Consider the following 144,179-nt stretch of genomic DNA (forward strand, 5'->3'; position numbering starts at 1 on the left):
TAGAGCTTTTTCATCTCGCATGACCCATTCCAAGAAGTAACTTTCCACTTCCCAGTTTCCCTAGCCCCTGGTAACCACCAGTTTACTTTTCTACTTCTATGAGTTTAACTACTTTAGGGGCACCTGGGTGGCTCAGTTGGTTAAACAGCTGTCTTTGGCTCAGGTTGTGATCTCAGAGTCCTGGGATTGAGCCCCGCATCAGGGTCCCTGTTCAACAGGGAGCCTGCTCTGCAGCCACCCACCCCCACAGCTCATGCTCTCTCATGCTCTCTCTCTCAAATAAATAAATAAAATCTAAAAAAAAAAAAAACCTACTTTAGATCCGTCATATAAGTGGCATCATACAGATTTGTCTTTGTGTGATTGGTTTATGTCCCTTAACATAATATCCTCCAGAGTTTTCCTTATTTTCATGTGTGACAGGATTTTCTTCATGTCCAAGGCTGGATAATATTCCGTTGTATGTATATACTACATTTTCTTTATCCATTCATCCACTGTTGGATATTTAGATTGTTTCCACCTCTTGGCTATGGTGAATAATGCTCTAATGAACATGGAAACACAAACATCTGTTCAAAATTCTATTTTCAATTCTTTTGGGTACATACTCAGAAGTGCATTTTATTATGAACTGTCTCATTCACTGGTTAACCTTACATACATGCCTTAGTATCCTTATTGATCAATTGGAAAATATAAAAATATACTCATTTGGATTCTGTTTACAATATAATCTTTACACAATATGCTCTTGTAAATCTCAGGAAATCTGGGTAGGGGATATTATTTACAGGGCTGTTATTTACAGGGCTGATTTGATCTTGCCCAAGATGAAGGGGATGAACTAGAGCAGCTTTTCACTATCTATGATTTGTAAATGTCCAGCAGAGTTTCAAAGCAATCCAGAGGGTTCATGATAACTGTTTGCATTTCTCTAAGGTTAATCAATTCATGAAGCAAAATTTTAAAACGTTTTCTTTGCAATGGAACATGGAGTGAGCTGGTAGAGACCAGGTGAGTGGTGTTATTATGCCCTTGAGCATCACTCATGAATATATGACTCAATTGAACCTGACTAAGCACCAAAGTAGTTTTGAGGGGCATGATGGTTTAATATTTTTTTACTACTTTTAATTTTGGTCTTATCCTGTATAATGTGTACCCATACTAGATCATTCATTAAAAGCAGGAAGCATAAAGAACAACGATTTTGAATGAAATATAATGAAAGGCATACAGAGGACAAAAATCTGAAGTTTTGTTTTGTGGTAATCTTTACTAGATCTAGCTGATCAAAATTCTTAACTAGGGGGGCACCTGGATGGCACAATCGGTTCAGCATCCAACTCTTGGTTTGGTCTGGTTCAGCTCAGGTCTGATCTCAGGGTCATGAGATCGAGACCCATGTTGAGCTCTGTGCTCAGTGCAGGTGGCTTGAGTTTCTCTCTCCCTCTTCCTCTGCCCCTCCCTGCTGAGTTCTCTCTCTCTCTCTCTCTCTCTCTCTCTCTCGCTGAAATAAATAAATAAATCTTTAAAAAAATTTCCTGGGGCACCTGGGTGGCTCAGTTGGTTAAGCGAATGCCTTCAGCTCAGGTAGTGATCCTGGAGTCCTGGGATCGAGTCCCTCATCGGGCTCCCTGCTCAGCAGGGAGTCTGCTTCTCCTTCTGACCCTCCCCCCCTCATGCTCTCTCTCTCTCAAATAAATAAATGAAATCTTTTTAAAAAAAATTCTAAACTAGCATTTTAGAAGTATTCTTTGAGCTTAAAAATCAATGTTAAAAAGACAAAACACCTGGATGGAGTACCTCCTACTCGACCTTCATCCCTTCGGAAATAATGATTACCTAAATTCCCAAAGCATTTTATAAATCATGACTGAAATCATTTTAAATGGTCTCTCCTATTTGTTCACTTAAAAACAGCACAAAATTACAAGGAAAAAAACTACAAATTGCAAGATTTCCCAACAGCAGATAATGAAAGTTGCTTCTGTATGTATTTAATACCATAATACTTAATATTCCATATACATTTGATTTCCAAAATAAAATGCATCATTTAATTTTTATTTATTTTTAAATCACACTTTTCTTGTATAATTAATTTAAAATAAATTAGCAGGTAGATGTCATTTATCATTGGTAAAAAAGCCTGAAACTTATATGTCTTACAAATAATCATAAAAATGTACTAAAATGTAACACATTACACCAATGTGTCTCAGGAGACACTGTTTCCTGGGTCTATCTCAGCAGAGAGAATACATTTAGATGAAGCACCAGTGGGACATCCAAGAGAAATTTGAAGGCAATTTAAATTTTTACTGCTGCTTTTGGAAAGCATTAAAGAGGGACTATATTTTTAACTCTGTGCAGAATGTGTTTAAAATCTCTTTATCTGAGACTCTCTTTCAATATCTTATACAACATGGTAAGGCATTTGCTCCTCATCTCCCTTCTCTTTTCACCTCACTCCTCCAAATTCTTTCTCCCTAAATCTTTGCAGTTACTTCCATGCTTCTGATTAACTTACATATGTAAAATTATATAAAATAAAAAGGCACCCCTGGGAGTTGCTCAAAGCAATAAAGGATTCTTTCTTTTAATAGGGAGGTGGGGGGAAAGCCATGAATATTCATTTCGATACTTTTTCTTTGATAATTTTCTTCTAACATTCTTTTTTTAATTGCTTTATGATTCACAGTCTATAAAATGTGCAGATCATAAATGTACAGTTTGGTGAGTTTTGGCAAATATGTACACTTGTGTTCACAGTGTTCAAACCATATAGAACGTTTCCATTAGCCCAGAAAGCTCCTTTGCACCCCTGTCAGCCAGTTCCCCACAATCAGTAGAGCCAACCAGTGTGATAATTTCTATAATCATTTTGTGATTTATCCATATTTTTCATTTATCCTTTTTAGTGCTAAGCGGTATTCTGCTGACTGAGTATACCATTATTTGTTTATCCATTCTTTTGTTGAGGTACATTTGTGCTTTTCCAGTTTTGGGCTCTCTTGTTATTTTGTGTTTAGTAATATATTGATCTACTATGTTTTTACTTAAAACCACTCTGTTAATTTCTTAAAAAAAAAAGATTATTTGAGAAAGAGAGCATGAGTGGGGGGTGGGGGAGCTGAGGGAGAGGGAGAGAGAGAGAGAGAGAGGCGCAGATTCTGTGCTGAGTGCAGAGCCTGACATGGGGCTCAAACTCATAACCCTGAGATCATGACCTGAGTCAAAATCAAGAGTCAGGTGCCCAACCGACTGAGCCACCCAGATGCCCCTTAAACCACTTTGTTAATTTCTTATCCATCATACTAGTCAAAATTTGAGCCTATCAGTAACATATTTAGGGCAGATTGTGTAGCAACCAGAACCCTTATATTCTGTTGGATGGGATATAAATTATTGCAATCACTGTGGAGAGCAATTTGGTGATAGTTAAGAAAGTTGTAGGGGCACATTCACCACTATCCAGTAATTCCACTCTTATTTATACATTTTAAAGAAACTCTCAGATACATGCATAAGAAGACATCTATAAAAATGCTCATAGCTGCATTTTTTATAAAAACCAAAAAAGTAAAAAGAACATAAATGTGTTGTCAACAGAATGGATAAATTGTGATATATATCCTTAAATTGGATGTAATATAGCAATGAAAATGATTAAATATGAGCTATTTGAATCTACTTGGAGAATTCTCACAAATATAATATTGAGCAAAAAAAGCTAGTTTAAAAGATGTTATAATGCTTTTTATTCAGATATTTAAAGGGATAAAAGAATAGCACATATTATGTAGAGAATGTATCAAGAAATAAATAGAAATGGTAACCATCACATACAAGATTATAGCTACTTCCACAGAAATGAAAAGAGGATAAGAGGAAGCTTCAACTAATTTTTTTTAGCTGGGCTGTGGTTACATGAGCGATCATCATAATATCTCTTGTGTTTTGTATTATGTCTAAAATATTTAATAATAACAAATTTTCTTTCATGGTACTAATGCACTCAGAAGTGAATCCATGGGGGCTCCTGGGTGGCTCAGTCGTTAAGCGTCTGCCTTCGGCTCAGGTCATGATCCCGAGGTCCTGGGATCAAGCCCCGCATTGGGCTCCCTGCTCGGTGGTGGGAAGCCTGCTTCTCCCTCTCCCACTCCCCCTGCTTGTGTTCCTGTTCTTGCTGTCTCTCTCTCTCTGTCGAATAAATAAATGAAGTCTTTTTTTTAAAAAAAAAGAAGTGAATCCATGATTCAACAAATTCCTAAGAGGATCTTTCAGAAAGTATGCTAAAGTAAACAGAGTTTAAACCAGAGTGTTTGAGAGACACAGAAGCAGATGAACTTTCAGATTCTTGATCCTGTGAATCAGCATTGCAAACAGTTAAGCATGAAGAGTGAGAAACTGGGTAACATCAAGGGTATCTGATCTTTTCTCAAGAACGGAGAAGTTGTTTCGAAAAGACATTTTGTTTGATCCTTTTTACTATTTGTGCTCAAACATAACATTTAATTAGATCAGAGTATGAACATAGAGATAATTTGGGGACAGTTGTATGCTGGTAAAAGTTTAGCAAGCTGCTTAGGGACAGGAGAGCAGTGAAAGCCCAATCTGTAGCAATGGTCAATTCCAATGGTGTAATCACTCGAGCCATGGTTGATCTACACTACAAGCTTGCCTTTGATGAATGCAAAGTTGGGAAGAGATGTGCACAGTTGGCTAGTATGAGCAGGCTCTGGTATATTAAGGTAAGAGAGAGTTGTCACAGAAGACTTCTAAAGATTAGGGGTCTGACACAGAAGTCACCCATTGCCCGAGATGATACCAGATTTTCCCAACAATTAAAAAAAGGCAGAGCACACCATTTAAATACACTGGGAAAAAAAAGGGTAGAAGAATAGGATCTTAATAGAGAAAGTTGAGAGTATTTCCCTTTTTTGACCTAAAAGTACAAGTTTACAACTTCCCTGCATTTCAGAAGGTAAGTCTTCTCCTTCTCAAAAGCAGATGTTTCCAATAAAATGTTCTAATGTTTCAAATACTCTAAACTTGAGGTTGTATGTTGTTACCCCAATGAAATGATGATGTCCTTGATAGAATGAAGTTGACAAATACTGTTAAAAGAGAGAAGCTAATAGCAAAAGATACAGAAATGTATGGACTTTGTTACAAAAGGGGGAGATTACACACAGGTACAGTTTCTCAATTCCCAGGACTATCATGGAAAGGGCTAGGGATGCACAGCTGTGCATGATTCTGTCTGTGAGGAGGAAGAATACAACTCCGTGAGAGAAGTTACCCCCTCATCTACATAGAGGTTTTAGGATCTCTTGAATTGCCAGAAAGCATCAGAATGTGGTTCTGACTGCTCAGCTGGTGCATGAATCTGGTGTAAAGCAACCCCAAACACATTGTTGAGTGTTCCCTGAAGGGCAAGAGCCAATTTTCCAGGCTCTTTTCTAAGCCCAGCCAGACTCCAGACCTTATCATTAAGAAATACTTAGTGATAAGATGAAAATCTCAAATAATGTGGGAAATACTGTAATTAGAAAATAATTTTTGTTTTGTGTCTCATTACCTTCAGCTCCGCACCCCAGACATCTACAGTCATTAAATGATGGCATTCAATACGCAAACTTTTTCTTTAACCTTAGACCAAAACCAGAAAGATGATCTAACCTAAGAAATTTCCTTTTTAAGGTAAAATAGGATGAAAGCCTGAACAATGTGGTTTTCCTAGGAGGACTTAACATTACTATGTCATTATCTTTGTTAAAAGATTTAATATTGGATAAAATTTCTAAAATTTTCATTTGGGAATGTTCTGTACATGTAGCTAGCTTATAGTAAATATTGCTACACATATAGCTTTAAAAAAAAACACTTCTATTATTTCCAGAGAGCCATAAAAATAAATTTTGCTGTTCTCACTGTTTAATAATAGATTTTTAATTACTGCTTATATTTTCCTTGGGATTTGGAAGGTTTGTTTCATTTTCTGTCTACTTTATGAAGAAATAACATACGCAATTTATTTTTCAGGAATTTATGAACACTTTCGAGAACCTGTGTGTCTTATCTTGGTCCCAGGATCTCTCCAGCTACCAAGGCTTTAAGGCATAGGGAATACAAATAGTCATTCAAAAGAGAACTGCTTTTCAGAGATCTCACAGAACTATCAGATTATTTTCTTAACCTCTTTCTGCCCTCAACAGCAATGGTTTTAAAAATGAATTTGTTTCATATATTGAACTGATACTTAGAAATTGGGAGGGGAAGATTTTTATATACTGACTTTGTTGGAAAAATATGTGCTCCTTCATACGATCTTTTTTTTTTAATTCACTCAATCATTTATCTTCAATAGATAATTTTTGGTTAATATCATACCAGCTGCTAGACTCTCAGAGAGGAGCAGGTTATTTGAATTGACCCAGATTAATCAGATTAGATTGGAGACAATCTTCTATCCCTAAGCAATTGGTTCAGCCTGAAATTTCAATCAAGATTCATTTCTTGGTAGTCTAAAAGTCTTTTTGGTCTTTTAGGCTCCCATTTAAAAGAAATTCCATTCTTTCTTTGTACCTGTCTGTATTGTTTTTTTTTTCCTTGCGGCAAAGAGAATGCATTCCTTTTAGAGTTGGAAAAAATATGTGCAGTGTTGCTAGATAGGCTAATTCTTTAAGGTGCTATCAACTATGTCTTGATGGAGATGAACTGACAGCTGCTTGAGAACTTTATAGGTACCTTTCAAGGCATAAGTGAGATGGAAATAGGAGGAAGATGTAGAGAGGAAGGAGAAGAGCAAAGACATATTTCCATATTCCCCCCTCGTTCCAAATACTGTCTCAGGGACATCTGTTTAAGAATGGCAGATCGCACAGATGCATTTTCTTATGCTGCCTTCAGGAATCTAACCAAAATGACAGTACAGAGACCAAAAAAAGAAAAGGTAAAAGCCATAATCCCGCAAGGATAAAGAGAGTAGTAGAAGAGACAGGAGCAGACAGGTCAAAAAAAAAAAAAAAATCTAGAAATAGAAAAAAGAGACAGATGAATGATAAAGCATTCAGGTGGCTGAAAAAAGCTGAAAGCTATCTGCCTTCCCAGAAAGCAAATCTGCTGGCCCGACAGAACTACAAAAAGGCCAAGGAACTGGTTGTGGTGGGCAGATAGGCCTCAAAACAGGAGGGATGGTTGAGATTCCCTAGAAGAAGCAGTTTGGACAACAATCCTTCCCCCACCCAATACCCCAGAATTGAGCACACTCTTGAGAAGAGGGGTGCACGCTGGGTTGAGAACAATGGGAGTCATGGTCTCATCATACTCTACCCCAGACCTAGACAAGAAGGAAGGACCAGGAGGGGCAATGTGAGTTTTTTTTATACCATCACATGGTGTAATAATGAAATACTGAGGTCACTACTTGGATTTAAACAGGCATCTCTCTTGGGAAGCTGTGGCACATAACTCAAATGAGCATATAATTAAAAAATCATTTCTATTTAGTTTTTAATTGCATTATAAAAATTGCAGCTTTTTAATTTTTTACATATTTTCTTAATTATGTTTTGCTTTGTGTAATATTAAAATTAGTTTTAATTCCCTATTCACTGGCTGACTGAGAGTGAGGAGAGGTAGGCTGAAAGCGGAAAGGGTATTTAAAAATGTAGCAACCACAAAAATGGATACCTGGTAAACACATTCCTGCATAAAACGTCAATTAAGTTAAATTTATACTGGATCTCTAAGACTAATAAAATTCCAGCCATTTTAAGAATCAATAACAATCAGTAATGATTCCAGGCATCAAGATGATCATTCAGGGTATATTTATTCCAAGTGAATAAAAGGCAGATGACTTGAATCTACAGCAAAATAGTCACAAAATTAAATATAATGAATGACATCATCTAAACAGATTTCATCTCCCAGAATAGTGGCAAAACTCAAGTATAGTCAGCAATGTACACAGGATGCTTTATCCCCAGTCTTGTGACTTGACAGAGTAAAGATGTCCATCCCTACCCGTTAATGTTGTACCATAGGTTTGATGGGAATCGTCCTTATTAAAAAAACAAAACAAAACAAAAAGCAGCCCACAAAACTTTTACAGAATTAGTGGTAATGGTTATTCATCCCAAGCGAGTTTTCATTTGTTCTTGTGCACTGCTGGATATGGTTGGTCATCTACATGTTTCCATGAGGCATATTCTCACAAAGATTTTTTAAATGTATGATATCACAAAATATTTTTTTATCCCAAACCAGCTATTGTGCAAAAAGATATCATGTATCCTCTCTTAAATATCTCTCATTTTCTTTTCTTTTTTTTTTCTTGTTTCATTTCTTTGGTCAGTTAGTGAGATGTTCATACTACCATGGAAATAGATAAGCCTTCTATAACACAGGGTTGCACCATACATCTTCTCTCAGAGATCTTCCTTTCAAAGATGATTCTTTAAGTTATATGTAATTAAAGGAAGAATACAGTATTTTATGAAGAAACTGGAATGAAATTTTTCAAATAAAACAGTTAATACACTTTTATTGACATCACTTTAATGTTCAACATGTCAATGATTTAGAGTGCAGTCATTACTTCTTCATTGTATATTCTCAGGGTTAGAGGAAAGACATTTTTCTTATGAGACAGGAAGGTAAATGAAGAACTACTGAAGATAATGATGTATTCACCAGGCTTGAAGGTCACCTGTCTCTGAATGCCCTAAAGTGCCACAACTTTGAACCCATATCTACCTTCCTAGAGACTTAATAATATTCTAATTATATCTATGAGTTTTCCATAATCCTTTCTCTTTTTTTAAGGATTTTTTAAAAAGATGTATTTATTTATTTTAGAGGGAGAGAGAGAGAGAGAGAGAGAGAGAGATTCCCCAACCAGACTCCACACTGAATAGGGAGCCTGATGCAGGGCTCACTCCTAGGACCCTGAGATCATTACCTTAACCGAAATCAAGAGTCAGACACTCAACCTACTGAGCCACCCAAGATCCCCTTCCATAATCCTTTCTAAATATGTTGTCTTTCCCACGGGATTGGCCCTGCTGCTCTGGAATAAGATTGCCACTCTGCCAGGCTCAGCCATCCTGGACTGATAATGAAGAAATTACAACATAGAGAATAACCATCAGCGTCTGCTGTATTTTCTTGGCCTCAGAGACCCCGGGTTCATGCCTGTTCTCAGAGTCAGAGAGCATTCTTAACGGCTGGCCATCTTCAACAGGGAGGGGCCAACCCACATCTCCAACAGTGTTCTGACTATCATCAGACCTCTGAGTATAGTCTCTTCTGTCCCGAGACCCCACTGAAAGAACATCTCCTTTTAACCCTACTGTGAGCTTTGCCTTCTTGTCACAAGTTCTCCATTTTCCCCAGTTGATTAATTAGAAACTAGTTTTCCTGGTTGATTAACTCAAGGAGAGACATTCTTCCCACACACATACCCCTCACAGAGATCTAGCCTTTTCCTCTGGCCCTAACTGAAAACAGTAGCCCTGCATGAAGTCACTTCTCAGCATCCAGGTCATTCAGTCTTAGACCACCCCATTGCTAAGAAATCAAAGGTCCACAAAAATGTTCACACACAAAAACAAATGTCCTTCCTTTGCTGGTTTCTTTCCAGTTATTTCAAGTTGAAAATTATGTCTGTATCTCTTTCCTGAAGTCCTCTTCATCTGAGATTCTCATTCCAGAAAACAGCTGCTCAAGCAAGAATACATGCAATCTCAAAGAATAAATTACAGTATACAAGCCGCCTACATATAAATATATTCATAAAGCAAAAACACATCTCTCAAAGAAGCAACAAAATCTGTAGAGACATAGCTTTGCCAAAAACTTATGCACAACAGTTAAAATTACCAAAGAGACTACATAGTTTCTCAGTTTATAACATCTGCAGTCATGTTTACATACTGAGGAAAAGAGCCAGAGAGGAAAGAGATACTAAAATGCGGAATAAGAGATACGTGCAGAAAAAAAAATTCTCTTAGGAGGACTATAATTAGGGAATCAAATGAGATGGAAGTCAGATCATGAATGGATGAAATAAACTTGGAAAGAAGGTAAAGCTGGTTGAGGTTTGGGAATAGAGGTCTGGGGAAAGAATCCAACCGGAAATGGAAACTTCTAATATGATCCAGGAAGTAGAAAAAATACAACAGCAGATTTGTTTCAGTTCCACAATTAACTCCTGGGCGGTTAGCAAATAAGCCTCTTTACCCTTCTGAGTTTGAATTAACTTCATAAAAAAGAAATATCACTGAATCGCTGCTTATTTGTCACATTAAGACATAGAAATAGCAAATGCCTGGCTATAGTGAAAAAGAAGAGGGCAAACCTGCATTCAGGTATGTAATATTTTGTCCGTGATCAAGAGGGAATATATGTGAGAAATTTCGTATGCTTGGTGGATAATTAGAGCAGAGGCGCTAATTGCAGCAGACAAAAGGCAAGATTCTCTCCTCGTTAGTCTGAACGTTTTATAGTGAAGGTGGTTAATCATTAGGTCTGTGATATGGGACGTGGATTGCAACAGTTGTGATGAAGGAGATTCCAGAATATCACCATGTTCATCATGTAGGAAAGGCTGTCTGCCCTCAGAACTGGCATAAGTTATGATGGAAAGAATTAAGTTTTGAAGTCCTGTTATCTTAATATCCTGGGTCCATTGTTTATTACCTATGAATTAGATACGTTTCGAAACCCCTTGAACAAGATGGTAGTAAAAGTGGTACCTCACAAGTTTGCCAGCTTTTCTCTCTCTCATCTCCATGAGGCAGCACTGGTTTGAATCAGTGTAACACAGAAATGCAAGGACAATACCAGGTAACAGAATGATAAAAATGTCTGGAGAGTCTAGGTAGGATAACACAAGCTTGTCTATGTGGGAAGAAGTCCTTGGTTAATGCTGGGGTTAGAAACCAATCAGAAACTGAGGCAACACCATAGAATCTCTAGGATGGAGTGCTTCGTGGCTGAGTTCTTCTATATATTCTCTGTATATATTCCATATATATTCTGTCACTGAATGTTTTCATCCAGGTCTTTGCCCTTCAATACCAACTTCCTAGTTTCCTAGCATTGCCACAGTTTCCTAGATGGCTACCACAGATTAGTTGGCTTAAACCCACAGAAATTCATGGTCTCACAATACTGAAGGATAGAGATCCAAAGTTAAAGCAACAGTCAATAGGGGCAAGTTCCCTTCTCCCCTGCAACAGGAGAATCCATCCATTCTTGCCTCTTCTAGCTTCTGGTGGTTTGTTGGCAATCCTTGGCTTTCTTAGGTTTAGAGCCGCATCACTCGCATCTCTGCCTCCATCAACATCATGTGGCATTCCCCCAATGTGTCTGTTCTCCACTTTCTATAAGGACACCCACCAGTCGTATTAGATGTAGGGCCCATCCTACTCCAGGATGACCTCATCTTGCCTTGACTATCATAACATCCATGTACTCTGATTCCCAAATTGATATCTTTGGTATTGATCCTGAGTGATTTCCCAAGTGCTTACTTGGCATCTCCACTTAGATATCTAAATAGGCATTTCGACATGTGCAAAACTTACCAACTCACCCACATCCCCCAAGCCTTTCCTTTCTGAGCCTTCTTCATCTCCATGTATGGGGCTAACATCTGCCTCACCATTCAATTTAAAAAATCCACAAGTCATCTGTTGTTCCTCCTTTACCCTCATCTCCTACATACATCCCATTAACAGCTTTTTCTTATTCTTCAACCTCCGTGATGGGAGCAGAATAATCCATTTCTCTCATCTATTCCGCCACCATATGGGTCCAAATCACCATGGAACACAAAAAAATAGCCTCCAAAATTATCTCCTTGCTTATAGCATCATTACTCTATAGCCCATTTTCCATGTGGCAATCAGTCATTTTTTTTTAAAGATAAATCAAACCACAACATTCCTCTTCTTGAAACTGTCAAAGTCTTCCTGCCATATTTAGAATGAATTTTGAACTTCTCACCATGGTCTACCAAAACTAATGAGGCTTGAGTCCAACACCACCATCTCATACCACTACCCCTCCACTTATATTAGCTCAGTCATGCTTGGAGTCAATGATTCCAGCAACTCTCCCATTCAAGTTGTCCAGAATCCAAAAATGAGATGCTCATGGGAGTAGGAAGCAGAGGAGTGAAGGCGGGAGGAGAGGGAGAGTATGGGAGCATAGCAACTGGCATTTCATGGTTGCTCATGGTTGCAAGGAAATGGAGAGTGGGCCCACTTTTCTATACCCACTTTAACCCAATCCTTGTTTCACTCCTGCTTCCTACTGCTGCTCTCAGTTTACCTGATACCTCCAAGTTCTGAGCTTTGCAATTTGGGTTACCTTTTGCAGATACTTCAGTTGAGGTGTCTGTTCTCTCTGCTAGGTCAGGTACTTCTTTAAGTGACTTTCTGGCTTCCAAAATTCATAGCAATCTCTTCCACAGATGTCTTCTCTCCTATTCTGTTTGACCTCTTCATTGATACACTTTTAATTCTTAATTTTTTCCTTAGTGAAGTTTGGGAGTGAGAGTAGATACATGCATGCAATCAATCTGCCTGATTCATGGGAAGTATCCGCACGATTTACCTGATTTCTCTATTCCAACTCTTCCATTGTAAGTGGCAGAAAACCCCTGGATTTGAAGCAAAGTAAACATGATGCCATCTGTATAAGAACAATGAATGGGGGTGATAGGTTAGAGCAGGATTTCTCAACCTCAGCACTATTGACATTTGGGGCTGAATAACTCTTTGTTGTGGGGAGCTGTCCTGCACACTGTAGCATGTTTAGCAGCATCTCTAGTCAATACTCACCCTCCTGGTCATGACAAACAAAATGTTTCCAGATATTACTAGATTTCTTCTAGAGGGCTGGGATGGAGGGAGATTTCCCCTGATGGAGAACCACTGATTTAGAGAAAAATGGGAGCACTGTTACCAGGCTAAGGAAGAGAGGGTGACAAACGCAAGAAACACCCTCTACTCTTTGATTTAATCAACAAAAATAAGACTTGGGAAACCTTGCAGCAAGATATATCCTCATACTGTCACCCTACCAAAAGGAGATAAACCTCCAGTTATAAAATAACTAAGTCACAGGGGTGTATTATTGTACAGAATGGTGACCATAGTTAATAAAGTTGAAAGTTGCTAAGAGAGTAGATCTTAAAAGTTGTCATCACAAGAAAAAACATTTTGTAACTATGTGTGATGACGGATGTCATTAGACATGGTGGTGATCATTTTGCAATGTCTGCTAATATCCAATCATCATGTCATACACCAGAAGCTAATATAATGTTGTATGTCAATTACACCTCAATAAAAAAAAATTCTTTTGACTCTAAATTATCCATATGATCTCAGGAAAAATAAATCAGACCCCAGAAGAAGCACAAATGGAATGTGCCAAGGTGGCTCTGAGGAACTCAGCAGTAAGATCCTTTGATCTTCACACAAATGTTTCTCTATTTACATCATTCAGCACCTCTGCAGCGCAAACTGTTTCTTTTCTACCAGCCTTCCAATATATGTCATATAGAAATTTATATTTATCACATATTCTTTTAATGAATATTTCCTACCCTCAGTATGTCAGAGATCACTGGGGGCATTGCACATACGGCAGTGTATGTGACATTCAAGGCCCCTACCCTCGTGGTGCTTATATTCATGCCAGGCAACTGAGTAAATAGTAAACTGATCAATAAATAAATTAACATAGGTAGTGATAAATGCTACATGGAAAATAAGAGAGCATAATGTGTTAGAAAGGAATAGCAGTGGGACAAGAAGCAGAGGGGGCAAGATTAGACTGGTAAGTTGGGGAAGACCTACTAAAGAGATGACATCTCATTCAAGACTCAAGAGACAATTGCAGGACATAATTCAAGGTTTCCCTTATGAAGACCTAGAAAGAGAAATCTAGAAGTAAAGAATCAGCGCCATATGTCAGCATCTCTCTCTTGGACTTCCCAGCCTCCAGAACCATGAGAAATAAATGTCTATTGTTAATAAACCACCCAGGCTATGGGATTTTTTATAGCAGCCTAAGCAGATGAAGACCATACGCACAAATATATACATTTAAATTAACTCCTCTACTTCCTCCCTTCTGTTCTTTCATAGTAGCTCCTCCCTCATTGACATAGGCCAGCAAATGGTCATCAGAGTTGCCTGTTCTTTCCTAGTATCACCTCCTCCATCTCCAGCTCACACTATTACCTGCCTCATTATTGTGGTATTTCCTAATTTGAAATCATCTGATGGGCTGAATTTATCTTTGTGTTCTAAGTAATGTCATAAACTGCTTGCCAGTTTAGGGATTGACTTGTAGATCAGACACCGTTTCCTAATATTATCAAGTCTATGACCGAAAAAATCAGTTAGCCTCAGAATACTTGCCTGCAATTTCCCAAGAGCAGGAACGTAGTCAAGTCAGTTTCTCTTTAAAGAGCCTGTGGGTAAGCAAGCCTCCTGATTGACATATCTCCTGAAATCACCAGCTGAATAGTCCTTTGCTGTGTACTCAAGGTCATTCTACCCTTCAGCTCTGCTATCATTCATGTTCCATTTTTAATTTATCATCCGGAGAAATCCCCGGAAGATATCATAAAAATCGTCCTGGCAGGAGCAGAGGTTAAAAGCAAAAGATAAGTATATGTCTTCCTCACAACAGTATAAGATTGAAACTTGATTTCCCGCGGACAATGAAATGAACATATATTTTCTATTTCCTAGTTCACATTCTCTGGTGTGAATCATAAACTTATGTATTAAATCAAAAATTTTTGCACAGCCATTTGAGCCAAACTATAGTTCACAAACAGAATAGATGCAATTCCTATCTTTAAGAGTTTACATTGTAGTGGGGACATGCAGTGGCTATTCTCTACACTTCTGTGACTGCTCAGAACTCTTTGAGTGCCCTTCTGGTGTTTTTCAAATTTTTCACATAAGCCTCTGGCTCCCCAAGGAAGATGCCAAAAACTCAACATCCCAGCCTCTCTTACAACTAAAGCACAGGCGTATGAAAGTGCCCTTCTGGTCACATACATTGTTAAGACCTAAAATACAGAAGAAGGTACCATGACGACGAAGGCATAAACAAAATCTATTTTTATTTTTTGTGAGGATGGCATGGCTTTGCAAAGTCATCCAGGCCAGAGAGGGATGATTTATTGGGATTCTTATAATAGTATTTAGTGTCCAAGATGTGGTGTCCCCAGTTAAGCAGCCTTATGGTATAATTTGGCATTTCCTAGTTTCGTGCCATTCAATACGGTAGCTAATAGCCAGGTGTATCTATTGGGCTCTCACAATGTGGCTCATATGACTGACGAACTAAATTTTAAAATTAATTTAAATTAGTATTTGAAAACAGCTGCTTCATTTAGTTATTGGAAGACTGTTAAGTATATTTGGAACAACTTTGTTATGTGTATCTCTTTTTCAACTGTAAATTCTATGAAGCCAAAATCCAGATCAGATTTTCTGATAGAAATTTAGTACCCAAATTGAGACGAGCTGTTGAGGATAAAATACGCACAGGATTTTAAAGACTTCATAAAAAATAATGTAAAATATCCCATTAATGCCATAATTAATAATTAGGTATACATTAATCTATGCATTGATGATGTATTATAATAATATTTTGGATTGAGCAAGGTAAATAAAATATATCTTTAAATTAATTTCACCTCATTCATTTTACTCTTTTAACATGGCTATGGAAACCTTTCAATTACGTATGTGGCTCATGTTATGTTTTTATTGGACAGCAATTTCCTAGACCAATGGCTCTCAAATTTTAATATGTAACAGTATTACCTGGAAGGCATGGTAAATATCGTGTTTTAATCGAGAATGACAGGAGGGGATCAAGGAGGGAATCTGAAGAAGTGACCTTTCAGGAGAGGTCTGAAGGTGAAAATTTGGGAAGAGCACTGCTACAAAGAGACAGAACAGCATGAAGTGGGATCTGAGGCAAGAAAATGATTTGTATTTCTGACAAGATCCTAGAGGCTCTTGTGGCAGAAGAACGAAAACATGGCGAGACATCAGAAAGGCACATGGCAACCAAATGGTCGTGGCTCTGTAGGTCTTGGTAAGGAGTCTGAATTTTATTCAAAGTGCAAAGGAAATACATGAAAGAATTTCAATCAGTGGAATATGGGGATCTGATAACATTTCTAAAAGACTCCTCAAGCTAATACCTGGAAAACGGATTGAAACGTGAGCAAAGTGGAAACGGGCAGAACATGAAGAAGGCTATTGAAGGATAAAAGGAGGGCTAAGTCAAATACGCTGAAACAACCTAATGGAATTCTAAGCAGCTACTGACAATAAGGATTGTGAAGACTGTCCAAATACTGAAAATGTTTAGAATTCAATGTCAGTGGACACAAACGCAGAACACAAAATTGAGCAGACACTACCCTTCAACTACATGAACTCATGTATGTATACAAAGACTAAATGAGAATATACCCCACCCACCACAAAGAAGAAAAATCTAGCAGAAACATGAATGACACTTTTCCTTCTCCAAAAAATAATTTAACGTAATAGTACTTTAGAACAACATAAATTGGGAAACTATCTTCGGTTAATTCAAAGATTTCTCTTGCCTACCCTCTTAGTAAGGTGAGATCTTTTTATCGGCCCAGAAGATAAAATTGTTGATAATATGAGCCACATCTGCATTTGTGCTTAACCCTCCAGAGTGAGTTTCCATTTATGTTTTCACTACAGAGACATTATGTTAGTTTTTCTATATCAGTCTCTGCACTACACCACAAAGAAGATATTATCCACTTGAGGAATTCCAAATTCTGTTAAAAATAGATGTATCATGTCTCCAACTGGAAGACAATGGTGGCATTCTGACTTTAAATCTCCACATACAACCTCACACCAACAAAGACAAGCACAACGTCTTCTAACTAGTTATGATTTGTGTACTTAAACGCTTAATGATTGTTGCATGCTAATTTTATATCCTGTTATCCTAGTGAATTATGAACGTAACAACAAAGAGATCTAAATGTATAAAATGAAAACATACAACAACGGTTACTGGAGGTGCTCTCCTGTATAACCTGGGAGCAGGAAAAGGCTTTCTAATCATGACTTCAAAAGTCAGATACCAAAAAAATAAAAATTAAAAATATGACCTCTTAAAAAATTAAAATAATTTGCAAGGCATAAGCACCACAAGCAAAATCAAAAGACAAAAAACTGGTAGGAAAAAATTGCAAAACATATCACTTTAAAAGATCTATCATGTAAAAAAAAATTTTAGGGGCACCTGGGTGGCTCAGTCATTAAGCATCTGCCTTCAGCTCAGGTCATGATCCCGGGGTCCTTGGATCGAGCCCGCATTGGGCTCCCTGCTCAGAGGGAAGGCTGCTTCTCCCTCTCTCACTCCCCCTGCTTGTGTTCCCTCTCTTGCTGTGTCTCTCTCTGTCAAATAAATAAAATCTTTAAAAAAATAAAAATAAAAATAAAAAATAATTTTTAATTGAGGAAAAAACCCACCTAACTCCTATAGAAAAATGGGTAAAGATTTGAATATATAATTCACAAAATGATCAAAAATAGCCTATGGAAATAGGTTCATTTTCACTTACAATAACAAAAATGCAAGAGATACTACCTATCCCATCAAACTGACAAAACAGAAAAACTTGAAAGCTTAACAATGCAGTATATTAGCAGAACTGGGGAGAAAAAGGCACTCACATGCACTTCTGGTAGAAATGGAACAACCGTGCATTCTCTCTATAAGAGAATTTAGCAACATTTAACAAAAGTACATATGCAGTTACCCGTCAACCCAGCAATTGCAGTTCTGTGAACTTACCCTGCAAATACAGCAATAAGAAAATACATATTTTCAAGGTTATTTATTGCAGCATCATTTGTAATTGTAAAATATTGGACACTCTAATGCCCCAACATATTAGAAAATTATGGTACACACCTACAACAGAATACTATAGAGCAATAAAAAATGATTAGAGGGTATTCGTGCCAGTTGCTGTGGTTATCCATGTATCTAAGCTGAGGGGTAGGGAGGAATGGTGCCCACCAGTTCTTCTGTTCTTGGAGAAGTTTCCTAAAGATCCCCTCCCCTCCAGCATTTGTTCTGAGTTTAGTCAATAAATCTCCTTCCCTATACCCCAGGCACCTTTCAAACTGCTGTCTCTATGCAGTTCCTGGCGGGTAGTTTGTTATGCTGGATCTTTGAGGGCGGGGACTGTTTTCTACCACCCTCCCTCTCTCCCAAGTTTTCTCCTGTCCACTGATTTCTAAAGTTCCTGATGGTCAGCCCCACTGGTTATAAACACTTGTAACGTTAAGCCCCACTGGTTTTCAAAGCCAAATGTTATGAAGACTTGTGTTCCGGTATGGGTCCCCAGTGTCTGAGGTGCCCGGTGTGGGTCTGCTCCTCTCTCCCTGTGATTATGGAGTTCCTCCCATTTGTGGTCAGTTTCCCTAGGAATTTAGTTCCTGACCATGTCTCCACCCTCCCATCCTTTTGATGTGGCCTTCTCTCTGTGATTAACTGTGGAGGGTCTGTTCCGCCAATCTTTGGGTCATTTTCTGAGTTGGGTGCACTGATGTGGCTATTGTCTAAGTGTGTCCTTGGGACGAGATGAGCTTTACGATCCTCCTACTCTGCCATCTTCCTAGAAATCCTGGAACAATAAAAAATGAATGAAAGCAATACCTATGAACTGATATGGAGTGATTTCCATGATGTATTATTCAGTGAACTGACTTCCCTATAGACATACTTTTTAAACTAAATTAATATTTCAAAGCATATGGTTATTATATGAACTCTCTCCCAAATTTCCTTTGAAAAGCGAATATGGCCATATTGAGTGGGCACCCCCACAAACTCAAAACCCACTTTTAATTTTGAGATGCCCATCAAATATCCTTGGGACACATACAAATGAGGACTTTTTTAAAGATTTATTTATTTATTTGGGGGGGAGCAGGAAGGGGGAGAGGAAGAAGCAGACTCCCCGCTGAGCAGGGAGACCGATGCGGGGCTCAATCCTAGGACCCTGGGATCATGACCTAAAGGCAGATGCTTAACCAACTGAACCACCCAGGAGCCCCCAAATGAGGACTTTCAAAGGGTGATTTGCCTAAACTTAGTGAATCAGGGATAGGTCTAGTGATCTGTGTTTCAACAGACTTTACATGTCTTTCTGTAACCCACGAAGCTTTCCCAACTATACTTCTAAACCGTAACGTAATTATAGTAATACAAAGCAAAAAAATAATAATAGTCACACAGTCCATTTTAGGATTGTTAGGTTGGTTAAATGAGATGCTACACACGTGGAGATGATTTTCTAAAATGTAAGGAACATTTCATCATAATGAGGGAGAAAAAAAGTCCTACAGCCAATAGTACTTTGTGCTTTTATCAAACTGCTCTTCCACAAAGCTTGAAAGAGGGCTCTTTCTTTAAGCCTCCTCACAGCTTGTACTAGGTCTTGCACACTAGAGATGTTCATGAAGCTTTACTGAAACTAACAAAAACAGTTGCTATTGAGAAAGCTCATCTGCAAGTACTGGGCCTCTTGTTTCTGATACAGCCAAACTGGGAATCTTAAACTTCACCAAATCCAAACAAACTCTTAGTTTTGAAAGACAACTTAGCCTCTGTGGTTAAGGGTAGAAACCCTGCTCTGAAATTACATTATCGGGGCACCACTCATTGCTGTGGGACCTCGGGCCAAGTTATTTATTCATGCTGGGTCTCAATGACTCCGCTCACACCGCAAGGGTGATAACAAGAGTATCCACTTCATTAGAAGGTTGAAAGTATTAATTAAAATCTTAAAGAACCTAGAAATGGTTCTGGCACAAAATAAGCAATCAATTATTCTATGCCACGAATGCCATATTTTATGTCATCTCCCTTTTTCTTCTTTGTTTTTTTTTGTGGTGGTGGTGGTGGTGGTTCTGTTTGCATTCTTCTGGATTTTTGGCCTTTGTCTGAGTCTTACTTTTCTTGGCAACCACATATCTTCTAATGAAGATAAAGACCAGGCACAAGTAGAAGACTTTCAGGTACCCAAAATGTTTGATTTTTTTTATTTATTAATGAGTAACAAATTGCGAGAAGTTATACTAGTCAGACTACATGGTGAAATAAATTATTTGAAGAAAGAAAGTGTGGGTCAGAAACACTTAAAAGGAATCATCATCAGACTCAGGCATACTCTATTTTATCATAGCGAAATCTGATATGTGATCTCTCTGCATGGGAACTTGTCGAGCCTCTAACTGACTTGATAATTTGCCCTTAGTTTTCTCATCTATGAAATAGGGAAATTGACCTGGACAATCTGTGAAATCCTGTTCTGTTCTGACTCTCTCGTTCTAAATAATACTGTAGGTTAAAATTACTCACCTCTCATATATCACCTACAGCTTTTTAATCATTTTCTGACATTTAAAATGTTGGTTTATGGGTCATCCAAAGGCACAACTGTAATATAAATGCAGCACCAAATTACACATGATATACTAATAAATGTTCATTGATGAATATGTATCTTAAAGTTTCAGGACTATGGCAGAAATTAAAATATCTTCGGAGATAAAACCATTCAATTTTCAAAATGCAATAGTATTTACTTTCATATTAATTGTTAGGAAATATCCACTCTAACTGACATGATCAGACCAAACGATTTTGTTTAAAACCCATTGTTCTCATTATAAAAGAATACATGCTTACTATAAAGTATTTGCAAAACACATAAACAAGAACAAAGAAGTACATATCTATATATTCACTAAATTAGGATCTCAAAGGAAATGTAGTTTTGCTTTTTCCTTAGAGAGACCATGAGATTTTTCTGTATTATTAAATCTTCTCCACAGACATGAGTTTAATGACAAAAATAATATTGCAAAAGATGGATGCATCTTTTTAAAGCTAGTACTTATTATATGTTAAGAGCTATGTAGAGCTATAGTGTAAATTTGGGGAAACTATTAAATAACAATTAGAATTCCAGGAGTCAAAAAAATACCTATTTTTACAAATTTGTCTGTATTCTTATCTCCCATATATGTATTAATGATAGCTTTTAAAAATTCAGCTTCCTCGGGGCGCCTGGGTGGCTTAGTCAGTTGAGCAGCTGACTCCTGATTTCGATTCAGGTCATGATCTCAGGGTCCTGGGATCAAGCCTTAGGTTGGGCTCTGTGCTCAGTAGGGAGTCTGCTTGGGATTATCTCTCCCTCTGCCCCTCCCCCAGCTCTCTCTCTCTCTAAAATAAATCTTCAAGAAAAAACTCAACTTCCCTGATGTATAATTTACATACGTTGAAACATACATATTTTAAGTGTACTGTGTACACTTAAGTGTATGCATGACTTCAGCACATGCATACATCAGGGTGATGGCCACCATTACCAAGATATAGAACATTGCCATCACCCCCCAAAAGTTCCCTCATTACCGTCTGCTATCAAATTTGCATTTCTACCCCCATTCCCAGGCAACCACTAATCTGCTTTCTGTCATTATAAATTAATTTTGCCTTTTCTAGAATTTCATGTAAACAATATTATGCAGTGATTTGTTTGTGTCTGGCTTCTTTGTTCAGCATATTCTTCCAGAGATTCGTTCATGTTGTTGCATGTTCTTCAAATTTGTTTTTATTGCCAAGTAGTGTTTCACTGCATGGATATATAGCACAATGTATTTATCCATGGGTTATTTCCCTTGGATATTTTCCTCTCCCAATTTTCCTCCTAACTGTATATCATAAGGACTTTCCTCATTATTTTGAAGTATTGGATATTAATCCATAATATGCATGTATCCTAATTCACTTAACTGTTCTACTTCTGCTAGATATATAAGCTCTTTATCATGTTTTAAAATTATAATAAATAATGTTACAAACGTATTGGAGTCTGATTTGGAAATAGGATTCTTGGACTATAGTCTTTATCTTTCAAAGGTATAGAAATATTTTCACTCTCTTAAATTCTAAGGTTGCAAATGAGAAGTCTGATGTCTGTCTAATTCTCTTCCTAAGAAAACTTTTTTTATTATACTAAAAAATTTATATGATTTTAAATTTATACTAGTTCAAATAGGTCTCTAGGATATGTATATATGCATGTCTCTTTTTAAATTTTTAATTTATTTTTCATTAAAATTTTACTTAGTTAACATACAGTGCAATATTGGTTTCTGGAGTAGAATTCAGTGATTCATCACTTACATACAATACCCAGTGCTTATTACAACAGGTGCCCTCCTTAATACCCATCCCCCATCTAGCCCATCCCCCCTGTGTGCCTCTTTTAAAAAAAAAAAGTTTTCTTGGAACTCACTCACCATTTTAAATTTGAAAATTCAAATTTTATTATAGCTTGGAATTTTAAAAAAATAATCTTCTAAATGTTTGCTTCTTCACTTTTTGTTTATTTTAAAACTTTCTAGCTTGCATCTAGACCATATTTGGTCTCTTCTATGTGCCTTAGTATTTCTTATATTTTTATTCATCATCTATTTCATTGCATATTTTTCTATGTTATGAAATATGCTCTCTATTTGACCTACAGCCTAAGTTGTTTTTTCATCTGTGACGATTTTATAACTTTTTCTGTGATATTTTTAAAATCTCCAACCAAGTTTTACTTTAACTTCCAGAAACTTTTTCTGCCCTCTACTGCTGTGTTTTAAGGTTTTTCATTTCATTTTTTGTGTATACATGTCCATCCATATATACATACATATTCTTTCTTTTTTTTTTTTCCAAATCCTTCCTTTAAGCTACCACATTTCCTTAAATGGCTTGATATCTTTCTTTGTCTTTGGATGTCAATTGAATTAGGACTCCTAATCACCCGAGTACTTTAAGATGGAATTTCTTGTGCAATGTTGAACCAGCAGGTAAGCTTGCTTGGTCATTTCATTGAAGTGTATGAGGAGAAGCCTCTCTGTTCTCAAAAGTAAGCTGGAAGAGGCTACTCTGATCAATACTTCAACTTTCTACTGGCATCAGTGGCAACAGGCAGCCTCTCCCAGAGCTGTGTGCAACAATTGAGCAGGTGTAGTCCAGTCCTTCACCACTAGATGCCTGCTTCTCCATCCTGGACCTAGGGTCCTACAGCCAGTTTCATCTGCAGAGGCAAGCAACTTTCCATTCCAAAAACCTTCAGTATCATTCTCTAGCTTCGCAAACACTGACTTGCACCTGTATCTTCTTTTAGAACTCAAAATCCTAGTATCTCTGAAACTTCCTTCAGGTATCCTCCCAGCTATTTAGAAATTCTCACAGTTATTTTAAAATTGTACTCCTCAGCAGAATGTTGAGATCGGGTTAAGAGCAACAGGACCTAGTGATAAATTTTCTGAAAACCACGGATTAAATGTCTGGATTTTAACCCAAGAGCAAGAAGAATGCACTGGGTTTTAAACAGGCGAGTGAATGTGATAAAATCCATAGTTTAAGAAGGAATATTCCAGCTTCAGTCTGGAGAATATCCTTGGAGGCAGGGATACTAGTTGTAATGGAGACTCTAAGAGCCTAGATTAGAGCAGAGATAGAAGCAAAATGGAAATATGTTTGAGTGTTGTTCAGGTGCACAATCAGTAAAACTTGGTGATAGATCAGCTGTTGGGACTGAGGGAGAGAAGGACCTGATCAGACTTCTTATGGGACTGATGGATGGCTAAGACTTCACTGAGGCATAGAACACACTAGGGATCTCAGGTTATATTTATTTGAAAGTGATTTTTCCTCCTGTCCTCTTACACCCATGCAGCAACATATTTATAGGACTAAATTCCTAGAGGAGGACTGATTACATTACATTGCATGTGCATTTGAATCTTGATACATTGCTCCCTTAAAAGTTGGGTTTGGTTTTGTTTTGTTTTGGGTTTGGTTGCTCTGCTATATGAAAAATGATGTCTCACTGTCAATTTGATTTTTACCTTTTTTTCTTTGGGGGGAGTTAGGATGTTTAGAAGACTAAAGATAGGTAGGTAGGTAGATAGGTAGATAGATAGATAGATAATTCTATTAATATCCCTGTTCAGTTTTCTATTGGCTTTCTTTTCCTTATTGATTCTTAAAGTTCTTTACATATTAGGAGATCAGGACTTTGTCCTATGCATTGTAAATATTTTTGCCAGTCAAATGTGTGGCTTATCATATATAGAAAGTTGTTTTTTTTTTTTAAGATTTCATTTGACACAGAGAGAGAGCGAGCGAGAGAGGGAACACAAGCAGGGGGAGTGGGAGAGGGAGAGAAGCAGGCTTCCCGTGGGGCAGGGAGCCCGATGCGGGGCTCAATCCCAGGACCCTGGGATCATGACCTGAGCTGAAGGCAGACGCTTTACCATCTGAGCCACCCAGGTGCCCCCATATATAGAAAGTTTTAATTCTTATGGAGTCAGATTGGTCAATTTGTTTCTTTTATGACTTCTGAGTTTTTTATAATGCTTAGAAAAGACTTCCATAATTTTTTCATAATTATTTACATGTCATCCTCCCATTTTTTATCTAATATTTTTATAATTGCATCTTCAAGCTTAAATATTTAATTCATATGAAATTGATATTGATGAAAGAAGATGAGACTCCACAGATGCCTACTTAAGGCCCCAGCACAATTCACTGGATAACCCATCATTTCCTCTTCTGCTTTAAAACTGTCTTTTTTTAAAACTATAAAGTAAATTTCTGTACATATGTATCTCTATTTTTATATTCTCCATTCTGTTCCATTGAGCCCATCTATTCTTGTGTTAATCAAAACTGTTTGAATTATTGTGAAGTTATAATATATTTATTTTCTATTGATGCTTATCCTATTCATCACTCTCATTTTTTAACAGATATTCTTACAGGTTTATTTTCTACATAAACTTTAGAATCAGATTGGTTTGAAAAAAGCTCATGTTCGTATTGCTATTAAATTCAGTTTAATTCCCAGATTTTTAGATTAATTTTGAGAAATCTGTTATCTTTATGATGTTGGGGCTTCTTTAATAAGTAAAGATAATTGTCTTTATTCACTTATTCATTTCTTTTTTCTTCTTTCATGCATAAAACTGAGAACTTTCTGATTTTTTTGCATGAAAGAAAATTATTGATTCTTTAGTCACTTAACTCTAGTTAAGAGTTGTAGAGTTGATTCTCTTTGATTTTCCACATATACAAGCAAATCATTTGCAAATGATAATTTTGCTTCCAGTTTTTATAACCCTTTTTTTCTTTCTCTTGTCTAATTGCATAGGCCAGTAACTCCAGAACAGTGTCTAATAATAGTGATGACCATGTATGTTCTTTTTTTGTTTTCCATGACTTTACTGGCAAGGCCTTAGATGTTTAACAAATAAATATTCTATCAGCTTTCACCAGAGATACCTTACACCGTTTCTGTACCTTCCAATTCTCCTGGGCTTTCTTTATTGGCTTTCTTTGTTCAGTACCTTCAACCCTGAAAATTCCCTACATATGTTTAAAGATAAAAAAACTAAACTCTTCTTCACCTATTGTTTCTAAAGGAAAAACAGGAGTAGAGGGCAGGAAGAAAAAGGAGCTTGCTAAACTGCTCAGCAATGGCCAAAACATAGGGTTAGAGAAAGTTCCATCTAGCTGAGGGAGTCCCTCTCTACAGAAGGAAGAACCGGAGGGTGGGGAGGAGTCGGGGCCACCCCCGCCCCCAGCCCCACGTCGGTGCCACCCGCGAAGATGAAATGTGAGCCCCGGTGGCCCAGGACTCAGGAGCGGGCTGCCTCGTCTTCCGCCTGAACGCCGCGGGCAGAGACAAAGAGACCTCGGTCCCAGCGCGATCCCGCGCGGGCCGGCCCGGGTTCCCCTCGTAGGCTCCCAGGGCAATGGCCCCGTCTCCCCGCGACCCCCGTGTCGGGAGTGCTGCCCTCTCCCTCTGACCGCCCTCCAGCCCCTCCGCGTCTGGGGCTCTCCCTTCGCTCCCAGCCCCCTTTCCAGTCTGTCTGTCCGTCTGTCCTGGCGCGCAACCTCCGGCCACCGGCTTGGATGGACGCGCGGAGACTGCCCGGGTGTCCAGGGATCTTGCTTCCGAAATTGGTCCTGCTCTTTGTCTACGCAGGTCAGTGGCTTGGGGTGGCGGGAGAGGGGAAGGGGACTTGGGACTGAGCCTGGGTCGCCCTCGGGGCAACGCGGGTAGGGCGAGACGCACGGGGACCTTAGTGGGAGGGCCAGGACCGTGTGGTCCCCGCCGGGTAGCCACAGAAGCCGGTGCGCCGGGTGCCTCGACTCGACTTCCACGCGGTTTGGTTTGGTTTTGTTCCTTTTCTTTAACTTTCCCTTTTATCCTTTGCGCTTTCTTTCTCTTTCCGCAAGCAACTTAAAAACCCCAGTCCCACAGTTAGGGAATTTCACTCTCTGGATAGCATAAAAGTTACCCAATCCTATTCACTACTCGGGAATCTGAGGTTGGAGGGCAGAGACTGAGGGTGGGAGAAAAGCTTCTTTTAAAAGCACCTGAGATTAGAGGTATTTGCTGAAGTTTTAAAATAAACTAATGTGGTGACTTTTCCATTTCACAGTAGGCTACCCCCTGCCCCTGCTACACCCACATTCTGAATATTTCAAAATAAAAAGCTTTAGACCTTTGGGTTTCTTCTTTAGGTCATTCTCAAGGGTAGTAGTCTGGGTAATTGGATGCTTTGAGTTCAAATATAAAGTTTTTGAGGGGCTAAATTCACCCAGAGACTAGTCTGTTTTCATTGATTTCGTTAAGCACTGTTTATAGGTGAAAGGGATTTCATTTCCCTCCTTCTAATTATTCTTCCTGAGCATTGCTAATAATTGATGGAGCAAAGCGGTTTTCTCGTATTGTGACTGAGATCGAGCTCAAAATGACCCTTCACTGGTTTTTCATATATAAGGTTAATTACACATGTGGTTTTGCATCTGCTTTGTATTCATAAAACAAGCTAAAAGCAAAGTTGTTTGTAAAGTGTTTTTATGTCTCTCACTTCCAAGGACAAAAATTACAGACAGTAGGTAAATTTATGTAGCACTGATTTAGCTTTTGATACTTACAAAGATACTGCAACTGAAATGAAGATGTTCTTCAACATTGTTGCTGAACATCAAGAGAATCCAACTCATTCAGCCTTGCCAGAAATGACTCCGGAAACTTCTATAGAAATTTTCAATTTGTACACTAAAATGTAAATTAGTGGCTGTCCATAAGTTATTTAAAAGATATTTTATTGCAAGGAAAATGCTGACTTTCAAATACAAAAACTTATAAAAGTAGGAAAAGTACTTCCTATTTCATGAGGAGAAACCACATTGTAACCTGTTTACAATGCTTATTTCTTTTACGTACAGTGTGTGAGGTTTTCAGAATTTGAGATACTGAAAGAAACAATTGCATTAATATTAGCTTTATATTAAAATCTTATTAGTTCACTTGAAGCAATGATTCTTTCTACCACCTCTGTTTATCCAAAGAAAACAAAAATAAGAAAATAGAACACGACCTCACTCATCTTTACTCAGTCGCGCCCTTGAACAACAGCTTATTCTTTTGTCTATTTTGTTCCCTGTGGTAAACCGAAAGCTTCTAATGTGAACACTTTTACTTCCTTTCCTCCTGTGCCGGCAGTGCTAGGTGCACAATCCCCAGGGTTCAGGAAATCTGCAGAGCTGGCTGGCAACAATTTGATTAGTTTAGAAGTTTTCCTCCATTCATTTCTTCTCTCCTCCCACATCCCTCCCTAGGAAGCTACAAAGTAATCACAAGCCAGTAATACTGAATTGACATACTGTCTTTGATAAGAAATGTTTAGCTAACGTGTTCTTTGGTGTTAATTCCTGAACTCTTTGCTTCAGAAGCCCTTTTATGCTTGCCATACTTATTTATGCAATATTTGGTGAGTGAGGTATTTTGCGTGATGTATGGGACAGAAGCCACGCTCTGAGTCTTGTCGGGGAGACAAGGCTTGCCTACTTTCATGTATAAAAGGCTGTGCCATAGAATACAGTTGTGTGCGATAGGTGTTCACAGGAGGGGACCTCATCGCTGGCTTAAGAGTATAAGCTCTATGAAGATGATGTCTGTCTGTTTTGTTCAGCGTAATATCCAGAGACTAGCAAAAGACCTGACCCACAAGAAGAGCTCAATAAATATTTGCTCTGGGGCGCCTGGGTGGCTCAGTTGGTTAAGCGACTGCCCTCGGCTCAGGTCGTGATCCTGGAGTCCCGGGATCGAGTCCCGCATCGGGCTCCCTGCTCAGCGGGGAGTCTGCTTCTCCCTCTCCCGCTCCCCCTGCTTGTGTTCCCTCTCTCGCTGTGTCTCTCTCTGTCAAATAAATAAATAAAATCTTTAAAAAAATAAAATAAATAAATAAATAAATATTTGCTCAGAGAAATTGAATTAAGGAGGAATTTTAGGAACTCAACCTTTGATAGGGAAGCCTTGGACATAGGGGAATGGAATAGGACGTACTGTGAACAAAGGCGAAAATCAGGAGATACCTATTTGCAAAAATACATAATTCATTTTGGTTGGAACTAAGAGATGTGGCTGGAAGTGAGGACTGGAGTTAAGTGGGGAGACCATGCAGCTATACTAGTTGAGACACCCCGTTAAATGAATTGCCAGCTTTAATGGGACAAAAACTTAAGTAGAGGCATTGCCCATAGCCTGAATTATTTTCCCCGAAAGCAAACGCATTAAATTCATGTTGCATTCGTTAAGGAGGTAAGAACAAAGTTTGTCTACCTGAAGCATCATGTTTTGCCGTGGAACCACCTTTGGAAAGAGACCCAGTGAAGTTTATATTATTATCCAACTCCCAATGCAGGCGGCAAAGACAGGATTTGGCCAAGGTTTTACCTTCCCCGGGCCTCAGCCCTCCCTCCCTTTCCTTCCTTTCTTATCCTCAGCTGTAGCTTACAAGAACCATTTCTGAGCAAGTGCTTGCGGCCAGATGTTGCTTTTCCTGTGCTACACATTCCTTAAGGCGGGGCGAGGGTTGGAGAACCTTCTTCCAGATCATGCTTTTAATTAAAGTCACTGAAGAAAGTTTCCACTGGCTATTTGTCAAGGATATTAACTTGAATATTAGAAGTAATGTCATTTATCTTCTGAAACAATTGGAATGTTCCATTCTTTACAAGTGAGAAAATGCTCTGGTATCTTCCAAATCTGATCTTCATAGAATTATTCTCAAATAAACTGGAGAAAGCACCTAACATTAAAATAAGATTTGAGGCGTGGTCAAAACCTGAGTTTGGAAATGTGATTGTGAATGTATTTGCCGTACTATTAAATCTGCCCTTTTCAGTTGTATAATTCTGGGAAGTTGACAGGAGTGCTGGAAAATGCCATAAAAAAATAATGAACAATGTGTGACATGATCTTGATGTTTGCTGTAGGTATAATCCAGCTTCTTGGCTACATGATAATGGGCTTGGTTTCCTGTAACTTTGGTTCAAAATATTTTGATAACACCATGTCCTTATAACAGTAGTAATTGGAATACAATAATAGTAATTGGATCTTTGATATTCATGGAGAGCTGAATAAGATGTCACTATCATGGGCGTCGTTCACAAGGCACCCCATGAAGCTACTTACATAGGGGTTGTCTTGCTCAGACAGAAGTGGGGACCTCAGCTCTCCCACTATCTAAATGACTTTAAAGAACATGAAGCAAAACATCCCTGTGAAGCCTCTTGAGACAACTAACTAGTCTAAATATTTGAATTCACTAAACAGCACTAAAAATGAGAGCTATAGAGATTCACTGAGAAAATGATAAAATAGTCTTAAAAAGTGTGATGTACTCTGCAAAAAGCATACACTATTGAAAAATCATTAGATTGTGTTTCTGTCTTCAAAATTTAACAGTGGTTTTAAGTAGAGTTCTGAATCTTACAAGGGTAATTATTTTTTCCTCTCATTTCTTCTTACAACATCTCAGAAGAAAACATTAAGGTAGAAATAAAATCGAGGGGAAAAATACGAATGTTTTCACTTGCTCTACAAAGGCCATGCAGTATTGACAAAGGTGAATGAACTTTTGATCACATCCATTTGTCAAAAATCATCCTGCCAGGGAGGTGATTTAAAAACAAAATCTGAATTTTCCTTTCTGGTTAAATCAATCACATGGACATACAGACATAGTGTAACATCGTGCACTTTTCAGTTATGATTCGACAGGAAAGCAAAAGTGTTCTATAATTTAGTTCTTGGTTGATGTTACCTTTAGAGAATGAGCTGGAAAGGACTTATTTTTTGATTCTTAAGCACATAACTTAAATTACCAGCCCATAACTTAATGTTTTCCTAATCATGTACCTGAAACTCACATATCCATTATAATTTATACCACCGAGTATAACTGATAATCTTAACATAAATCACTGAGGTAGCACAAAGAATTTTAAAAGCCAGGGTAACTTTTATTCGGCATTTTGGGTCTAATTTTCATTACCCAAAACATAGGGGAAAAAAGACAGTAATTTGGTTTTATCAGCTCCAACAAGTCCTTTTTACTCAGAAAATACCGTTTCCTCTTCCCACAGTGCTGTTTCATAACTTATTGATTCTTAAATCTGGCATTAAATAAATTCTTAATTATTTACAAGTTAGTTATCTACAGGAACCTCTTCTACAACTAACTGATTATCTTCCAATCCAGATGGATTGACAGGACATATACGCAGACTCATTTGTGTGACCAGATGTGCGCAAAGTGTAATTACTAAGATAAAAAAGTGTAGAGAAAGGATAACATATAATACACTGTCATGAAAATATACATTATTTTAAAATTATCTCCAGTTGACTTTATACACGTCAATCACACTTTCCATAAAATGAAGTTAATTGGGAGTACGACCCTCAAGTCAAGACTTTATCATTTCAAAATTATTATAAGAACTCTGTTAAAAAAAGAATTGTATTGAAAAATTGGCTGACTGATTCGTTGGATCATTCATTTCTCCTTTCATTGTCTCATTCAACAATTCTAACTACCAATTATGGTACTTGATCAGGAAATTCAAAAAAGAATGACCTTTGCCTCTTCTAGATTTATGTCCAGGAGGGAAGGAGGACTCGTTTAGATGCTTACACACGTCTTGGAATTCTGAGTACATAAAGTGAATATCTAAATGCACTGAAGAGCGGTCTTTGAGGGCGAGATATGAAATAGAAGACTTTTTAATGCAGCTGTGATTTCAGAACTGTAAAGGACATATGCGGTGTTTATGTTGCAGAGGATTGCCTTGCTCAGTGTGGGAAAGACTGCAGATCTTACTGCTGTGATGGAACCACACCCTACTGTTGCTCCTACTACGCTTATATTGGGAATATCCTCTCGTGAGTACTTTGGCACTATTGATGCTCTGCCCATTGCTCGGTTATGTTTTCACAAAGTACTACATTATAGTTAGGGGCAAGAAATTTTGAGAGTCGTTATTGACATAAAATCTTCACGGAGATACTAAACACTCATCACTATCTAGTGTGTTATATTATTTGACAAAATGTGCAAATTGATATGCAAAATAAGCTGCTTTTATTAGAAGGGAATTAAAAAGTATCTTCTTACTGCTTAATTTGTGTTCCAGAATAATAATGGTTTTAGTCAACTGCATTCATATTATTGATCATTTTTTAACATTGTAAATTATATGCTTTTTTCTGCTTTGTTGAAGGATTTGTAAGCTAGAATTTGCCATTTAATTATGGCTAGTTTACTTTGCCATGTGTTTGTCTAACCCATTCAGTAGATATCAGGGAAAGGAGACATTATGAATAAAAAACAGTTAAGATATGAAATGTCAATTTTTTACATAATGCATAGTAAACAACTTCAAGAAATAAGTTTAGAGCCCAAGAAAGGCCATCAACAGTGTAAAGGGGTAACCAACTACAAACACCAATGAAACATACACACATAGGATGTGTTGAGCATTTCCCCATAACAAATTAAGAATGTGTTTTGGAGGAGCGCCTGGGTGGCTCAGTTGGTTAAATGTCTGACTCTTGTTCTCAGCTCAGGTCTTGATCTTGGGTCATGAGTTCAAGCCCCATGTTGGGCTTCACACTGGGTGTGGAGCCTAAGCAAAAAAAAAAAAAAAAAAAAAAAATTGTTTTGGAGTTGCTTCTGGGCAAAGGGAAATGGAGAAGCAAGAACCACCTTCAGAGTTGTATGTCTGAAAGGTGTACAAATCTCAGTTCTTCTACACAGATCTTGAAGTGGAGAAATCAGAAAATTAGGAATGTTAAGAATTTTCGGAGTCAAAAATCGCCCATGGCTTTCCAATAACAGAGTCTAGCTTCTTAGACTTGCTCCTTAGTTTTTACTTTTCAAGTGCATATCAGGATGATCTGGGAGCTGTTCTGTTGTGGCTTAATTCCTGGCCTGTGAAGGCTTTAGTAGAAACAGGAAAGATTAGGCATGAAGGGAAATGTGTCTGGCTATTTTAGGGATGTGTCCACTGATATGGCTTGTAACTCATCCTCCTTCTGAGGCTAGAAAAGCTGGCACCACATAAACTTCCTAGAATCAAAGCTGGGGCTGATATTAGAGATCAAGTCTCTCTGAATAAGGCCAAAAAGAATCATATTTCAGGATATTCTTGAAGTCTATCATGGCTATATAAGAAATGTTAGGCTGTAATAAAGACTGATGAGTAGAATTTTAAGCATTCTTTGAAATGCAAAATAAACCCTAAATAAAATGATTTTTTTTCTCATGGGAATCTTGTTGAAAATGGGATTAAGTCCCCTTCTTACATTAGAGATCAGTCAGAATGATATTTACAAGAACTAATCAGTTCAGAATACCCTGAATATAAATATATAATGATATTTCACATTTGTATGTCACTTCTCTCTTTTAAAGTAGTTTAAAATACATTATTACTGAATTCCAGTTCTATTTTCGAGTATATTCCACATGCCAGCTATTTGCTGCTTTGGGGAGATGTGTAAGTGGGCCCAGCAGGTGGTACAGATTTGAGGAAACTGGCTTCAGAGGGGTTCTGTGATTCTTTGGTCCCCTGGCTCCTGGTCCCACCTGCTAATGTCCATCCTGGTTTGTATTGTGCCCTCATTTCTCACCTCATAGCTACCTCTACCCTGGTAAATATATAGAGAAGACAAAATGACTTAATTAGAACTTAAGAAATTTAAATGTATAGATGTGCTTTGTATGTTTTATATTTGCATTCACATTTACATTTTTATGGCACATTTTAATTTTACCCTTGGTTAAAGTAAAGAATTAGTTGAACTGATATATTTATCTGGGTTATTTGGGCCATGTACTTGTTATGTTTGAAAAAAGGGATTGTGTTTTGTGTGGGGGGAGAGGAAGAAAAACAGATGGCATTATATTTCAGGCCGTTAAAACTGAATTTTCTGTTCAAAATAGAAGCCAAGTAAATCCTTTGCTAAACAATTCTTAGGAGAAAAAAAAAAAGAGAGAGAGAGAGACAGAAGCTTTAAAGTGTTTTCCCCCACTGAATAAAGGAGAATCCATTTTCAGGATTTCCACTTATTGTTTAAGATTTGAAAAGAGTTCTTAACTCCACCCAAGGCTTTTTTTTTTTTTTAAGTTGGGGTGGGGGGGCGAGTAGCTGGGGAGAACAGTCATTCCAAGAATGCTTACAAAAGTTCTTTCATGCACATGTTTTCAAATATTGCTATTTTGGAACTCATAAACTACACTTCCTCTCTTCCAAGTATCCAGGTACATTCTTACTAAAATCATTTTAATCATCTTAACAGAAAATCAAATCTTTGTAGTTATTAGAAAAGTAATAAGGAAGAAAGCAGTAAACATAACGGAATGTTATGTATCCTAAATGACTAATTTTATAAATTGGTTATAATTTGGTTTCTATTTTTGTTTGTTTTCAAAATAGAAGATATCTTGGCTGTATTTAAAATGAAGTAAAAAGAGTACAAAATACAATTTGGGTCACTCTAGACTGTTCACAAATTGGTATGGGAAGGTACACTCAATCCTCATTGCTGAGGCCCCTCTAAAATAATCAGAATAGAGATGTTTAGCCCTTAACTCTGTTTACTTCAAGTCTCCTTTCTGTTTTGCAAATTAACCACGAAGGTTCATTTTATAAAGAGATCACAAGAGCTAACTTTCAACTTACCTTTTAGTTGAGAAGTCTTATTTTACTCAGGTCCCTCCTTTGTAGACATTTTATATTCTAAATATGAGTTAATTTTGACAAATAAATTCAGATTATACATCACCACATTTTTTTTCTTTTTTCAGTTAAGAATTCTTAATTTTACTTATGTCTCATGAAAAACTTTAAAATTTCAACTTTTAATAGCATATCTACTTTTTTAACTGAAATATAATTGGCATATAACATTATATTAGTTTCAGGTGTACCACATAATGATTCAGTATTTGTATATATTGCAAAATGATCACCACAATAAGTCTATTTAACGTAAGTCAATTTAAAATAGCATATTTACTTTTGGTCATTATGGTTATAGATAATAAGCTCAATATAGAAAAATAGTATCATTTTCCAGAATTTAAGAATGCTTTTACAGAAGTCAACATATACTATCCAATCAGTTATTTACAAATACATATGGAGTGCCCATTAATTACCATGGCAGTACGGAATCTGGGATCCAAAAATGAATAAATGATATACCTTGACTTCTAGGATTTCACAATCTCATAAGAGAATAAAGTGTAAACAAATAATTCTAATTCAATGAATTAATCTATAAAGTGCCATTGGAGGGCCAGGAAGAGAGAAAACAGCTATGTCTTTGTGTGTGTGTGTGTGTGTGTGTGTGTGTGTGTGTGTGTGTGCGTGTGTTTAGAAAGAAATGTTTAGAGACATGACATTGGATCAGAGTGTTGAAGAAAGAGTATATATTTACATAAATGGACAGTGAAGAAAGGGAGGTACATACCAGAGAGAGAGAGACTCTCAGTTGCAAAGGAAAAGATATAAGAAAGGAAAATGATCACTTTGGGAAAACCCGTGTCATTCAATGTTGCTAGAGAGTGAAGGTTAAACTTTGAATATGGCAAATGAGTCTGTAGGGAAGACAAAAGATAGGTCCTGACTTTCACATACTTTTATTGGTAGATTACATACTTTTATTGACCATACTTAACAAAACTGAAACAAAATAATCCATTATTTTTCTGGAAATAAGACAGCTGGTTTTATATAGAAATGACACATTTTTAGACATCACTGTAACAAGGGACACAGGTGAGAAGGGCCAAATGGACATTATTTTCTTTATCCCATAGAGAAAGGACTTGGAATAAACACTTTGTAATGTTGCACTATTTAGAACAACATGACAGGTTATGTGACCTTGGAATTATTTCTCCATTTTTGACATTTTTCATCACGGGGTAACTACCTGAAGATTAAAAGCCTCACTATCCTTCAAAGTGAGGATTGGGACAATTCAAGAAGTAAACAATTTCTCATCAAGTTGATTCTCAAATATTTCATTCAGCCACTCTTGCCCATGAAAAATAAACATCTGTGATGAATATGGAAAGGGATATTTCAATTTTTGCGGCTGATTAATTGACATTTTCAAGAGAGACAATGCAGCATGAAGATGTGGTTGTAGAGTACTCTTTAGAATTGGAAGAATTCAAGGGGAGAGGGGGGTAATTGAACGGCTAATTACTGTTAGTAATGGAACAAAGTAAAAACAGGACTTTATTGGAAATGAAGGGAAACTGCTATGTGAGGAAAAAAAGAATTGCCTAATATTGAATATGAACCCAATAATGCCTAGGTTGGACTTAGTGAGCCAGATAACAAAATATAAGATTTAATCCTTTTACTCAAAAATAGATTTTTGCTCTTCCAGTTTGCCTCTGTAAAATGCAGCTCTGTCTAGGGATTTCAGAGCACCATCCAGCCAACACAAAATCCCCATGGGGAAAAAAAAATCAAGAGGAAGAACTAATAATGGAGATCCTGGTGGAATTAAGTTTCTTTTCTTCTCAATGAAATGTGAAAGATGTATTGCGCACAGTTTTGCAAGGACAGCTAATAAATATCACCACTGTGATTTTAGAGCCATATTATGCATGGAAGCAAAACCAAGTTAAAAGACAAAGGTTTCATATTTTCAAATGGCATTTGAAGTCCTCTGCTCATTAAGTAGCTCAGCATTCTGAATAAAACACGTGAGGCTCTTCAAATACTGACTGGAACATAATGCATTTTGAAAGGCTTTTGGTATTGGTAAAAACATCATTTAAATTAATTAACTTAAAATATTCTTAGTACTTAGATATTAAAAAAACAACGCTGAAAGGTGCTTACTGAGCAAATAGAAATTTGTGGGGGTCTTATTTTTAATCATGACACAAAGATAAATAATTAATATAATGTTAAAACAAATATGAATTTGATTTCAAATGTAGTAACAAATTATGTTTAATATAAGAATTAAGTCAGTGTTTATCAGAAGCCATTTATATTTTATGGGTTATTTTATTAAGAGCAAGTATAAACATCTAGAAATCTAAAATTCTTCTCAGTCAAATTTATATTCTATTTCATCATAATTGCCCTTGTAAATTAAGCTTAAATGTCAGAAACATAATTTATCTTTAGGAAGAAATTAAGTTTCTAGAACATGTTCTCAGGAAATTATAAATATGTATAGAGATATTCTATGTTCTACACCAGGTTCTGGTGGATATAGCCTTGAATCAAACATGGCTCTTGCCCCTGAATTGTTTATAAGCTACTGGGGAGCATAGACCTATAAGAGATAGTTTAATCTACTAGGAAAAGCACAAAATGCAGTGGAATTGGGTCCAAGTTTAGGGTCCTAGGAAGGCTTCTTGAAAGAGAGTAATTCCAAGGTTAACCTTGAAAAGCAATTAATAAAATTCATCGCTTACATAGAGTTAAAAAAAAAACATTCAGCAAACTAAGAATATAGAGGAAAATGTCTTCACCTTATAAATATCTCAAAACAAAGACCACCCCTACCAAAAATGCCAGATTTAGTGGTACAATATTATAACCTTTCTCCTTAAAGGCAACTGTAAGGCAAGCTAGCACCTTCTATTCAGCATCCTACTGTTCTGGTCAGTGTAACCAACAAGGTAAGTTAAAAAAAGTGATAAGAATTGGAAATGAAGGAGCTAAATTGTTATTATTTTTAAATGATATGATTGCCTATACTCCTCGGACTATAAAAATGAATGAGAACTCACCAAGATTGCATCATGCAAGCTCAGTGTACAAAAATTAGTGCATTCCTATATATCAGCAATGTGCAGACAATGTAATATTTATGTAGCACACAAATCTCACAGCATCAAAAACTATAAGATACCTTGTAAGAAATCCAGCAATAATACATGTATGGCATTTACTGAGTAATATAAACATATAAAAATTTCAAGGGATGAAAGAGACGCCTGAAGAAATTAAGAGATTTATCAAATTGTAGATGGGAATACAGTAAGGGTGCCAATACTGGGGTATGTCAGTTCTCCCGGAACTCTGTGTAAATTTGGTAGAATTCTAATCAAAACCCATTTTTTGGACCATTTTTCTGTTGACTTTGACTGACTGAGCCTCATGTTTATGTGGGACAGTAGGAAAATAAAAGACAGATATGAGAAAGAACAAAGTGAGGAGACATGCCTTGGAGACATCAAGATTTATTATAAAGTTATAGAAAATAAATTGTGTGATACTGGTTCACAGATAAACCAACAGAATATAGAACTTAGAGATTGACTCATGAATATATGGGAATTTGATAGATAACAGATGGCATTACAAACCAGTGGAGGTGGATAGATTATTTAATAAATGGTGCATTAGCTATCCATATGGGTTAACATTAAACTAGATCACTCCATCACACCACCCCCAAAAGCCTATTCCTATTGGATTAATTACATAAATGCAAGAAGCAAACATTTACAGCTTTTTAAAAAAAGAGAGAATGACATTATGGTATCAGGATAGGAAAGATTTCTAAAATAAAAGAGAAAAGCACAAATAAAACTACTAAAACGAAAAAGCAAAATACTGTATACTTTAGATTTTTATCTCCACGACTTATTTATTTTATAAGTGGAAGTTTATCTCTCTTAATCCCCCTTTATCTGTTCCATCCATCTCCACCCCTGAGAACTATATACTTTTTAAATGGTGAGTTTTATGGTATGTGAATTATATATCTTCATTAAAAAATTTTTACTATATAAGGCAACAGAATTCCATAGACAAAGCATAAGGCAAATCCCCCACTTGGAAAAGATATTTGCAATTCATATGACTCACAAAAGATTAAGATCCAGAATGCTCGATTGGAAAATGGGCAATGTGTGTACACAAAAAAGGTAACAGAGCAGAAAAATGGAAGGCAATAAACATATGGAAGATGCCCCACCTTGCTAGTTAAGCAGGGACCTGAAATACCATCTCGTACCTGTCACACTATCAGTGCTCTTAAGGCATTAATTCTTACATATTTGAAAATCTTTCAATAAAAAAGCAGGAAGTAATTAAGCCTGATGATCGCTGGAATGGAGTCACCTGGACACCTGTGATTCTGAGACCAATTCCGTTGTGTGGGTTTTCCAACGCCACAGTCAATTCTGACTCTGTCTATGTGGAGACAGCATCAGATCCTACAGGTGAAGGCTTCAGTCCTCCAAAACCCCTTCCACTTCAGCCATCAGTGGCAAGTCCAAGTTGTCCCCTGTGCTTCTGACCGACCAGGTATAGATTGGAGCTTCCAATGACCCCCTCCTTGGGTTTGATTAATTTGCTGCAGTGGCTCACAGAACCCAGAGACGCATTTTACTTACTTAATTATAAAAAGATATAACTCAGCCACAGCGAGATGGGAGAGATGCCCAGAGCAAGGCAGGGGGAAAGGGCTCAGAGCCTCCATGTCCCCCCAGCACTCCACTCTCCCCAAATCTCTGTGTGTCCATCAAACCCGGAAGCTCTCCAAACTCTGTCCTTTTGGGGTTTTATGGAAGCTTTATGACATAGGCATGATTGAACTCAATCTCCAGCCCCACTCCCCTCCCCAGAGGTTGGTGGGTGGGACTGAAAGTTCTAAACCTCTAATCACAGGGTTGTTCCCCCTGGCAACCAGCCCCCAGCCTCAGGTGCATCCTGAAAGTCACCTCATTAACCTAACAAAAGACACCTTGAGGAAATTTCAAGGATTTTAGGAGCTCTGTGCCAGAAATAGAATGAAGACCATATGTGTATTTCTTCTTGTAAGTATCACAGCAAATTGTTAACATGCACCTTCTGATTTGGTAGGTACGGGGTGGGACCCGAAAATCTGCAATTTGAACAAATTCCCAGAGGATGCTGATGTGGCCCTTCCTATGCACACTTGGGTGGGCAAGGCTGGTGCTATGTGACAGTGCCCTATCCTACGGGATGAAATGGTAGAAGAGATTAGGACTTGCAGACTGATGAAATGTGGGGCTAGCAATTGGGGCTAAAAGAAAGGAACAAACCCAAATTTAATTCTGGAGCTTCCACTTCGGATGATTGGGTGGATGGTGTGCTGGGAACTAATAGGAAATATTCAAGAAGGTTCAGAAAGGGGAATGAATTCCATTTTTAATTATGTTGAGTGGCGGAGAAGCAGGGGAGCAGTGGTAATAGGCTTGATAGCCTATAGGCTAGGTTCAGTGGGCCTTCAGCTGGTGAAATGTACTAATCTGAACTCAGTGGGAAGCCGGGAGCACTCACACATAGATTTGAGAGTACAAAGCCTAGAGGTGCCCTTTGAAAACAGTGTAGAAGAGAGGTATATGAAAGAGAACAGCAAGCCAACCGCAGAGCCCCAGGGAAATTCGGGAACACACTGTGATTTCCTCCCTTTCTATATTTAATCAGCCTTTTGAAAAGTGTTCTACATCTATTTCAGCCTCCCTTACCGTATTTTCTACCCCTTCAAATTTCCTGCGCCTCTGTGAAAATTGATCTGTTCTTCACTAATCAGCCTGAATATACCTCCTGTAAAATGCCTTTATTTTCTTCTATGTGCTTTTTGTGTTTTATATCATCTAAAAGATAAGATTCATGGCATTTCAGTTCATTCTGAATGGAATGTGTTGTCATAACAAAGAAATTTATGTGCCGGTCCATCTTTATTTACTCGGATGGTGCCCAAACCGAATCGACTCAATCTGGTCATATATCCCAGGTTTTAGGGGCTACCTTATTTAGGTAGAAACCCGAGTTTGGTATTGTAAGAGAGACTGTGCTTGGTGGTGACAAGTATTATCAGAATGAAAGGAATTGCCCTTTATTTAATGTGTTCTTTGTTTCACATGCTTAAAAATATATTAGCTTATTAATCTCCAGAAAAACCCTCATGACCAAGGTATTATTATTCTTGAATGTACAGATGAGGAAGTTAAGGCTCAGAGCTAAGTAATTTGTCTAATTTTAAACAGCTACCATGCAATGAGCTGGTGCTTGACCTCTTTCTGCCACTCCCCACTGGCTCCTGAAGATCTGAAGATTTCAAAAGGGATGAATAGAAACTATTCATTGCTGTAAGACCTGTGAAGGCCTAAATCCCATGTTTTGGGGGAAGCCCTTTTTTACTCTTAATATCTGGATTAAATTCCCTCCCTTATGCTTCCATAAAATGATCCCTTCTCTACTCTGTTATTACTTATCACTTTATTCCAGTGCCTAAATTATTTCTCCGCCCTTCCGGACTCTAGACCCTAAGGGGACAGGAAGCCAGTGTGACAATTTAGCATTGAAGGCACAGGGCGGAGCCAACTGTATGATCCAGAACAGACTGTTCCAAATGCAGGTCAGTCCTCCATTTACTCATGAAAAACCTGAGGTTTTGTGGGTTCTACCTAAATATGTATCACCTGTATATATATTTGCTTAAATAAATCAAATCATAATTGGAAAATGTTATTGATGTCAGAGGATCTCTTTTCATGGAGTATAAATCAGGGATCATTCATGTCATGGTTTCTGTGTAGCCAGTCATCACTTTCCAGTCACACAATTTAGGATAAATTGTAATCCGATGAGAGCGGTAAGACTTCAAAGACCAATTTGATTATAACGATTTAACCTCTTGTCACATTTCTGGAGTGACCGCGCTCCTTGAGTGATGCCGTGTCATCTGCCAGTCTGTAATTATTTCTGGTTCTCTCTTCACTTGCATAATTTTTGGAGATAAAATGTTTTGTTGATCAAACTGAGGAGAGAAGAATTATGCACACACAGTGATTTTTATTGCATTCTGTTGGGAGAATCCTGGGGGGCAGCCACTGGCCAGAACACAATGTCTTTAAGCTGTCTCCCAACTACGAAATGTTAGGATGAATACACCCATAACTAATGAAAATTTCAGAGGGCAATAATAACCTCATAAAGGGTAATAGGATTCCATCTGAAAGTGCCACGGGTGAAAGCCTTGGCTATTTAACCCATAGTAACTCAGAGACCAATGGAATTTCAAGTTTCGATATTCATTTTTAAGGAAAGAGGAAGAAGATCGATCCTACAGGTAACAGGAAGAATGCTTTGTTTATGCCTCTGCACAATCTGCCCAAACTAGAGAAAAACATGACAAATTACTTCAAACATACTCGGTATGAATTCATGCTGTTAAAAAGGTGAGCAGAACTCTCTGTGCTGCATTTTGCAAAAACTAAGTGCTACCTGTGGTTGCAGATGACCACATGCACAGCGTTGATACAACATTTTTCCTCTCAGACACCAGGAATAATAGAAGATCAACCTCCAAAGTGTTCCACATAGAGAAATACTTGAATTTAAATTTATCAAGTGAACGGCGATTGCGATCTCAAGCAATACCCATCCTTACATTAAGTAAATAGACCTCTTTGCCCTTTGTCAGGTGGAATTAAACCAAAAACAATTCTTTGTGATTCTATTATTAATTAATAGTAGCCTTAGTGATAGGAAGTCATAGAAGAAAAACCAAGAATGTTTGGATTCACAAAAAAATGCCTTTGAGTTTTTCTTCTTTGCTGTGTAAACTCTGTTCTGCTAATATCACTGAGTCCCAGTTTATTAATTTGTAAAAAGGGAATGGCAGTAAGCACTTGCCTACCTCTCAGAATTTGGCTAAAGAATATATTTGTTCATAAAAGCATTTAGAAGAGCTCTGCACATTTTCCCTGTCATTAATGAAAACTCTGGGCTTTGAAAATGTCTGGAGCTTTGGAAAAGAGGAAACAGGTCGGGGGAGCAAAGTGACTTCTCCATGGTCATTCAGAAATCCATGACAGACCTGAAGAGCAAATGCCACTTTGGGTGCAGGGCCTTCCCTGGTCCTCCGGACCAAAACATGGGCTTCTCGCCTCAGGAGAGCACTCTCAGCCTTCAGTGAAATAAATGACCTTTTTAATCAAATGTGATTGCAGTCTAAAAACTACAAAAGCTGCTAATTAAGTACTGTGTTCTGCGGCCCAGCAATTGCTAAAAGCATAATACAGCCCAGTAAGTCATGTGCATTAAATAGACAAATCTGCCAGGTTGCCCTAGGCTGACCTATGAATTAGAGAAGCCAACTCAAAAATGGGGTAAACAAGTCTAAATAAAAATATATAAACCTGATTTGTTAAAAAAAAATCAGACATGTAATAGCAAATATCGGGGGGGCAATGATTTGCTTTGCTAAACAATTCATTATGGAGCTCCAATTAATTCGCCTTTCAAAATTTATTTTATTCACAACCTTGCGGAAATATATATCGTACCTAAGGCTGGTGCAGCTCCATTAATGATATGTCAGTAATTAAGGCACAAAACAGTGTTCTAACTGCTGGCCATTTCAACAGAGTGATCACAGTACTCTATAGATTTGAGTGTGCCTTTGCATGTAGAAGTTTAGAAATGCCCTGATTAGGCTTTTTAAAAAAGTCTTAATCAGCAGTTCTCTCAATGTAAGTCAGTGCTTATAAGACAAGAATAAAAAAGGCAATGACTTGCCTCTGATGATATTATACATAACCTACATTTTGCAACAATCGCCAGATTGAAAATATTTTCAGTGGTAGTGAATAAAATGCCAGATGGCATGCTGAATAAAAAGTCATTGATCATAACAAGGATCCACTGAGGTCTATCTATTCTAAAATGAATTTCTTTACACTCAGTTTGTTGGCCTTAAACAGCCGGCTTATTGTATGTGCTATATATTTTGCTTAGTGTTGGTAGTAAAATAGTTTTTGTCTCATTACCTTTCATTGCAAGGATTGGCTCCAGTTCTGGGGAAGACAATGCTCCACTCACTGCCTCCCACTGAATGCAGCTACAGAATTTGGGTGGAAGGCACAAGACAGCTATTTCAGATATATGGAAAGTAAAGAGTAGCAAGCAGATTGGGGAACAAGACCAAAATTCAAAGTACTGCCTAACTAGCCAAGAGTTTACCAGTGTTTTTTCCCCTCTGTTTACTCCACTCTAGACTCAACATAGCCCAAAACATGTAAGTAGGCTTCAGAATATGGGCCAGACAGATACAGGGGAATCCCTCTAGCTTGAGCTAAATAAGCAAGGTCTCTTCATTCTGAAAGACAGTGGGGAAAATACCCCGATATTTTTTTCTCTTCTCTGTTCTCTTGTGTAGTTCCCAAGTGATGTTTTTGTTGCTGCAGCAGTGGCAGTGACAATGACAGAAGCCTAAAATCCTGAGACTGGGGAATCTTCCTTTCTGATCAGAATGATGTAATGTCAGGAGGATGGGGCGAATCCCCACTGCGTTTTTGTCTGTCTTTGTGTTCCTAGTGTTCAACCCTGGATATGAGCCCATTTTTGAATATGCAAAGAGCAAAGTAAATAAAGCCCATTTTTCTGACCAGAGAACCAAAAACATTGCCCCAAGGGAACCAGAAAGTACTAGTGAGATCTTTGTACTCACTTTGGCAGCACATATACTAAAACTGGAGTGATGCAGAGAAGATTAGCATGGCCCCTGCACAAGGATGACATGCAAATTTGTGAAGCATTCCATAGAAAGAAAGGGGGGGGGATGAACTAGTGAGATCTTCAAGATAGAAGACCTCAAGAAAGTGACCCTAGGGTTCCTTGTGAATTCCTGGGCTCATCTCAAGTTGCACATGCATGGATCAAACCCTAAAAAGTATACATAGAACTTTAGAACTGAATACAGGATATCCAGTTCCCAGATTGGCAGTTGGGTGGTGTACGCATGGCTCAGATCCAAACCTGACTGCAAAGGCTCTGAAAATGTAACTGACATTAAAACCACAAGCACAGGTCTGCCTGGAACTTGTGGTCTAAATGGAACCTGGTTGATTGCCTGCTAAAGTAAAAATCTCAAAATTCCCCATCCACTTAAACAAAACCCAAAAACCTCATAACATAATACTCAAAGCCCAGGATACAATTCAAAATCACCCAGCGTACAACAACAACAACAAAAAAAAAACAAGGAATCTCAACTCAAAAGACAAACATAATCATCAAGCAACAGAGATGTTGGAATTATCTGACAGAGCTTCTAAAGCAGCTATTATGAAAAATGACCCCAAAAAGTAAGGGCAGACACTACTTGAAATTACTGAAAAGACCAAAACAGAAAATATGAAGAACTAAATGGAAATTTCAGAATAAGAAATACAGTAGCTAAGGTTTAAAAAATTCACTGGCTGGGCTCAATAGCAGAATAGAGATAAAGAATGAGTGAACGTGGGAACAGAGGAATAGAGATTATTCGATCTGAACAACAGAAGGAAAAAGTATTGAAGAAGGAGAAGGAGAAAAAGAAAGGAGGAAGGGAAGAAGGAAGGAAGAAAGGAGTCTCAGGGAAAAGTCTAGCATTAATGTCACAGAGCCCCAGAAGAGAGGAGAAACTGTGATTACTTAAAACTTTCCAAGTTTGGCAAAAGAAAGAAACCAAATGCAAGAAGTTTAATAAACTCCCTGGAGCATCAACTTAAAGAAATCCATACCCAGACACATCATTAACTACTGAGAACTAAAGAAAAAAATCTTGAAAGCAGCTAAAAATAAGCAACAGATTACCTACTGAGAAGCTATGATTTGAGTAAGTTCACATTTGTCATCAGAAACCATGGAGGATGGAGAAGTAGCACATTGTTTATGTGATGAAAGAAAAGAAAGGGTAATCCAGGCTTCTGTAACCAGCAAAAATATCCTTCAGGAATAACAGTGAACTAAAGACATTCTCAAATTTAAAAAAACTGAGGAAATATTTAGCAAGCTGACTTGACTTGATCTAAAAGGATTGTTAAAGGAAGTTCTTCAGAAAGAAGGCAAATGATGCCAAAAGGAAATCTGCTGTATCAGGAAGGAAAGAAGAGTACAAAATTGGCATATATTTGGGTAAATATAATAGCCTATTTTTCCCCTTTTGAATTCTTTAAGATAGGTTAGATTGTTGGATGTAGAAACATATAAATTTTATGTTAGTGTTTTCAGTGGAGGTAAATAACAACCGTTCCGTAAACGGGAGAGAGTAAAGAAATCTCTAAGATGGTGAAGTTCTACTTTCTAACTAAAGTATGAAAGTGATTCTCCATAATGATGAGAAGTATGTGTTCTGTAATCCTTAGAGCATTCACTAAAAGGAAAAACAAAAACAAATACACAACCACCCAAAAACCCTGCAAAACCTACAGCACAATATAAAGTAAGGCAGGGAAGGGAAATGAATTGAAGGAATGAAACACAAAGGAAACAAACAGAAAGTAAGTAATAAATGATAGACCAAACATACCAGTAATTACATTAGTTGTCAGAACGCATCAGCTAAAGGACAGAGAATGGATTGTTTTTAAATGACAGAAATTTATCCTATCCACATGACACTCATGTCAACTACAATGATACTGGTAGGTTAAAAGTATGGGAGGAGGGAAAAGTGGGGAGGTGTTTGTCAAGGGGTACAAAGTTTCAGTTATGCAAGATGAATAAGCTCTGGAGATTCAGTGTGAAACTATGTGACTATAGTTAGCAATACTATATTGTGTAATTGAAATTTGCTAAGGGCAGAGATGTTAAATTTTTCTCAACACATACAAAAGAAACAGGTAACTGTGAGGTGATGGGTATGTTGATTACCTTGATTGTCATGATTACTTTACAATGCATGTGTATATTGAATAATCAAGTCCTATACCTTAAGTGTACATAATTTTTAATTAATTATATCTTAATAAAGCTGGGGAGGGCAGAAAGAAATGAGCTATCAAGCCATGAAAAAAAAAAAGTAAAAGGACAGAAAAAAAATATACCATGCAAACATTAACCAAAAGAAAGCTACAGTGACTACATTAATATAAGACAAAGTAAAGTCCAGAGCAGAAAATATTACCAGAGATAAAAAGTGATATTGAATAATGAGAAAAGGGTCAATCAAGAAGACATAACAATCAAAAGGAGAAATTCAAAATTTTGATGTTTGGTTTCTGTAAACAGCAAATGAAGCTAATTTTGTTTTTTGAAACACATTTTACAACAGAAGAACAATATGTGCACATGTTGACTTACATAGAGGGTTAAATGAAGTTATGTGCATTTTCCCTTTCTTTTTCCTCTTTATTTTTTAATTGTGAGTCATGTCAGTGAATTGCAGGTAATACCATGGAAGCTTAGATTTATTCTACTTCTAAACCAGTCTACAACTTGGCAATCCCTGGCATTTTTATGTGTAAACACCTCAACTAGGAAATGAGATATTTAGGGGGATGGCCCACACATAGGCTTTTTTGTAGTGCACCAAAAACCCATTGCAGTGATGGTAGAAATACTAATTTAGCAGACTGGATGGAGAGTGTGCCTTAGAAGTGACACGGAGTAAAGACAAAGACACAAGCAACACAAAATTAAGAGTGTCGGTAATTAAATTTTGTGATAAAAATGACTAAAATAATTAATTTCAACTTAGGTTTATTAAGGAGAAATATATTATTTCATGAAATGCGGAAGAGAATTTTGGAAGGGAAAAGACTATAATATTAAAACCAAGACTCGAATCACTAGCAGGCTTTCCCAACTAGGTTCATGCATTTAAAAAAACTCATTAAACTATTTAAAAGAATGATCTTGGCTTTTTTCTTCTAATCTAAATATTGATGAGAAAGGAGAACTCACAAATAACTACAAGACCCCAAAATTCATCCCTTTCCTGGTGCAGGAAGAAATAGTTCATGAGGGAAAAGAGCTTATCCTGAAATGATTTATCCAAAGCCAGCAAAATCTGTTCTGCTTTTCAGATTATGCTATTAGGAAGACCAACCCCCAGGTGTTTCAATTAATCAATGGTATGATTTAATGATCTGCAAAACTTTGTAGGTTTTTTTTCCTGTACCGCATCATTTATTTCAAATAACACTTTTAAGCCTATATTAGCATATAAGAAACTAAAACATATTTATTCATTGTTAAATCACATCCAAGCTTTTCAATGTGTTACAATTATAAACACCAGACATTAATTATGTCTGTTCATAGGAAAGTAGAGATTTCCCAGCATTTACATTGGCTTAAATTAGAAGTTCCTAAACTTGAGTATGCATGAGAATCACCAAAGAGTACTTGCTAAAAATACATTTCCCCAGGATCTAATCAAGAAAATCAGGTTCAGTAGGTCCAAAATGAAAGCCAGAAACCTATATTTCTAATGACCAACAAATAGCCTTTGGGCTACAATGGTCTAAATTAACTACACCAAAACACATTCCATTTTTGGGCTCCTATTATCCTGTTTAGTTATCAAATTAAGAAATAGAGTCAAACTGCCATATAATGAACTATAACTTCTTTACCTTTCTATAAACTCACATACAGACTTATTCAAATTACTATGGTAAAATATATTCAGGAGGAGTGAAAATAAAAGGCTATAAAAATTTATTTATATTTAATCAAAGTAATTGAATAGAGGGGGCAACCAATGACTTCTTGGTAGGTCCACAACAGTCATGTTTACAAAGCTTATACCTCTGCAAAAATAGGGTTGTAAAATGGTGATCACATTAGAATCTGTCCCATGGGTGGCTACAAAGAATAAATTAGTATTAATTTACAAATCACTTAGAACAATAGCTAGTGCTCAGTAATTTCTAGCTACCATCTGTTCTCCATGATTATCTGTTATCTCACAGATGATGGGCAAAGCAGGGAATGGTATTAGTATAAGAGGGAAGCTGTGTTGGTTCAAAAATTTTTCCTTGCAAAGGGAATCCAAAAAGTGGGAATATAAATACAGTCTTCACCAGGAAAGGATAAAAACCTTAGCTTAAATGTTGCACGGGCTGGACCCTTTCTTGCTCAATTTTAAGAAATGAAAATGAGCACTTGCACTCGGGGCTCCCTAATCAGAAAAACGTACCCTCAGCCTTGCTCAGCTCTTGACTTCTGGCAGATTGCACTTCCATCTGCATTGTCTCAGTGCTGGGAAGCTGGCCTTTCCTCCTGATTGTTTTTGTGCCTTTTTAATATCCTCTGAGGCAGCCTCCGGCAGTGAGCTTCTTCCCTGAGCTGGGCAACTTATTTCCTGAGCATCCATTACTGTTGCTGGAGTACTCACTCTAAGCTCAGTAGAATCTATTGTGGCATTAGTGACACTTTCTTTTTTTTTTTTGCATGGGCCCCTTCATTGCATCTAAGAGGGTGCATTTTTATAACACTTGCAAAGTAAGATATTTTGACTGTTTCTTTTAAGACCACAATCTCTTTCCACTTCAATTGCTTCTCCCTCAGGGGCTTTGGAATGGCCGCACCATTTTAGGGATCCAGCTGAGGGTAAGTGGAACTGTGGATATATTTTGTCTAAGTTTAGTATATCATTTATGTGGTTCATAGTCACTTCCATATATAGTTAAGCTATTGTTAGCTATTCTTATATAGGAATGGCTCCCCCAAATGATCAAACAGCCCCATTCATCATGCTAGAGGAAAGACTGCATTATCTTTCTCTTTGTCTAGGAAAAGGTATTGCAAAGTCATTGTCATGTGAAGAGGAGCTCAAAGAATTTGCAGCCACAAAATGTAGTAAAACATATAGGAATTTATTCTGCTGAGTTGCGTCAGGCAGTTAATCAAATGTATTTTCTTTAAAAAGCGTCCTCAAAATTTTGCAAGCTTCAGACTCCAGGAAACACTGACCTACCACTGGTTTTAATTAACTGGTCTGTTTCTACACTGTATTTCCCATAAGTCTTATTATTTTTAATTTTTAATGCATGATATTGTAGAACTTGTTTTTTCCCCATGAATACATATATCATGTTATAGCAGAAATATCAGTTGCTGTTGTATTATTATTATCAGTACAATTATTGGACTTTGGGAGGGATATATTTAATTAGGCCTGTTCAATAATAGGAAGTGATTTTTTTAAAAGATTTGTTTAATTTAGAGAGAGAGCAGCGGGGGTGGGGGGGAGGGGTGGAAGGAGGGGCTGAGGGAGAGAGAACCTCAAGCAGACTCCCCACTGAGCACAGAGCCTGAGATCCCAGGATCCATGATCTGAGCCAAACCAAGAGTCATCGGAGGGACACTCAACTGACTGAGCCACCCAGGTTGCCCCAGGAAGTGATTTCTTAAAGTGATTTTGTATTCTATATTTTATTTAAAAATTTTTTATTATATTTTTAAAACTACATTTTAAGAAAAAGCAGGAGAATTAAAGCCCATGGAAATATTATCCTTTTTCTAAAGTTAAAAACTAAGCAGATCATAGTTTTCTTGATATATTTACTGAACTTGCATTGTTTTAATAGTTAATTTCTTCCTGCTTTGTTTTTTGTTTTCAAAATCTCTAATATCTGAAGGTAGCAAGGGCCTTGTCCCACCTAAGAAAACACCTAATGTCTGCACCTGTTTAAAGTACTTTAAATTATCTGTTTAAGCTTTCATTATTGAAAAGTGGATAAGGTAAACCATCTTTAACTTCATTAGGAGTATCGAGTTAACCAGAAGGTAGAAATTTCACCTTGTAACAGTCCGCATGTTATCACTCATTAACTTTGCTATCTTGAAATTAAGCTTCCATTTGCTTCTTGGTATCTTTCAGTAAATGAATAAATAAATAAATCAGCATAACAGAGTGACTTGGGTGAGCCCAACACTGGGCTCAATCGCATGACCCTGGAGATCATGACCTGAGCTGAAATTAAGAATTGGAGGCTTAACAAACTGAGCCATCCAGGTGCCCCAGCTATGTGAATATTTTAAAGAACATCGTTTTACCAGGTGGAAGGCAAATCTGGAGACCCTAAACAGGATGTGATAAATGAGAAAACAGAACTTTAAAAGTAAAATATTTTGAAATAGTACAAATATATCTGTAATAAAATCGATAATTTTAACATAGAATTATTTGCCAAATTAGGAATTAAACACAGACCAGGATTTATGGTACAGAACTTTTTAAATGTTTTCTGAAACATTTAACTTGTTCTGAAATGGTTTTGTCATTTAGCTAAATTATTCTTTTCATGTCATTTTTTACTCAAAATTTATTTTATTCTCTAAATATTTAAACCCAGATCTCTGTAATATTAAAAATGTATAAATAGATGCTATGTTTTAATTACAAAGTTAGCCTTCAAAATTTATTTAAATGTTAAGCAATTTTAATAAAATTATCTTTCCTTCTGATACTGTCATTAATCAATGTCTCCTGAGTATCACCTGCATACATCACAATATATACCCATCAAAAGTGTTATTAAAGAAGGACCCTGACTACAAAGAGCTTATAAATTTAGTTTTGTAAGTCAAAAGAGATTTATAAACATTGCATTCTTATGATAGACATTCAGCTAATAAATCCTAAATAAGTTTTGATTTATAAATCCTGTTATTGCCCTTGGGATTCAAGGGACTGATTTATGAGTCAGTATGCTAAACTGTATAATTTGATCAGGCATAAATCTTATTTGGTGATTTCTGTTTTAACCTGTAATTCATAAATCCTGGTCAATGTAGGTTTTCAGTTTTCTAAGTGTTCTGCATTTACCAGTCGGTCTCATAAGTGCATATTTTAGGATGTTGATGATTAAAAGTGATAATTTGCACATAACTCAGTTAAATAAATATAGCAACTGAATAGAACTTTCTCTGTATTCTAGGGATTGAGTTTCTAGAAATGAGCTCTAAACTCATTGATGATTTCAAAGCCTTTTAGCTGGAAGAACAATAAAATATTGTAATTAAAGAGGACTGGTGTGCCAGAAACCACTAATTGTCTTCTAATATCCAGTCTTTCTTTTTCTATAGTAATATAATTTTCATAGAGCACAGTATCTGCCCAGGATAAACACTACATCTCCCAGCCTTCCTTGCAGCTATGTGTGACCATGTGACTAACTTACAGCCAATGGTATATGAGCAGAAGTGATAAGTACACATACTTTGGCTGGAATGCAAAACCAGTTCAGGTCCAAGTAGGGAAGGAAAGAAGTGCAGACCCTGACATGGGAGTGCGATCCTTTTAGGTCTGGTACACTTATTCCATAACAGATAAATGAAGGGGAAAACAATATCTAATATTTTAAGACATTAATTTAAATCTCTTATAGCATTTAGTAAATATTAAATTTTATTTTATTAAATATGTTTTTTATTTTACTATTTTATTTTTTATTAACATATATATTATTTGTTTCAGGGGTACAGGTCTGTGATTCATCAGTCTTACACAATTCACAGTGTATTATTTCTATATTATAATTTTTTTTAAATACTATTTGTCAGGAACTCTGCTAATCACTATGGAAATACACATAAACATGATTCAGGCCTTGCCTTTGTTAAATATATTCCTGAGTAGTAACTTGTTTCTTAACACTCGAATACTTGGAATTGTTTTTAAATTTGTTTTCTGTTTGCCGGTAGAATATAAAAATATAATTAGTGTATGTATATAAATCCTGTCTATAACCTTATTAAATTCACTTAGTACCTCTGGTAATTACTTTGTACAGTAGTTAGGATTTTCTTTTCTTTTCTTTTAGATTTTATTTATTAGAGAGGGCAAGAGCAGGGTTGGGGGAGGGACAGAGAGGGAGGGAGAAGCAGACTCCCTGCTGAGCAGGGATTCCCAAGGAAGGCTTGATCCCAGGACCCCAGGATCATGACCTGAGCCGAAGGCAGATGCTTAATCCCCTGAGCCACCCAGGTACCCCAGTAGTGAGGATTTTCTATATAAAAAATTACCATATGCAAACAGAGAAAGTTATACTTCTTCCTTTATGATCTGTATATGTCTTTTTTTTTTTCTTACCTTACTGCCTGGGAAATATCAAATATAAGTTACTACATTTTGCCTTGCTCCAGAACTTAGAGGGAAGCATCCATTAAGTATGACAACTGAGATTTTTTTCACTGATCCTCTTTGTCAGATTGAGGAAATTCTCTTCTGTTCCTAATGATTGTGTTAAATTTCATCAAATACTTTTTTCCATCTACTGAAATGATTGTATGTTTAGTTTTCTTGTAATGTAAATGATACTGATTGATTTTCAAATTTTAAACCACCCTTACATTCCTGGGGGAATCCCTACGTAGTTATGTTTTTTTTTCCTTTGTATATGTTTCCAACTTTAATTTAGGTAAAGATTTTCTTGTGGATCTTTGCATCTATGCTCATGAGGGAAATTGGTCTGTAATTTCATTTCCTTGTAAATGTCTAGTTTTGTGCTCAGGGTTATACAAGTCTCTTATAACAGTGGAGGACGCATTCTTTCCATCTCTATTTTCTGAAAGAATTTGTGTGAGATTGATTTATTTCTTCTTTAAAGGCTAGATGGAATTCATCAGTGAAGCAGTGAAGTCATCTGAGTCTAGAGTTCTATTTTGGGGAGTATTTTTAATAATGACTTTAATTTTAATTTTTAATAGTTATGGGACTATTTAAATTTTCTATTTCCACTTATATATTTTAAAAAATTCATTTCACCTAAGTCTTCAAATTTAATTTTATTAAACTCATAATATTCCCTTATTATCCTTTAATATCTATAGGATTTTAGTGATAAACCTTCTTTCTTTCTAAGTATTGCTAATTTGTATTCTTGTTCTCTTTCTTTTTCAAATCAGTCTATCTGATCTAGGAGCTTTTCAATTTTATTGGTATTTTCAAAGAAAGAAGTTTTTTGGAAGACAGGTTTGCAAGGGTGTTCTTTTAACATATTTCTTGAGCAGCCACATCTGCCAGGTCCTGAGAGCCACATAGTTCCTGCCTTGGTGGTCTTAGATCAGATCCTGGCAGAAGCCCCGCAGAAAGGCCTGGGGTGGGGAATTGGGCCAGTGGGAAGTGCAAAGGGCAGCTTCCTTTTCTTGAGCATTGTGGCCCAGGGATGTGAGGAACAGTGGCCTGAATCTCAGTCAGGTCTTCTCCACTGGAGAGGACTTAAGTCTCCTTGCCCAATGTCCACATAGCCCTTCATTCCTCGGTTTTTTTCCTTTGGGCTTTGTTGATATTCTCTGTTGTTTTCTAACTCACTGATTTCTGGTCTTAGTTATCTCCTATTTATTTTATGTTTGCACTGTTCTTTTTTCCGTAGCTTCTCAAGTTGGGAGATTAGAATATAGATGCTATAGCTTACTTCTTTTCTAATCCAGCCATTTTAAACTTCTCCTAAGCATTGTATAGTTACATCCCATAAATGTTATAATGAACTTTCATAATCGTTGACATGAAAGTCTATTCTAATTTCCTTTATGGCTTTTTTTTTTTTTTTTGGCTCATCAGTTACATAGAAGTGTATTTCTTGAATTCCAGATACTTGGGGGTTTTCTTAATATCGTTTTATTATTGATTTCAAACTTAGTTCTGCTTTGGTTGGAGAACATACTCTGGAATATTTCAAATTTTGAGGTTTATTAAGATTTGTGTTTGGCCCAGCATATGGCCTATTTTGGTGAATTGTCCACGTGCACTTGAAAAGAAGGTGTATTCCGCACTTGTTAGGTATAGTGTTTTATAAATGTCAATTACTCAAGGTGGTTGATAGTGCTCTTCAGGAGATCTGTATCCTTTCTTGCTTTTTATTGTTGTTCTATTAATTGCTGATAAAGGTTGTTAAAATTCTAACCATGGTTGTGAATTTGTCTACTCCTCCCTTTAACTACTAATTTTTGCCTCATGGATCTTGAATTCTTTTTTCCTCTAAGTGCAAATGCATTTCTGAATGTTAAGTCTTCCTGATGAATTGACCTTTTAGCATTATGAAAATATTCATATATTTTCTTTCCTGCCTTTTAGTGAGTCTTTGAATTTTGAGTACATCTAACTGAATTTTTGTATTTAAAGTTCCTTCCAGGTAGACAGCATATAGTTCATGCCTTTTAATCTATTCTGACAATTCCTGCCTTTTCATTGGAGTACTTAATTTCTAATTAATGTCACTATTGGTGTGGTTGGATTTAGGTCTGTCTACTTACTATTTGTTTTCTGTTTGTCCCATTTGTTTTGTGTTATTTTTGTTTTCTGTTTGTCCCATTGTTTTGTGTTATTATTACATTTTATGACAACATTAACTTTCAACAGACTGAAAAGTGAAGAATGTTTATTGTAATCTAACATTCTTCACTTTTCAGTCTGTTGAAAGTTAATGTTGTCATAAAATGTAATACCTTTGCAATCTTTTTGTTATGTTTTGTTTTGTTTTGTTAGTGCAATCTTCTAGGTCTTTTTACCCCTGTAATTTATGCTATAGTTTTCACATTTATTACATAAGTTATACATGCTATGATTTTCACTTTAAATGGTTGTGATTTTTTTTTGAGAGAGAGAGAGCAGGGCAATGGGGCCAGGGGGAGAGGGAGAGAGAGAATCTAAAGTAGGTGCCATGCCAAGCATAACACCTGATGCAAGGCTCGATCTCATGACCCTGAGATCACGAACTGAGCTGAAATCAAGAGTCAGACGCTTAACCAACTGAGCCACCCAGGTACCCCCATAAATATCTTTTTAAATTAAGATCTGAATTTTTATCTGGAATCATTTCCCTTGGGTTTGAAGAACTTTAGCTTTTCTTGAAGAGAAAGTCTGCTGGAGAGCTATCTTTGTTTTTATTCATCTGAAAATACCCCCATTTCAGCTTTATTCCTGAAAGTTATTTTTGCTCCATGGAGAATGCTGGGTGGGCAATTTGTTGTTTTCATTTGACACTTTAAAGATGCCATTCTACTATATTTTGACCTCCAGTGTTTCTGCTGAGAAATCATCGGAAACTTGTATTTTTGTCCTGTATATGTAATGTGTCTTTTTTCTCTGGAAACATTCAAGATTTTCTTTATCTTTTGTTTTCATTAGTTTAACTGTCACCTTTCCAAGGTTTTTTTTTTTTCTATTTATATCACATAGGGTTCTCTGAGTTTTTTGAATCTGTAAAATTTTGGAAACTTTTGTCCATTCTTTCTTCAAATGTTGGGTTTACCAGTTCTGTCATCTTCTTGTACAACTCCATATGTATGTACTTTTTTGATATAGTTCCACTAATCACTGAGACTCTGGGTTTTATTTTTTCTATCATTTTTTTTCTCCTTGTTCTCCACATTGTATAATTTTGATTGAATGATCTTCAAGTCACTGACTTTTATCTCCAACATGGTGTTAAGCTTATCCAATGATATTTTTGTCTTAGATACTGTATTTTTCATTTCTAGAATTTCCATTTGGCTCTTTTTTTTTTGTACAGTTACTATTCCTCTGTTGAGATTTTCTGTTTATCCATTCATCACAAATATATTTTCTTTTATATCCTTGAGCATACTTACAATAGCTAAATTAAAATTCTTGTTCTCTAATTCTGGCTTCTGGGTCACCTCAGGATCAGTTTCTTCAACTGCCTTTCCTCTTGATTATGTATCTAGTAATTTGAGATGTGTCCTGGACATTGAGAAAAATACATGGTAGAGATTGAATTCTGCTATTTCCTCAAGTATTTATTTGTTTATTTGTTTGTTTTATCAAGTCCCAGTCTTTATCACCTCTGCAGTGGGTAGCTGCTAAAATCTGTTCAATTCTTCTAGCCTCAGGGTTGCTCACAGTTTGTTACATGCATGCATAGTTCAGATGACATCCTGAGATTTTCCTACAATTTATGTATACAACTTGATGTTCCCGCTCCCCGCTGCCCCAGAGTTTCTCCTTTCCCTGATTTCCTCCCTCATTTTCCATCTACTTTGACAGTCCTAATCTCTGTCCTCTTATTCTTAAAACCAGCACACTCCAAGGATTTCTATCCTAAGATTTAGTGAATCTGCTTAATCTGACCGGGGAAAAAGTCTGATCAACAGGAAACTCACCCAATCCCATTTTCTTCTTCCAGGTCTTGACTCTCTTCCAATTTATGCCTGCTTTTGTTTTTTCTCCAGTGACTTTGGGGAATTGTTTTTTATATTGACCAAGAATTCAGTTGTTACCTGTGGTAGGGCTGTACCCATAGGAACTATTCCACTTTTACCATTGCACCAGAAGAAAAAACTGCCCACATCCCTGGTTGTTGATTTTGAGAAATACAGTCTAATGTTCTAAGCAGAGATGCTAAAAGCAATTAGGGAGAGTTTAAGAAAATTTCTTTTAAGAACCGATTTCCTTAAAACATATAATAGATGTCTCTCTTAAAGTGGCATTGCATATCAACCTTGTTGTCTCGCTTACTTTTATATTAAATCAGAGGGAAGGAGATACGCTATTATGAACAGAAATAAAGATGTGAGTCCCAGACATAAAAAAATGCTACTTATGAATTTATGAATGCATCAAAGCTCTGGTTAAACAGCATAGGCTGAATGCAAATGTCTATCTGAACTTCCTCCTGAAGCCTCACAAAGCAATGACAGTAAAGGAATTGAGAGAAAAAAAAAAAAATCACAAGGACAAAAAGAAGACAGCAGACAACAAAAGTAATATTTTGAACTCTGGGAAATAGTTTAACCACTGTTAACTCTTAGACTGGAGAATGCAGTCTGAGTCTGTTGAGGCAGCAAGCCAGAAAGCCAGTCATTTTCACATAAAACTATGAAAATCCTCAGAGACTGTAAGAACTGGTGCTTGCCAGGCAGGTGTGCAAAAAATGGGACTGAAAACTGGAGTGTGGACTGAACATCTTTAAAAGAGAAGTTAGACTTCCCATCTTCCCTCTGTACCCTGGCTGCATCAAGAGAAAACCTGGGGTCTAATTTTGGAGAGATAGCCTCTGATATCAGATAGCCTCTGGATTTGGAGACATCAAGAATAGTTGAGGTTGGAGGGTGAGTTACTATGCTGACATCAGAGGGATTATGGGAAAATCTTCCCATTGAAAAGAGATTTATTCCCTGCATGGCTCCAGAAAGGCCTGCAGCCAGGCATACATACTTGGGGTTGGAGATTGGTGAACTGCCTTCTGGAAGAAAATTGATCCACTCAGAAGAAAAGACCTATGATAGGATTTTTAACCAGAGGGTCTATGAACTTGAATGAGAACAATAATTCATTTTTTGTTTCCACTAACCTCTGAAAATTAGCATCTCTCTCTTGTTTGAATGTAGGTAACAAACCAGTGTAATACTAGCAGTACCTGTAACTTTGTCACCAGTAGGAATCATGGTAATATTTTATCACGTTACTCTCATTGTTTATACCTTGAAAGAGTATTTGCACTCATCATTACTTCAACAGTTATTAGAAATAACTCTAAAGCTTATGATATGATCCATTACTGTTATTGTATCACAATATTACCATAAGCACATATTGTATCACAAATTTAATTTTTAATACTTTGCTATAATTGGTTACATGCATTTAAAAAACATTCTGAAATAGCTTCCACAGGCTTCACCAGACTGCCATGGCACAAAATAAGTTAAGAACCTCCAAACCATGGATACAGGCATTCAGAGATTCCCCCAGCCAAACGAATGATCCCATAATAGCAACACTATAGTGAGACTCACAGATTGAGAAGCTATACTCATGCTTCCCAATCTGGTTCATTTGGGCCTCACTTTTAAATATGATTTAATAGCTAAGGAAGACCACACATTAGAGGGCAACCTCTACTATGAAAGGTGGAGCCAGAACAAAACAAAATAGAGTCAAATAAGAAACAAAGAAGGGAGAGGAACACAGTGGTGAGAAAGTAAACACATGAAAACAACATCATAATTAACATCTTAAGAGAACTAAAAGACTAAATTGCATCTATAAAACAAGACCAGACACTGCACATAGAAGGGAACAAAGAACACGAAGGAGTTCTTGGAAACTCAATTAAGATAGCTTTGGGGTACTTGAGTGGCTCAGTCAGGGAAGCCTCCAACTTTGGCTCAGGTCTTGATCGCTGGGTCCTGGGATCAGGCAGCTTCAGGCTCCACACTCAGCAGGGATTCTGCTTGTCCTTCTCCCCTTTCCTCTGCCCCTCCCACGCCCACCTCCTGCTTGTGCTTTCTTGTACATGCTCTCTCTCTGTCTCTCAAATAAATAAATAAAAGCTTTAAAAAAAAGGTAGCTTCAATAAAAAGTTCAACAGATATATGGAAAATAATATTAAGGACAACATTACTCTTTTCCTTCTTCCAGAAAGTAGAAGAAAAAAGTCAAAGAAATAAAAATAGTATTTTGTCTGCTTTACCTATTCTCTACTTACAAATCATTGCACTGCTTACTGAACATCTTCTGACCTCCATTTCAGCCCACTCACTCCACTACAGTGCTCCCCACATATACCCATTCTCCTATTTAGTGACAGCTGGTTGAGCATGAGAGGGCAGAAAATGGGTTGGTTTGAGGCAGAGCACCAGTAGCTTACTCTTTCCATAGACTGCAGTTTCTGATTAATGAAGGTTCACCTCTGTGGTAATCACTACTCTTGCTTACCAGATACTGCTAGTTTCCTACCTACCAGCCTCATGGTGGTAGGCTGTTCTCTCTCCTGTAGTTTGAGGTTAAGCATTGCTCTGTGGCTTACTTTGGCCAGTGAAACATGCAACAGCTCTGGGAAGCCTTCAAAGGGTTCTTCAATTATTTAACGTGCTCATCCATCACAATCCCTTCCGATCATTTCCCTGGGAAAATTTCTCTGAATCCACACATCAGGTGAGATTCCCTGGCTTTCTGCTCCTACACTTGTACTTTTCTTTCCAGTGTTCACAATGATCAGTGTTTACAAATTCCTGGCTCTTCTGCTTGACTCTTTGATGCAGAATCTTTGCCTGGGCCTGGTACACAGTAGGTGCTCAATAAATATTCATCAAACAAAGAAACAAGTGAATGTAGCATCAAGAAAGCCGAGAATAAGTCTGGAGAATACAGAAATAATATATTGGGGAAGGCAGAAATAAAGATGAAAGCACAGCTGAAAACAGAGCCGGTTAAAGGGCTCTAGTTTAGCGGTGCTCAGGTAACATCAGGAAGCAGGTACATTTCCATTCTGGCGTCTCAGGGCAGCTGGTGTTATAAAAATAGTGACTCAAACTCAAAGGGGAAAAGTTATCATTTTCTTTCTACCTAAGTATTGAATTTTAAAAGCAAAGCTTCAGGCCCTTTCTAATCACATTGGAGTGACTCCTGCCATGCTTTACTAAAACGAAAGCCTCTGAAGTGTGGAGGAAATGGCATTTAAAATGTACTAAGTAAGGTGACTTACACCTTCCCCAAAAAAGTCTGAACTTCCTGCCATCCCTCATTTTGAAATGCTATAATTTGACGTTGCCTTCCTTTGGTAATGTACACTATTTCTTAATTCATATAGATCATACATAAACCTATTTGTTAAAAGCATAATGAAACGTCTCATAGAAAAACAGAGCTTAATGCCTTTGTGGCTTTCAACAATATATCACATCTCCCTTCTCTTTCATGCTTCTCTGGAAACTTAAGTCTTAAGTGACCTTTCTTAATGAGACATACAAACTCACTGGTGGTTTTTTGGATAGACAAGTTACAAATATCTTCCAGGGGGAGTACCTCAGGGTTCACTTAACTCTCGAGCCTGATGGAGGGAAACTGAGGCAGCCCTCGAAGGGTGGGATGTGAGAGTGGCCACTGACCTACCATGGCAGCACATGCAAGAAGGAGAACCTTAGAATGCCAACACTGTGTATAACACAAATGAAATGAGAGAGCCCTTTAAATTTTAGAGGGTGCTATAACAAAACCTGATTTAAAAGTCATTGACTTCCCTCCATAGCCATAGCAAAAGTCTCATGAGCCTGCCTCTCTCTACCCAAATGAATAGAATGAACAAAACTTCAATGGTACAGTTCTTTATAATAGCAAAAGTATTCTGAGCTGAGCCTCCGTCATTCCTCCTTTTATAACTTTCTCCCACCCCCTTTTTGACCTCACTCAGTGAAAAGCTCTTTTAAACTAGTTTTTCTTTTATCTGAAAGAGATACTCACGAGTCAGGCTGTCTCTGTGCCACTCTGCTTTAGCGGGAATTACACCTAGCAATTGCGATGTCAGTAGACAAAAATTCCCAGTGACTTATGGGTAACAAAATGAACGAAGAATGAATGAGTGAATGAAAATAATAAAAGTCCCAGGTAAGGTGTGTTTCTATCACAACCGTTCTGTAGAATGGGAATAGTCCTCTTTTCCTTGCAAGTGTAAAAAGTAAAATTAATTACTTAAGATTTATGCAAACAGCTATTATGGTACCAAAAGTCCCAGCTGGGAACAGCACACTCAAACCAGCATTTGAAGAGAGTTTAATAAAAGGAGCCTTCGTAAAGGGATAGTGACTAGAGAAACCAACAAAAGCTGGTGCAGTGTTCCAGGCTGTCAACAGCTGAGAACATCCCTAACACAAGGAAGGGGAGCAGTTACCCAAATCCAGAGAGAGTAGCTGTATGAAAGGGGCCTCTCCACCAGAGCTATGGCTGTCTGTGGAAGGCAGTCAGCAACTGACTAGAGGCAGAGCCAGAGCATCATAAGGCTCATTCTCACTTTCCTTCCAACCTCCAGTCCCCTGCATTTGGCTGTCATTGCCCAAACCCAGATGGAAGCCAGAAGGCAAGTTGGTCTATTGATGCAGTTGTTATGGGTCAGCCTTCCTGACTACTGAGCGAGAAGGGGTGTCAAGAGGGCTAAGAAAATAACCAATGCGTTAACACATAGTAGAGATGTGATAAATGGCCACCGACTCTGAAGCTGAGTGTAATGGAATGAGAAAGCGGTAATTCATATTCATTGATTTACTCCTTTAACATTAGCCCTTTATGAAGCCCCTATCATGTAAAAGAACTCTGCTAGTCCCTGAGCATACAAAGAAATAACACACGATTGCTGCCTTCAAAGAGTTGTAATGGAGAAATCAGACAATAAATAAGCAAATGACAATATATCATAGTGATATTAGTGAAATACTGACAAAGTATTTTGCAAGGTCATTATTTTGAGATTCTGGTCGACAAATTCCTTAAACTGATTTGAGACAAATGCTGACATAGTGCCAGAAATACTGGTGAATATCATGATATGGTTACTTCAAGCTCCATATATTTAGAATTTGATACTGAATTTTTTTATTTGAGTTGGTCTTTTTTTTAAAAGATTTTATTTATTTATTTGAGAAAGAGCGTGTGCAAGCACAAGCAAAGGGGAGGGGCAGAGGGAGAGGGAGAAGCAGACTCCCTGCTGAGCAAGGAGCCAGATGCGGGACTCGATCCCAGGAGGCTGGGATCATGCCCTGAGCCTAAGGTAGATGCCCAACTGACGGAGCCACCCAGGTGCCCTATTTGAATCAGTCTTAAAGCAAACACATTTGAGTCCTAAATTCTTAACAAAACCTTCTAGGCCTTTCACCTTAAAAAAGTAAGTGGCTTTGGCTGGCTATGTTACATAAACTAGTGTTTGCTAACTTTCATTTTTGCAATTGTTCCATTCTCAGAACCATACCAAGCATTGCACAGAAAACACACAAAATAACAAGACACTCAACTTCTAGATACCAGTAAAATTTCTCCATTAATAAAATATAACTTTATTATGGCAAAAAACAATCATGCAGGCTGATTGTGAACAGCTTGAATTCCATAAATGTTTCCCACCTCTGACGACTTTTATAACACACAAATATAAGCAAATTGGCTGCCAAACCTAAGCTTCACAGTGTACCTCAAATGATATAGTATGGGTTTGTTCATTTATTTACCATCATTGTGGAGCTGCTTACAAATACTTATATGTCAGTATTCCTGAGAATATATATTAGTGTTGCTCCATAATTCATCAGTATCACCAGAAAAGATGGGTTCGGTAAAGTAATGCAAAATTGTCAAGAAAGGCTTCATGGGTATTTGCCCAAAGAATATGAAAACACTAATTTGAAAACATATATTCACCCATATGTATTGCAGCATTATTTACAATAGCCAAGATATGGAAGCAGCCTAAGTGTCCATAGATAGATGAATGGATAAAGATGTGGTGTATACATATAATGGAATATTACTCAGCCATACAAAAGAATGAGATCTTGCCATTTGCAACAACGTGGATGGACCCAGGGTATTAAGCTAAGTAAAATAAGTCAGACGGAGAAAGACAAACACCATGTGAGTTCACTTACATGTGGACTCTAAAAAAACAAATGAACAAACCAAAACAAAAATAGACCAATACATAGAACAAACTGGTGCTTTGCCAGAGGGGAGGAGGTGGGGAATTGGCAAAATGGGTGAAAGGGAGTGGGAGGTACCGGCTTCCAGTTTTGGAATGAGTAAGTCAAAAGGATAAATGGTACAGCATAGTGAATATAGTCAATGGTTTTGTAACATCATTGCATGGTGATAGATGGGAGGTACACTTGTGGTGAGCACAGCCTAACATAGAGAGAAGTTGAATCACTTTGTTGTACACCTGAAACAAACATCACATTGTGTGTCAACTGTACTTCAATAAAAAATTAATTAATTTTTAAAAAGGAAAGCTTTCAAAGATCCTTTGTTTCCTCGATTTTTTAAGGATTTTATTTTTTAGTGTAATCTCTACCTCCAGTGTGGGGCTCAAATCCACGACTCTGAGATCCAGAGTCACATGTTCTACCGACTGAGCCAGCCAGTCATGCCTCCTCTATTTTGAAGATACGTTATTACCAAAGGCCTAAGAGCTAACTCCTTCTTAAGGCCTCCAAATATACCCCTGTTCCTCAGTCATTCTAGCAAGCAGTTTAAGTGCTTAATAAGACAAAATCCAATAACACTGAACCACAATGACCTCTGTCAAAAACATTACCAGCAGCTGATAATTTTAAATTAAGTAAAATAGAGACTGATGATATTGGCCCTGTGCCTTCAGGATGTGGATCTGGACGTGCCATACTCATGGTCCATTCAGCCCCCAACTCTGCAATAGTGAGCATTTATTCCTATCGCATGCTAACAGCTGTTGCTGGCTCCAGCAAAACCGTGTTTTGTACAGGTTTAATCCATTTTAAGCAAAGCCAAGAGTGATCATTTGTATTTTAAGATTTAAATAAAAATTGTGGTTGCCTGTTTTCTTCATGAATTTTATACTTTACAAGTGTAATGCATGACACTCATTAATTCAATATATGAATTATATATGTGTGTTATATGTTCATATATGACTCAATCTATAAAAGGTCATTTATATCCAGTTTATCAGAAGCTCCTTTATTTCATAAACCCTTCTACCTTTCTAAAACTACCCAAAAGGAACATATGTAACAAATTCTGATGTGATGGACACAGAATGGGCTTTGAACTCAGCATACTCCTATTCAAATCACCACCCCTGCCACTTAGTAACCCGGGGACCTTCAGCAAGTTAATTAACACCTCTGAGCCTTAATTTCTTTATATGTTAAGCATCAGTGACAATACATAACTATTGGATTGTTGTGAGGAATAAGTAAAACATATAAAGCATCTGTAAAGTGTAGAGAGGAAGGACTCAATAATTATTTTAATTTCACTATGCCCCTTTGTTTGCTGTCAATAATGGACTAGGTATCTGTGAAATGGACATGAAACCAGCAAAACTTCATAGTGTTAGCCTTCCTGTCCCAGAAGACTTTTGTTGAAAAGGGGCATAAGAGATTTATTTGAATGTTCTTCCTTCTCTTGCACACTTTCTTGTCCGATGGCCACAGATAATCAGTAACCATGCTCCTTACTAACAAGTCAAATTAATTTCTGATTAGGAAATTGCTTCTCTCTGATTATATAAATAATGGTACCATCCCAGTAGATTGAACTGAATCTTAGATTTTATTTTCACTTTTTTTTTTTCCATTTTAGGGTCTTCCTAAAGTTGCATCAACAGATTTCTGGCAAATATTATTTAACAGGAATTTCTAAAAAGAAACCTAAGGGTTTTAAATGAATACCCTTTGAGTTAAAAGTAGCAATTTAGTTACTAACAAAATGATATTTTGGCATAAAATTAATATTTCTATTTCTATTCTGTCAAAATAGTTTGCTTCTTTTTGATTGTTAACCAGATTTCTGAACATTTCCAGATTTTTAAGTTTTTCCTTTACCTTTTTTTTATAGAATTACCTAAGTTTATTTCTTGAAGTTTCCAAATGATGTTTTCATAAAACAGTTCATTCCTTTGACTGAGCTTTTTTAAAAAGGGTAATGATAATGCCTTACCCTTCATTATCTCAGACTTTGTGGAATATCGTATTTCTGGAGACACAACAGGTGAACAGAACCTCTGATCACTGAGGTGTTTTATTATTTGAACGAGATATTCTCCTGGGACCCATAAAAAGATTCTGATACCTGAAACCTGAATTTATCTTTGAATTTGGCAGCAGAGCTCTTTGTAAAATAGCAGTGTTCTGGAGGAACTAAGCTTTATGTATGATTCATCTGGCCATATTCATGCAAAATAAAAGAAATGTACAGAAGTAGCAATGAAATGGAATATATTCATCCCAACATAGGCCAGTTTTACTTGATGAAAACAGAACTATTCAACAATCAAGTCACTGTCCATAAAAGGAAAGATTTCTAGATTCGTGGCTGATATGAAGAGCTCCCTTTTTTTTAGAACTCTTTTTTGGTTGACTTTCTAACCTTCAAGGTTTATACAACATTCATTGAGAAAAATAAAAGCGGTTTGACTTTAATTGGTTATGTAAATTGGGTTATTTTACATAATTAAAACATACTGAGCTCACACAACTTCATGCCTGAAAAAACAAAATAAAACACCATAATTTAGAAACTGTACTTGCTAATTTCAAATTCCAACCCCCAGTTTATTGACAGGACTTCTTATGTTAGTCATATTTTGGCCTGTGGACAAAGAAAAGTGGGAAACTGGCTGTGCTTCTGGTCTCTGGTCTGGCTCTAATTTGCTTCAAATACCCAAATGACTTTGCTATGTTTCCTGGGCAGAATAAAGTTATAAGAGGGCAGCCTTTCTGCGACTTCTGATCATTTATGTCATAAACACAATATTTGCAAGAAAAAAAAGAGGAATCCAGAGCTTCTTCACTGAAGGGTCAACTTACTTTATTACCTAATTCATTATGACTGATTGACTTGAACTCTTGGCTTATTTTGTGAGCAGAGAGGAATGCCTTCGCTCAGGCAGATTTTGAGAATTAACAGGGCTATAGTGTTTGGAGGACGTGTGATTTGTCCCTAAGTGGGGTTCCTGAATCTTAAAATGCTTTCACCTTCCTTTGATATCTAGAACCCTGAAGTAAGCTCAAAAGTTATTATACCACTTGAAAGATGAAAATGAAACAAACAAACAAAACCAAGAGTCAAAGAGGTGAAGTGCCTTCCATAGGGCTCACACAGTCACTTAGCCAATAAAAAGTTGCAGTAGGGCTCAAAAATAAGACTGATATCTCCATGGACAAAAAAGGAATAGAAATACATGGATGTTCGTCAGGGCTGAGGCCTCTGGAGAATGATTTGATTTGTATTTTATTTTAAAAGGTCACTCGCTTTCATGTGGGCACCAGATTGTGAAGGGCAAGAGAGAAACAGGGACCCCACTTTGGAGCCATCTTGGGGAGCAGGAGAGAAGATGGGGACTTTTCCTCAGGTAATGGCCTGGGAAGAAGGAGAGGTCAGATTCAGAATGTCTTGGAGGAAGAAATGATAGTAATTGTTGATAGATTAGATGCACGAAGTTAGGAAAAGAAAATTTCTAGACTAGAGGTGTTCTAGACTTCTACAATGAAAGTGAATATACCTCAATCTGCAATAACCATGGAAGGACAACAGTGAAGTGAATCTTGCCCATTCTGCTACTACTCAGCCTTTTTCTCTGAACCATGGAATTGTTTTGAAAGCAGGTTGTGATCCTTCTATAGGCTACAATAAAGAACAAAGGTGTATAAATAAATAAACAAATAGAGACAAGAATAGTTATATTCTGTTAAAATTCAAGCATATCTCTTTTCAGTAGCTTCTGGTACTCTCGGTCTGGCCTCATCTTATTCACCAGAGTTCAATTTCTAAAATAATTTGATTATATCTCTCCTCTATCTGACACTTTCAGATGCTTAGGATGGTCCCGAGGCTCCTTGTAGTCTGGCCTCTCCTTACCAGACTTCCTCTCGGCCAAGTCCCCCACACCTTCCTCCCAAGCCTGTATTCTCACAAAACTGAATGTTCTCGTTTTAATACCTATTGTTCTTTGGGCCCAGAACACTCTTGGTTTCTTCCTGGGCCTGGAAAAACTTGCTCATCTTTCCAGTACCAATAACCAATTCCTTCCCTGGAATTCAGTTATCCCGGGGATAAAACCGCCCTTGAATTCATTTCCCTGATCATATTTTTTCACAATTTATGACCAATCACTGTGTCTCCATCTCTCCTGATATACTGTGAGATATCAAGGGCAAGAACCTGGTCTTTTTATCTTTTTTCATTATTGTATGCCCAGTGTATGGGAGGTGCTCATCAGTGCTGATTGAAATAAATTAAGGTCTGTCTCATTATAAAAGTTTATAGCAGGTAAAATAAAATATTTTCTCCAAAAAATCAAGATGTGAAAGCAAAAGGTCCACTTTGGTCAAAACAAAACTAAATTTTGTGAGCAATCAAGCTGTTCATAAATTGGGAGAGTATGCTTCTGGTATATAAATAACCCTTAAAAAATACCATCTGTGCATTTTTCTAAGTCAGTGTTTTTTTCAGTTCTTTGTTTTTTTCCAAAGAGGGGTGCTGTCACAGGTGCCTTTAAAATTGTCATTAAAACTGTTGGATAATTTAACAGATTCCTATGAATACACAGCTTTGCAAATAATTTTGGAGGCTTTCAACTCCACTAAAATTCCTTCATGGAATAGATCAAGACTAGGTTAAAATATCTTCTGTAAACTTTTAAAAATAATATATGGTAAATCTTCTCTATAGTTGGAGTATTGTCCACAATGCCAATTGTTACTATTCTCATAGAGTGAGTGTCTAATACTGTGGTTGATTTAAATGTGCTAATACATAAAGGTAAATATTTGTTGTAGACAGCATACAGTTTTGACAAAATACCACATAGAACAATACAACATCGATGTAAAACTATGCGAATTTTCATTCCAGAGAGAATTCGTTTGCAAATGATGACAGTGTAACCTTTTCAATCCATACCACTCCATATCCTTTCCTGAAGGACAAAACAGCTAAGAAGGAGCTCCAACAACAACAACAACAAAAAAAAAAAAAAAAAGAGAGAGAGAGAGAGAAAACATTATAAATCCTACCTTAATCTTTTAAAGAAGTGAATTGAATTTTTTCCAAACATGAAAAAATATTTTATTCTGTCTCTTCCTGTTTTCTTCTTTGCCTTTAATTCAGAAGCTGTGTCACAGATGAGCTATGAGTAGGTTTATCAGGATGTATAGCATGTATCCAAGACCCAATCAAACAATATTTTGCTGATCATTCTCTTTGGAATGAAATATACTCAAGAGTTCAATAGAGATAGCAGTCCATCAGGGATTCTTTTAAAAAAATAGATGGAAATATTATTACTTGGTCAAAATTAGAACAAATTAAAGGAGGCCATTATTAGCTATTATCAACTGATGTGAATTTGAGTGTTCCTTTCAGATAAGTTAGTCCTGATGGTTCTTACTGGAATTTGTTTGAATTTAGTGTTCATTCAGTGTACCACCTGCTTACAAAATGTAAGAATTAAGAAAATAACCTGAGCATATCTCTCGGTAAAAATGTATTGGCAGAGCTGTATCCATTTAACTAGATTTCTTTATTATACATATAAAGTAATTTCAGTTGTCTAGATAGTATCAATAGGTTAATTCATGGAGAAGCAAGGTTGCTGACTTCATCTCTTGAAAATACCTCTCACCTGGATTACTGCAATTGTCTCCTACTTCACTTTCTCAGTTTACCCTTCCTCCTGCAGTCTCTTCTCAGCCCAGCAATCAGAAGGATTCATTCCAAAACCTGATGTTGGATCATGTCAGTCCTCTGCTCAGAACCCTTTAGCAGCTCCCTGTGTCCATGTAGAGTAAAAGCCAAAGTTCTTACACAGTCAAGTCCCTCTAGACCTGACCTCTTAACCTCTGACCTCATCTCCTATCATTTTCCCCCTGAGGCTCCTTCAGCCACAGTGACTTCCTTGCTTGAATATATGAGACACAATTTATGCTCCTGTGCTGGCTGTGCCACCTGCCTGAAATGTCCTTTTCCAGGTGTCTGCTTAGCCAACTCCTTCACCACCTTCAAGTCTTTGTATGTCAACTCACTTGCATCCCTTCCTTTGATCCTCCTTATCCTGATGACTTATTCTTTTATTCCTTGTAGGATTTAATCTCTTCTGACAATATTTATACTTTATTATGTTTATTGTTTGTTCCCCTACTGCTTCCAAAATGTAATCTCTTCAAGGACAAGAGTCATACTAATGTATTCCAAACGTCTGAAATAGTACTTGGCACATGGTAGGCTCTCGATAAATATTTGTTGAATCAAATGAGTGAATGGATTGACTATACAGCTCTAAGATTTACAAATTAATTCATTCTGAGGATACAACAATGAATAAGAAGACATGATCCTGTACAAAAACTAACTGATGGTGCCTCTGATGTTAGGATCTAGCCCTGAGTAAGGGAACAGGGATGGTTCTCCTGAGTCTATTCAGTTTGGGGGAAAAAAGACATCTGTTGCAAGGATTTCAATGATACTTCAAGAATGTAAATTACTGCTCAACTTTTGAATTCAGGGTGACACCTGATCCTGAGCCTTTTCCCTCTCTTCGGGTAATCATTTGGTGAGGAACTAAATTGAACCATTTGTTGCTGTGTCAGAAAGCTGAACATTAGGAGGATAATAGTCTGAGAGCATCATAAAGTATGTGGCTACAAAGAATAAAATAGTATAATTTCTTCTTTTCACAAATGAGACTAAAACAATAGCTTCAAGAAGTTAGTGTCCTGGGACAACTATGTCAGGTGTCTAAGTATGGAGCTCAGATGGTTGCAGATACTTAGGAGCTAATTTCATAGGACCAAACACTGTCTCAGCATTGCCCTCACAAATGCACAGAGAGTGGCCCCATCCACAGAGTTAAAGATCCAATGTCTTCAGCAAGCTGTGTGCAGTCAGCATAGTTGCTGTGACACAAAGCTTCATTGATGTTGTCGGCCAAGAACTCAGGGCCACATGAGAGGAACACTGACATTCCTCCAGGTTACGGTCTGTACAGTCTGCTATAACAGAATACCGTACTGGGTAGCCTGAACAACCAACATTTATTTCTCACAGTTCTAGGAACTGGGAAGTCTAAGATCAGTCAGCATGGTTGGGTGCTTGGTCGGGCCCCTCTTCCTGTTTTATAGACAGCTGCCTTCTTGCTAGCAAAATGGGAGACGGGATGGAGAGAGACCAAGCTCTCTGGTCTCTTTTTGTAAGGGGACCAATGCCATCATGGAGACTCTACCTTCATGACCCCATCTAAATCTAATTGCTTTCCAAAGGCCCCACCTTCAAATATGTTGCATTGGGATTAGACCTTCAACATACGAATCTTGATAGGACACAAATACTCAGTCCATAGCAGTCTCCAAGAAATATCTGTATGTGCCTGTGTGGAAATTTTCTGGGGTCTCTTAGCGATTTAATGAAGAATTGTCTAGGCTCTCTCAAATTTGGGGATTCCTTCCCCCTCCTCCACCCACCCTTAGTTCCTCTTACCTTTGCCAATATGTCTGATTCCTCATCCACCTGAATCCTCTTCTTTTAGAGAAAGAATAAAGAAGAAAATATTTTAATGTAAACTAAATATATCTAAATGGGTGAATAAGTTTTCTGCTGCATTTTTCTTTCAGGAACAAGCCACTTCTAGGAAATAATTAGGTTTATCTGACAGCAGTACTTGAAAGATTAGAAGTAATACCATATTAAAACTGCATATAATAACATGAAAAGTAAAAAATGGATTCTAGACAGCATTGGCTCAGATAATCCCATATAGGGTGTTCTCTTTTTTTCTTGTAATTCACTTTATTGATAGGTACATTATTTTTAGCCTCAATTGTAGTCAAATTTATAATTGGATAGATTATCCTAGTGAATTCTTAAATCCTGGCTAAACATTTCTTTTATTATTAACTAGAATCCCTTTATTACTTGCTAGCTTATAGAATAATCTTAATATTAAGTTATACAAAGAATTTTAAAGCAATAACTCTTAAAATATTTAATGCATTCTAGAGGCCAATATAAGTGGCTTTAAGTTTGACCATTATCATACATAATATACACAGCTACTATTGTCTCTTTACACAGATAATTAAAAATTGATTACATTTTGGGAAACCTCTGTAAATATATCAAAACTAGGGAACTTATCATCCAGCAGAAGCCATCCATTAGATATTCTGTCATTAATATTTTTAAGGTGCAATTTCCAGAAGACTATATTTCATATTTTAGCTTTAGTAATAGTTAATTTTCTTGTAATCACTGCAAACTCAAAATTATTTTTTCATAATTTAGGACCCTTAGATTGTCCATTAATGAATGCATTAATATTTATCAAGTGAGAAAAAAATCCTTTTTATTATGTTTTTAAAATGTCTTAAATATAAGTCTTGCCCTGTAATCCAAACTGACTTTCAAGGGGCCCGTGTGAACAATCAGACTGTCACAATGATATAAATTATATAAGAAAAGAAATTATATAGTAATTTAAATAGTACTTCTAGAAAGGACATGATCATAGGATCAAATCAGTATTTTTGTTAAAGACCTTGAAAATCAGATTGTATGCCAGTAAGCCCATACATCCGACCGGTAGTGAAAAGTACTTTTAGACTCAGATCCTCACATTGGCTTTGCAGGTAGTATAAAACAAAGGGCCATAGTCTACCTTCAATATGTCATCTTCCTCCATTTCATACAACTGCTTCATTCTAAAGAATTTCAGTGACCAGAAAGAACCAAGTCAAAATAAGGTGAGTGTAAGAACAAAACTTCGAGGGGAAAAAAATGCCCAGGTAGAGGAGTCTAAGAAAGTGAAATTTCATGTATACATTGTTCTTTAGTACTTCTATTTTTAAATACCTTTTGTATGAATGCTATTCTAAGGCTCTGTAAGGGGTGGGTAAAAAGATGTACACAAACGCTAAAGTTGTTGGAGTTTATAGTATGTATGCAAGTATTATTTCAGATCAAGTATCGAGCCATGTAAAAGGCATAGAAAGAAATGCTGTCAGAGTGGAAGAAAGAAAGAGATAGCATTTCTGAATAAAGCGATCAAGGAGGGTTTTCTTGAGGAGGTAACCCTTAACAGGCAGGGAACAAGGTGTACAAGGGTTCATTGGACGACAGTTAGTAGCCCAGGAGGACTGTGCAAACTAAAATAAGTCTGGAAATGAAGTTTGGACAAGTCTGTGAAAGGCTTGGAAGGCCAGAAATCCAAAGCAACTGACAAGAGCAACCAGTACGTTCTTAGATTATTTCATGTGCATGTTGGCCTGTGGGACACAGAGTATCCATGAGTGAGTTGTGAGTTCAATGGGCCCATGATAAGAGAGAAAACAGCCACCTGTGCTATCAGGTTCACCATGTTGAATGGTAAAAAGAGAGTCCATTTGTAATTTCTTTATCTTCATTACTCACTTAATAGATATTTCTTGAAGAATTATGACGTGTAGTGGTAGGGAGCAAGGGGAATTGGTTTGGGTTCATTCATGTCTGCCTTCAGACCTCAGCTCCACTAATTATTTGTAATCTCCTTAAGTCACAGTTTCCTTTTCTGTAAAATGGAGATATGCTGCTTCCTTGCAGAGCTCCTATGTATGCCAAATGAGATATTGTAAGTAAAAGCCTTATCACAGTCCTGATGGGTGCTTAGTGCTCGTTTAGCTCCCTCTTACCCTGGCCTTTCCCAGGCTCTGTTCTGTCCCTCCCTCCGGCTCTCTTGTCTTCCCTGACTGCTAGGGCCACGGAAGCCTTCTTCATAACTTTCTCTGCTCTCTAGATCCTAGAATTACATCTAAGGCTCAGCGAGAATAATTTAAGGAATCCTTACCCGATATTCGGGACACAGCTCCAGTCACAGTCTTGGTAGCAGCTTAGCTCTGACTTTGAGTGTGATTTCTGTCTTTGGACTTTTGCCCAGTCAGCTCTTTAGAACCCCAGTCTTTCTCAGACCTGGCTTCTGTTTTCTCCTGGCCAAACTCCACTGCCTCACGTTAGCCCCTTTTCTATTGGCTCTGTTGTCCTGGACCCTGGTCTGGTGACTGGAATCCTGCTACATGTATTGAACGTCACCCATGTGTTGGGCCAGTCTGTTATTCAGCGTATTTTCTGATCCTGGATTGGGTCGTGGGCTTGTGTCCTTCCAAGATTTTGTTTGTTTTTATGGAACTGAGCCACCCCTCCCCACAGCTGCTTTATTAGAGCACTAACATGGGTCTTTTGCCATGCCACTGGAATTTCCTTGGACCCTGCAACTAAGGAAGTATGTGATTGTGTGTGTGTGTGTATGTGCAGAGGCTTGGCATGGTTCCTGACACTAGTCTCTCAGTCTACTGGGATCAGTACCAGGCATGTCCACAGCCGCACCATTCTTAAAAGGTACAAACGTAACTAAGGCAAGTCCTTACACTTAAGGATTGTATGACAAAACAGGGGAAATGACACAAGTGCATAATGAGGTATAGTGCAAGACAGGATATGGGAAGTGTGTCAGAAAACATCAAAACCCTGTGCAAATTCACAGAAGCAAGAAATCAGATTAGGTAGGCACATTTCTGAGCTGCCATGTTCAAAGTGACATCTGAGCTGAGCTTTCAATGTTGGATATCGACCAACAGATAAAGGAGAGCACACAGCTAGAACACAGAAGCAACATAAACAGACACAGGGCACCAAGAAAAGAGTAAGTAGAGGATAGGAAGGCAGGAGAGAATCTGGTCTGGGCCTAGCTTATGGAAAATCTTAATTGCCTGCCTAGGGAAAAAGCCCTTCATATGATGAGTATTAGAGATCAGGGCTTAGTATATAGCCACACAGGCTAGGCGCTGTCCAACCCCGGGAGGTCCATTCTCACATGCTGGGAGTTGGCAAACTTCTGTTTTATTTGGCCAGATAGTCAATATTTTAGGCTTTGCAGGCCATGTGATCTGTGTTGCGAGTACTCAGCTCTGCCTGTGTAGCTCAAAAGGCATAGACAGTATGTAGAGAAATGAGTATGGATGTGTTCCAATAAAACCTTATTTATGGACCCTGAAATTTGAATTTTACAACATATTATTCTTTTGATTTTTTTCAACCTCTTAAAAATGTTAAAAAAAAAAATAAGCATACAAAATAGGCAGCAGACCAGATTTGGCCCTCAGGTTATTGTTTGCCGGCCCCAATCTAGACTCAATGTGAATGATACACAGGCCATGACAGAAAACCATTGATGGTGTTTATTAAAGACAAGCATGATACTGTCAAATCTGAACAAGAAATGGATTCATAGGGAGACAGATGTGAGATAAGAGACTGCAGTTCATGCTGTGTGTATCTGTGTCTGTGTGTGCTTGTGCGCTACTTTTGACACACTTTTGAACTGCTATGTAGAAAGGGAGTTTGACCTGGACCATTTATTATTGTACACTCTCTATTTCAAAAACGTCCACACAATGTGTGATCATCAGCTTGGCACTGTGACCAGCTCTCTGAATCTCTTTTATAAAAGAGGATGGCAGAAGTGTTTAAAGAGAAGAAAAGAAGAAAAGCAGTCATTCTCAAGGTTGTCATCTTTGTGGGGGGCGGGAAGTAACCCAGACCCTGGGGTCAAGGCGGTAATGCATAGAAGTTGTTGGTAAAAGGAAACAAAGGAGCATTCACTTTGCAATAACCTGGTCCTATTTTATAATAACATCGCATAAAACATCCTATAAAATTCACTGTGCTTTCTGTTACTCTCCATTTTAAAAGCCAGCACTTGGATATGTGTCAGAAATCTTGGTTCAGTGACCTTCGGCTTCAGAAAGCTTTATCTCACTTTTGATATGCTGTCTGCATTCCAGCGCGTGGCTGTGGGTATCTATTTGCAGCTGGCTTTTTTGGATCCATTTCTTTTGTTTGTCACAGTAGAGCTATGTGGGCCAATGACTAGGCAGAAAAATTCCATGATAAAGTTCAATTAGAAACTTCTTATATGGATTTTTGTGTCTTGGTTAGTGTAGTCCTGATTGGTTTCTGGACTCTTAATATTTTAGGCTGTGATTCTGTGACCTTTATATGACAGTCAGGATATTCCTAATGTTTAGCGCGTGTAGAGTACTGTCACTAGCCGCAAACAAACATCTTCTGAACTAGAATAATGGGTGGAGGTTCCACAGAGGCAAATCTGCTTAATGTAGGACATACTTTTCTATCAGACATAGATACAAATAAGTGAAATGAGGGCGCCTGGGTGGCTCAGGCGTTAAGCGTCTGCCTTCGGCTCAGGTCATGATCCCAAGGTCCCAGGATCGAGTCCCACATCGGGCTCCCTGCTCGGCGGGAAGCCTGCTTCTCCCTCTCCCACTCCCCCTGCTTGTGTCCCTGCTCTCGCTGTCTCTCTCTGTCAAATAAATAAAATAAAATCTTAAAAAAAAAATAAGTGAAATGAACTTTCTCAGAAAATAAATGGCAGGCTGAGTCAAAACGAAGTTCTCTACAGGGACAGTTTGTTAATTTGAAACAGGTGACCTGGACTCTCCCTATCCTAATGCTATAGATTCCACTGAGTTTTCCAGAGAACCCGAAGGACATTTTAATAGAATTCACACCTTTGAGTATCTCACATTACATGGATTTAAAAGATTAGACTTGCTTTTGATGATTGTTTTGCATCTAGAAAACTGATAAAGGGAATACCATTATTAGCATTGCTACGATGATATTTTGCCATCATCAACAATCTGGAGGTGACTTGCAAAATAATTACATATGAATTCAGTATCTTTTTGAAGTCTGACAACAAATATATTCATTAACTACCCAAATCTATAAAAAGTAATGTTTTTAAAAGACTTTGATATATCCTTAAATACATTCTAATGAAATTTTTCAAATTTCAATTTACCTTGTCCTAACTATGCATCAGTCTTTGGAATATAGGGTTGGCTTTGTTGTACAATAGCTGATCCAGGAGGACGCCCTCCAGCAACAGAGTGCCCAAGATACCATGTGAGCTGCCAATATTGGATTCATTCACTCTTGAAGGCAGTGATAACACAAAAGTGTCTTCAGAGGCTGCAAACTTGTGCTTTGGGTAATCTTTAATGCTTATCATATATAATGTTTATCTTATATCACAGTTTCCTTTGCATTTCCTTCATGTTCCATACATAGAAAATATACCAATGCTGATACATAAACGGTTCCTTACTTCACTGCTTAGGTGTCACAGCTGTTAAGCAAGCAAGACTGAAAATGGTACCATTCTCTATGGGTCTAACAAAGTTGATGTAAAAGAGTATAATTCATTATATCTCATCCAGTCAGGCTTCTAGGTTTCATACTGCATTATTTATGTACTTGCATTTGAATACTAGCCTAAATTTGGTAATTCTGCTTGCAAACTTTTATAGTTGAAACTAAAAAATCCCTCTGATACAAGCAAGCTATATATTATTTTCAACACTTTTTGGATTTGGAAACAGAGACCCAGAGTTAAAAACTGACTTACTCAAGGCAACGTAGGTAGGGATCAGTTCAACCAGATCTGAGCTCAGCTCTGCTGGGTCCTACCTCTGTGCTTTCTCCATTGCTTCATGCTGCATCTTAAGAAGATCATTCCAAAGCTGGCTGCTGTGTGAAACCTGAGGAATGTGCACCAGTGTCCAGGTTTCCTGCCTTGGAGGGCACTTAGAAGACTACACTTCCTAACCAACCCTCTTGTAGTTAAGTGGGACCCTGGGATGAGCTGACCATTGGACCATGAGCAGAAGTGCTGTATGTCACTTCTAGCCTGAGTTAAGTAAAAGCTCTGTGGGTCCTTTCAACACAATCCCTTTGGGGGCAAGCGTGGAGGCCATATGTTGAGAGAGTGGGGCCAAAAGATGCAAAGAGCCTAGATCGCTGAGTCACTGCATGGAGGAGAGCCATCATAGTGAGTCACCTGACTTAAGCAGACTTTGAGGAAGAACTAAGCTTTCTCAGTTAAGCCACTGAGATCTGGGGCTTGTTAGTCATGGCAGCATAAGCTCAGCCTACTCTAATACAACCCATCTCGATCCTATCTACAGCAGCTATTAACACGTTAGCATTCTCTCCCACTATGATGTTCAGAGAAAGTACAAAAACTGCTCTTTGGTGCTATTGGGGCAATAATGCAGGAGAAGGTAATAGGGATTTAGTTGCCGAGATTTTAAATCAAGGGGCAAGGAAGGACTCACTTAAAAGATAACATTTGACTAACAACTCAAAACCATGCAGAGAAATCTGCAGGAAATGCATTCTCAGCCAAAGGGAATTGTCAAGTGTCTGACATTTGAGAAGCAGCAAAGACACCAGGGTAGCTGGAATACAGTGACTGGGGGAAGACAGTAATGAGAAAGGAGGAGAGAGAAGGAGAAAAGGTGCATCGTGGAGGGCCTTGTGGGCTATTATAAGGACTTTGGCACTTGCTCTGAGGGAAAGCAGGAACCACTGGGAAGTGTGTAGTGACATAGTTTAATTTATATTTTTAAAGGATTGTTTTCTAAAAGCCTATTTATGACACTAAACAGTTATTTATGATGGATGATGTTGTTGCAATATAATCCTGACTTCAAGAGGTGTGGTTTTGATCCATGACTAATTTTCACCAAACCAATGCTGGTGGTGTTAACTCACACTGCAAATTATATTGATAACAGTCAGACTCCTAGCAAGGTTCCCAGTGATACCCTAGGCTGCAGTGCCCTTATTTGAAACACTTGCCATAAAGCTATCAAAGAAATCCTTGCAGGAGTCTTTATTCTCCTGAACCTCCACTGTAAATCATCAAAAACAGTTGCATATAATTTCATAGCAAATGAAACCAGCACTTGGAATGTCCTCGGTAATGACAGAAAGAATACATTAATCTTTACAAACTCTTTGCTTTGTCATTTCCTTCTGGACACTCAAAAGAAACCTTTTGCCTCAGTGTCTCCCACTACATCAGCCGAGTCCAGAATTTATGCCCATTGTGTTCCTGTTCTCAGCTCAGAAAACACTCATAACCCCAGTAGCTCAAGTCAGAAACTCCAGAGGTTGGTAACCATTCCCAAGTTCTTGGTCCTACACAAATCCACCCTTTCCCCTCTTTCCTCAAATCCAACCTTCCTTCCCTGTCATATGAATTGCCAGAACAGCCCCTAACGGATCTCACTGCACACAGCTCCAGGAAGTATCTTTCGTTTAAACACAAATCTGGTCGTGTCATTCCCCTCTCTGCAAGGGAGGAGCTGACCTCTTTGGACTTAAAGATCCCTTACCATCACATTCCTGCCTGCATTGGTAGCCACAGCTCTCATCACAGCTAGATTGCAATTTTGGCAGTAGACACTCAACACTGCTTGTTTTCCAAACATCCAAAGCTACTTCACACATCTGTGACTTTACACATCACTTGCCCTCTGCTGGAATATTTTTTCGCCTTGTCTAACTGGCAAATTCTTACTGCTTTCAGCCTCGGCTTATATGTCATGCCATCTGTGAAGGCTTCCCTGACCCCATCTCCAGGACCCCCTCAGTTGTAACTTTATTTCAGTGTTGAATTGGAGCTTACACCTGTCACCCCCACCACACAACCCTTTGTATGCCAAGCCCTTCAGATAGAGGAACAGAAGATATATGGTAGGTGCTCAGTCCCTGTTGAATGAATTAATAACTCTCCCATTCGGGCTCTATTGCCTGGCATTAACATAAGTAAGAGGATGTCATGTCTGTATTTGATACCCTTCCCGTGATGCTCAACGGGTAGAAAATGGCATTGTGTCGTCATTTCCTTCTGGAGGGAAAATGTAATTTTTTTCAGCAGTTTGTTGGGTGAATTGAAAATAAACAGTACTTTAATTTTGGACCTGTTCTTACTCAGGTTTGGGGGGTATTTTGGGGCTTTTTATTGCACAAGATTGACTTATTTTTGTAATTCTTCTTTAGCTTACAGCCGGTGTTATTGAATGATTACCATTCTTCTTAGCGCTGACCTCATTTTCTTTTGCAGTGGATGCTTTGGCTATGAAGGGGAAATCTGTTGAGAAAATTCAGCCTCCGGTTTCTTGGTTCATGTGGGGATTCTGAATTCTGAAATTTGTGTAAAAATAGATTTGATTTAAGAGAGCAGCTATTCTAAAATTAATAATCAAATGATGGGAAAAGTAAAGACGCCTGATTTTTTTAAGGGATTACACTTCAATGATACTATAATTGTTTAGTATTTATATTTGGTTCTTTTTTTGCCCCCTTATTACAGGACAGCATATGTTCTATTGGGACATTATTGTTTTTGCCTCATTAACTTGAGAGCCCTCTGTAGTCAGCATGAGGCATGTTTGGATGAATACTGCAATAATCTGCTGTTATAACTGGTAGCTGAGTCATCTGTTTTTAGAGGATTGGTACTGTAAAGAACTGAGTCATACGTCTCGTGTCAAAATTGAGTGTGAGTTTTAACGTCGAAAGTAAAATGAACCCTTGAGCATACTCCAGTGAAAATCACAGCAACCTGTGGGCTGAGGGTTTTTTGTAGCACCTATTTGATTTTTTTTTTCCCAGTCGTATTCTTATAGTCTTCGTATATTCATGCAGCAAGTGGAAAAATCCAAGCTCAGAGCTCACCAGCACTGTTATGAAAAGGATAATATTAGAAATGATTCTAGTTTCTCTGTGATTAGCTATAAACCTCGATCCTTTGCCCTTTATGGGCTTCATTTGCCTGTAGAGTTATCAGTGGTCACGTGTTCAAATGAGGGGCCCGAGGCATTTTGCAAGTGAGCACCCACCTAGATGGGGTAAGGAGCCTACAAAGATTCATGCACCTTTTGCTCCTGTTTCTTTTCCCTAGAGTGGGAGGATTCCCAGCACGGGCCCTGGGTCAGATATCCGAGATAAGATTCAGAGCACAGAACACACTGATGATGGAAACGCATGAAGCAGTGCTTCAGACCAAAAGCACCAAGTTCATTCTGCTGTTGCATCATGATTTAGCTCTGAAACTAGGACCAGAAAATCTTTGGGGAAGTCGAATTTGAAAATGCAGCCGCCCCTACAATTCACCTTCAGGTCTTTTTAAAACTGATTTTCTCTGTCTCCTTATTTAGCGTTGACCCAGGATGCTTTGGAAAACCCAATGCAATGACGGTTGAGAATAATATTTATAGAGTTTGCGAATCCAAAAATGCAGTGAAACATCATTAACACAACGGTGGAGGGAAAGCCCCCTAAATGTCAGAAGAATGTCACAGTTCATAAATTGTTCATGTCTGGAGAATACTTAACATAGTGCAGATTAATTAGATTAATGGCGTGTTGATGATAGGGTGACTGTCGGTTAGAGGCAAGGTGACATTGACTGTGAGAAGTAAAGACAATGGATCAGGAGTCAGGTCTAGTTAGGGTAGAGCATGAGGGCTTTGAATTTCTCATAAGCCCTTTCTCTAGATTAGGAAGGGAATCTGAAGCCTCATATCTTTAGCAGAAGAGTGATTGCCAGTGGGGAGTGGGGGGTGTATTGATGGTGAATGGTCACAAGCAAACAAAACAGAGATGGGATAGAACTGTGCAGGACCTTGATTTTGTATTTCTCCCAAGAATAACTAGTTCCTAATGCAGTATTGCCTCCATTTCTTCTCTCACATCTACAAAAAACATTAAAAACCTTTTTGTTTGTTTTTTGTTCATCTTAACCTAGTTTCTTCAGAATGTACTTGGTATGGTGCTAAGTAGACAATAACTTCCTGTTATTTTCTTGAACAGCCGTTCACAATTAACTATGTGGCTCTGTGATTGCCCTCAAACTCAGTCTCAGAACTTTATGATCATCTTGGCTTTAATAGAACTTCATAGGAATGATGATGGTAACAGCTTCTGTTTGTTAAGCACTTATAATATAAACTCTGGTTATATACCTACTTTTTCATCTTCATAACAACCTTAGGAGTTAAGTACAATAAATACATGCATTTTTCCTGCAAAAAAGATGAAATTTAGTGAAGTTGAAAAGCCTATGCGTGGTCACATCATGACATGTAGCAGAGATTTAGTTCTGTCTGTTATCAAAGCACAACCTAAAGCTCTCTGGAATGTACCACCTCCCAGCAGCTTCCAAATTCTCATGGAGAAGCACATCTTAATTGCAACTCATGCTTGTATTGCTTTTTAAATGCTTGGGGATAAAGACTTTTGGAGGAAATATTAATTCTAAATAATTTACCATACCTTGGTGACCATGAGGCATAGATCATTCATTATGAAAAACAAAGTGTAATTAATAGCATCAAAACTATAAATGTTGGGGCGCTTGGGTGGCTCAGTCGGTTAAGCATCTGCTTTTGGCTCAGATCATGATCTCAGGGTCCTGGGATAGAGCCCTATGTCAGGCTCAATGCTCAAGGGGGGGGTGCCTTCTTCTCCCTCTCCCTCTGCCCACCCCCCTCCCCCACTCATGCACTCTTTCTCTCTATCTCAAATAAATAAATAATCTTAAAAAAGGAAAAAACCATTGATGTTTAGCAAAGAAGGGCCATTTTTTTAATTTCATCCCTGATTTGTGTTTTAATTCATGTTAAATTTCCAGTTTACAGAAGTTTTTTCCTTTGAGTGTAAACATTTAAAAAATATTTTATCTTTCAAAAATGCAAAATATGACTCAAATACATCCTAACTTTTTAAACAGGGCACACCTTCTACCATATATTAATCTGTTCTTGATGCTCAGACATTGTTAAGATGTGCTGGACTCTAAGACCTTATTAAGAATGCCCCAAGGGTGCCTGAGTGGCTTCAGTTGGTTGGGCTTCTGACTCTTGATTTCAGCTCAGGTCATGATCTCGGAGGTCATGAGATGGAGTCCCACATTGTGCTCCACGGTCAGCAGGGTATCTGCTTGAGATTCTCTCCCTCTTCCTCAGCTTCTCCCCGACTGTCTCTCTCACTCCCTAAAAAAAAAAAAAAAAAAAAAATGAAAAATAGAATCTTAAAAAAAAAGAATGCCCCAAGTTGATATGGGGTTCTTTGGGGTTTTTTTTTATTATTATGATTTATCTGTATTATTTTATTATGTTCCAAAATTATTATAATACCATCATTCTTTAACACCTATCACTTCATATAGTTACCAAAAGATTTTTTCCTTGTAATGAGAACTTTTAGGAACTACTCTGTTACCAACTTTCAAAAATACCATACAGCATTAATTACAGTTATTTCCTTTGTGTATATACTCAGAAGTGGAATTGCTGGATCATATGATAGTTCTACTTCTAGTGTTTTGAGGATCCTCCATAGTGTTTTCCGTAGTGGCTGCACCAACTTACATTCCCACCAGCAGTGCATGAGGGTTCCCTTCACTCCACATCCATGCCAGCATTTCTCTGTTGTCATGTTGATGATGACGATTCTAACAGGCATAAAGTGATATCTCACCGTGGTTTTGATTTGCATTTCCCTGATGATCAATGATGTTGAGCACCTTCTCGTGTACCTGCTGGCCATCTGGATATCCTCTTTGGAAAAATGTCTGTTCAGGTCCTTTGCCCATTTTTAATTGGGTTATTAGCTTTTTTGCTATTAAGCTGTATGAATTCTTTATGTATTTTGGATATTAACCTCTTATCAGATACATGATTTGCAAATATTTTCTCCCATTCTGCAGGCTGCCATTCCATTTTGCTGATTTTACGATATGGAGTTCTCGTAGGTGTGTTTTATCCCCTTTGTCATTGATTTTTTTTCACAGTTGACCTTATGTCATTTTATTGAATTTGCTGCTTCAAAATTCCTTTGGGCTAAAGAGAATGTTAATAGACAAGTAATAGAGCTAAAAACACAGCTAAAAATAGAGACTTTTACAATAGTTTTAAAAATTAGAATAAATAAGCAATGTGGGAGGAACTGAAAGTTTCTTCCATTTTTTTTTTTTAAAAGTGCACATTTCAGGGTTTCTTTTTGCCCCAACTTCTTTTTGCATGGATTTGTAAAATTTAGATTTTTCCAGAGGTATATTTTTTTTCTCCTTTGTATCCTATGCTTTAGTTGTAAAAATTACCTGAAATAAGTAATATCCAGACAAGTGCTTTATTGTGACTTTTAAAAAAAATGCTACATTCTCAGGGGCAAGCTGATGATTTCTGTCAGCTGCTTATTAGATGTCCTAAATCTCCAAGAGGCCATGGCACTGATGTTTTTCAGGAGTGGTCTCCAGGCAACGGGATTCCCATCATTACTACAGAGGACACAAAAGTGAACAGAAATGAGATGAGATGGTTAGGTTGAAGAAAGCAAGAATGCAAAAAGAAATTTAGATGTATTTGAGATATATATATCAGAATGTTCTAGTGTCTTAGAAAGAGAAGTTAAAAGGAAAAATTTTAATCTAGAATTTCTTAGACTATGAAATTTGTATTTATTTGGGACTTGTCTAATAACATTTAGATTTTTATCAATAAAATGTAATGCAAAATACTCTGAAAATATAATTTTGATTCAATCTGATGAAATGCTCAAATGACTTTTTTCTTTTTTTTTTTTTAAGACTAAAATAAGCAGTTTTGGAAGGCAGGACTTAAATATTTGAATGTATGTCCCACCACACAGGAGCAGACACGAAATTATCTCACCAAAATCCTAAATAAATGAGGTCCCTGAATATTCTCTCCACTATTATAGTATTTCCAAGTTTTTTAATGGTAATAAAATTACCTTACTGAAATTAGAATCTACCTACTCCTACTTTTATTTTCCTTATCCACTTACCTCCAGAATCAAGTATAAAATAGATACTTTTAACTACAGTGAATACACTCAGACCATATTCATAAGGAAAAGTATAAACATTTGGGGAAAGAACTAGCACATGTGAATAAAGAATAAAAAGAAAAATTGTCATAAAAAATATGAATCTACAGGAGCACAGCATGACCGGTTCCACATGGTATTAAAGATTAGAGAATTTAAATTAAATGTCTTAGCTTTAACATTAGCTACAGCTCACTGGTGTATTACAACATAAAGACAAACAATATGGCAAAGAAAATAAACTTGGAGTTAAATATATTATAAATGGACTTAAGACACCTCTTTTATACATACAAGGAATCAGAGCTCTCTCAAAGAAAAGACAGGACTGCAGTATCTAATCCTTATAGGTACAAAGACCAAGAGAAATTTTAAGGGCCAAAATAATTTAACCACTTGCTATTTGCTGGAGGGTTTACAGCCTGGAATAATTAGCGTACAGGAAGGAAACAGTGACTTTAACTTTCTTTTAAAATCCTCAAATTCATAAATAACAGACTTCTCTCTCATTGCTCTCTAAATGTAACTTACTCCTGTCAAACTTGCTATGCGTTTTCATCTGCTCCCTGACTATCCTCCAAAGCAAGCAATATTCATATCTCCATTTCATCTCTTTTTGCAAGACCAATAACATAAAAAGCAGTTATCAAATTTATATATAGCAAGTGAATTCTGCCCATGCTGCATTTTGAATCCAGGGGAAAGTATCTTTGATCTCTTTGCCTTGGTTTTATTTCGAACATCTCTGTCTTTGGTCCCTTGCCTTCCTGTATAGACTATTCTAAAATTTCAAGGCATACGTTATATCCTGGGTGTATAAACCAGTGCTTTATTTTAAAAATTTAGCTGGGTGGCTCAGTCAGTTAAGCAGCTGCCTTTGACTCAGGTCATGATCCCAGAGTCCTGGGATCGAATCCTGCATCGGGCTCCCTGCCAAGCAGGGAGCCTGCTTCTCCCTCTCTCACTCCCCCTGCTTGTGTTCCCTCTCTCGCTGTCTCCCTCTCTGTCAAATAAATAAATAAAATCTTTTAATAAATAAATAAATAAATAAATAAAAATTTAGCTGGATTTTTTTAAGATGCGAAGACTATTTCACTATTAATGTGTTTATGGTCTTGGGTTGTCGGCTTTTGCTATTGCTTTTATTTTTCTCCTTAAATATTATGCATATTCCTTTCTACCATAATGCACTGGTGTACTAGGGCAAACAAGCCAAGATCCGTTGCTGTATGATTTTTCCACATTTGTTAAAATATACTTATCCATTGATACTTTTCAATTATACTCGTCAACTATCATGGTGTGCTCTTCATCTTCAGTACATTTTGCAGTCCATCATTAATTCTTCCAGTACTTCAGAGAGGTAGATAAGTGGGCATTACTGGTCAGATTTTCATTTGGTCTAACTGTGGGAATCTGTCCATCAAGAGAACAAAATGAAATTGAGACCCATTGCTGTCACTCTACAGATGAGGAAATGAGACCAAAAGAGGAAGTGGGGAACCAAGAGGAAAAAGACTCTGTGTGAATGGAGTGGAAGAGCGTTTTCATTCTACCTCTCAGTCCTGGGTCTTTCGTATTTATCTGGTTACAGACCTTTCTCTGGGCCAGGGAAAACAAATGGAACCTGTATGTGATGCATTCTGTACAGAAATTTTTCTAGGAATTTTAAGATGTGACAAAATGAAAGAAAAATGCTGTTTAATAACCACACCATGATTGGTGTAGCCTAAATTTAGCACTAGGGAACAGGGGCAGCATCTATGCAGAATGGTCCTTTGCCACCTTATTGATTGTATTCTGAGGAAATTACCAGGATTTCTCAGAGGAAATGTCTGCCCTTTTCTTTGAACGTCTAAACGGTACATTGAACATGCGTGATGTTCCGTAGATAAGCAGAATTCAACTCTATCCCATTACCTCTTTACAGGAAGCTTTTCCCCTGCAATGGCTGAAAATTTGGCAGATCTGTGACTTTCCTGTTCACTCTTAGTCCCTAAGTCTTCTGAGTCCAAAGCAGTCTCCTGTGGAAATTGTTGATGTCTAATCTAAGATGTGAACATTTCAGACTTCAGGCCGGGCTTCTCCCCATCTTCTAGCTGCAGGCAGTATTTGGTAGGTCCACTGTGTTCAGGGGGAGAAACGTAGCCAATTGATTTCTTCTCCCACTCATTTCCTGCCCAGTGGGTCCCCTCCTCCCAGCGCATGCCCCACCGGTGTAAAAGCTCAGGAGGGCAGAGTGAAGAGAAGGGCACAGGAAAGTTCTGTCACTTCCTGATTCTTTGCTGGCTTCTAAGCCTGTGTTGGGCCCCTCTGACGGCAGTCTCCAGGACTTAGAACTTCTCCCCTGCTGGTTTGGTGGACTTGCTGGTATCTCATTCAGGTGGCCACTGTCCCTTTCTCTCTGCACCACCTCCTGGCCTTCCATCATCCATTCCACACGCAGACTTAGCACCCTCCCCTATTACAACCCTGCTGCCCCCATGTGGTCTCCTTAGGACCTAGAACAGCTCCCCGCTGACTCTACTCCACATGGCCCACATCTGGTCCACAGATAGTCAAGTCCATAACTATTGTGGACTGAATGTTTGTGCCCTGCCCCCAACCCACACATCCTAATCTCCAATGTAAGGATATTAGGAGGTGGGGCCTTTGGGAGGTGATTAAGTTTAGAAGAGGTCATGAGGGTGAAGCACCCATGATGGAATTAGTGTCGGTTGCTAAGAAGAGGAAGAGACCCTGGAGCTTTCTTTCCCTGCCATGTGGGGATACAGTAAGACAGGAACAAGATAGAAGGAGAACCCTCACCAAAAACCAAATCTGCCAGAACCTTGATCTTTGACTTCCCAGTGTCCAGAATGGTCTGTTGAGAAATAAATGTCTGTGGTTTAAGTCACCCAGTCTGTGGTATTTGTTATAGCAGCCTGAGCTGACTAAGACAGGGCTCGGTATTTGCCTGAGGTGCAAATTCCCTATCCCCAGCCCTTTCCCCCTCCCTCCCTGCACTGCCATAGACCCCTCCTCTGCCAAGAAAATATTGCATTCATTCCTTTTTCCTCCCTTCCCAGCATCTCTTCCCATTCTTCAAGACCATGATTCTTCTCCTTCCACCAGTCTGATCCACTCACTGATACTTTGGCATTCCATGTACATTCAGACCCAGCAGCTTTTCATGAATATAACTTCTTGCTTGGCTGTCCAAGCTCATTTCTGGCCTCTCACTCATGAATGCCCTTGGATTCTGCTCTCCTGGCCTTTTGCAGTGTCTCAAATGCACTGTGTTCTTTCCCTCCCCGTGTGTCTTTCTCTTGCCTTGTTGTATTAGTTACTTGTGGATGCTATAACAAATTACCAAACTGTTGCTTAAAACAACAGAAATTTATTTTCATATTTCTGGGGACAGAAGTCCAAAATCAAGGTGCCAGCAGGGTCATGCTTCCTCTAGAGGCTGTAAAACCTCTTCCAGTTTCTTGTGGTTGTTGACATTCCTTGGGTTCATGCTCACACCTCTGTCTCCATGATCACGTTGCCTTCTCTTCTTCTGCCTGTCAAATCTCCCCTATGTGTCTCCTGTAAGGATACTTGTCACTGGATTTAGAATCCATCCAGATAATCCAAGGTGATCTCTTGATCTCGAGATCCTTAATTTAATTACATCTGTAAAGACTCTTTCCAAATAAGGTAACGCTCATAGGTTCTGGGAACTGGGACAGGGACATATCTTTTTGGGACATCATTCCATCACTATACTTGCCAGTGACTTACTTCATTTCTTTTGCAACCTCCCAGGTGGTGTCCCTGTCTCCATTTTGGCCTCTTGTGATTATTTATTATTCTCTGACATCTTCCTGAAACACTATTCCTGCCACTGACCCTTCTGCGTTCCAGTCTCCCCTTTACCTTGGCTTTCAAAGTCCTTCATGATCTCATCTCAGTTTAGTTCACCAAACTCATCTGCACTAGTCAGATGCCTTCCTGCTATCAAAACTGTATACAGTGCTTGCTCTGCTGAACGTTTCTTTCTTAAAATATGCCCTTTCTCTTTCTTGCTTTCCCACAGGTTATTTCTTCTTCCTGAGTACTTTCTTTTCTTCCTTGGCTAACTCACCTTTCAAATATCATTTTAATTACCACTTCCTTAATATTTCTTACTATCTTGTTGTTTAGCTGTCTTTCTTCCCTGGTAGAGAAGCCAGTCAGACACCTTCCAGGTCACTGTTGTGTCCACAGCTCCTAGACACACACCTGAATATGTACTTCATCCATAGGTGATGAATACATGACGAGATGTGTCCCTCACTCTTTCAAGAACTTATCAAATGTAAAAGATGAAAGCTGATGACAAATTTAGCTGCTTGAAATTTCAAACCAAATGAAAATATATGACACAAGTGAAATAAGGGAAGTCAGTGTGAGATTCAATTCAGACTTCTAATTCAGTGGAGAGCATAAAATCAATATTTACACCTGAGTCTCCTGAAAGATCCATGTTTTGCTTGTCTTCCAGTGTAGAAAGAATGTGTATTTCTTATGTTTTGAAACATATTTAGGCACCTTAATCTTAAATTGATTGATCCCCCCAAAAAGCAATTATTAGTTTCACACTGTCATAATACTATTTTTGAAGGGGAAGAACAGTGTGTATGACTCCTTCTCAGCTTGATCAGATGACATGAGCCACATTTCACTGAGTCCATGGCATTTTAATTACTTGAACTTAAAACAGTAAAAAAAAAAAACAAATTATATTTATTAGCCTCATGTGGTGCTAGAACTTCCCTTAGGGAATGATACAAGAAGCAAACTATCCTCTAGTAGCAGAAGGGAAAAAAAGAGGTCAAGATTTATGGAATGGAGCCGAAAGGCCCTATGACTATTTTTCTCTGTTGGCACGCTTCTCATAGCACTACCGCTAGCTGATTTGCTTTAAAAAATGACCTTGTCTGTCTTATAGAATAAAACCCAAATTCTTGTTAAAGGGTTTATTTTATGTTCTATGACTTCAGTGATAGAAGATTGATGAAACAATCTTAGAAATCATGAAATGGGGACGCCTGGGTGGCTCAGTCGGTTAAGCGTCTGCTCAGGTCATGATCCCAGGGTTCTGGGTTCGAGTCCCACATCAGGCTCCCTGCTCAGCAGGAGGCCTGCTTCTCCCTCTGCCTGCTGCTCCCCCTGCTTGTGCTGTCTCTCTCCCTCTCTCTGGCAAATAAATAAATAAATAAATAATAATAATAAAGAAATCATGAAATGGTGAATTGACTGACATAATCTCAAACTGTTTACATGAAATCAGTTATTGGTGTTTTTCCCTAAAAATTTTTATGATTTGGATTTCCTCATGAAGGTACATTGATGGGAAAGGCATCATTTTTAAATTAAATATGAGCAGATATGTGAATATTTTAAGGACCACTCAAAAATCATTAAGACTCTTGACTTTGATTTCAAGTAAAGAGGAAAAAATAGAAAGCTTTTATGCAATGCAACTTAGTGTACCTAAAGTGAGTATTCTTTAGTAACCTTTCCACAGTATCAAAAGCAAGTAATTAATATGTTACTGTCCAATCAATACCTGTCATTACCAGCAGATATTTTCAAGTTTGTCATCCCACTGAATCTTAGCAGTCCAAAAACAGGAGCAATTTGGGTGACAGTTATAAATGACTAAAGGAAATTAAAAGACACCTTCTCTTAAGATTCATTCACGTCTGGTAGGAAACTGATCTTCCTTGCTAAATGTGGGTTAGATCATAAATAGAATAGGACATTGGATAAACAATGGGTCAGAATCAATCTGGCAGTTTTTACGTTGCTGGGTTAAACTTTCTCCCCATTTGGGAAGAACTGATCTGCCTACTGTCATGGTCCAACATCTTTTAATGACTATACTTGAGGAGAAAATGTTGCAAGCATTGTTTAGTTTCTATGTTTCTGTAACATTTTGTTATTAATTTTGTATATTACCAATCAGAAATAATTTTCTATGTTAAATATTAATTTTGTGATTTCTTCTCATACTTGAAGTGCATTTGGTAGATTTGAGAAGACGAAATAAAATGAGAACTGAAAAGAAAATAAGGATAGTATTCATAACAATATTCCTTCCATGTAATCTCTATAAATGGAAATGTTTTGACTTAAACTGCTGTCTCTCTTTTGTTGAGAAATTGCTGCTAAAATCACCTTTTTTCCCCATTCCACATAACTGAGTCCAGCTGACTTTTTCCTTCTGGGCTCCGACCTTTACTTTCTGAACCAATTTCAACTAAGGCAGAAAGCCCGTAAGCAGCTTTATGCTCTCTTTGTTACTCTAAGTCATTGATTCTCCACTTTGGCTCATATTAACACCACTAGGGTCACTTTAAAAATATAACACTATCTGGATCTCATCCCCAGAGACTATGATTTAATTGATTTGGGTTAGGGCTCAGGCCTCAGTATTTTTGTGATTTGATTTAAATCTAATATGAATCCAGAGTTGAGGACTATAGCCTTCATTCCAAGACAAAATGAGATTGGCTTTCATATTCTATACCAAATCAGGTGCCCTGTGGGGCCTGTTCAGCTGTATAATTCTGGGAGCCTGATAAGCACACCTGGGTCCTTGGAAGTTTCATCTGTCTTGGAATGTGGTATTTCTAGGGCCCACCAATGGACTACATTTTGTTTCCTGAGTTGAAACTTCTTACAGTGTTTCATTCTAATAACAAAATTCTTGCCCCCAAAACTCAATCTCGTTGAGGTCAAGTCACAGAACTCATTAGTAATGAAAACTGGATTTAAATGCTGGTATTTTGAATTCATATCCTGTGCTCCAAATCACACCAATGCATTAATCAGGATAGTTAGGCTATGCAGAAACTGATAAAACCTGAAATCTCAGTGGCTTGGCCCAACACCATTTTATTTCTTGAGCCCATCAGCAGCTCACCTGTGTGCCTCTCTCAAGCCATGACGCAGTGACTCAGCCTCCTTCCATATTGTGAACGCACCATCCCAGAATCCTTTGCTTCCCGACACCCAGGCAGGCTGGGGTAGTAGAAGGTGAGGAAGAAAAACCAAATCTTAACTAACCTTGACAGGAAGTGACACATCTCTTCCTTTAATATTCTGTTGGGAAGAATTGTTCACATGGCCCCCTCCCCTCCAAGATGCAGGAGAAGCTAGGAAATGTAGAGGAACACATGGCTATTACTGTTTCTACAGCAAACCTGCTGCCCACAGTTACCTGCCTTAGGTGGATCCGCAGAACTAAAGATTATTACTCCCTTAATTCCCTGTGACTGTGTTGCTCCTTATTAAATCTGCTTCCTTCTGCCCAATCAGCATTAATTTGTCAGAAGAATCTTCAATCTATAGTAATCACTTACACTGTAATTTGCTATTCTGCCTGTCCACACAGGCAATATAAGCTACTTGAATAAATACGGTTTGCCTTGTTCTGGCAGGCTACACACTTTATATTGGCTAATTTTCTTCTTCCCAGTAGAAGAATTGTTATTTCTCAGGCCACTCCTCCACCCTTTAGTCTGCCCTAATAGTTGGGACAGGATGAAGTTTGCCTGAGACATGGAAAAAAGACAAAACCATGGTATGAGGACACTCTGCTAGTTCCAACCAGGCATAATTCCTTTCCTGTAAGTTGCATGGCTGTAAGAGTGAGTAGCCCCCTGACCTATTGGAATTTCAAAGAATGCAGTGAAACATTGAGGCATATTATAATAGCTACTCTGAAAAAATGCACAGAATCTACCTGATTTTTGAATCTTTTATTCTCTTTATAAAAAAATACCATGTAAGATGTCCTCCATACTAACTATTGCATCATGGTTATAGGTATTTTTGTCAAGATGCTTGAGACAAAACTATATCCAAAGTAGAAATAATTAAGAGCTGACTAGATAATATGAGTATATGCAGTTATAATTACTTATGTAACATATGTAATGCTACCTAGATGATTAATTACATCTCCACAGACTTGAGATTGTTGCTTATACTGGCAATAAGTGAGAGACAAAATAATGAAAAGAGGTATTCTCTTCCCACCTCAGAATTGGAGGCGATGTTGGAGGAAAGATTTGTGCAAAGAATTATAGTTTAGATTACAATTAGTCAATATTCATAAAATTCTGTTCTTGTTGGACTATAATTAATTATCACATTGAAATTTAACTCTCTTCTAATCTTTTCTTAATGTTCATTAGGCTGAGATTTCCACCTCTGGTTTGCTTTCCTTTGCTTGACCTGCCGCAGCTGTATTATTAAAGCGGAATTTCTGCTAATTGGCTGTGGTAGTAGGGAGCTGGAGGGGACCTCTGGCATCATCTGATCCAATTAGATTCTAACTGCACAAAGACCTGAATCAGAAGATCAGACTTCATGAAGCAATCTAAAAATAACTTAAAGATTATTATTTTTACTATACATTTTACAGAGGTTTAAGGACAGTTGTTTCAGAGAAGGACAATTAAGAGTTCATTGATTATACAAATAAAGCAAACCTCCTATCCATGCATGCTCCTTATGCTAAAAATTTATGTAATACAATATTAAAGAGTAGATATGCCTCTATAAATATAATTCGTCTTTGGAAAACACACCTGGTTAAAGTCAGACCAGTGGTCAACAAGGGTAAAGAAAGTTTATCCCCTGTCCTCTATATGGCACCTTCTGGGCCAGACCCTTCCTTTCTTCCCTATGACAGGTCTCTTCTTTGGGAGAGGTAAGAGTTCTGGTGAACTAAATCCCGCTGAAGTATCACACACTTAGAGGGCACTGTTCCACAGTAGAATAAGCTGCTTTCAGATTCAGTGACTTTTAATTCCTGGGAGTGTCCCAAAGCTTTGGGTGACTGGTGGGTGGCACAGAATTATGATAATCCTTTTGGAGTTTGAACTTGATGACTTTAAGGTATTGCTAACTCTACTTTCTATGTTGTTCTTGAACTCCCTCCTCTCTACCTTCTTCCCTACCCCACTACCACGGTCAGGTTCAGCCTCTCACCATCTTTTGGCCAGATAATTACAATGATCTTGTAATAGGACTGCCTGGTCACAGCATGGTACCCAGCAACTCCACTCCACGTTACTCTTAGACTGACTCATACTTACAGCTTTTCACTTGTTTTCCATTAATTCCAATAAAAAGGCTTGAGAGTGTCATTGAAGATCCTCCTGATCTGCCCCTTAAACCCCAGCTCAGTCTCCAGCTTCACCTCTCTTCTATTCCAGCATCTCTTGACTTTCCCTTAAACATATCACGATATATTACATTCCTATAGCCTTTATATGTTGTTCTTTTGATCTTAAATGTGCCCTGCTGTAATACCCTCAATTCCCTTTAAGTCCTACTCTTCCTTTATTTTTTCTTAAAGATTTCTTTATTTGATGGAAAGGAGGGGCAAAGGGAGAGAGAGAGATAGTCCCAAGCAGACTCTGAACTGAGCGCAGAGACTGACATAGGACTTGATCTCACAACACTGAGATCACAACCTGAGCCTAAACCAAGAGTCGGATGCCCAACCGACTGTGCCACCCAGCTGCCCCAATTTCTGATCTTCTTTTAAAATTCAGAAGGGGTTTACCTCCCTCAGGAATCCACCCCCCAAACACACTTATATACCCACACCCTCTTTCATTCATACTCTCACATACACCCAATCTCTACTCATACAAGCCAGCACACACACTATCACATTTGGATTAGACACTGTCCTCTGCTCTCATAGAACCTGGTCTATGCTTCCCCGTTTGCACTTAATGCCATGCATTATAATTACATGCATGTCTGTGTCTTCCTCAGCTTTTGTCTTTCTTGAATTTCCAATATCAGATCTAAGTTAGAAGAGATACTAAAAGGTGTTTGATATTGCATAATTTATGATTCTCTCCAACCTTGAGATTAAATATTTTTTGAAATAGAGCTCATGCTGTCTCTCTCAAATAATAAATAAAATCTTTAAAAAAAGAGAGAAGAAATAAGTGTTTGTGAGAATGTAGAGCCAAAGGAACCCTTGTGCACTCTTAATGCCGTCATTGTGGAAAAGAGTATGAAGATTCCTTGAAATATATATTTTTTGTATTTATGTATATTATATATGAATTGTATATTACATATTTATGTATATTATGTGTTTATATATGTATATACATACGATGGAATATTACTCAGCCACAAGAAAGGATAAGATCTTGTCATTTGCAACAACATGGATGGGCCTAGAGTGTATAACGCTAAGTGAAATAAGTCCGGCAGAGAAAGATAAATACCATATGATTTCACTCATATGTGGAATATAAAAAACGAAACAAATGAACAGGCAAGAAAAGCAGAAACAGACCCATAAATATAAAAAACAAATTGGTGGTTGCCAGAGAGGAGGGAGATGAGGGATGGGCAAAATGGGTGTAGGGGAGTGGGAGGTACAGGCTTCTGGTTATGAAATGAATATGTCACGGGGACAAAAGGTACAGCATAGGCAATACAGTCAGTGGTACTGTATGGTGACAGGTGGTATCCACACCTGTGAGCATAGCATAACTGTAGAGCGGTCTAATCACTATGTTTTCCACCTGAACCTATTGTCACATTGTATGTCAACTATATTTCAATGAAACAAATAAATACTTTCATTACAGAGAAAGAATTTTGTGGGTGATACTTCCTTAATAGTTTAATAAATGTGAGTGAGAGAGCTTAATTCATTGATTTATTAAAGATTTCTTGAGCACCTTCAATATGAATAGGAATAGATTTGGAATCATATATCTGTGTATGTGAATGACATATTACTTTTGCCCTGAAACCTAAGTAATATTAACAGCTGTGTCTTTATAAAGATATTTATCACAGTTTTCATCTCTCCTAAAAAGGTGTTTCTATATTTTACTTTAAAAAAATCACTTCACAGAGTGTCTAGGTGGCTCAGTCAGTTAAGTATCTGACTCTTGATTTTGGCTTAGGTCATGATCTCAGGGTCCTGAGGTCAAGCCCTGTATTGGGCTCTGCACTCAGCAGGGAGTCGGCTTGAGATTCTCCCTCTCCCTCTGCCCCCCTACCACATTCTCTCTCTCTCTCTCTAAAATAAATAAATCTTTAAAAAAAATCACTTCACAACTTTAAACAATACCTTTTCCACAGTATTTTATTTTTCAAAAATACATTATCAGAGTAGACATACTTTTTCCTATTCTTCCCTCTAAGTGCAACTTTAGAACCCTAGACGTTATATATAAAACAAACCAGAAAAGTCTAAAAGGTGAAGAGGATTGATCAGCTAGGATCTCATGGCCCGAAGGACACAAGAGTGAGTTCCCTGGGTTTTCTTTTTGCCTCATTTATCACAGACTTGGAGGTAACTGGCACCCTAGAAACACCAATGGGCACTTACAATAAAAGCCCCAACAGCAGCCTAATCTCTCTAGCGGCAGCACCCAGGAAGAGGCAGCCTAGCAAGACAGAAAACTTTTAGACAGTAACAATTTGACTACGGCCAAACACTGAAGGGAAAAAAAATACAGCCCCACACTACATCTACCAGCAAAGGTCGAGTGGGGAGCCCACACAGAACAGAAGAACTATAAGACATGTGGAGCAAAACTGATGGGAATGAAAGGAGAAATAGACAAATCTTCCATTATAGTTGGAGACTCCAACATCCCTCCCACATCAATTAGGGAACAACTGGACAGAAAATCAACAAGGATACAGAAGAACTGAACAACCAACTGAATCTAATCAACATTTCTCAGATACCTTCTTCAACAACAGGAGAATATACAAAACCCCAAAATACTCCCAAATAAGCATAACCAACTAATTTTTTACGAAAGTGCAAAAGCAATGCAGTCGAGGAAGGATAGTGTTTTCAATAAATAGTACTGGAGCAGTTGGATATCCATAGGCAAAAAACTCAACCTCAAACTCAACCTGGCACCTTATCCCAAAATTAAACCAAAGTGGATCATAGGTTTAAATATCAAACATAAAACTAATAAATCTTTTAGAAGGAAACATAGGAGAAGAAGTCTTCAGAACTTAAGGCTTGGTGAAGAATTTGTAGGCATGACACCAAAAGCACAGTCCATAGTAGAAAAAATCGAAAAATTGGACTTTATTAAAATTTAAAAACATTTTTCTCTGCAAAAGATTCCGTTAAGAGGATGAAAAGACAAACTACAGACTGAGAAAATGTTTGCAAACAATGTATCTCATAAAGGACTTGTATCTCGAGTTTATAAAGAACTCTCAAAAATTCAATAGTAAAAACACAAACAATCCAATTAGAACATGAATAAAAGGCATGAAGGGACATTTCACTGAAGAAGATACATAAATGGCAACTAAGTCCATGAAAAGATGTTCACCCTCCCTGGTCATGAGGGAAATGTATGTTAAGATCACAATGAGATATCACTACACACCCGTTGAAATAGCTAAAATTAAAAATAATGACAACACCAAATGCTGGCAAGGATGGAGAGAAACTGGATGTCTCATACTCTACTGGTGGGAATATAAAATAGTACAACCATTCTGGAAAATACTTTGGCAGTATTTTTAAAAATTGAACATATTCTTATCAAATAACCCAGCAATCCCACTTTGGGGCATTTATCCCAGAGAAATGAATACATATGTTCACACAAAACCTGAATATGATTGTTCATGGCAGCTTAATCTGCAAAAGCCAAAACTGGAAATAACCAAAATGTCCTGCAAATAGGTCATGGGTTAACAAAATATGCTATCTCCATATCATGAAATATTATTTAATAATAAAAAAAGAATGTATTAGTATGCACAAAAGCTAGGAGAGATTCCAAGGGCATTGTGCTGAGTAAAAAAAAAGTCCACCTCGAAAGGTCACATACTACATGATTCCAATTGAATGACACTCTTAAAATGACAAAATTACAAAAGTGGAGAACAGAGTAGTGATTTGAGCAGTTATTAATGGTGGGGAGGAGGGTGGTGCGTGTGACCGTAAAGGAGTAGCACAAGGGAAATCTTTCTGATGATGGAGTAGTTTTGTACCTTGCTTGCCATAGTGATTCCATGATCTCTGCATGTGTTCAAATGACACAGAACAATACACACACTTTACACTAATGTCAATTTCCTGATTTTAACGTTGTACTCTAGTCACCTGAGATGTAACCACTGGGGAGTGCTGGGTGGAGGGTACACAGGCCCTCTCTGTACTTCTTTTATAACTGTCTGTGAACCTGTACATATTTCAAAAAAAAAAGTTTAAAAAGGAAAATATATATGCTCTGCAGTCCATTCTTTCAGAGAAAAATACATTCCCTACATTTTTTCAAGATGTTTATGATGCCAAATTTCTCAAGTTAATAGATTCTCTCTTTCCGACAGTTGACAAAACCGAATTATTTATATGCCAGAAGGTTACTGTTTATTGTTTCTTTTAATTGATAATGGAGTAAATAATTCCATAAATGTTATACTTGCCATGTCTTTAATAACTAATTTACAGTTGCTAATGGGTATCAAAAGATCAAGGACACCAAAATCATGATTTAATCAGAAACCTCATTTAACACATTAGTTGCAACCTAATTACTGACCTCACAGGCAGGCACTTTTGCTGGAGCTGCCAACAGGAAAACAAAATGTGACTAATTTTCTACTTTCCTCTATTTAAAAAATGAATTAATGAATATAAATATGTCCCAATTTGAAATCTTAACAGCTTCCATAACACTTACTTTGGAAACTCTATGCCTGAATAATTGGGCCATTGATTATTTCTGGAACATAAATTAAGCCCTCCAAATCAATCTTATTTGGACTTCAAAATTACAATAAAAAGGGTTCCAGATTACTTTTTGTTTACTTATTTCAAGTTATCTCCTTTGATATATCTCTCTTTTTTTTAATTATGTTATGTTAATCACCATACATTACATCATTTGTTTTTGATGTAGTGTTCCATGATTCATTGTTTGCATATAACACCCGGTGCTCCATGCAGTACGTGCCCTCTTTAATACCCCTCACCAGGCTAACCCATCCCCCCACCCCCCTCCCCTCTAGAACCCCCAGTTTGTTTCTCAGAGTCCATAGTCTTTCATGGTTTGTCTCCCCCTCCGATTTCCCCTCCTTCATTCTTCCCTTCTTGTTATCTTCTTCTTTTTTTTTTAACATATAATGTATTACTTGTTTCAGAGGTACAGGTCTGTGATTCAACAGTCTTGCAAAGTTCACAGCGCTCACCATAGCACATACCCTCCCCAATGTCTATCACCCAGCCACCCCATCCCTCCCATCCCCCACCACTCCAGCAATCCTCAGTTTGTTTCCTGAGATTAATAATTCCTCATATCAGTGAGGTCATATGTTACATGTTTCTGATTTATGAGATAGATCTGGCCCCAAGGGTTTGGAATGAGAATTACAGATCTGTCTTAGAAAAGTGTCGGATAGATATGTATATGGCACAAAAATAAGAAATTATTTATCTGACAAATGAGTCCAGGGGTACAGATACTTCATGATATGAAATTTGAGAGGAGAGTCAGGTAAGCATCAAGCTGACCTTCATTTAATTAATAAGAAAATTAGGGGGGTGGGAGGTGTTCAGCAACTTGTCCAAAGAACAGTTGGAACCTAGGCAGTCTGGCTTTAGAAATCATGCTTTTATTTTTTTTAAAGATTTTATTTATTTATTTGGCAGAGAGAGATACAGTGAGAGAGGGAACACAAGTGGGGGGAGTGGGAGAGGGAGAAGCAGGCTTCCTGCCGAGCAGGGAGCCGGATGCAGGGCTCGATCCCAGGACCCTGCGATCATGACCTGAGCCAAAGGCAGACGCTTAACAACTGAGCCACCCAGGCATCCCTAGAAATCATGCTTTTAAACCACAAAAATGTTGTTACTGAAGACTTCTTCTGAATGGCCCCACTGTCATAGCAGAGTGAGACTCAGTCTCTGAGCTAAAAGCACCAGATCTTATGGAAATTCATACCCTTATAGGTAAAACCCTAGGCTCCAGCAAAGTGTCACGCTGGCTCATACGTGAAATTGGAGGATCCTTTTAAGGGAGGATCCTTTTAAGGACATGGACCTCTTCACCCTTTTCAATCACTGTATAAGATTCATTCTCTGATGTATCATTACTTTTTTTCTTTTTTGTCATTTGGATATTAGGGTGTTTCTGATATCTTGCTATCAGCAACAATATATTGGCAAACATTCTTATTACATTATTTGTGCCCACATGTGCTGTCTTTCCTCAGAAAGCACTGCTAGAAATGATACTGCTGGTTGAAAATCTACATCTTTTCACAAAGATTTCTCCATTACTTTCCAAAATGTGAACAAATGTAGACTCCTACAAATCATATTATCTACATATAATGATAATGTTGACTCTTGCATGCGGTATTTTTTCTTTCTATGATTTTGTTGTGAGAGATAAAACGTTCTGGAGAAAAACATAACATTAACAGAATAGAGGTTTTGCTTGCATTGCTCCTGAATTTAATGAGAATACCATTTGTCATAACTGTTTTCTGAATAATTTCTTAAAAAACATTTGGTTTTTCTCTGTTCTGTTAAGAAAAAAAAAATTCCAGTTCTACTTTGTGAAGGGTTTTAAGAAAGATAAATGTTAAATTTTATTTACTATTTTGACATTTATCAAGTTGTTTTCAGTTAATGTGTACTTACAGACAATAAATTCTTTGCTGTTCAAGTTAACAGCAGAATGGTTTTTTTAATTATTATTTTAGAAAGCTTATCTGAATAATTGTGTTTTGTATAAATACATGGATTTCTAAGATCAGAATCTGAATGATAGGTTTACTGTACTGGAAGAGGATTCCCTGAGAGCTTATAACTTTTTCTTATCTATTGAAATACACAAAACGATTTACTTGACTGATTCAGGGAATTATCTTTTTTTTTTTAACATTATCCTTAAGGAGATTCGCCAAAGGGCATTTGTCATATAGTCACGGATGTGTATTTGAAAGGCTTATGAGCTTTTTCAATAAATGTACTTTTGTTTTCCTTTTTTAGGGGTACAGCAATTGCTGGCATAGTGTTTGGAATTGTATTCATCATGGGGGTCATAGCTGGAATTGCCATATGTATCTGCATGTGTATGAAAAACAACCGCGGGACCCGGGTGGGCGTCATCAGGACCACCCACATCAATGCCATCTCCTCCTATCCTGGTAAGCACAGGCGCTCTCTCCTTCTGAAGGAAGAGTCAGATTTGTTAGTTATGCTCTACTCCTTGGAGAGAGGAAACATTGAAGACTTTCAATGCAATGATCTCCAAGAATGTAGGGCATTTCTAAATTAATGTAGACTGAACTCTAGCTTTCCATGGAGATTACTTAGATCCAAGTAATAAAATCTAGCTCATATTTGAAGGTATTCACATTTTTAATGCTTGTCTTATTGACTACAATTCCCAACCAGCCAGAGTTAAGAGAAATAGACAGTTCACACCCACTGTGTCTACCTGCCAAAGTTCTGAGAATTATAAAGTATAAGTGACATGTCTTAACAAACTGGCATCTGATTTAATAGGTATGTATGTAAGAAAAAGGATTGAATAAAGTTTTTATGTGTCCTCTGTACGCAAAGAAAACAGTTATAACATAATATGAACATTCTCAACAAAGGACAAAAGTGATACATTAAGAGTTCGACACGTTATTTGTTGAGAATCTGCTAGAAGTTCTACATATAAATATATTGAATACATATGACTCCATAAACAAAATACTGCAATTTGCATTAGGTAATTGCTCAGTGGTGCTTTCTAAGTCAGTCTGTATATGTACCATTTGACATATAAAAAGGAGTCAAGTTTTGAATCTAACACATTCTTAGAAAGATAATTTCCTATTCACAGTCATGTCCTTCCTCAGCCCCTTTAGAGAAGAGTGTCCCTTTTACATGCAATCTGCCCCATGTTTCAATTCTCTAATGACCTTTCCTCTCTTAACTTTTTCCCTATCATCTTCAATTTAAGGGAGCAAATTTCAAATGAATGTGAGAATGATCATTTCTCCTGTTCCTCTTTTTTTTTAATTTTTTATTGTTATGTTAATCACCATATATTACATCATTTGTTTTGTTTTGGTGTAGTGTTCCTCTTTTGTCAGTTCTTCCTCTTCTCCAATATCTTCATGTTGGAGTGTCTCGAGGATCAGACTTGTGTCTTTTTCTAGACTGTATCTACACTTACTTCTTTGGTTATATCATTTGGCCTCATGGTATTAAGTACTATTTACATGCTAATGCCTCCCAAAATTATAAATTTCCATTCCAAACCTCCTTCCTGAATTTCAGATGCATTTGTCCCACTGCCTACTGGACATCTCAGATTGGATGTCTTATAGCTATCTCAAGTTGAACATGTTCAATGCTATACTTCTGATCATCCCCCCAAACCTCCATTCATAGCCTCTATCTTCTCAACTGATGGCATCTCTGGACTTCCAGTAGCTCAGGTCAAAACCTTGGAGTCATCCTTGACTCCTCACCTCTGTCAAACCTACATGCAACATACTAGGAAAAGTTCCAGTCCCATCTTCAAAGTATATACGGTACCTGACTACTCACAGTCCCCATTGCTCTTTCCCTGGTGGGAGCCACCCTCAGCTCTCACCTGCTTTGCTGTGATAACATCCTAACTGCTCTTGCAGGAGCTACCTTTGGCCCTCAGGAGTCTATTCTAAACCCAGTAGCCAGATTGAGCCTTTTAAAGTAGATGTCAAATTATATCATTCTTCTGTTCAAAATCTTCCAATGGCTCTCCATTTTCTCCAGAGAAGGAAAAAGCCAGTGGTTCCTCATTTTATCCAGAGTAAAAAGCAAATTCCTAATCAGGGCTTGCAAGGCAATGCATGCTTTGGCTCCTCTTTTTATTTCTCTCGCTTCATTTTCTTCTCTACTCCCTCTTGCCACTCTGCCTCCAGTCACATACTTTTATGAACAGAGAAACACACTCCATGTGCTCTGTGAACACAACAGGACACACTCCCATCTTAAGGCTCTGCCTAGAACGTGGACTCCCTCACTTAATTCAACTTTTTGATCAAAGATCACCTCCTGAATGAGGCCTGCTCTGTTCTATTTAAGATTGTATTATATCCCAGCCATCAAAAAAACCCAAAATCTTGCCATTTGCAACGACATGGATGGAACTAGAGGGTATTATGTTGAGCTAAATAAGTCAATCAGAGAAAGACATGTATCATCTGATCTCGCTGATATGAGGAATTCTTAATCTCAGGAAACAAACTGAGGGTTGCTGGAGTTGGGGGGGGTGAGAGGGATGGGGTGGCTGGGTGATAGACATTGGGGAGGGTATGGGCTATGGTGAGCACTGTGAATTGTGTAAGACTGTTGAATCACAGACCTGTACCTCTGAAACAAATAATACATTATATGTTAAAAAAAAAAAAAAGAAGAGAGTAGGAAGGGAAAAATGAAGGGGGGGAATCAGAGGGGGAGACGAACCATGAAACTATGGACTCTGAGAAACAAACTGAGGGTTCTAAAGGGGAGAGGGGTGGGGGGATGGGTTAGCCTGGTGACGAGTATTAAAGAGGGCATGTATTGCATGGAGCACTGGGTGTTATACGCAAACAATGAATCATGGAACACTACATCAAAAACTAATGATGTAATGTATGGTGATTAACATAACATAATAAAATAAAATTTAAAAAAAAATTTAAAAAAAAGATTGTATTTTACCCCTCCCCATTGTGTCTTCCTTAGTCTACTCTATTTTTTTCCAGAGTGCTTTTAATCTTCTAAGATACCATATAGTTTTTCCAATTGTTATATTTATTGTTCATTGTCCATCCCCTCCTCCTAGTTCCACAAGGCAGGAATCATGATCTGTTCACCACCCAATCTCAATTATAATACCAGGACTGGCACATAATGGGCACTCAGGAGACACATGTGAACAAGTGAGGAACACAACTCATGACAAGATCTGATTTAGTTATATATCAAAACTCAAGGAATTTATCTTAAATTCCACCCTGGAATATGTAACTTTTACTTGCTACAAAAGCAATTCACAATTTTGAATCTTTCCAACTTACTAAAAATATTCTTGGGATTAGTGTAATGATGTTAGAACTAGGGTATAAGAAAAAATAGGGGGAATTATTTTTTATTCTTCACATCTCTCCATTTTTACCTGGTCAACCCATAACTCAAGAAAACAGAGGAGAGTCAGACAGAGACATTAATTGGAGAGAAGGCAAGGAGAAGCCCTCTGTAGATAACATTCCAGATACATTTTTGCTCAATCAAAAAACGTTTAGTTAAAATTGAACATTAAACATTTTAAAACATTAAAAAATGTTTTTTATAAAATTAGAAGAGAAGATACAAAATATTTTAATGTGAGGGCTTATGTTTTCTTGGGTTTGAGGTTTCTATTTCATGCATGGAAACATGTTTTTAAAACTTTAGAGTGGCATCATTTATACTGGCAAATCACAGCAGCATGTTACATTTTCAGTAAATACATTGTTCTGGGAACTGAATAATGCGAGAAACATAATAAACCTTATGGTGGAAGCATTTTTACCACAAAAAAGCTAGACCTTCAGAAAGCATAATGTGCTTGATTACTTCGCATTTCCTTCTCAAAGTCACTAATTAAGCTTTTACTTAAAAGACAGGAAAAAACACAGAGTAGTATTGAATGTTTTTCAAAATCTTTCATCCTTGGAAATATAAAATATTTTTATCCACAATAATTAATTAACTTTGTGATAAATAACAACTCAATTTATTGTATAGTAGTCCTTCAGCCACATAACATGAGTAGAAAATCATTTAGCCAAGGTAATATTCCTTGGTGAAAGTGCTCAGTGGGGATACCCACAGTGGAGATTATTGCTGTGCCCTGGGGAGGAGATGACTGAGAAAATGTGATCTGCTACACCTGATCATTTGTTGGACAGTGACCTTCCAAAATAGTTCTTTATTCCTGTTATGTTGGGTAGAATGAACAGTGTCTTGTTCAAATACAATTATTTTAAAAACCGCTAGTGTGAAAATAAAAATTATTTGTCAAGTCTTATACTTCCAATACTTTCCAGAATTTCACTGTAAACAAAGGAAAGTGATCATGTTAAACCTTTAAAAAAATAGATTTGGATGATACACACTTGAAAGAAAAACAATACAGAAAGACTATAACAGAAAGCTTGGCAAAAATGTAAAAATCAAATGACAACCAAAGGAAAACAAGAGATTTCAATGCTATCAAGAAATTTGTGATCTGAAGTCCATTATTGAGTCTCCTGGTGATTGATAGATGATAGATAGATAGATAGATAGATTGATAGATGATAGATAATAGATAGATGATAGATAGATAGATAGATAGATAGATAGATAGATAGATAGATAGATAGATTTAGGTAAACCATGGAGAAGGAGGGGAGGTTCTTGGGAACAGAAAAATGACAAAGGATACATATTGAAAAGAGTTGTGGAATTAGAAAAAATCATCATTTTAAAACCATCATAAGAAAAGTTTGCGACAAGAGTCATTAATGGGCGTTAAATTTGGGGGGAGAGTTTGCAGTGGGGCAAGACATTTGCATGGTCTTAAAGTGTCTTACCCCCAGATTTGTTTCTAGTTATAAAGAGAAAAATGGTAACCACATAGTGGAGAAACCAGACAACACCTTGACCAGGTAGTAAAGATTAACATCACCAAAAAAGGACAGATGGACATCTTGCACCTTTGGGTGTTAATTACTGTGAGGATGATACAACTTCCCATGTGAAAGATTCTGGCTGAAAGTTCACAGTCTGAATCTAAACATGAGGAAAGATCTGACAAACCTAGGTTAAGGAACATTCTATAAAATAACTGACTTGTAGTCTTTAAAATCTTTTGGAAATATTTCATTAAGAAATCAAAACTCTAGAGGCACCTGGGTGGCTCAGTCAGTTGAGCATCCAACTCTTGGTTTTGGCTCTGGTCATGGTCTCATGGATCATGGGGCCAAGCCCCAAATAGTGCTCCATGCTCACCCGGGGGGTCTGGTTGAAGATTCTCTCTGCCCCTCCCCCCACTCATGCACGTGTGCATCATTTCTTTCTTTCTCTCTCTCTCTCTAAGATAAATAATTTTTTAAAAAAGAAATAAAAACTCTATTTGCATCATTGAATTCACAAATGAGGGCTGCCTTATTAGTATATGTACTGAACATGTGAAGACTTTCATGTACTCATCAAAGGATTTGGTGATATGAGGATATTCTCTCCTGATTGTGCCTATATTCTTATTGAAATTAGAAGCAAGTCTTCTCCTGAAAGTGGGTTAAGGAGATGCTTGTAGATAAGGAATCTCAGAGAATGGAGGGATGGTGAAATACCTACAGGAATGCATAATTTCCAAGCAATGCCAAGAGTCTCCACACTTAAGAATATAGTCTTTCATTGAAAATGAGATCAGTCAGTATGATTGTGCATTTTTCTATAGCCACATGAAGCTCCTAGATACAAGTCTGGGAGAGCCAAAACGTTGAATTTAATCAAGAATGGAGTTTCGTCAGGAAACAGGGAGAAAAGGAGATAAGAAAGTTGATGATAAATGCACAGAAATAATTTTAGTGATGGACCATAAATCTAAGCTGAATAAAGAAAGACATGAAGACAGGAAAGAGGTGACATCAGTTTAAGTTAACTTTTTCAAATGTCATCAGTAAAATTGGAAATCTAGGTGAGATTCAAGATACATTGGAATGCGTATTCTAGAAAGATAAAGAGTAGTGGTCAGATTTACATAGGTACAACAAGGGTGAGAAAAAGATTTTTAACACAAAAAAGTCCAGATATTTAAAAAATGATTAAAGAAAACAATTTAGGTGATACAAATAAACTGTTTAATACTTCATGAAGTGGATTGTCTTTGTACAGAACTGCAAAATAGGTGGAAGGCAGGGAGCTTTTACAGGATAAAGAATTAAAAAACAAAGAAGAGAAAAACAGAAAATATCTGATTGGCTTGGGCCACATAGTTAACCTTGTTTGGGGTGAGAAGGAACAGGAAGTAAGTACAGAACTCAGAGTTGGCTTGATGTTTGGGGATTAGCTGACTGGATATACTAAGTTTCCCGTCAAGTGGAACTTCACAGGGATATGAAAGCTATCTAAGTTTTGGTTTGCTACTGTGGCACCCTGGGCAGGAGCAAGCTCCGTCTTGGGGCTAGAAATTTACTTCAACATATGAATGTTGAAATCATCAAGAATACTAATAGAAGTTATGTTGGAGAGAAAGATAATGGGCCTGATGTTAAATCTTCAATGAATGAAAGTCTAGGGCAGAGCACACCACAGATATTAACAAGGAGGAGTAGAAAGTAGTATAATATCATGGTGTGTGCTACAAAAGAGATCAGGTTTTTAAGGAGAGAATATAGACCATAGTTTGAAAAATGGCTGTGGGAATCCCAGAAAACACCCAGGGCACCTTCTGGCCTTATAGGATGTAGGATGTCAGGGGAAAGAATACCTCTGATTTAGTACTGCTGCAGAGGAAGCTGCCCTCTCAGGGGAAAATCTGACTTTAATAGGTGCAGTAAATGTCTACTTCTTCTCTCTGAACTACTATCTCATGCATTCTTCTCTCTTCTCAAAGCTAAAACAACAACAACAACAAAAACAAAACCCAAACCTTACTTTTCTCACTCTCAGTAGATCTCATTTCTCCGGAAAACAGACACAATTGGAAGAGGACTTCCTCATATTCTGAGCTAGAGTCACATGTAAAGAGATGGAAAAGAGAGGACACAAAGGGCTTTTCTGAGGACAGACATAGTGGTCTCCTGAGCACAGTGAAAGGGGGAGGGAAAGTTTAGAAAATTAATGAGATTTGATGTGTAAAGCCTTCCAGAGTTAGAGGTCTACAATGAAAGATGTTCTAAGAGCTTTTCCTCATGGTAACAGAGGAATGTAAAATATGACTGGACTTGTCTTGATGTTATCTGAGGGGAAGGGGAGTGATAGCTTCTAATAGTATCATCCTTTTGGGAACTACATCTTAAGCCACTGTTGAGGAGAAATGGGCAGGATTGGGTCTTTGTGGTGGGAGTGGAGGCAGTGGAGGTCTTGCTGAGAGCTCTGTGGGTTTCTGCTCTGAGTAAGGTTCAAGCAAACTGTGAGTAGTGTGGTTTGGGGGAGGGGGGAGGAGAAGGTTTGCTCCTAGCAATAATATTAGAAGTTGTCCTTAAAAATGTCATAAGCTAGGAATGCCTGGATGGCTCAGTCAGTTGAGCATGTGACTCTTGGTTTCTGCTCAAGGCATGATCTCATGGGTTGTGGGATCGAACGCTGCATGGAGCCCCGTGCTCAGCCGGGAGTCTGCTTGAAGATTCTCTCCCTCTGCCCCTCCTCCCACTTGTTCTCTCTCTTTCTAAAGTAAATAAATAGATCTTTTTAAAAATGTCATAAGCTAATGCTAAGATTATTAAAAGACAAATTGAGGCATACTAGACATTTTTGAGCAAAAATTGATTTGAATCAGAAAGCACCATACTGGAAATGATTAGGAGTTCCCTGCCTTATAGAGAGAAAATGTAGAAGCAAAGAAAGGAAATTATTTCACTAGCTATAGCTTAAAGCCTAGTTGGCAATTTGTGACTGGTTGTCCTTAGTGTTTTGATTTTGTAACTTTGAAGCATTTACAGGCTTACATTTTGGTTTACTCACTATGACAATAGAGCCACCTCAGTATAATAGTCTCCTTGTTTAATTAATTTAATAGGTGGTAATCATATTGCAGTATATAAATATATCAAATCAACATGTTGTGTACCTTAAACTTGCATGATGGTATATGTCAATTATATCTCAATAAAAATTTTTTTAAACATGTTAAAAAAAGTTATGAGATTCACCTGCCCTACAGATATTAAAACCATTTAAATTAATAAATAATTAAAATGAGGCGTTAATGATATAAAAAGATATGTCTTGATCATTGGAACAGAACTAGTACATTAAAATTTTACAAACTAAAGGAGAGATAACAAAACAATGTGAAAAATGAGGATTAAGAAACCACATAGATAATTTGGCTTAGCTAAAATTTAAAACTTAAGGAAAATAAATTTTGACACAAAAATACACCAAATAAAATAACAGATATAAGGAAGCTTTAAATATATAAATAGAAATAGTTTGGCTATCAATCAGATATCCAAAAGAGAAGACAAATTTTTAAGTTTAACAATAGAGAAAAGATCAAAAAGATAACCATATATTTTGTTAGATACAAGTTTTAAATTTCAGTATGTCAGTAAGTAAAAATAATATAATTAACCATTTTGACAGTTATTTTTACAAAGCTACCTAGAAAAGATACATACCTTTGTATACTTGTTTATATCTTGCTATCTTAATTATATCTTGATTCTAATTAAGATTCCAGTTTTTAAACTACCAGTCCAAAACAAACAACAATTACCCAATAAACAGTAGGGGCACCTGGGTGGCTCAGTTGGTTGAATGTCTGACTCTTGGTTTTGGCTCAGGTCATGATCTCAGGATCATGGTCTCAGGGTCATGAGATCGAGCCCCACATCAGCTCCAAGCTCAGTGCAGTCTGCTTATCCCTTACCTCCCCCACCTGCCCTGCTTGCTCTCTCTTTCAAATAAATAAATAAAATCTTTAAAAAAAAATGTAAGTAAACTACAGACAGTAAACAAGTTGTAGAACAATGTCAAATCTAGCTACTATCAAAGAAATATAAAATAAAGAACTATTTTTAATGTTAAATTACCAAAATATTAAATGATAACCGGTTAGTTGATTCCTGGAATTTTATTCTAAAGAACTAATTCAAAATAATAATAAAAAGGTCAATGTGTAAAAAGGTAATCATCTTTCCATTACTTATAATAATAAAAAATTGTTAATCTCAAAATAAGTGAACAGTCAGAATAATAGGCAGCCATTAACAATAAACTTTATGAAGAATATGTAGCAGAATGAAAAAGACTATGTTATAATCCAAAGTAAAAAAGCATATACTCATTTTACATGACTACAAGGACATAAAACCCACAAATGACTAGAAGAGATTATATAGAGATGTTACTGGTTAAATCGTGATGGCAAAATTATGGATGATTTTCCGCTGTTTCCAAATTTTTAAAAATAATGTTGTATAGGTTTTGGTAACACCATGCATCTTCCCTTTATGTTTGCTTCAGAGATGTTGGCCTGCGTGGGTGAAAAACACTAAATTTCTTCTATGAATTTCATAGCATCCCTAAATTTTGTAATATTGTAGAAAACTATAATGACATATTTGCTGTACTTAAGAGAGTTGGAATATTGATGATGAAAGAATTTCAAAGGCACCATATCTCCAGCTGCATCCATACGTCTTCGAAAGATGCTTTGACCTTTAAGAAAGAACAAAACCTCTTAGAGTTAATCAGGAATTTTCTAAAACTGATACCTTGAAAAGTTTACTTCCTGGTGAAACCTTATTAGCTGAAAGAAAGAAAGATAGCAGAGTCCACAGTTATACAAGTCTTATTTTAAAATGTCTTCCAGTAGCTAATACTATAAAAGATGTGCCATGTTTATTTCATGATGGATAGTCCTCAAAATATTGCTCTTCTGCATTATATTATCACTTTATCAAAATTCAAAAGCTCTATGAGTAGAGGGCCATATGAATCTAATCATATCTTACATTTTCATGTTCAACAAGCAGCTGTATAAACCATAGGGAATCTCACAGAAATGTCCTCTAGCAGTTTTAATGCAGATGGCAAAATACAAACGCTTTGTTACCGAAGCATAAATAGACACCACAGCTTCATGACAAGAGAATGATGCAAAGCCAATCTGTAGATTCATTCAGTGTGTGCTCCGCAAGTGGGAGGCAAGGAAAAGCTTCAACATAAAAACAGCTTAGAACCACATGCTTATAAGAAAAGTTCAATAGGTATCCAGCTGTAACTTCCTATTTTACATGGAGCCTGTATTTCTTGGCTTGGATGAAGTATATTCTAAATCTCTTTGTCTTAGTCCTCCTGGATATAATGAAACAAAGGAGTGGGTGTAATGCGGAGGGAATGTGTGTTTAGACTCCACAGGAGTTGTTCCATTTTGTTATAGAAAACAAAGCTTTTGATACCCCAGCCTCAAGTGTTTAAAGCAGCCTTAGAGAAGCTGAATACAGCTGTCCTCTGCTATAAGCCCTTCGCCTGGAGACTTGTAAAGCCTTTGCTCAATAGAGCAGTCCTCAGAGGACATCCCACCCAGTTCTCTGTCTCCATTTTCCTCTTTTCTCAGGTGACCCAATTCTTTGTCCTCACATCCCTGAGTACAGGCAGATCAGTAGTGGTTCAAATCATCAAGCTCCTGGTAAAATAAGCCAAATTAAAGGGATTCAGAAGAAACATTGTTAGTGTTTGCAAACAGGGTGAAGCCCTATGTTTTTGCATGCATATTGATCAGAACACTACCATAATCTTATTGGTAAGAGCACAATTTAGATGACATTTTATTTTTTATTTTTTTAAGATTTTATTTTAAAGTAATCGCTACACTCAATGTTGGGCTCAAACCCACAACCCTGAGATCAAGGGTCTCATGCCCCACCAGCTGACCAGCCAGGCATCCCTAGAAGATATTTTAAAGATAAGTTTATTGAAATGTTGCTTGTTCTTTAATGCCATTCTAATGTTTAAAAAGCTTGGCCATTTATTTGCATTATTATGACACTAGTCTTGTGATTTAGGCTACATTCATAGTAAGCAATTAAGGCATGCCAATTTCCAACCAGAATCATGATCTTGATGATAATTCAAACACTGGCAAATCATCAGAGGGGTTGTTCAGATGTTGCAGAATGATTGGTTCTTGAAGATATGGAATACTCAAGGGGTACCTCTCTTTGAACCCTTGACATGGGACTGAGATCCCTACAAAAGAGACACCAATACATAGTCATAATGAAGTGTACTAAATGTGATTTAAAACACACTGACATATATTACAGTAAAAAAATAATTTAAGAAACATTTTCAAATAATATTTAGAAAACTAAGTTCTTCATTTCCATTCACAAATGTGCTTGCCCATCCTCGCTTTTATTTCTTATTCCTATAATGGCTCCATAACCTTCTAAGTTACTGGAGTCTGATAAAGGGTGCCCAATACCCGGACATCTTCTTTCACTCTCCACGTCTTTCTCTACCTACCTAGTCATCACCGAAGCACTCACCTGCTCAAGGTCTCTTATGATTTTCCCTCCCAATGCCATGAGTCGTTTATAATCCTTCACATATGCTATTACATCATCTCTCCTTTTCTTCTGCTCACTTCAATCCATACTGCTGAGAAAAATCACCCTCCTAAGCATATTCACTAGCATCTTCAAAAAATCTTTGGTAACTGCACATCACACACCCCTTATGTGAAAGTCAAAGCCCACCATGATGATGATACCATCAGATTTCTCAACGCTTCTTCCCATTTCCCCCTTCCATGTACTTTTTGCTTTCAGCAAAAGTGCTCTCCTGCTTCTGTGCTTTTGTTCAATCTAGAATTAGCACCTAGTCTTCTCTTTATCTGCCCATTAACATCATATTTCCAGAAACTTTCCCTAAGCAACCAATTCTAAACATTTTGGCCAATGGTACCACTTTTTGTAGCACTCGCCCTTTCATACACATGTGTCCTCAAACCAATAAAACTAAGATTTTTGCAGGCAAAAATTATGCCCTGTCCCAAAGTACTCAGCCCAGTGGTTTAAACATAGTAGACACTCAAATATTTGCTAAATGCCTGATGCCCTTTGCTTTTTCTTTTTCAGTGGCACCACCCCCCTATAGTTATGACCATGAGATGGAATACTGTGCCGACTTGCCACCTCCCTACTCCCCGACCCCACAGGCTTCAGCACAGCGTTCTCCACCCCCTCCTTACCCTGGAAATTCAAGAAAACAATCCTTCTCCCAGAACAGAATATGTGCCAATCAGAGATCTTGCCTGGAATAAAATGTCTTTACTCAGAAACAGGAAAGGATTGCTCTAAGGATTACTTTTTTGGGTCAAACAATATGTCAGGTGGAATATCCAGGCTAAGAAATACTGAGTTTTTACCCCTCTCTGAGCTGACCCCATCTGGAATACTGCTTGGTTCAATGGTATCACTTTTGAAGAGAGGTACTGATCAATGCAGTCACATTCAGAGAAGAGTAATGAGACAGACAAAACATCTGAAAATCATATTGCTTAAGGAAACTGCAATACTGATCCTGGAAAAGAGAAGAATGATGTAAGAGAGAATAGCCTGGAGTACATAAGGAAACAACTATATTCTGTGTAGCTTTAAAAGTCAGAACTAGAATTATTCATTCTTTTGTTCATCAATAAATACTGTTCAAGTGCATGAGAGCCTACTCTGTGCCTTTCACTGTTTAAAGCACTGGTTGGAAGCTACAGAAACTTTGGTTTCTGGATAAGAACAAGGAACTTTGGTTTCAGGATAAGAAAGAGGAGTTGGAGCTTCCTTATTGACTAGATTGTTTTGTGAAGTTTCCTATTACCAAGACTTCAAACAGAATCTATCTGGAAGAGACATGTTCTAGAAAGGACAGCTAAATCAAATGGTAGGTGGGTCCACTGGGCCCCAAACATTCTGCTCATGGTTTAGTTAAGTGTGAAGTAAATTTCTGTGCCTCCAAGAATGAAAACATTTAGAACAGTTTAATCTTATCTATTTAATTTGACAAGTTAAAACAGGATCAAAGGGACTCAACAGCTGCTTGAAGCCAAGAACTCTTCAGTGCTAGCTACTGCCACCTAAAAATCATCTGACTTTACTTAGTGTTTTATTATGACAAAAGTTATTCCAACTGCGGGGAAAAAAACACTGTATCAAGTTCTACAAGCAACAGATACTTCATTTCAGATTAAAAGATTAGAAGCTGAATATTCCCATGGGATTTTACATCAGGGAGTAAAACTGTAGAACTTGATTGTGAAGATATATAACAGTTTATGAAAAGAAGAAGGGAAAATTAAATTTGCTTTCTGTTCTGTGGAATTCCATTCATATGTAGCTTAAACAGATTTGCTTCCCTTCTGTAATATTTTGAAAATATATTCCCTTGAAAAAGTTATACAGTTAGTAGAAAGGTTAAAACATTGACATCAAACTGTTGCCTTTTGCCAAAATCCAAATGTTATGAAGTGCCTACCTTAAAGTATAAAATTTTGGCTAAATAATTCTAATGCACTGTATTTTGCTGCAAGTGACCTTAATATTTATATTTTTATGTGGGCCCTTTCATACATTTAAAATTTACATTGACAAAATATTGGGGGAGAGTGATGCCTCCAAAATGGTGACATACATCATTCCTGAATTTGCTCCCCCTCACAAGAACAATTAACAGCTATCCCAAAACAAGACATCATAGAGAGAATCCTAGAACACAGGACTGAGGCTGAAGAATACCCCACACACAGACTTCAGAGACCAAGGTAGACTGTATTGGAGGGGTAAGAGAAGTTACTGCATGTTGATTGTATTGCCCGCTCCCCAGGACAGTGCAGCACCATGGGGAGAGGTGATTCCTGAGCCTCCAGTTCCTCCAGTGGAAAAGAGAACCCAAGAGGGAACAACCAGCACTGCCACCCCCCCCGGCATTGTATGTCACTCTGTGAGCACCCCTACTCTCATCCCATACCACTGGAATTGCAGGGCTCAGCCACTGGAAATATAACTATGACAGAGAATGAGGGCGGAGCTTACAACAACCAGCACATGGATGTCGGCAGACCAAGTTCATATTGGCAGTGCCCAAAGAGTAATCTCAACCAGTGGCTTTGCTCATCTGTAGAACTAAGCTAGAAGTACACTCTGGGGAACTTGGAGAGGTATAGATCTGCCTGATTCAGATCCTCAAACAAGATGTTTGCCAGCCCTACAGCCCAGTTTGCTCATACCTAGGCAGGGTACTGAGTCACAGCCCCACACACTGTGGAGAGTGCCTTCAGCACCATCTGACCAGAAGGGCTAGAGACAACTCCTGGATGCTGTGTGGCCCAGTGGCACTTGAGCTAAGAGAAGAGCAGACAGAGCCAGTAGTTTGCAGAGCCATTGGCCTCATTTGGCCAGGGAACTTAAGGCGTGGGTCTTCTTGAATTAAGACAACAAAGAGCTTTACCAGTTTTACAGCTGTTTCTCCTATTGCACACAGAAAGGGAATCTAATTCATGGCCTTGCTCATGGCTAAATATAGCCTTCAGCTATCTGACCAGGGAACCTAACCAGAGCACAAGGGAAGCCATATAGTCCATCTAACAGCCCTACATACAGTGGTGCTTAAACAGTGAGCACAGCTTCCTCCATCTGCAGAGCATCACCTGAGCAGGGAATTCAGTGGACACTCAGGCCTGATTTGAAGGCCCCAAACAATGACCTCTATGTGCCCTGAACCTTGGCTGCTGCCCTGCCAAAGCAGGGAAGCAGGGAACATAACTCCCATCTACTACTGAATACAGACCCAGTCCCAACGGTCTAGTAAGCCTCAGCAGAGAATAAGGCAACTGAGGACCCCATCCTACAGCCTCATTTGGATAGGGAACCAAGCCAGGAGTCATATCCAACTATTTTCATGCAGTGCTACAATACCCCATCCCTATCCTCAGAATTTGAAGAGTTGCCTTGCCCAAAGCAGTCCATAATAGCAGGCCCTGCCTGCCCAAAGGCATTACCAACAGACACACCCAGAAAAATAAAATGAGCTGACTAGCGAAGAACTCTCTGTGCCAAAGCAAACCTATAAAATCTGGAAGAAGAGATTAATTACTCAAATTCTCAGATACCAACACAAGAAATCAAGGATCATGAAAAATCAGGTAAATATGACGCCACCAAAGCAAACTATTAAAGCTCCAAGAACTGACCCTAAAAAAAATGGAACCCTATAAACTATCAGACAAAGAATTCAGAACAAATCTCTTAAAGAATTTTAGTGAACTTTGAGAGAAGAGAGACAGAAAACTAACAAAATTAGGAAAACAATGCATGAACAGGAGAAGTTTGACAAGGAAATAGCAACCATCAAAAAAACAAAAACAGAAATCTCAGAGTTGAAAAATACAATAAATGAACTGAAGAATTCAATAGAGAGTTTCAAAAGTAGATTCAAACATGCAGAGAAAAAATCAAAACCCTGAAGGATAGGATATTGGAAATTACCCAAGGAGAAAGAAAAAATTAAAAATAGCAAAGAAAGCCTATGGAAATTATATGACAATGAAAAGAAACAATATGTGCATCACAGGAAGTCCAGAAGGAAAAAAAGAGAAAGGGACAGAAAGCAATAATGGCTGACAACTTCCTGAACCTAGGGAGAAAAATGGATATAGAGATCCATGCGGCCCAAAGGATCCCAAACAGTTTGAACCTAAGGATAGAGGGCTACACTGAGACACATTATTATATAGTCAAAAGTCAAAGACAAAATATTTTTTAATAGCACCAAGAGGAAAGAGAGAACTTACATACAAGGAACACCCCCATAAGACTATTGGATTTCTCAACAGAAACTCTTCAGGCCAGGAGAAAATGGGATGCCGTATTCAAAACATTGAAAGAAAATAACTGTCAACCAAAATTCTATACCTGGAAAAGCTGTCCTTCAGAAATGAAGGAGAGATAAAGACTGTCTGAACAAACAAAAGCTGAGGGGGTTAATTACAACCAGACCTACCTTACAAGAAACAAAAACACAAAAAGGTAACATGAATCTCACTGGCAATGACAAATATATAGTCATAACTGGATTCTGCAATATGGTAATAGTGATACATCACTCACTCACAACTCTAGTTTAAAATTTTTTTAAAGGAATGTAGCAAAAATAACCATAAATACAATAATCTGTTATTAGTTACACCAGCTAAAAGAAATAAATTATAACAGCAATAATCTAAAATGTGAGGGGCAGAAGTAAAAGTATAAAGTATAAAAATTGTATTTATTAATAGGCTTAATATAGGTTTAAAATAGGGTGTTATGAGTTTAAGATATATTATGCATGCCTCATGGTAACCACAAGGGAAGATCTTGAGGTAATCACACAAAAGAACACAATAAATAAGTCAAAGCATACTGATACCAAAAAAATCGAAACACAAAAAAAGAAAGAAGGTTAAGAAAGAACAAAGGATCTACAAAAAAATGAGGAAAAAAATTAACAAAATGGCAATAGTAAGCCCTTACCTATAAATAATTACATTAAATGTAAATGCATTACATTCTTCAATCAAAAGACATAGAATGGCTGAGTGGATTTAAAAAACAAGATCCAACAATATCAACCTAAAAGAGACTCACTTTAGCCTTAAAGACACACATGGACTGAGAGTGAATATGAACAGACAGAAAAAAGACATTTAAAGCAAATTGTGCCAAAAAAAAAAGCAGGGATAGCTATATTTATATCAGACAAAATAGACTTTGAAAATAGTAAAAAAAAAAAGTCAAAGAAGGTCATTATGTGATGATAAAAGTACAACACATCAAGAAGATATAACAATTATAAATACTTAAATGCCCAAGATAGGAGCACCTAAATATATAAAGCAAAAACTAACAGAGCTAAAAGGAGAAATAAACAGTATTACAATATTTGAGGACTTCATTACCCCACTCTCAACAATGGATTGATCATCCAGACAGAATCAATAAGGAAATAGGAGAACAGTGGATTTGAACAACACTATAAGACCAAGTGGACCTAAGAGAAGTATACAGGACATTCTAGCCAACAACAGCAGAATATACACTCTTCCCAAGAGCACATGAAACATTTTCTTGGACCGACCATATGTTAGGCCACAAAACAAGTCTTAGCAAATTCAGGAAGACTGAACTCCTACCAGGTATCTTCTCTGATCGCAATAGTGTGAAACTAGAAATCAATAACAGGAGGAAAACTAGAAAATTCACAAACATATAGAAATTAACACTGCCCTCAACAACCAGTGGATCAAAGAAGAAATTAAAGGGGAAATAAAAAAGTTTATCGAGAAACAAAAATGGAAACACAACACACCAGAACTTATGGGATGTAGCAAAAGCAGTTCTAAGAGAGAAGTTCATATTAATAAATGCCTACCTTAAGAAGCAAGAAAGATCCCAAATAAAAACAACCTAACTCTATGCTTTAAGGAACTAGAAAAAGAACAAAATAAACCCAAAGTTAGCAGAAGAAAATAATGAAGATTACAACAGAAATAGAGAACAGAAAAATAATAGAAAAAAATAAACCAAACTAAGTGTTGGCTCTTTGAAAAGATAAAATTGACAAAACCCTAGCCAGACTAACTAAGGAAAAAAGAGAAAGGACCCAAATCAACACAATTACAAATAGAAAAGGAGACTTACAGCTGATACCACAGAAATTCAAAGGATCATAAGAGATTTTGCCGGTGAGAATGTAAACTGGTGCAGCTACTGTGGAAAATAGTATGGAGAAATCTTTAAAAAATTAAAAATAGAACTACCAAATGACCTAGCAATTCCACTTCTGAGAATATATCCAAAGAAAATGAAAATACTACCTCAAAAAGATCTCTTGTACCCCCATGTCCATGACAGCATTATTTACAATAGCCAAGACATAGAAGCCATCTAAGTGTCCATCAATAGATGAATGGATAAGGATGTTGTGGCATGTGTGTGTGTGTGTGTGTGTGTGTGTGTGTGTTTACACAAAGGAATGTAATTCAGCCATTAAAAAATTAGAAAATCCTATTATTTGGGACAACAAGGATGGACCTTAAAAGTAATATGCTAAGTGAAATAAGACAAAAAAAAAAGATAAATCCCATATGATCTCACTTACATGTAGAATCTTAAAGAAAACAACAACTCATAGATAAAGAGATCAGACTTGTGGTTTCCAGAGGTGGGGGAGGGAGGAGTGGGAATTAGAGGGAGGTGGTCAAAAGTTACAAACTTCCAGTTATAAGATAAATAAGCACTAGGGATGTAATGTGCAACATAAGGACTAGAGCTAACACTGCTATATGATATATAGGAAAAGTGTTGAGAGTAAATCCTCAGAGTTCTCATCATAAGAACACTTTTTTCTTTTATTCTTCTTTACTTGCATTTTATTGTATCTATATGAGAAGATGGATGTTAGCTAAACCCACAATAATAATCATTTTACAACATATGTAAATCAAACCATCATGCTGTATGCCTTAAACTTATACAGCAATGCATGTCAGTTATTTCTCAATAAAACCGAACAAAACCAAACCGTGTATCACTTCTATTCACCAAAAGAACACTGTGATAAACACAACTCGCTAGTAGCTGGTTAGAAAGATCTTTAAAAAAAAAAAAAAAAAAAGATTGGTATTTATTTATTCATGAGAGACAGAGAGAGAGGCAGAGGGAGAAGTGGATTCCCTGTGGAGCAGGAAGCCCGATGTAGGACTCTATCCCAGGACTCTGGGATCATGACACGAGCTGAAGGCAGACACTTAACCTACTGAGCCACCCAGGAACCCTAGAAAGATCTTAATTACAAGTCTGCTTAAACACTGCACTGCATGCATAAAAAAATACTGGGAAGAGATGTTCAAATTTTTATGTCACTTTGCAATTAAATCTAAAATGTTTAATCTAACATCATCATCATAATTCAGTCAAGTCCCAAAATGATGCTAAGAATTTTGTTGAATAAAATAATCAAAATAAATGTCTTAGGGAATAAAATTATAGTTCCTGTCCTTATAGTTAGGGAACTTAGTAGTCACATAAGTAGCATATTTTCTTTCAAATACATTGATCTGACTGAAATGAGGTCTAGCTGTCAGTGAGATCTAAAAGCTAGATCTGTTTTGAATGACTTTCTTGATTTGTAGGCACTGATGATTTTTCTGACTTATAAGGACACAAAGAATTCGAGAGTTCCAGCCTGTTCTAGGGACTGGAATTTTAGCAGTACATATGCTTTCTCTCTCTTCTGCAAGTGGGATCAGATCCAATTACACGGCAGCTCTGCAACTCAAATTGTGGGGGTCTCCGTGACATTCACAATGTTGGTTGCAAATGAGCCATAAATTCCTTAAGAAAAATGGAGAGGAAAAGACCAGCACAAATTGAATTCTCATCATCTTTGCTGTCAATAAACATTTACTGCATACCTCCTATGTTCTGCAAGCATTACCCACATAGGGAGCCATCTGAGTCCATACTGTTGTTTTATGGCTTCCCTTAAGGCACAGGATAGACCCAAAGACCTACAAGCGATGACTATTTTTACTATTTATATTTAGTGTCAGAAGAGCATAAATGTGCACGTTATCCATATAGACTTCTGGAGTTCACTGATATTTTCCTAGATGATACACATTGAAGGAAAATACTATATAATGTGAAAGCTTTGAATTATGGTTATTTAAAAACTAATGTGTGTTCTGTGGCCAGAGTGTTTACAATAAACAATAAAGTTAAATAACTCACCATAACAGGTTATATTTTAATTGTCTTGTGCCCATTTTGTTTCACCCTTCATTTCTGCTGATTTAGCCTCATTCTTTTGTACAGAAACACAGGACTGAAGCCAAATAGACTTTATTTTGAATCCTGTCTCCTGCCTGTATGATGGGAGACAGGCCACTTCGTCTCTATGAAATTTAACTTTCTGCTCTGGAAAATGTAAATAATATAATGAAGTTCATCAGGTTTTGTGAAAATTGGATGAATACATGCAAAATTCTAAGTATAGTGCCTGACACAGGAAATGTTCTAAAAATATTCGCCAAAAATAAATTAACAAAAGAATAACATAAGGATGACAGCCTCTGGAATTGTGCTATCCAACATGTTAGCCACCAACTACATATGGTTATTTGAATTTAGATAAATTGAAATTAAATTAGATGAAAAATCCACTTCTTTAGTCTCACTAACCACATTCCAAATGCTGCATCGATAGCCTCATGTAACTAGCGGCTAGCTCACTGGGCAGGGCTGCTCTAGAAAAATCTATGCAATGAGGTAGCAGGAAGGGGGTAAAGAAGAAGCACTACAGTCATCTGGTCCAGGCAAAACTGTACACTTTGTCATTAATTGTGATGTCTTCCACAAATAGATGCCATGGCTGTGGGAGTAAGACTGTGATCTACAATGAGAAGCCCACTCAGTCTCTTCTCAGAGCCAGAAGCAGGGAAGCTATTGCAAGAGCTGAAGGGCTAAATCTAGAAGAGGGACCCTGGACCTGGCCCAGGAGCTGCTGAGACAGCTCACAGTCTACTCCATTCTGCTGAGCTGCCCTTCTCAGCTCCAGAAGCCACTCTACAAACATCCAGGGCCAAACATATCTTCCTAGGGTGCAGCATTGAGGTGTGCTCTTCCATTATTTCATAATCTTGTTCCTGCCACAAAATGAAAGCAGCACTTACCATTTACCCATTCTACTTTCAGCCTATCCTTGTTTAGCTAAACCCATTTTGCTAACTTTTGGCTTTAAGTGAGGGAGAGTCCAGGGTGCATCAGACTATGTGGAGCCCATCAAAAGTGGAGATCTGGATGCTATTGCTTTATTTGTAACTTAATTAAAACAACCTAACATCAGACTGCCCAAGTCACATGATCATCTTCCTAATCACCACAGAAGCTGCTAAGGACTTCCAGATCCTCAGTCAGAATGTAGTGGAAATGTAGAATTTTAATTTTCTAATTATAGCCCCAAGCTGCCAAAGGGGTATAGCTGAACTTGTAAGTTCAGTGCTCTTCTGCTACAATCCCACTGTGTGGTATGAATCATTTCAAACTGTGTCAGGACCTCCAGAGAGGAAAGCACCATAACGAGCTTTAAAAAAGATCTCCAGGTGATTCTGGTTTCCACCCTAAGCCTTACCCCACCCTTGCCACCTGTGACTGTTAAGGCAGAGGAAGGATCAAAGCCTTCAGAGTAAGAGAGACTTTGTTTCCCTCTCATCCCTGTCACCTAGCTATGTGCTCTACGCCAAGTAACTCGGTTGCCATAACCTCAGTTTTATCCAAAATATGTGAATAACACCACCCTTGCCAGGTTGTTGCAATGATTATAAACAGTATACTGAAAACGTCTGTCATAAAGATTCTATCTGGGTTGGTGACTGAGACAGACAGAAATATATATGTATACCTATTCTCTTTCCAGTTTTTGTACTCCCACTTCCGAGCCTGACCACTTCTATAAGCAGATAAGTACCATTGCTGTGTAACAAATTAGTTTAGCACTTAGCCGCTTGAAACAACACCGTTAATGATCTCAGTTTCTCTAGGCCTGGAACCTGGGTGTCGCTTAGCTGAGTCCTCTGGCTCAGGGACTCCCACAGGGCCGTGGTCATCTCAATGTGCATCTGAGGGTCTGCCTCCAAGCTCATTCACACACATGGAGGATTCTGTTGACAGGATTCTATGCCTTACAGGCTTTTGGACTAAGGGCCTCATTTACTCACTGGCTATCTGCCAGAGACCACCTGCAACTTGAAATATGTCAGCTGGCTTCCCCAGTGCAAGCAAGCCACAAGAGCCAAAAAGTAAGAGAACATGCTAGCAAAATACAGTGCCAGCAAGAGGGGAGTCACAGACTTAAAACCCAATCTTGGAAGTGACATCTCATCACTTTTGCCACTTTCAGTTCCTTAGAATCAGGTCACCAGGTCAAGTCTGCACAAAAGAGGAAGAGATTACCTGAGGGCACAAATACCAGGAGGCAAGAGCATTAGCTGTCTTAGTAGTCAGCCTACCATGGCAGGGATATTTCATCTCATTCTCTGTAAGTCCATTATTTGAAGTGTAGGCCATCTTCCCTCTAACAGGAATACACTAGCTCAACAGCTGAGAGAATCACAGGGCCAAGCTTGGTTGTGATCAAATTGCTTTTAGTGAACTGACAGGCGTAAGACAGAGCCAGCGACAATCACGAGGCCGTGCCACCTGGGGGAGTGCCGCTCAGGAACACCGAATGGAGACACGCCACATCTGTGTTTCTCCTGAGCTTCATTTATGAGCGGCACTAGAGCACATCGCGTTTTGGCACAGAATGAAGTAAACCACACACCACATACCTTATAGACAAGTCTTAACGTGGCCCCAGTTCGAACCTTTGTTTCAACTTCATTCCAAGATATTTCATCTCCATCAAGAAAAGAATTCCGAGACCAGTTTCCAGATGAGTGTTCAGCGGATCGAGTTGCCACCTAACCTAATCTTGAATACCTTCACTAAAAATGGAAAACAAATCTAAGGGAATGTTTGGAACTGCAGAAACATGTGCTGGGAATTGTGCCTTCTCTGGATGCCTTAAAGAATAAATGGTTTTAAAAAATTGTTGGGTGAGATGCTTTGATTCCCGTTTTGGCTCTGCTTCGCCTCTTCCCACCCAGCTCTGAGCAGCTTTTGAGTGTGTGCTGCCTGACACATCTTAGTGTGAGAGGAGGCAGGGAAATCATTTTCTGAATCACACTTGGATGTAGGCAACAAGCAAGTAAGAGATCTCATCTTGTTTCCATGACCAGAAGGATGGATAGAACCAAATGATCCAACGTTCCCATTTTTTTGTATCTTGTTGTTAGTGTCTTCATTATCACACATCTTGTGTATTATTTTCTCTGTTGAATGGGAAGAACTTGAAGGCATTTCAGAAGAATTAAGTAGTTGAGAGTCCAGTTCCTTCTGCTTTGTGAAAATGCACTGAGAGACCCACTCCCTGGGTCTCTCACCACCCCCTGAACACACCAGACAAACTTTCTTCTTCAAAAACCCTTTGACTTCTTCTGTGGAACTTCTGCTCATCTTTCCAGATGTAGCTAAAGGGTTTATACTTTAAGATGTGTGATTATTTCTCCAGTCAGAATTCATGGATTCTCACCTCTGCCCCTGTTGGCACCTATTTTGTACCCTTCTTATATACCTTGTCACAGATTGGTTAAATGTGTTTTTAAGAATTAGAAGAAGAGAGTTTAGAGTGAGCAGCATATTCTCTGTGGGGGTCCATAATCCAAGATAGGGGTCAGAGAACTGGATAAAAGGCTACAGTTTCATAGTTTCTAACTGATGATATATGTCCATCCAGATATAGCTGGATTGTGTTCTTAAGCACAGTATTAATACATGTCCACTCAAGTAAATGAACGTGCTCATCTTGACTGACTCGGTGAAACAAGACAACACGCCAGTTTGGGAGTGGCACTCTTATAATTCTTCAGATTAAAATCAAGCTCATTTTTTTTTTTACCAATAACCAATAATTTAGCATTTATTATGTGCCAGACTCTGTTCTTTTTTATTTAAATTCAGTTAGCCAACTCATAGTATATCATTAGTTTTAGGTCTAGTGTTCAATAATTTATCAGTTTCATATAACACCCTGTGCTCATCACATCACATGCCCTCCGTAATGCCCATTATTACCCTGTTACCCATATGCCCCTAGCCACCTCCCCTCCAGCAACCCTCAGTTTGTTCCCTATAATTATGAGTCTCTCATAGTTTTTCTCCCTCTCCAATGACTTCCCATTCTGTTTTCCCTACCTTCCCCTACTGTCCTCTGCCCTGTTTCTTATACTCCACATATGAGTGAAACCCATATAATTATTGTCTTCTCTGACTGACTTATTTCCCTCAGCATAATACCCTGCAGTTCCATCCACGTTGATGTAAATGGTAAGTAGTCATCCTTTCTGATGGCTGAGTAATATTCCATTGTGTATATATATATATATATATATATATACCACATCTTCTTTATCCATTCATCCGTCGATGGACATCTCAGCTCTTTCCCCAGTTTGGCTCTTGTGGACATTGCTGCTATGAACATTGGAGTGCAGGTGCTCCTTTGGGTCACGACATTTGTATCTTTGGGGTAAATACCTAGTAGTGCAATTGCTGGGTCGCAGGGTAGCTCTATTTTTAACTTCTTGAGGAACCTCCATACTGTTTTCCAGAGTAGCTGTACCAGCTTGCATTCCCACCAACAGTGTAAAAGGGTTCCCTTTTCTCTGCATCTTCACCAACATTTGTTATTTCCTGTCTTGTTAATTTTAGCCATTCTGACTGCTGTGAGGTGGTATCTCATTGTGGTTATGACTTGTATTTCACTGATGACAAGTGATGTGGAGCATTGTTTCATGTCTGCAGGCCATTTATATATCTTCTTTGGAGAAATGTCTGTTCATATCTTCTGCCCACTTCTTGACTGGATTGTTTTCTGGGTGTTGAGTTTGATAAGTTCTTTATAGATCTTGAATACTAGTCCATAATCTGATATGTCATTTGAAAATATCTTCTCCTATTCTGTAGGTTGCCTTTTAGTTTTGTTGACTGTTTCCCTTGCTGTGCAGAAGCTTTTTATCTTAATGAAGTCCCAATAGTTCATTTTGCTTTTGTTTCCCTTGCTTTGGAGACATGTTTAGCAAGAAGTTGCTGCTTCTTGGTTGAAGAAGTTGAAGAGGTTGCTGTCTGTGTTCTCCTTTAGAATTTTGATGGATTCCTGTCTCACATTTAGGTCTTTCATCCATTTTGAGTTTATTTTTATGAATGGTGTAAAAAAAGTGGTCCAGTTTCATTCTGCATGTGGCTGTCCAATTTTCCTAACATCATTTATTGAAGAGACTGTCCTTTTTCCATTAGGAGACTGTCTTTCTTCCCTGCATTGTCAGAAATTAGTTGACCATGGAGTTGAGGGTCCATTTCTGGGTTCTCTATTCCATTGATCTGTGTGTCTGTTTTTGTGCCAGTACCATACTGCCTTGATGATTACAGCTTTGTAATAGAGCTTGAAGTCTGGCATTGTGATGCCACCAGCTTTGGTTTTCTTTTTTTCAACATTCCTTGGCTATTCAGGGTCTTTTCTGTTTCCATACAAATTTTAGGATTATTTGTTCCAGCTCTGTGAAAAATGTTGATGGTATTTTGATAGGGATTACACTAAATGTATAGATGCTCTGGGTAGCATAGACATTTTAACAATATTTATTCTTCCAATCCATGAGCATGGAATGTTTTTCCATTTCTTTGTGTCTTCCTCAATTTCTTTCATAAGTGTTCTGTTTTGGAGTTTTTGGAGTACAGATCCTTTACTTCTTTGGTTAGGTTTTTTCCTAGGTATTGTATGGTTTTTGGTGCAATTGTAAATGGGATCGATTCCTTAATTTCTCTTTCTTCTGTCTCATTGTTACTGTATAGAAATGCAACTGATTTCTGTGCATTGATTTTGTGTCGTGCCACGTTGCTGAATTCCTATATGAGTTCTAGCAATTTTGGGGTGGAGTCTTTTGGGTTTTCCACATAAATTATCATGTCATCTGTGAAGAGTGAAAGTTTGACTTCTTCTTTGCCAATTTGAGTGCTTTTATTTCTTTTTGTTGTCTGATTGCTGAGGCTAGGACTTCTAGTACTATGTTGAACAACAGTGGTGAGAGTGGGCATCCCTGTCATGTTCTTGACCTTAGGGGAAAAGCTCTCAGTTTTTCCCCATTGAGAATGATATTCACTGTGGGCTTTTTGTATATGGCTTTTATGATACTGAGGTATGTTTCCTCTATCCCTACACAGTGGAAAGTTTTAATCAAGAAAGGATGCTAATACCAACCAAATATCAGAAAAGAATTACCTCATAAATCACCTTTCCCACAGAACAGATTACAATGTAATTTAGACTTAAGAAGCAGTATCCAAAGGATTCACTAAAGGCATTTCTACTAAAATAAGATGTCATAGTTTTCACAGTGCCATTTCTTTGGGGTCTGTAAAAAAAAAAACAACAAAAAACAAAACACTGAATATTCAGAAATGAAGCAAAAAGAAAACTGCTGGAAATAGGATTTAAAATAAAATGGCTACCAACTTTTGCGCTGTTATTATTTGATATGTATAGAGAGCAACAGTGCATTTATCTAAGTTCTGAAAAGCAGTAATACAACTATAAAAAGATTCTAAATGAAATGATCCTTAGAAATCTATTACCTTACATCATCTTTTTTTTTTTTTTTTTTTTTGGTGCTAGGCACTGTTCTAAGCACTTTACACTTAATTACAATGAATCTTCCAATCCCATGGTATACTTATTATTATTCCCATTTTGCAGATCTAGAAACTGTAAATGTATCACTTTATAGTCTTAACAAATTTTTTCCAGTGAGAATAAATTTCTAATGATGCAAAGAAATATCTGCATATTTACTCTTTGCTTGTAAGAGCTACCCATGGTGATCCTGTGGCTGGTCACAGAAGCTGCCTTTCCATGGCTGGAGTTCCAAGTGGATGATTATACATGTTTGAACAATCTTAATGACTCACATCCTTCTCTTTGGGCTTCTGTTGCAATTCATCACTTAGTCTTCTTCAGTTCCAGTTTTTATGTACACTGTGAATGAAATGGAGAGTGAAAAGGACTCTTTTATCTCTGATACAGCACCTGGTCCCAGCAGATACCTTCACCCAATTATCTCCCAGGGCATGATTTTCACCAATACAGAAACCACTCTGAATTTTCTGTGAATGCTCTATATTTCCTTTTGACCAGGACAAAGGGATGAGTCAATATTTATAAAAAAGAGATAAAAGAAGGGGACATATGCAAAATGATGTAAACTTTTAACTAATTTTGAAGGGACAGTCAGGAATGTTGGTAGCATGAATGAAAACTGTGAAAATTGGTATCTATTTTGTTCATATCTCAATATTCCTATGGAACTGGTTGTGAGCTTTCTGTTTACATTTAAAAGAAAACTCAAGATTTCTGCAGAATTTTAAAAGAAAAAAATACATATAAACAATAAAATATTAAACTAGACAATAGCAATATGGTAGGATAGTTAGGGAAAATGTTTAAATAAGGAAAAGGCAGTACTAGTCTTCTAGATAATTCTGCATAAACAGCAAAGTCTTATAGTAATCCAGGAATAAAGTCATTTTGCCCATCATGAAGCTATATATGAATGAATGTCAAAATTGAAATATTTATGAGGTCTGTGTTTCTCCAGGCCACAGCAATCTAGTAAATGGTACCTCCCCATCCTGGGCCTCATCTGCTACTGTAGGACTTCCAGACTCCTACAAAGAAAGAGGATTCCCCAGAGAATATTTCTAGGTACTCCTATCAGGTTGCATCTTCCAGTTTCTTTCTCTCCAACTCCCCTTGACTGATGTTATTGACTAGCGATATGCCAACCACTAGATTGCATGAAGGTCATTTGGCACTGCCATGCTGCTAAGGACCACCGTTAAGATGGTTTGGTGTGCCCAGCCACCAGTACTGTTGTTACTGCAGGAAATTCTGGGTATTGCAGTAGCAGAGCAGAGCTATCCTGGAGAATGACTGGGGTGCCATGTCCGCCTCTGGCTGTTGTTAAAACCTACTGGCCACAGATGCCAATAGAGTTAGGACAAACACACACTTGAGGCCTGGGCCACTGAAAGGGTAGAGTCTCCAATATGCCAGAGCTTCCTATATTCTCTCTGTCCCTTAACAAATGAAGATAATGTTGCACTTTGAGCTAACTGGGAAAACTGCTCTTTTTCTGAAGATGCTAAGCTCAAAGAAGCAATAGTGCATGTTCCCAAGATCTCAGGGGCTATCTTGTGAAAATATTGCTTTCATTTTTGACCTAACATCCTCTCCTCTCCCTTAAACTTAGACATAGATCTACAAGGAAAGAGCTTTAGGACAAATTCTAGTGATAGACATTGTGCTCTTATTGTTTAAAAAAAAAAAATCCACTCTTCTCTGAAAACTGGGACATTTTATGGGAACATAATTCTGCCCCTTTTCTCTCTGAGGATGAACCTTGCCCAGGACACTTCATCATTCCTCATACAAATAAAATCTCAGTGAATCTGCTCCAGATGTCTACTCAGTCTTTTGGACATGCTGGGAGTGAATAGTTGACATTCAATGTGGGTAACTGCCTTGTGCACTACAAACAAAATAAATGGTTTCAATGACTAGCCCATGTCTCTCAGTAAAGAATAAATAGCTATAAAGTAGAACTTAACTGAAACTAGGGTTTGGTCAAATTCAAATGAAGAGAGAAACTAATTTTATCAAACTAGATGAAGTCATTATTTATTTCATTTTTTTATGTGATTTGACTATCATTTTGGCAATCTGTAGATAAGTTCTTAAAGACAGGTCAGTAGAAACCAAAATAAAGGCCAAATGTTTATTCATTATATAACAACTTTTGAACAAATATATGGCATGATATAAGATACCTAAAGTGTTGCATGAACAAAATGCTGAATAGAAATAAAAGTCCTCTTTGTGTTAAGCCTTTCTGTACCACATACCTCACATCTTGTCCTTCCAGATCAAATCTCCATCCCTTTTCCCTGTATCTCTTCCCAGAGTCTACATTGCATGGACTACATCAATGAGTTCCCTTATCTACTGGGTTTTTGGTTGAGTTTGGTCAACAGGGAGACCCCTCCGGAGATCTGAAGGAAAACAAAGAATAAGATAGGGTATTTACTTGGGGTATTTATTTGGGCTGTGACTCTCAAACAAAAGTCTTCATTCCCACGGGGTATCTTTACCAAGCAGCTGTTTCTGCTGGCTCCCTCCTCTTCCCCATTCAGGTCCAGGGCTGGTAACATTCCCCACTGACACTAGCCCGGGGATACTTCACCATGCCTTGTAGTTTTCCTAAACTCTACCTACACATTTCATTAAACTCTTTTCCAATTACCCAGTTTGAGTGTGTCATTTGTTTCCTGCCCTGATTGAAACACTCACTCTTTTTTCTTTTAAAGATGTACTTATTCATTTGAGAGAGAGAGAGCGTGCATGAGTGCAAGTGGGGGAAGGGCAGAGGGAGAGGGAGAGAGAGAGAAGCAGACTCCCCACTGAGTGCAGAGCCCAACTCAGGGCTCTATCTAATGACCCTGAGAGGATGACCCCAGCTGAAATCAAGAGTCAGACACCCAACCAACTGAGCCACCCAGGTACCCTTGAAATGCTCATTCTTAAAAAAAAAAATGTATCTGAATATGAATCATTTAATATATTAAACAGACCAGAGTCTCTTTTTGATTGCTCTGGATTTCATTACCTATTTATTTGAGAAAGCAGGCAGGAGACCTGTATTCTAGTCCCAGCTCTACCAGTATAACCAGCTTCAGGACAGTAAAGAATTCCCCAGGGCCACTGTTTCCTTAAAAACAAATTAATAGTGTAAGACGAAATGATCTCTAAGATCATTTCTAGCTCTATGATCGCATGAGGGACTAATAAATTGCTTTGTGGCAGCTTTCAAGAAAGAACAAACCAATAGAAACAATTCAATAGACTCAGAGGTATAAGACCCCATAGGAATATTTTTATGTAACATCCTTATTTCTTAGGGGAGGAAACAGACACAGAAGAGAGAGGAGACTTTTTCAAAGTCACTGGTGATAGGCATACTTCTTAGAGGCAACCAGCAGAACCTTGAAGTCCTTGCTTTATTCACTGCACTGTGTCACTTCTCTCCACACTTGTTGGTTTGGGCTGTTATTGCCACACTCTTTCCTGCTCTTTGCACATACTGATGCTCCATGTTTCTCATTTTCAGATCTCAGGTGAAATACCAAATGGTAAGACTTCCCTAACAACGTGATCTGAGGAAGTCTCCAATGACCCCTTAGCATTGCTCTGCATCACAATTTCCTGTGTTGCCTTCACAGCACTTATCCCAAGATGTAATCAAATATTGTTTACTTGTTTCTGTTCTGTCCCCTTTCTCTACTAGACCTTAAGCTCCCTGAGACCAGCAGCATGTCTGTTTAATGCATAACTCCATACCCAACACCCAGTAAAATGTCTGGGGCAATATAGGCAGTCAGTAAAAATAGATGTTGAATTCATTAGTGAACCCTTTTTACAGAACTACAAACTAGGGTATAGGATGTAGTTGCCCAAATGCCATAATAAAAGTTAGATTTAAGCCCAAAGCTCTTAAATTCAAAGTGATCACCTCAAGAAAATATCCTCCTCCCTCTCTGCTCCTTTTCTATATGGCTCTCCTTAATGGGCATGATTCACCATGAGAAGTGGTACCACCACCCTACTACCAAGAACCAGGGAGTCTTTGGAACAACGTGATAGCATTTTGGGTGACACTGTCTCTAAAGAGATGTTCCTGGCATTTAGTACAGCACAAGTGGCAATCGTGTAAAACAAAGAATTGCCCTGCCCCCAAATGTCACAGGAGCCAAAATTTTCTCCCAGATTTTCCTTCCTCAGGTACCTTAGAGTCACCCAAAAGATACAAATCCATGATGACATGAAGTGAACATTAATTTTGAATGTTTCCAATAGTTAATGACCCTAACACATGCCATAGGCAATGAAGTGCTCAGCTGACTGGCTAGTCTGAGGAACAAAGGAGTATTAATAAATGTTGTACCTCTACGCTCTTCTTCCAACTCCAGAGACTGGTGGTTACACAGCAAGAACATCTCAAGAAGTGTTTTAGCTTCCCTCACTGCAATTTTGCTTTGACAGCTATGTTTCACCGAAGTAATGGCCACATGTGGCTGCACCCAAGGGGATGGATGCAAATATCCATTGTTCAAGCAAGGATATATTTTTACCTGACATCAACCTATATTCTATTCATAGCAGAGCTTCATTTTATTGTTGGTGAAGAGGCGAGTGATAACCTGCGAATGTACAAGTTGTTGGGAGCATGAATAACATACTAAACATAAGTCCTTTATATGGTCTCCATTCTTTAGGGGAAAACCCAATCGGGCAGCACTGTTTTCATGTCACCAGGCTTGAAGTATGTCTTTGGAAATAAAAACATTGGCTTTTACATGTCTGGAACATGGATTTAAGTAATCAGGCCCTAAAACTATGAGATAGCATTAAAGTTAAAATAGTAGAGGCAATATTTCTACTTAATACTAAGGAGAACAAAACAGAAAAGTCCGTCAGGTTACTAAAAATTAAGCCTGATACATTTGTAGACACCCACTTTGAATCACTTTCATTCACTTCTTCATGCATTCAGGCATTTATTCAATCAACAGATTTTTATTGAGGACCTGTTTTGTGTCAGACACTAAATTTTGAGTTGATAGCAATGAAGTAAATAGGCCTGGTACCTTGACTTATAGAGATTACAGTAATATCTATGTTCTGTGCCAGAAAAAAAATACCAGTCACTACAAAACTAATTTATTAAATTCAATTGTAGGAATTTATCAAATGAAACTGTCAAGTCACATCAGTCCAAGGAGCAACCCTTAGAGGTCATTAAGCTTGAATGTGTTATTTCAAAGGTAGGAATGCTAAAATTGTGGAAGGTGAAGTGGCTCAGCTGAGTTGAGTGTACACAGAGGAAGCTGCAGGCCTGGGGCTCATACCAGTTAACACAGGGGAAGTTACAGAGGATCTTCATTGACACATAAGGCTAACAGGACCACTAAAAGACCAAATACAACAAAGTGCACTTTAGCTAAAGTTAGACTCATAGCTCATGTCATCCAAAAATTCTTCTTAAGAACAGTTGTCTTCCAAACCCAAGAGGTTTCCTTTTGTACTTTTATTTTTTTTTTCTATTTTCAACTTTTTATTTTTTTAAATTTTATTATGTTATGTTAGTCACCATAAAACACATCATTAGTTTTTGATGTGGTGATCCACAATCCATCGTTTTCGTATAACACCCAGTGCTCCATGCAGTACGTGCCCTCCTTAATACCCATCACCGGGCTAACCAATCCCCCCACCTCCCCTCTAAAACTCTGTTTCTCAGAGTCCATAGTCTCTTATGGTTCATCTCTCCCTCCAATCCACCCCCTTCATTTTTCCCTTCCTTCTCCTAATGTCCTCCATGCTATTCCTTATGTTCGACAGATAAGTGAAACCATATGATAATTGACTTTCTCTGCTTGACTTATTTCACTTAGCGTAATCTTCTCCAGTCCCATCCACATTGATGTAAAAGTTGGGTATTCATCCTTTCTGATGGCTGAGTAATATTCCATTGTATATATGAACTAGAAGATGTATTTGAGCAAATCGTAGCTGAGAACTTCCCTAATCTGGAGAATGAAACAAACATTTGCGTCCTAGAGGCAGAGAGGACCCCTCCCAAGATCAAGGAAAACAGGCCAACACCCCGGCATGTAATAGTAAAACTCGTAAATCTTAGAACCAAGGAAACCATCTTAAGGGCAGTTAGGGTGGAGAGATTCCTTACGTACAGAGGGAGGAACATCAGAATAACGTCAGACCTATCCACAGAGACCTGGCAAGCCAGAAAGGGCTGGAAAGACATATTCAGGGTACTAAACGAGAAGAACATGCAGCCAAGAATACTTTATCCGGCAAGGCTTTCATTTAGAATGGATGGAGAGATGCAGAGCTTCCACAACTGGCAGAAACTGAAAGAATATGTGACCACTAAGCCGGCCCTGAAAGAAATATTAAGGGGGGGGGGGGTTCTGTAAAAGGAGAAAGATCTGAAGAGTGATATACAACAGAAATTTACAGAGACAATCTATAAAAACAACATCTTCACAGGCAACATGATGACAATTATTTCATATCTTTCAATAATCATTCTCAATGTGAATGGCCTAAATGCTCCCATAAAACAGCACAGGGTTGCAAACTGGATAAAAAGACAGGACCCATCCATATGCTGCCTACAAGAGACTCATTTTGAACCTAAAGATACATCCAGACTGAAAGTGAAGGGATGGAGATCCATCTTCCATGCCAACGGACCTCAAAAGAAAGCTGGGGTAGCAATTCTTATATCAGACAAATTAGATTTTAAACCAAAGTCTGTAATTAGAGACACAGAAGGACACTATATCATTCCTAAAGGGTCTATCCAACAAGAAGATCTAACAATTGTAAATATCTATGCCCCCAACATGGGAGTAGCCATCTACATAAGCCAACTGTTAACCAAAATAGAGAGTCATATTGATAACAATACGTTAATTGTAGGAGACCTCAATACTCCACTCTCAGCAATGGACAGATCATCTAAGCAGAAAATCAACAAGGAAACAAGAGCTTTGAATGATACACTGGATCAGATGGACCTCACAGATATTTACAGAACATTCCACCCTAAAACAACAGAATACTCATTCTTCTCGAGCGCACATGGAACTTTCTCCAGAATAGACCGCATACTGGGTCACAAATCAGGTCTCAACCGATACCAAAAGATTGAGGTTACTCCCTGCATATTATCAGACCACAATGCTTTAAAACTGGAACTCAATCACAAGAAAAAATTTGGCAGAAATTCAAACACTTGGAAGCTAAAGACCACTCTGCTCAAGAATGTTTGGGTCAACCAGGAAATCAAAGAACTTAAACAATGCATGGAAATCAAAGAGAACGAAAACACATCAGTCCAAAACCTATGGGATACTGCAAAGGTGGTCTTAAGGGGGAAATACATAGCCATCCAAGCCTCGCTCAAAAAAATGGAAAAATCCCTAATTCACCAACTAAGTCTACACCTTAAAGAACTAGAGAAAAAACAACAAATGATGCCTAAGGCAAGCATTAGAAGAGAAATAATTAAAATTAAAGCAGAGATCAATGAATTAGAAACCAGAAACACAGTAGATCAGATCAACGAGACTAGAAGTTGGTTCTTTGAAAGAATTAATAAGATCGATAAACCACTGGCCAGACTTGTACTGTTTTAATATGACTTAACGTTGGATGTTTTCCTTCAGTTTTGTGAAGCCTATTGGTTATATATATCTATGGTTTGTTTGCTTGTTGGTTAGTTTTAGCAAGACTCAGTACTTTACAGTTGGAAAAGCCCTTTCTAGAAGCCAATCTGAAAAGGCTACAGGATGTATGATTCCAACCATATGACATTATGGGAAAGGCAAAACTATGGAAATAATAAAACAATTGGTAGTTACCAGAGGTCAGGAAGGAGGGAGAGATGAACAGGTGAAGCACAGAGTCCTGTTAGGGCAGTGAAACTACTCTGTCTGTTACTGGTGGTAACAGTAACATGGTGGATCCACGTCAGTATACATTTGTCCAAACCCATAGATTGTACAGCAACAAGAGTGACCTATGAACTCTGGGCGATGATGAAATGTCAACGTAGGTTCACCAAGTGCAACCACTATACCGCTGTGGTATAAGATTTTGTTAGTGGGGGAGACAAAAGTCAGGGCAGAGCGCATATAAAAAATCTCTCTACCTTCCCCTTCATTTTGCTGCAAACCTAAAAACTGCTCCAAAAAAATAAAGTACAAATCATCAGTTCAATAAACAAGGAGGGAAGAGTAGTGCTACCTGGGGCTACCTTTACTAATTAATATTCCTTCATTCATTCAACAGACACTGCACAGGTCCTATGTGTCAATCAGGATCATAGGTGCTGGGGCTTTACCAGAGAACAAAACTCTCTGGAGCTTCATTCTAATGGAAGGATAAGGACAGAAAATAAAAATAATAAATAGAGCACTGACCGTGGAAATGCTCTGAAGAAGATAAGCAAGGTAAAAAGAGCTGGGGAACAAAAGTCTGTGTTTTTGTTAGGAAGATCTGGGGCTCTTGATTCAGTGCCATTTAAGCAGAAAATCTCTTGATGAGGGAGTGAGACTGGCAATTATCTAGGGCAAGAGTGTACCGGGGAGAGGGAGGAGCAAAAGCTAAGAGCCTGAGAAGGGAGAACACAGGACCTATTTGATGAAGAGCAAGGAGCCCACTGTGGCTGGAGCAGAGTGAGCAAAGGGGGATTAGGTCACAGGAGTAACGGAACAGTTTAGGCAAAGGCTTTACGCCATGGTAAGAATTCTGGATTTCATCCTGAGTGAAATGGGAAGTCACTGAAAGGTGTGTATATATATGTATATATATATATATACACACACATACATACACACATATATATATATTACACTATACATATATATGGTGTTACTATGTGTTTAACTCAAATATTTAAATTGTGTAATATATATATCCTTTTGCTGCAATATTTAATACATGTATATTGCTTTTCAAATTTCAATGTGCTTTCATCTATATAACTGCATTTTTATCCTCACAGGGGAGCTCAGTGGTGGAGTGTGAGGGAAAGCTGTGAAAAAGAGATATATGGGCTAAGGCAAATATGCAGCCTGAGACCATATCAAATTAAGCCTGGTTATCTGCCCATCATAACATGCATTAATTTATCAGCACAGAGCTTCATCTAGCACATCCCTAATGGATATTTCCAGACTATAGATGAAAAAGAAAATTCTGGAAATTGGGCCACTGCCATGGATCTTGAGGGGACTGGGGCATAGTTGGGGTGTTGGGTAGCAGTGAGGAGGGCTTTGCAGAGAAGTGGTACTGGAATAAAATTAGGAGGACTTCCAAGTGAGGATTTATGGTTCCCTGAAGTTTTTTTGTTTTGTTTTTTACTTCTAAATATCCCCCTATGGTATGCCCGGAGAATACTGGTCAAGTTCTGCCCAGCCTTTCTTAGTCAGCCTCCCAGAGGCACACCAAGAAATAAAATTTCACAATAAAATTAGGTCTCCAGCATTCATTTTCATTTTTAAAAGTCTTTAGATCTTCTCTCTGAAATGTTCTACCACCTTATTTATTGTTTCCTGGACTGGAGAATCAGGTTCAATGTGTGGTTCTGTCTATGCTTCTGAATGTTTATAATCTCTAAGACACTACACAAAAATACACAGTTGATTCTATCCATTTTATGGCTGGTAACTAGAGACAAGAAGGACTGTGATAACTAAAAGTATATGAGGACTGGTAAGGTCCTTGGTTCTTGTGGATGTTCTTATGGAATGTTTTACTAGTTTTCTGCCAAAACCGACATGCAGCATGGGACCTTTCACTTCCTAAAAGTATTGTAATTTGTGGTATATATTTAATATTCTCTGTGCATGCCTTTGGGAAGATAGAAAGTAAAAATGGAAAATATTATCTTACTATCCTTCCCCTTTAAAATGAATTTAAGGAGTGTGTGCATGTCCTAAGTAGAAATTTCTAGTTTATTGCTGTAACTTTTCAATAGTCTCTACATTTCCAATGATGAGTAATTGGTGTGTATGTGTCTGATGCTCATTTAAGCGTTCAAAGCAGATGGATGTGGAGGTAATGTCAAAATCTAGAGAATTCATCTTTTTTTTTACGATTTTATTTATTTGAGAGAGAGAATGAGATAGAGAGAACCTGAGGGGGGGGAGGGTCAGAGGGAGAAGAAGACTCCCTGCTGAGCAGGGAGCCCAATGCAGGACTCGATCCCAGGACTCCAGGATCATGACCTGAGCCGAAGGCAGTTGCCTAACCAACTGAGCCACCCAGGCGCCCCGAGAATTCATCTTATATTTATGAATATAAATCACTGTTTGCCCCAAATTAGTTAATTACTAAATAAAATTTATAAACCAGCCAAATGTCTCCTATGTGAATTACCAGATTTTAATTGCACACCTGCCTAAACCATTGAAAGGAGAATCTCCAATTTGAAAATAGCTACACTGTTTTTCATTATAAGATTAGCATTTTCCTTGGGCCAATAGTTCATAGCATTTCCTGGCTTTCTCTCAAAGCTATCCTCATAAAATGAGTCAAAGGAAAAAAGAAAAATATGGACATTTTCAAAAAAACTGCTATTTGTGCAAACTTCTTTGTTCTGAAATAACAATGCCACCTCCTAACTCAGAGCCAAAACGTGATTTAGGGGTTGAATGATTATATTCTAATGAAGTAATGCCATTTGATTTCTAACTTTTTAAATTTCACATTCACATTTCTGCATGGCATAAAAGAACACACAACTCTTCAATACATACAGAATGAAAATTAATTGAATCCAATATTGAAATTATCAAAACACTCAATACCCTCAGATGTAGCTGATAAAAAATAGAATATCCTAATTGCCCTGAAAAGAGGGAAGGGGTGAGAAAGGAGTCTAAAAAAATTCTAAAATGCTCCAGAAATATGTAGACCACTGCTTCCAAATATATATTTTAGAATATTTCAAACGATTGACAGGGTTGTTAACTTTCCCCTTAAGCTCTGTGCATAGAAGATTCAGCTTCAACTACACATCCCTGAATAATTTTCACTTGTCTAACCATAGTGGGATATTTCCTAAAAAATAGCCTGAAAAAAATCATAAGGTTTTAGTTTGTTAGTGTGACAGTTACCTTCCTTTCTGATTCAATTATCCCCACCCTATGGTGTAGTGTATCCTCCCCCTTTAGATAGCAATGATTATGAAAGCTGATCTGGGTTAGTTTCCCTTTTTCTATGACCTGGATTTTCAGGGTTCAGGCTAAAAAAGTAAGAGAGGTTCACGTGTTGGGGGCATAGGAGGTGCGTGCGTGTGACTGCGTGTGCTGCATGAGTATGAATATGTGGGTGTGTGCATCAGTGTGAATGCATGTGTGTGGGGGGGTGCACTTACAGTGAACACACTGGACTTGGGAGTTAGTCAGAGTGAGACTGAAGTCCCAGTTCCACTGCTTACAAGCTGTAGGACTGTGTTGAAGTTACCTAATTTCTGAGAGCCTTGGTTTCCTCATCTGTAAATGGTAAGTCATGTAGTATGGACTATAGCTTTGTGCAAACTTCTAAGAACTATCTGTGATGGTTAATCTATATGTCAACTTGCCTCAGCTATGGTGCCCAGTCATTTGACAAACGCTAGTCTAGATGTTGCCGTGAAGGCATTTGCAGATATGATTAACGATTGCAATCAGCTAACTTAAGTAAAATAGATTACACTCCAAATTATGGATGGTCGTAAGAACGAAGAGTGAAGTTTCCCAAGGAGGAAGCAATTGTGCCTCAAGACCGCAACATAGAAACCTTGCCTGAATTTTCAGCCCACTGGTCTGCATTACACATCTGGGGCTTGTCAGCCCCCAAAGTTACATGAATTAATTCCTTAAAATGAAATCTCTCTCTATATATAAACACACACACACAAACACACAGACACACACACATATCATGGTTCTGTTTTCTGAAGAATCCTGACTAACATATTATCTCATGTTGTCGTCATGGAAATGAAAGAAGTCCCCTATGAGGCTAGAATATCGTATGTAGTCAATACATTCAGGTCCCTTTACCCCACTATCCCCTCTCCTCCAAAAGTTACAAGGAGTCCACTCATAAGGCAAGTACTGAAAGCAAATTGGCTTTGTCCTTTGGGATTTGCAGGAGAGCTGGGGAAGGGGACGGAAGGAGAGAAAATCATACAGGATAGACGCTCTCACGGGAGCTGCCTGAGACCAAAAAAAAAAAAAAAAAATTAAAGTCCAGTGTGTTATTTGCTGTCTTTCAGTCCAGATCCAGCCCTAGGCTGGGTCTCGTTCTGCCAGAGGAGAGGGCTCTAAGTCTGGCTGGAGTCATTATCTTTTAAATGAGAGCTACTGACCTGATTTCTGGAAACCATCTCACATCAAACCCAGACCCAAACTGTGTTTCACTTGGGCTCTGGCCTCTCAAAAGCAATTGGAGAAAAGGGACTCAAAAATAACTCCATCAGAAGAAGCACTAGAAAGTGAGGCTGAGGCTTTTCTTTGTCACTGAATGTGATAAAAATAATGCAAGTCCTTAAGTACAATCACCGCTCCTGATCAGAATTTCTAAGGGAGAAATTTAAACCAAAGTCAGCTCAGTTTCACAGCTGACACTAATTTCATAAGGTCTTATTTCTCAATAACCAGACATATAATTCACTCTCATCTCTCTCTGGACTCCCTAAAGCCTCCTAATGTAGGTTAACCTGATTTCACTTGGGAAGATGTTCAATTTTATGATCGTAGTTACTTAGGAAAACACAATCGCAAACTTCCATAGTCAACCTAAACCAATTCACAAATTCAAAATTTTGGTGGCTTTCTTCATGTATTAAAAAACTGATTTCCAAAGATATGTGTCTAGGAAAGGGTTACGGGGACACTCATGCCCTATTAGAATGGAAATGGGGCAGATCTTCCTGAAGAGCAGTTTGACAACATACACCAAAATGCAAAATGTGCATATCTTATTACTCTATGTTTTCACTTTAAGGAAATGATCTAAAAGAAAGAAAACAAATATGCAAAGATGTATCCATGAGAATCATAATTACAATGTCGAATACAACATAAAATAAAACCAATATAATTATCCATAAGGATAATGCATAATGATCATCCATACAATGAGAACTATCTCATTGTATGAGCTACCACAGGTGAATCATGCAAAACTATTTTATGTCCACATTATATTAAGCAGAAAAAGGAGGATTTAGAGCATGCTCCCATTTTGCTTTAACAAAAATATTATCTATATATAAAATCCTGAAGATAATTGTTATCTCCGGGATGTTAGATGAAAGAGTACTATTATTTCTTTATTTTTGTATTACTTTTTTGGGATAAGTGGTCCATTTTTATAATCAGGAAAAAAATAGTTATTTAAAATACTAACCAGAGAGAAACTAATATAAAATATTTGTTTTCATATATTTTAAGGAAATTTTTAATTTTCAGAGTTTCAGAAAATTGGTCAGTAATTCTTAATGTAAAGCATAAGCAGAAGTGGATTTTTTTTTCCACATTCAAACAATTCTCTGAAATCCAAGGAGTCCACAAGAGACTCTTGAAATGCTCAGTAACCTTGCAGATAAGAGTGTAGGCTGAGAGCCATGGTAACTACTGAATAAATACGTTTGTCAGTGTCTCTAACTCTGTGGAGATGCATGAGCAGTTTGTCAATGAATGACTTACATACATGCAGATGGATTCCAAGCCCTGTTTACCATTGACTCTATCCTGTGCAAGTTGACAGAGATTTTTTATCATCTCAGCTGAAGCTACTTCTACATTTTAAGTTTGTGTAGCAATTTCTCTCTGGATATTTTCCCATTAATTTTCCAACAAGCCCATCTTAAAACCAAACTCCAGGCAGAATATGGTTTAACATGAGATCAGGGGTAAGGAGAGCTCAGTCATTTTTGAAGAGGGCTGATGTGTACAACAGGGAAATGTGTAGTATTTGTCTATCAAGACAACAAACTAAAGGCAGCAATCCGGTTTTCTGTTCTAGGACTCAACTGTGAATGGAGAGGTATGGTGAGCCCAGCTGCTTCTAAGTTGTGTAAAGGAGTGACAACAAAATAAATATAAAAAGTAAAATTGGTAAATAATAATAGATAGATAATAAAATTTAACAATCAATAAGGCAGATCCTGGAGTCCCCTTGTTATGCCAGTTTTAATCTTTGAGTTTCTGCTTAGTGGAGAGGTGGGAAATGGGTTATGTGGAGGAGACAGAGCAGAGTAGAAGTAGAATTTGGAGGACTCAGAATTGAACCATTTAGCAACTGGTATAAAATTATTTCCATATTTTAACAATGCTACAGCCCTATGCATCTTTGATTTACGCACCTGGAATTGAGACTAGCTGTAGCACCTGGGTGGCTCAGTCAGTTAAGCATCTGACTCTTGATTTTGGATCAGGTCGTGATCTCAGGGTTGTGAGATCGAGCCCCTGGTCGGGCTCCTTGCTCAGTAGGGAGTCTGCTTGAGATTCTCTCTCTCTCTCCCTCTCCCTCTGCCCCTCCCCCTGTTTGCACTCTCCCTCTCACTTGCTCTCTCTCTCCAAAAGAAATAAATAAATCTTTAAGAGAGAGAGAGTGGGAAACTAGCTCTAGAAACCATGCTTAAATCGGGATTCCTTTAAGTCAGTGATTCTAAAATGTGAGCATCCCCCCCATGACTTCCAATCACAGGGACATTTGGCAACACTTGGGAGACATTTTTGGAGCTACCAGTATCTAGAGGTTAGAGAGCAAGAATGCTGCTAAACATCCTACAGCCTCCACAATAAAGAGTAACCTGATCAACTATACTTCAATTGAAAAAAAAAGAAATGGAAGAATTATCTGGCCCCAAATGGCGATAGTGCCCAAGCTAAGAAATACTGCCTTGAACATTGTATAAAAGGTATAATAAAGTCTTCTAATAATATTCTTTTACAGGATTAACTGATATTTCAATGGTCAAAATAATCCAACAGGACATAACACAGAAATAACTTCAAAGCTGCTAATGTCTGTGCTCCTCATAATGTGAAGCATATTTCTCTTGCTCTTTGATAAAACAGGAAACCTCAGACATAGTAACATCCTCAGATTAGTTCGGCATACCAAAGGCATCGAACAATTTACTTATGTTCCATTTGCAAAGTCAAAAATACCAACTACAGATTCTTTAAGAAAGGCCGTGTATTCAGAAAAAAAATGACAGCAAGTTATTTCCCCAAAGAGCTCCGATTAAACTATTAACATAACCATGAGATGATTAAAATTTTGTCATATATACATTTCCCAAGACAAAATGCTTTAAGAACTACTATAGAATGAATGTTTGTGTGCCCCCAAAACTCCTGTTAAAACCTAATCCCCAGTGTGATGATATTTGGAGGTGGGGCCTTTGGGAGGTAATCAGGTCATGAGAAATGAGATCTCAGGAATGGGATTAGTGCTCTTATATAGAAGAAACCCCAGAGAGCTAGCTCCCTTGCGCCTTTCAACAAGTGAGGACACAGTGAAAAGACAGCTGTCTATGAATCAAGAAGCAAGTTCTCACCAAGCACCAAATGTGCCAATGCCTCGATCTCAGACTCCCCAGCATCCAGAACTGTGAGAAATAAATTTCTGTTGTTTACAAGCCATTCAATCTATGGTATTGGTTACAGTAGCCTAAACAGAAGAAGACAGCAACCAGCAGCATTGACCCCAATTCTTATAAATTCTTGTGTGTGTAAGTTGGAGGGTGCCTCTGATTTGCCTTATTTTAATTAGAAAAGATATTGACAGATATTTTCTGTCAAGATCCTTGACCAGTGGTTTGTGTGAATGTGTGTTTGTGCACATGATTGTGTGCATATGTCTGCCAACTATCACAGACCTGATGTTGCTGAAGTAGGAGTTTACAAATGTGTAGTGTGGCACCATTAGAGAGAAGCTTCATCTATCCTAGAGAAAGGAAGGCTCAAATGCTTCTTCAGCGGAATAGGCTTCATGTTCTTGGGATTTAGTATTCTAGTATTTAATATTTGTGCCATTAGAAATAACCGATTATTGAAAACTAAGTATTTTTCCAAGACATGTTTTTTTTTAAGATTTTATTTATTTATTAGAGAGAGCGAGCGTGTGTGTGTGTGTGAGTGAGGGGGTGGGCAGAGAGAGGGAGAGAGAGAGAATCTCAAGCAGACTCCCCGCTGAGTGCAGAGCCAGACAAAGGGCTTCATCTCAGGACCCCAAGATCATGACCTGAGCCAAAATCAAGTCAGACGTTCAACTGACTGAGCCATCCAGGTGCCCCTTCCAAGTCATGTTTTAAGAATTGTGGATTTAAAGGGGAAAAATCATGTCTATGCCAGCCAGTGCACAAACCCACTAAAATGCAGAAAGATATATTGCTTCCTAAGGATTATATAATCAAAAGACACATCCTATCTTTACCAATTGTTATCAATACAATCTGAAGTTGATATGGTACTTCATAGTTTATCTAAGGACAACGCCTCTCATGAATCAACAACCATCCCTCTTCCCACTTAGGAGAAAGATCTTTGCACAATTTGATGTTTGCCCAGACTTATAAATGGCATCAATAATGCATGTCTAGATAATTCAATAAGTGGCATGTCTCAAAACAATAAGTAAAGTAACAGCCACTATAAATTATTTTTGCCTCTGGAATTTTTCAGCCATTTATGGAGTTTTAGAATTCCAGACATAAATTTTCTTTTAATGATCTCCATGGCATGGGATCTGCAGAAGGTGAATTCCCAGAAAGACTTCAAAGTCATACATTTTTCAATATATCAAGGGTCTAAGTGGAAAAAATAGGCATAAAACAGCAACTTTCAAGATAAGCAAAAACTTGAAAATTTCTAGCATGCACCACTTCTAAAAAGCCTACTAGGTTGCTCAACAATATGAATGTACTTAATGCTAATGAATTGTACATTTAAACAAGATTAAAATGGTAAATGTTATGTTACGTATATTTTACAAAAAAAGAAAAAGAAAAGAAAGGAAAGGAAAAGAAAAGAGAAAAAAGAAAAGAAAAGAAAAGGAAAAGAGAAGAAAAAGAAAAGAAAAGAAAAAAGAAAAGAAAAGAAAAGAAAAAAGAAAAGAAAAAAGTAAAAGCCTACTAGGAAAGCCTAGTAGGAAAAGCCAGTTCCTGGGTAAAAATTCTCAAGATGAGTCTCTTTCTAGACTTATAGTTTATTAAATCTGAGTCTGTGCTATAATCTCAGTATCAACAACCGCTTCCTGCCCTCTCTTTAACTTTGATGGGCTGGCTACGCATACTCACACCAGAATGTCCTGTGTACTGGGCGTCTCTTGTGCCTTTTCTCATGTCTTCTTGGCTCAACTTTTTTGTTTTTTAAGATTTTATTTATTTATTTGTTTAGAGAGAGAGGAGAGAGCATGAGCAGGGTTTGGGACAGAGGGAGAAAGAGACTCTCAAGCAGACTCTGTGCTGGGTGTGGGGCCCGACACAGGGCTCGATCCCACCACCCTGAGATCATGACCCGAGCCAAAATCAAGAGTTAGGCGTTCAACCGACTGAGCCACCCAGATGCCCCTTGCCTCAACTTTTTACTGCAAGCTGTCACTCAGGACCCACCTCAACACAAGTGTAACTTCACGGCACCTCTTCTCACTGTACCACAGACCCACCGCTTCCTGCCCCAGGGTTTCTCTGCTGTTACTGCCTGGTACACCTGAGGAAACTACTCAGACATTCTTATGCATGCACAGTTTGGAAGTACAAGGAAGTTAACACCACATAGAAAATCAGGCAACTCTGAGGCACATTCCGCATAGCTCATTAGAGGATCCCCAACATATAATATATTTATATCTATAGATGTATATGTTTATGTATGCAGCACAGAACCTCTCTGGAAGGACACCCAAGGAATTGGTGATATTGTTATCTCCAGGAAATGAAACTGGGTGGCTGACGGGGGTGGAGAGAGAATTTTCAATGAATATTCCTTTATGCCTTTTGAATTTTGAACCATGTGAATGTTGGGACATCTTATTTGATGTGAGAACACCTAAATAGTCAGGCTGATTCATGTCATATAGACTTGGGGGGGGAATAAATTAAATATGGCAGAGTTGTCAGTTTGAGAAATTACCTTAAAAAGTCAAGCTTGTCACAGATTATCTTCCCATAAAGATGCTTTTTATAGAGGAAATAGCATTAGAAGTTCAGAAAGCAATCCTCACATTATCATGGTCACATTTTCGACAGTACATGTCGGAATGTTGGAATTAAACTGTTGGTTAGAAACTATTTCTGGTGACCTCGAATTGATTATATATCAAAAGTAGTAGAATGGTGTGCATCATACATCAGTCTACTAAACTAACTGACAAAGGCATTTTGCTTTCCTGTGATATTAAGCAGAAGCCTTGGTCTAGAAGCACACTCAGGTGAATCCAGACAAATTCTGTGAGATCATTTCAGAGGAATTCTTTGATTTGGGTAGACTTCTCAAAATGGCCCCAAGT

The 144,179-nt window shown here is 37.8% G+C and overlaps 1 protein-coding gene and 1 non-coding gene across 2 annotated transcripts; both read left to right on the forward strand.

Moving 5' to 3' along the window:
* The first annotated feature begins 26,121 nt into the window (after window positions 1-26,121).
* Window positions 26,122-111,600, forward strand: CYYR1 (cysteine and tyrosine rich 1). Its single transcript, XM_028113900.2, has 4 exons — window positions 26,122-26,194; window positions 31,351-31,453; window positions 99,594-99,751; window positions 111,416-111,600. Exons 1-4 carry the CDS (start codon window positions 26,122-26,124, stop codon window positions 111,598-111,600), a joined length of 519 nt encoding a protein of 172 aa, XP_027969701.1.
* LOC114219537 (U6 spliceosomal RNA) lies at window positions 44,037-44,143 on the forward strand. The gene has a single exon (XR_003611402.1). It is a non-coding gene; the product is annotated as a U6 spliceosomal RNA (small nuclear RNA).
* Window positions 111,601-144,179: the final 32,579 nt, after the last annotated feature.

Source organism: Eumetopias jubatus, unplaced genomic scaffold (genome assembly GCF_037043125.1).
Source record: "Eumetopias jubatus isolate StellerSeaLion01/CBP00866 unplaced genomic scaffold, mEumJub1_p1.0 scaffold_1, whole genome shotgun sequence".
Lineage (NCBI taxonomy): Eukaryota > Metazoa > Chordata > Mammalia > Carnivora > Otariidae > Eumetopias > Eumetopias jubatus.

Bases quoted from the DNA above. Each gene is read 5' to 3' on its own strand.
- CYYR1 (XM_028113900.2), top strand. From the start codon at position 26,122: ATGGACGCGCGGAGACTGCCCGGGTGTCCAGGGATCTTGCTTCCGAAA. The intron at 26,195-31,350 runs GTCAGTGGCTTG...TTTATGTTGCAG, and splicing joins CCTGCTCTTTGTCTACGCAG to AGGATTGCCTTGCTCAGTGT. The intron at 99,752-111,415 runs GTAAGCACAGGC...TTTCTTTTTCAG, and splicing joins TGCCATCTCCTCCTATCCTG to TGGCACCACCCCCCTATAGT.